At 46.0% G+C, this 144,179-nt stretch overlaps 2 protein-coding genes across 2 annotated transcripts; both read left to right on the forward strand.

The window, feature by feature from the left end:
• The first annotated feature begins 42,400 nt into the window (after window positions 1-42,400).
• RBP1 (retinol binding protein 1) lies at window positions 42,401-109,606 on the forward strand. Its single transcript, XM_063915637.1, has 4 exons — window positions 42,401-42,684; window positions 59,246-59,424; window positions 107,763-107,864; window positions 109,371-109,606. The coding sequence occupies exons 1-4, from the start codon at window positions 42,615-42,617 to the stop codon at window positions 109,425-109,427; spliced, it is 408 nt and encodes a 135-aa protein (XP_063771707.1). The 5' UTR covers window positions 42,401-42,614; the 3' UTR covers window positions 109,428-109,606.
• An 11,305-nt stretch (window positions 109,607-120,911) lies between these two features.
• Window positions 120,912-126,205, forward strand: RBP2 (retinol binding protein 2). The gene is made up of 4 exons (XM_063919540.1): window positions 120,912-121,070; window positions 122,193-122,371; window positions 122,459-122,560; window positions 125,858-126,205. Exons 1-4 carry the CDS (start codon window positions 120,998-121,000, stop codon window positions 125,909-125,911), a joined length of 408 nt encoding a protein of 135 aa, XP_063775610.1. The 5' UTR covers window positions 120,912-120,997; the 3' UTR covers window positions 125,912-126,205.
• Window positions 126,206-144,179: the final 17,974 nt, after the last annotated feature.

Raw genomic sequence — 144,179 nt, forward strand, 5'->3', positions numbered from 1 at the left:
AGGTATTACTTTGTTTGCACATACAGTTACAATACAATAGGTTATATTTATTATACTATAACCGTAATCATTTATTTGCATTTTACATTTCTCTGCATTAAGGTTTGCCTTCAAAAAACAACAACATATAATTTATATATATTTTTTACCTCTGTTTATTCAGAAATTATTATATTACATTTAAAAAGAGTTTGATTGTATATTTGAGTTAATAAGTGAATAAGGTGGCGTATGGAGGTAAGGTAAACATATAGCTGTGATGCAAGTGTTTATTGGATGGAAATGGGTCTGGACATTACACAGCTACATCCCTGTTGCACTCCGTGTAACACAGATGGCTAGGTTGATCTATAAAGTTCAGCTGTTGAGTTGGGGTGTTGGACTGTGACAAAAACTACAGGCTGAGAATTGCTTAGGAAGATATACTGGACGGTCAGTAGATGGCACTGTATCATAAGTAGTGATGAGCGGGTTCGGTTCCTCGGAATCCGAACCCCCCCCGAACTTCACCCATTTTACACGGGTCCGAGGCAGACTCGGATTCTCCCGTATGGCTCGGTTAACCCGAGCGCGCCCGAACGTCATCATCCCGCTGTCGGATTCTCGCGAGATTCGGATTCTATATAAGGAGCCGCACGTCGCCGCCATTTTTCACTCGTGCATTGGAAATGATAGTGAGAGGACGTGGCTGGCTTCCTCTCACTTTGTTTCAGGGGGCTGCAAATATCTTTATTCTGCGGACCAGCAGTATTATAGGAGGAGTACAGTGCAGAGTTTTGCTGACCAGTGACCACCAGTATTATACATTCTCTGCCTGAAAAACGCTCCATATCTGTGCTCAGTGTGCTGCATATATCTGTGCTCACACTGCTTTATTGTGGGGACTGGGGACCAGCAGTATTATATAGGAGGAGTACAGTGCAGAGTTTTGCTGACCAGTGACCACCAGTATTATACGTTCTCTGCCTGAAAAACGCTCCATATCTGTGCTCAGTGTGCTGCATATATCTGTGCTCACACTGCTTTATTGTGGGGACTGGGGACCAGCAGTATTATATAGGAGGAGTACAGTGCAGAGTTTTGCTGACCAGTGACCACCAGTATTATATGTTCTCTGCCTGAAAAACGCTCCATATCTGTGCTGCATTGTAGTATATAGTAGGAGTACAGTGCATAATTTTGCTGACCACCAGTATATAATATATAGGAGTACGGTACAGAAGGCCACTGCTCTACCTACCTCTGTGTCGTCAAGTATACTATCCATCCATACCTGTGGTGCATTTCAGTTTTGCACAGTTTGCTGACCACCAGTATATAATATATAGCAGCACGGTACAGTAGGCCACTGCTCTACCTACCTCTGTGTCGTTAAGTATACTATCCATCCATACCTGTGGAGCATTTCAGTTTTGCACAGTTTGCTGACCACCAGTATATAATATATAGCAGTACGGTACAGTAGGCCACTGCTCTACCTACCTCTGTGTTGTCAAGTATACTATCCATCCATGCCTGTGGTGCATTTCAGTTTTGCACAGTTTGCTGACCACCAGTATATAATATATAGCAGTACGGTACAGTAGGCCACTGCTCTACCTACCTCTGTGCCGTCAAGTATACTATCCATCCCTACCTGTGGTGCATTTCAGTTTTGCACAGTTTGCTGACCACCAGTATATAATATATAGCAGTACGGTACAGTAGGCCACTGCTCTACCTACCTCTGTGTCATCAAATATACTATCCATCCATACCTGTGGTGCATTTCAGTTTTGCACAGTTTGCTGACCACCAATATATAATATATAGCAGTACGGTACAGTAGGCCACTGCTCTACCTACCTCTGTGCCGTCAAGTATACTATCCATCCATACCTGTGGTGCATTTCAGTTTTGCACAGTTTGGTGACCACCAGTATATAATATATAGAAGTACGGTACAGTAGGCCACTGCTCTACCTACCTCTGTGTCGTCAAGTATACTATCCATCCATACCTGTGGTGCATTTCAGTTTTGCACAGTTTGCTGACCACTAGTATATAATATATAGCAGTACGGTACAGTTGGCCACTGCTCTACCTACCTCTGTGCCGTCAAGTATACTATCCATTAATACCTGTGGTGCATTTCAGTTTTGCACAGTTTGCTGACCACCAGTATATAATATATAGCAGTACGGTACAGTAGGCCACTGCTCTACCTACCTGCGTCGTCAAGTATACTATCCATCCATGCCTGTGGTGCATTTCAGTTTTGCACAGTTTGCTGACCACCAGTATATAATATATAGCAGTACGGTACAGTAGGCCACTGCTCTACCTACCTCTGTGCCGTCAAGTATACTATCCATCCCTACCTGTGGTGCATTTCAATTTTGCACAGTTTGCTGACCACCAGTATATAATATATAGCAGTACGGTACAGTAGGCCACTGCTCTACCTACATCTGTGCCGTCAAGTATACTATCCATCCATACCTGTGGTGCATTTCAGTTTTGCACAGTTTGCTGACCACCAGTATATAATATATAGAAGTACGGTACAGTAGGCCACTGCTCTACCTACCTCTGTGTCGTCAAGTATACTATCCATCCATACCTGTGGTGCATTTCAGTTTTGCACAGTTTGCTGACCACTAGTATATAATATATAGCAGTACGGTACAGTAGGCCACTGCTCTACCTACCTCTGTGCCGTCAAGTATACTATCCATTAATACCTGTGGTGCATTTCAGTTTTGCACAGTTTGCTGACCACCAGTATATAATATATAGCAGTACGGTACAGTAGGCCACTGCTCTACCTACCTCTGTGTCGTCAAGTATACTATCCATCCATACCTGTGGTGCATTTCAGTTTTGCACAGTTTGCTGACCACCAGTATATAATATATAGCAGTACGGTACAGTAGGCCACTGCTCTACCTACCTGTGTCGTCAAGTATACTATCCATCCATACCTGTGGTGCATTTCAGTTTTGCACAGTTTGCTGACCACCAGTATATAATATATAGCAGTACGGTACAGTAGGCCACTGCTCTACCTACCTGTGTCGTCAAGTATACTATCCATCCATACCTGTGGTGCATTTCAGTTGTGCGCAGTATATATAGTAGTGGGCCATTGCTATTGATACTAGAGATGTGCACCGGAAATTTTTCGGGTTTTGTGTTTTGGTTTTGGGTTCGGTTCCGTGGCCGTGTTTTGGGTTCGAACGCGTTTTGGCAAAACCTCACCGAATTTTTTTTGTCGGATTCGGGTGTGTTTTGGATTCGGGTGTTTTTTTCAAAAAACCCTAAAAAACAGCTTAAATCATAGAATTTGGGGGTCATTTTGATCCCAAAGTATTATTAACCTCAATAACCATAATTTCCACTCATTTTCAGTCTATTCTGAACACCTCACACCTCACAATATTATTTTTAGTCCTAAAATTTGCACCGAGGTCGCTGGATGACTAAGCTCAGCGACCCAAGTGGCCGACACAAACACCTGGCCCATCTAGGAGTGGCACTGCAGTGTCACGCAGGATGGCCCTTCCAAAAAACACTCCCCAAACAGCACATGACGCAAAGAAAAAAAGAGGCGCAATGAGGTAGCTGTGTGACTAAGCTCAGCGACCCTAGTGGCCGACACAAACACCTGGCCCATCTAGGAGTGGCACTGCAGTGTCACGCAGGATGGCCCTTCCAAAAAACACTCCCCAAACAGCACATGACGCAAAGAAAAAAAGAGGCGCAATGAGGTAGCTGTGTGAGTAAGCTAAGCGACCCTAGTGGCCGACACAAACACCTGGCCCATCTAGGAGTGGCACTGCAGTGTCAGGCAGGATGGCCCTTCCAAAAAACACTCCCCAAACAGCACATGACGCAAAGAAAAAAAGAGGCGCAATGAGGTAGCTGTGTGAGTAAGCTAAGCGACCCTAGTGGCCGACACAAACACCTGGCCCATCTAGGAGTGGCACTGCAGTGTCAGGCCGGATGGCCCTTCCAAAAAATACTCCCCAAACAGCACATGACGCAAAGAAAAATGAAAGAAAAAAGAGGTGCAAGATGGAATTGTCCTAGGGCCCTCCCACCCACCCTTATGTTGTATAAACAGGACATGCACACTTTAACCAACCCATCATTTCAGTGACAGGGTCTGCCACACGACTGTGACTGAAATGACGGGTTGGTTTGGACCCCCACCAAAAAAGAAGCAATTAATCTCTCCTTGCACAAACTGGCTCTACAGAGGCAAGATGTCCACCTCATCATCATCCTCCGATTCATCACCGTGTACATCCCCCTCCTCACAGATTATCAATTCGTCCCCACTGGAATCCACCATCACAGCTCCCTGTGTACTTTGTGGAGGCAATTGCTGCTGGTGAATGTCTCCATGGAGGAATTGATTATAATTCATTTTAATGAACATCATCTTCTCCACATTTTCTGGAAGTAACCTCGTACGCCGATTGCTGACAAGGTGAGCGGCGGCACTAAACACTCTTTCGGAGTACACAATGGTGAGAGAATCATATGCAGTGACAGTAGACGACATGTCCGTAATCGTTGTCAGGTCCTTCAGTCCGGACCAGATGTCAGCATCAGCAGTCGCTCCAGACTGCCCTGCATCACCACCAGCGGGTGGGCTCGGAATTCTGAGCCTTTTCCTCGCACCCCCAGTTGCGGGAGAATGTGAAGGAGGAGATGTTGACAGGTCGCGTTCCGCTAGACTTGACAATTTTCTCACCAGCAGTTCTTTGAACCCCTGCAGACTTGTGTCTGCCGGAAAGAGAGATACAAGGTAGGTTTTAAATCTAGGATCGAGCACGGTGGCCAAAATGTAGTGCTCTGATTTCAACAGATTGACCACCCGTGAATCCTTGTTAAGCGAATTAAGGGCTCCATCCACAAGTCCCACATGCCTAGCGGAATCGCTCAGTGTTAGCTCCTCCTTCAATGTCTCCAGCTTCTTCTGCAAAAGCCTGATGAGGGGAATGACCTGACTCAGGCTGGCAGTGTCTGAACTGACTTCACGTGTGGCAAGTTCAAAAGGTTGCAGAACCTTGCACAACGTTGAAATCATTCTCCACTGCGCTTGAGACAGGTGCATTCCACCTCCTATATCGTGGTCAGTTGTATAGGCTTGAATGGCCTTTTGCTGCTCCTCCAACCTCTGAAGCATATAGAGGGTTGAATTCCACCTCGTTACCACTTCTTGCTTCAGATGATGGCAGGGCAGGTTCAGGCGTTTTTGGTGTTGCTCCAGTCTTTTGTACGTGGTGCCTGTACGCCGAAAGTGTCCCGCAATTCTTCGGGCCACCGACAGCATCTCTTGCACGCCCCTCTCGTTTTTTAAATAATTCTGCACCACCAAATTCAAGGTATGTGCAAAACATGGGACGTGCTGGAATTTGCCCATATTTAATGCACACACAATATTGCTGGCGTTGTCCGATGCCACAAATCCACAGGAGAGTCCAATTGGGGTAAGCCATTCTGCGATGATCTTCCTCAGTTGCCGTTAGAGGTTTTTAGCTGTGTGCGTATTCTGGAAAGCGGTGATACAAAGCGTAGCCTGCCTAGGAAAGAGTTGGCGTTTGCGAGATGCTGCTACTGGTGCCGCCGCTGCTGTTCTTGCGGCGGGAGTCAATACATCTACCCAGTGGGCTGTCACAGTCATATAGTCCTCAGTCTGCCCTGCTCCACTTGTCCACATGTCCGTGGTTAAGTGGACATTGGGTACAACTGCATTTTTTAGAACACTGGTGAGTCTTTTTCTGAGGTCTGTGTACATTTTCGGTATCGCCTGCCTAGAGAAATGGAACCTAGATGGTATTTGGTACCGGGGACACAGTACCTCAATCAAGTCTGTAGTTGCCTGTGAATTAACGGTGGATAACGGAAACATGTTTCTCACTGCCCAGGCTGCCAAGGCCTCAGTTATCCGCTTTGCAGCAGGATGACTGCTGTGATATTTCATCTTCCTCGCAAAGGACTGTTGGACAGTCAATTGCTTGGTGGAAGTAGTAAAAGTGGTCTTACGACTTCCCCTCTGGGATGACCATCGACTCCCAGCAGCAACAACAGCAGCGCCAGCAGCAGTAGGCGTTACACTCAAGGATGCATCGGAGGAATCCCAGGCAGGAGAGGACTCGTCAGAATTGCCAGTGACATGGCCTGCAGGACTATTGGCATTCCTGGGGAAGGAGGAAATTGACACTGAGGGAGTTGGTGGGGTGGTTTGCGTGAGCTTGGTTACAAGAGGAAGGGATTTACTGGTCAGTGGACTGCTTCCGCTGTCGCCCAAAGTTTTTGAACTTGTCACTGACTTATGATGAATGCGCTGCAGGTGACATATAAGGGAGGATGTTCCGAGGTGGTTAACGTCCTTACCCCTACTTATTACAGCTTGACAAAGGCAACACACGGCTTGACACCTGTTGTCCGCATTTCTGTTGAAATACTTCCACACCGAAGAGCTGATTTTTTTGGTATTTTCACCAGGCATGTCAATGGCCATATTCCTCCCACGGACAACAGGTGTCTCCCCGGGTGCCTGACTTAAACAAACCACCTCACCATCAGAATCCTCCTTGTCAATTTCCTCCCCAGCGCCAGCAACACCCATATCCTCCTCATCCTGGTGTACTGCAACACTGACATCTTCAATCTGACTATCAGGAACTGGACTGCGGGTGCTCCTTCCAGCACTTGCAGGGGGCGTGCAAATGGTGGAAGGCGCATGCTCTTCACGTCCAGTGTTGGGAAGGTCAGGCATCGCAACCGACACAATTGGACTCTCCTTGTGGATTTGTGATTTCGAAGAACGCACAGTTCTTTGCTGTGCTTTTGCCAGCTTAAGTCTTTTCATTTTTCTAGCGAGAGGCATAGTGCTTCCATCCTCATGTGAAGCTGAACCACTAGCCATGAACATAGGCCAGGGCCTCAGCCGTTCCTTGCCACTCCGTGTGGTAAATGGCATATTGGCAAGTTTACGCTTCTCCTCCGACGATTTTTTTTAGATTTTTGAGTCCTTTTTTTACTGATATTTTGTGTTTTGGATTTTACATGCTCTGTACTATGACATTGGGCATCGGCCTTGGCAGACGACGTTGATGGAATTTCATCGTCTCGGCCATGACTAGTGGCAGCAGCTTCAGCACGAGGTGGAAGTGGATCTTGATCTTTCCCTATTTTTGGAACCTCAACATTTTTGTTCTCCATATTTTAATAGGCACAACTAAAAGGCACCTCAGGTAAACAATGGAGATGGATGGATACTAGTATACTTATGGATGACGAGTGACTGACGACACAGAGGTAGCTACAGCCGTGGACTACCGTACTGCGTCTGCTAGTATAGAGATGATAATGATATAAAAAATATATATATATCACTACTGCAGGTATATATAATATAATGACGGACCTGCTGGACACTGTCAGCAGACTCCTAAACTACTAGTATGAAGAAGATAGAAAAAAAAACCCCACCACAGGTAGGTATACAATTATGGACGAGCACTGATGACACAGAGGTAGCCACAGCCGTGGACTACCGTACTGCGTCTGCTAGTATAGAGATGATAATGATATAAAAAATATATATATATCACTACTGCAGGTATATATAATATAATGACGGACCTGCTGGACACTGTCAGCAGACTCCTAAACTACTAGTATGAAGAAGATAGAAAAAAAAACCCACCACAGGTAGGTATACAATTATGGACGAGCACTGACGACACAGAGGTAGCTACAGCCGTGGACTACCGTACTGCGTCTGCTAGTATAGAGATAATGATATAAAAAATATATATATATATCACTACTGCAGGTATATATAATATAATGACGGACCTGCTGGACACTGTCTGCAGACTCCTAAACTACTAGTATGAAGAAGATAGAAAAAAAAAACCCACCACAGGTAGGTATACAATTATGGACGAGCACTGACGACACAGAGGTAGCTACAGCCGTGGACTACCGTACTGCGTCTGCTAGTATAGAGATGATAATGATATAAAAAATATATATATATCACTACTGCAGGTATATATAATATAATGACGGACCTGCTGGACACTGTCAGCAGACTCCTAAACTACTAGTATGAAGAAGATAGAAAAAAAAAAACCACCACAGGTAGGTATACAATTATGGACGAGCACTGACGACACAGAGGTAGCTACAGCCGTGGACTACTGTACTGCGTCTGCTAATATAGAGATGAGATGAACAAAAAAAATATAACACTACTGCAGGTAAATATTTATATAATATAATGAATGACGGACCTGCTGGACACTGTCAGCAGAATGCGTTTATAGAATTAAAAAAAAAACACCACAGGAGTGTTTAACTTTTTCAGGCAGACAATATACTGGTGGTCACTGGTCAGTCACACTGGCAGCAAAAGTGTGCACTGTACTCCTGCTATAACTGCACCCCAGTCTCCCCCACAATTCAGCTGTGTGAGCAGTGAGCACTCAGCACAGTCAGATATACATAGATGATATTATCAATCATGCAGCACACTGAGGCTGAGCACAGATATGGTATGTGACTGTGTATCGGGTTTTTTTCAGGCAGAGAACGGATTATATTAAATAATAAAGTGGTCAGTCACTAGTAACTAACTATCAGCAAAACGCTGCACTCTGAGTACTCCTAATGCTCCCCAAAATTACTAAGTAATCAACTCAAGTGTCTCTATCTATTCTAACGGAGAGGACGCCAGCCACGTCCTCTCCCTATCAATCTCAATGCACGTGTGAAAATGGCGGCGACGCGCGGCTCGTTATATAGAATCCGAGTCTCGCGATAGAATACGAGCCTCGCGAGAATCCGACAGCGGGATGATGACGTTCGGGCGCGCTCGGGTTAGCCGAGCAAGGCGGGAAGATCCGAGTCTGCCTCGGACCCGTGTAAAAAGGCTGAAGTTCGGGGGGGTTCGGATTCCGAGGAACCGAACCCGCTCATCTCTAATTGATACTGGCATATAATTCCACACATTAAAAAATGGAGAACAAAAATGTGGAGGGTAAAATAGGGAAAGATCAAGATCCACTTCCACCTCGTGCTGAAGCTACTGCCACTAGTCATGGCCGAGACGATGATATGCCATCAACGTCGTCTGCCAAGGCCGATGCCCAATGTCATAGTAGAGAGCATGTAAAATCCAAAACACAAAAGTTCAGTAAAATGACCCAAAAATCAAAATTAAAAGCGTCTGAGGAGAAGCGTAAACTTGCCAATATGCCATTTACGACACGGAGTGGCAAGGAACGGCTGAAGCCCTGGCCTATGTTCATGGCTAGTGGTTCAGCTTCACATGAGGATGGAAGCACTCATCCTCTCGCTAGAAAAATGAAAAGACTTAAGCTGGCAAAAGCACAGCAAAGAACTGTGCGTTCTTCTAAATCACAAATCCCCAAGGAGAATCCAATTGTGTCGGCTGCGATGCCTGACCTTCCCAACACTGGACGGGAAGAGGTGGCGCATTCCACCATTTGCACGCCCCCTGCAAGTGCTGGAAGGAGCACCCGCAGTCCAGTTCCTGATAGTCAAATTGAAGATGTCACTGTTGAAGTACACCAGGATGAGGATATGGGTGTTGCTGGCGCTGAGGAGGAAATTGACAAGGAGGATTCTGATGGTGAGGTGGTTTGTTTAAGTCAGGCACCCGGGGAGACACCTGTTGTCCGTGGGACGAATATGGCCATTGACATGCCTGGTCAAATTACAAAAAAAATCACCTCTTCGGTGTGGAATTATTTTAACACAAATGCGGACAACAGGTGTCAAGCCGTGTGTTGCCTTTGTCAAGCTGTAATAAGTAGGGGTAAGGACGTTAACCACCTCGGAACATCCTCCCTTATACGTCACCTGCAGCACATTCATCATAAGTCAGTGACAAGTTCAAAAACTTTGGATGACAGCGGAAGCAGTCCACTGACCACTAAATCCCTTCCTCTTGTAACCAAGCTCCTGCAAACCACACCACCAACTCCCTCGGTGTCAATTTCCTCCTTAGACAGGAACGCCAATAGTCCTGCAGGCCATGTCACTGGAAAGTCTGACGAGTCCTCTCCTGCCTGGGATTCCTCCGATGGATCCTTGAGTGTAACGCCTACTGCTCCTGGCTCTGCTGTTGTTGCTGCTGGGAGTCGATCGTCATCCCAGAGGGGAAGTCGGAAGACCACTTGTACTACTTCCAGTAAGCAATTGACTGTCCAACAGTCCTTTGCGAGGAAGATGAAATATCACAGCAGTCATCCTGCTGCAAAGTGGATAACTCAGGCCTTGGCAGCCTGGGCAGTGAGAAACATGTTTCCGTTATCCACCGTTAATTCACAAGCAACTACAGACTTGATTGAGGTACTGTGTCCCCGGTACCAAATACCATCTAGGTTCCATTTCTCTAGGCAGGCGATACCGAAAATGTACACAGACCTCAGAAAAAGAGTCACCAGTGTCCTAAAAAATGCAGTTGTACCCAATGTCCACTTAACCACGGACATGTGGACAAGTGGAGCAGGGCAGACTCAGGACTACATGACTGTGACAGCCCACTGGGTAGATGTATTGCCTCCCGCAGCAAGAACAGCAGCGGCGGCACCAGTAGCAGCATCTCGCAAACGCCAACTCGTTCCTAGGCAGGCTACGCTTTGTATCACCGCTGTCCAGAAGAGGCACACAGCTGACAACCTCTTACGGAAACTGAGGAACATCATCGCAGAATGGCTTACCCCAAATGGACTCTCCTGGGGATTTGTGACATCGGACAACGCCAGCAATATTGTGCGTGCATTACATCTGGGCAAATTCCAGCACATCCCATGTTTTGCACATACATTGAATTTGGTGGTGCAGAATTATTTAAAAAACGACAGGGGCGTGCAAGAGATGCTGTCGGTGGTCCGAAGAATTGCGGGCCACTTTCGGCATTCAGCCACCGCGTGCCGAAGACTGGAGCACCAGCAAACAGTCCTGAACCTGCCCTGCCATCATCTGAAGCAAGAGGTGGTAACGAGGTGGAATTCAACCCTCTATATGCTTCAGAGGATGGAGGAGCAGCAAAAGGCCATTCAAGCCTATACATCTGCCTACGATATAGGCAAAGGAGGGGGAATGCACCTGACTCAAGCGCAGTGGAGAATGATTTCAACGTTGTGCAAGGTTCTGCAACCCTTTGAACTTGCCACACGTGAAGTCAGTTCAGACACTGCCAGCCTGAGTCAGGTCATTCCCCTCATCAGGCTTTTGCAGAAGAAGCTGGAGACATTGAAGGAGGAGCTAAAACAGAGCGATTCCGCTAGGCATGTGGGACTTGTGGATGGAGCCCTTAATTCGCTTAACCAGGATTCACGGGTGGTCAATCTGTTGAAATCAGAGCACTACATTTTGGCCACCGTGCTCGATCCTAGATTTAAAACCTACGTTGGATCTCTCTTTCCGGCAGACACAAGTCTGCAGAGGTTCAAAGACCTGCTGGTGAGAAAATTGTCAAGTCAAGCGGAACGTGACCCGTCAACAGCTCCTCCTTCACATTCTCCCGCAACTGGGGGTGCGAGGAAAAGGCTAAGAATTCCGAGCCCACCCGCTGGCGGTGATGCAGGGCAGTCTGGAGCGAGTGCTGACATCTGGTCCGGACTGAAGGACCTGCCAAATATTACTGATATGTCGTCTACTGTCACTGCATATAATTCTCTTACCATTGAAAGAATGGTGGAGGATTATATGAGTGACCGCATCCAAGTAGGCACGTCAGACAGTCCGTACGTATACTGGCAGGAAAAAGAGGCAATTTGGAGGCCCTTGCAGAAACTGGCTTTATTTTACCTAAGTTGCCCACCCTCCAGTGTGTACTCCGAAAGAGTGTTTAGTGCAGCCGCTCACCTTGTCAGCAATCGGCGTACGAGGTTACTTCCAGAAAATGTGGGGAAGATGATGTTCATCAAAATGAATTATAATCAATTCCTCCGTGGAGACATTCACCAGCAATTGCCTCCAGAAAGTACACAGGGACCTGAGATGGTGGATTCCAGTGGGGACGAATTAATAATCTGTGAGGAGGGGGATGTACACAGTGAAAGGGGTGAGGAATCGGACGATGAGAAGGAGGTGGACATCTTGCCTCTGTAGAGCCAGTTTGTGCAAGGAGAGATTGATTGCTTCTTTTTTGGTGGGGGCCCAAACCAACCAGTCATTTCAGTCACAGTTGTGTGGCAGACCCTGTCGCTGAAATGATGGGTTTGTTAAAGTGTGCATGTCCTGTTTATACAACATAAGGGTGGGTGGGAGGGCCCAAGGACAATTCCATCTTGCACCTCTTTTTTCTTTAATTTTTCTTTGCATCATGTGCTGTTTGGGGACTATTTTTTTGAAGTGCCATCCTGTCTGACACTGCAGTGCCACTCCTAGATGGGCCAGGTGTTTGTGTCGGCCACTTGGGTCGCTTAGCTTAGTCACCCAGCGACCTCGGTGCAAATTTTAGGACTAAAAATAATATTGTGAGGTGTGAGGTGTTCAGAATAGACTGAAAATGAGTGGAAATTATGGTTATTGAGGTTAATAATACTATGGGATCAAAATGACCCCCAAATTCTATGATTTAAGCTTTTTTTGAGGGTTTTTTGTAAAAAAACACCCGAATCCAAAACACACCCGAATCCGACAAAAAATTTTCAGGGAGGTTTTGCCAAAACGCGTCCGAATCCAAAACACGGCCGCGGAACCGAATCCAAAACCAAAACACAAAACCCGAAAAATGTCCGGTGCACATCACTAATCATAAGTAATCATTGTGTAGTTTCTCTCTATGGTGCAAATACACCCTCTTTTACCTTCTTCCTGTTAATCCCCTCACCCCCCACCCACATTATCTTGGTATCTGGATGGTAGGTCGACAGAACTTAGTGGTTCACATGGACAAGGACGACATGGGATAAAGGTTGACACAGTGAAAATGTCAACAAGGGACAGGTCGACACATGAAAAGGTCGACATGAGTTGTTGGGTTTTTTATATATATATTTTTTAACTTTTTCATACTTTACCATCCATGTGGACTATGATAGAGAACAGTAACCTTGCCTGCAGCACAGCGAGCGAGGTGACGTGGTGCACTAATTAGGGTTCCTGGTCATGTTACGGAGAAAACTACACCAAAAACATAATGTCAACCTTTTCATATGTCGACCTGCCCCATGTCGTCCTTGCCCATGTCGACTAATAGCGGGCGACCTATTACCTGTCCACCTCATCCAGGTCGACCCATTAATCCATAAGCCACTATCTTATGTTGTGAAGGCCTACATATACTGATCACAAAATGTATCTAACAATTTTCCCTGCATGTTTGATGTGTGAACAGAGGAGCATACGCTGCACCTGGGGGGTCATTCCGAGTTGTTCGCTCGGTAAATTTCATCGCATCGCAGCGATTTTCCGCTTAGTGCGCATGCGCAATGTTCGCACTGCGACTGCGCCAAGTAAATTTGCTATGAAGTTAGGTATTTTACTCACGGCTTTTTCTTCGTTCAGGCGATCGTAATGTGATTGACAGGAAGTGGGTGTTTCTGGGCGGAAACAGGCCGTTTTATGGGCGTGTGAGAAAAACCGCTACCGTTTCTGGGAAAAACGCGGGAGTGGCTGGAGAAACGGAGGAGTGGCTGGGCGAACGCTGGGTGTGTTTGTGACGTCAAACCAGGAACGACAAGCTCTGAACTGATCGCAGATGCCGAGTAAGTCTGGAGCTACTCAGAAACTGCACAGACATGTCTTTTCGCAATATTGCGAATCTTTCGTTCGCAATTTTACTATGCTAAGATTCACTCCCAGTAGGCGTAGGCTTAGCGTGTGCAAAGCTGCTAAAAACGGCTTGCGAGCGAACAACTCGGAATGACCCCCCAAGTGCAACCAGTAACAATCAGTTTATCTATTCCACAAAAAGTAACTGGCAATGAGATGCAGAAGGCAGTAGTAGTTCCTGCAAACTGCAGGGAATGAGTCCTGTGAAAGTGAGTTAGCTGGCACTGACCACTGTATAACCCCTTGAACAGGCAATTTAATCTTCACAACAAATTGTCTTTTCTGCTGTTGCACTGCAATGACCTGGTGAGCCATATATCAGCTGATTCCCTATTGTTCTACCATGCATGTTCAACCCTTGGCCCAAACACTTATCAAAGAACAGCAAGCTGTGACATGGTGCGTATTCATAGGACTAATCTATGGCTCTGCCTCCTTCCCACTGGCTAACATGAGACAAAAGAGGTCTCTGGGGGGTGCACAGAGTTTGTGCCACACTAGTATCTAAGCTGGGAAGAACTGTATCCAAAGTAACCACGTTGGAATAAGGATTGTTGCACAATACAGCACTTTAAAAGCAAGGAAAGAACCTCTTGTATCTTCATGCATTAAAAGGAATTGTGATTTCTATGACGTATACGTATTATCACCAATCTGTTGGAGATATTTATATAGGGTCTTTATTAACACACATTTTCACTATAAATATCATAATTATTTGTTACTGTAGATTTCTGATTTTTACATATTTATGATGATGCAATTGCGCGTCCACGCCCCTGTACCGCCCATCCGCAATGAGGCAACGCCCCCTGTAATGCCGACCCGACTGTCCCCTCCTGCATGGGGTAGCCAGAAAGTGGGTAAGCCTGCTCCAAGGGCTCTATTCATTGAATAGATTCTGCAGTAAATCCTATGAAAAGTAGTAAATTATCTTAGTACATGGGGTATGTAACTGAGCCCATAGCCTTATCGGCTCCACCCCATACAGAACGTTAAAGTGGAAGAAGCAAACGTAGTTTCCATAGCATACTTATGTCATAGATGGGGCCTCAGAGACAGTGCGGTCACCGTGGCTGATATACATGTTGCTATGACACAGCACACAGCAGCCTGCTTTAGAAAAGAATATTTAGTACCACAGATATACAATGCATTTGTTCTATCTTTTGCAAGCAGATGCCTCGGTTACTCATTTTTCAGGCATCCTATGCTCATCCTTGCAGTAAATTGCAATCCATTATCTCTATTTGTATAATTGGATGTACATCATCTACTGTATGCAGGTACAGTCTTAGTATGTGGATAGAGAGAATGTTACCATGGAGAATTATACAGTGGATTTCTTTCAAACCATTTATTGATTGAGGAAAGTGTTTCTTTGATGCATCAGCGCATAGACAGGGCTGGAACAGGCTGATGCTTGGGTCAGGCACGAGGCAACGATTTCACAGATATCCATCTGGTAGTACCATACTACAGAGCGCAAGTGCCATCACCTGATCTGTTTGTATGATTTATATCCATGATACACATGGGCTTATGCTGGTTCAAACTTCTGGAAAAAGTACTGTGTAAATATAGACATTACCAATGCAGGGTATCTGGATGATAGATCCACAGTGTCTAGTGTCACACACCAGAGGCGGCGTTCGCCGCGCTTACCCCTGCGTGTCTGCTGGTCGGTGTTGCGGCCTCTGCCTTCGGTGGGCCGCGGGCTCCGGCGTCTGGCTGGCGCGGCTCCCGGCGGTTCTCCGGGGCATGGGCGCCACCATGACACCCGGCTTCACGTGGTCGGGGGGCGGGTGACATCATCAGACTGCTCCGGCAATCTAGCGGTGGCGGGGAATTCAAAGTCAGACGCCGGACGGAGCCTCAGTGCCTGAGTATCGACTTCCCCTGACGTAGATGCCAGTGCTCTTGTTCCCGGCAAGGATCTCTGCAGTTGTACTCCAGTGTCTCCGGCATTTCCAGTCTGCCAGTTCGTCGCACCGGTTCCAGTGTCCTCAGCGGCCGGTATATCTCTCTGCGGTCCAGTCACCAGTGCTCCTAGGAATCAGCGTGGCTGCGGGCCACAGTCAACGTTCTCAAGTTCTACAAATTAACAGCGTCTAAAACCCCTGCACTTCAGTTCCTCACATCATCAGCGTCTCAGTCACCGTTCTCAAGTTCTACAAATTAACAGCGTCAAAAACCCCTGCACTTCAGTTCCTCACATTATCAGCGTCTCTGTCACCGCTCACAAGTTCTTTATCCATCTGTGCCTTTATCATCATTTATAAGATCAGTGACTTTTAAACATCACCCACAGTTTCTTCAGTTACCAGCATATCTAATCCTGCTCATAAAACCCTTCAGTGGGTCTGGACATTTCCCTCATTTATCCCTTTTGTCATTTGACTTTAAGTTGTTTTCCCTACAATAAAATTCTTCAATATTTCATCAAACTCCACTGTCAGCGTCCTGTATGAGGAAATCCTATATTAGGCCTCCCCTTTTCCGGCTCAGTTGTGGTTCCTCTTCCAAACCATCGGAAGAATCCCCAAGTTCACAACACCCTCAGTCTAGGCCAGTGACAGTATACTCAGGCCCCATGGACCCGGGGAATAGGAACCCAGAGGCAAGCACCATGCAGGACCTGGTTTCCCGAGTACAGAGTCAGGAAGCAGCACAGAATCAGGTGATGCATTATCTCCAGGAGTTATCTGGCCGGCTGGATCAAATCCAGACTTCGCTGGCTTCAGTGGTCCCAGCTCCAGTTCCAGTATCCGCTCCAGTGGTTGTATCTGGTAATGTTCCCTCCTTGTCTGGAACCAGGTCACGCCTTCAGCTTCCCACTCCTCCTCGTTATAACGGGAATCCGAAAAATTGCCGTGGATTCCTCAATCAGTGTGAGGTACATTTCGAACTCCTCTCACATAACTTCCCTACTGATCGGTCTAAAGTGGCATACATTATCTCTTTGCTTGAGGGTTCAGCGTTGGAGTGGGTGTCACCGTTGTGGGAGCGATCAGATCCGTTAGTCTCTAGTTATACCAACTTCATTACGTCGTTCCGAAGGATCTTTGATGAGCCTGGCCGGACGACTGCTGCCTCAGCTGACTTGCTCCGAGTTCGACAAGGCTCTCGTACAGTGGGACAGTATGTAATTCACTTTCAAACTATAGCTTCTGAACTGAGCTGGAATAATGATGCCCTTCGGGCTGCTTTTTGGAACGGGCTCTCGGATTGTTTAAAAGACGAATTGATTACTAGAGATCTGCCAGATTCCTTGGAACAGTTGGTCTCACTCTGTGTAAAGGTGGATCTTCGTATTCAGGAACGAGGTGGTGAACGTAGTCGGTCAGACCGGTTGAGACTCCGATCTCTTCCTTCTAAGCAAACAGTTAATTCCAGTCCAGACGAACCCATGCAGATTAATCGGTCTCGGCTGTCCCCAGAAGAGCGTCAGCGTCGGCGTGAGGGTAGACTTTGCCTCTACTGTGGAGCCGCGGATCATTTCCTCAAGTCTTGCAAGTCTCGCCCGGGAAACGGGCAGTCCTAGCTTGTTCTGGAGAAGTCAAGCTAGGGGTTGTTTCTCAATCTTCTCCGGCAGTGGACTGTCTGCTTTCTGTATCTCTGTTTTCTGAGTCTGAAGTCAAAACCATTAAGGCACTGTTGGACTCAGGAGCTGCGGGGAATTTTATTTCCCTTTCCTGCGCCCAGAATCTGGGTTTGAAGCTACAGTCGGTCGAACGACCTATTACAATAACTGCTATTAATGGTACCCAAATTCCTAATGCTCTGATTACAAGTCATACAACGCCAATCAAGCTGCAAGTGGGAGCTTTGCACCAAGAACATCTGGAGTTCCTTGTGATTCAGGAGATGTCTCACGATCTCGTCCTTGGTCTTCCCTGGCTCAAGCTTCACAACCCTCACGTCGACTGGAGGTCGACACAGATAATTTCTTGGAGTCCATTCTGTCACTCGAATTGTCTTACTCCTGTCTACCCGCTTCGTGCATCGTCCAAGTCGGATGTAGAGCTTATTCCAGAGGCTTATCGGGAGTTTACAGATGTTTTCTCGGAACAGGCGGCTGATAAGTTACCACCGCATAGACCTTGGGACTGTCCTATTGAGCTCATTCCGGGGAAAATGCCACCTCGAGGTCGTACCTATCCTTTGTCAGTACCTGAGACTCAAGCCATGTCAGAATATATCAAGTCTAATCTGCAGAAGGGATTCATCCGCCCCTCTACTTCCCCAGCGGGAGCAGGCTTCTTCTTTGTGAAGAAAAAAGACGGAGGCCTGAGGCCATGTATCGATTATCGTGGTCTAAATGAAGTCACCATTAAGAATAAGTATTCTCTGCCGCTCATCACGGAGCTTTTCGATAGAGTTCGCGGAGCTCGAGTCTTCACTAAGCTCGATTTAAGGGGAGCTTATAACTTGATACGTATCCGACAAGGGGAAGAATGGAAGACGCCCTTCAATACTAGGGATGGGCATTATGAGTACCTGGTAATGCCGTTTGGCCTCAGCAACGCCCCCGCCGTTTTTCAGGGATTCATTAATGAAGTCTTTCGGGACATGTTATACCTAAATGTGGTGGTATATTTGGATGATATCCTGATATTTTCGAAGAATCTCACTGAGCACAGAATACAAGTTAAGGAGGTACTCCTTCGGTTGCGAGAGAACCATCTTTACGGCAAGATTTCCAAATGCACCTTTGAGGTCCCCTCTATTCCATTTCTGGGCTACATTATTTCAGGTACGGAGTTGCGTATGGATCTGGAGAAACTTTCTGCTATTCGGGACTGGACTCAGCCTCTTTCCTTGAAAGCAGTACAACGGTTTCTAGGGTTCGCAAATTACTACCGGAAATTCATAAGGGGTTTCTCTACTATTGTGGCGCCTATTACTGCCCTAACCAAGAAGGGAGCTGACCCAAGCCATTGGTCCTCTGAAGCTGTAGCAGCGTTCGCCCAGTTGAAGGCAGCCTTTATGACCGCTCCAGTGCTTCAGCAACCAGACTTTCTAAAACCATTCTTTCTGGAGGTTGATGCTTCTACGGTAGGCATAGGTGCCGTACTTTCGCAGTACGCTTCAGACGGGAAGTTACATCCATGTGGTTTCCATTCTTGCAAGTTCTCCCCTGCTGAATTAAATTACACCATTGAAGACAAAGAACTGTTGGCAATAAAATCTGCCTTAGAAGAATGGAGATATCTTTTGGAAGGGGCTAAACACCTAATTACGATTTTCACGGATCACAAGAATTTACTGTATCTTAAGACGGCCCAGTGCTTGAATCCCCGTCAAGCAAGATGGGCGCTCTTCTTTGCTCAATTTTCGTTTGTCATTAAGTACCGGGCTGGAACTCTTAACACCAAGGCGGATGCCCTATCCCGTTCCTTAATGGCTTCGGATGAGGAGAATTCCGTTGAAAAGGCGTTGATCTTCAGTCCTGTCTCTATTTCTGCGGCTCCCACTGCGTTGGGTCCTCCTTTTGGAAGAATGTCTGTGCCAGCTAAATTTCGACCAAGATTGTTGCAGTGGGCTCACATTTCCAAGCTTTCTGGCCATCCGGGAGTTCAAAAGATGTGGGAATTTCTACGAAGATCTTACTGGTGGGACACTATGAAGAAGGACGTTCAAGAATATGTCAACTCGTGTCCACAATGTGCTCAGCACAAAATTCTTCGTCTCCCTCCTGCGGGGTTGTTGCACCCATTGTCCATTCCTAAGAGGCCTTGCACTCATATCTCTATGGATTTTGTTATTGAACTGCCTCTCTCTAAGAGTCATAACACCGTCTGGGTGATTATCGACCGATTCTCTAAGATGGCACATTTTGTTCCGTTGACCGGATTACCATCAGCTTCTAAGTTGGCTTTGTTATTCATTCGGGAACACTTCCGCCTGCACGGGTTACCGCTGGAAATAGTCTCAGATCGAGGGGTACAGTTTACGGCAAGATTCTGGAGAGCCCTCTGCACGGCCCTACAAATAAAGCTCAAGTTTTCATCTGCTTACCATCCACAGACCAATGGGCAAACTGAACGCGTCAATCAAGATCTAGAGACTTTTCTCCGTGTTTACCTCTCCCCCTCACAAGACAATTGGGTGGAGTTGTTGCCTTGGGCCGAGTTTGCCCATAATCATCTATATCACTCCTCGACTGGTGAGTCTCCATTTTTCATTAATTACGGATTTCATCCCCAAGTTCCAGAATTACCCATTTGTCCTCCAGAAGAAGTTCCGGCTGCAGCCTCTACCCTCCGGCATTTTAGTCAAATCTGGAGTCGAGTCCATGCCAATCTCAAGAGAGTTTCCGCTCGCTATAAGTGCTTTGCAAATAGGAAGCGACGGGCAGCTCCTCAATACAAGGTTGGTTACAGGGTATGGCTCTCTACCCACAATCTTCGTTTAAAGGTGCCCACTATGAAGTTCGCTCCAAGGTTCATTGGTCCTTATCCCATGTTACAAGTTTTGAATCCGGTTGCCTGCAAATTGGGATTGCCTTCCCATCTCCGGATACCAAATTCCTTCCATGTCTCTCTTCTTCGCCCTCTTGTTTTGAACCAGTTTCATTCCAAGTCCCCAAGGCCAACCTCTGCAGAGGCTGAAGAGGGTACGGACTTTGAGATCAAAGCTATTCTTGATTCTCGCTATCTTCACAAGAATCTACAGTATTTGGTGGAATGGAAAGGTTTTGGCCCCGAGGAAAGGAGCTGGGTCAAAGCTACTGAGGTTACGGCTCCCCGACTGGTGCGGATGTTCCATTCCAGACATCCAACAAAACTTGGAAAGTGTCCAGGGGCCACTCCTGGAGGAGGGGGTACTGTCACACACCAGAGGCGGCTTTCGACGCGCTTACCCCTGCGTGTCTGCTGGTCGGTGTTGCGGCCTCTGCCTTCGGTGGGCCGCAGGCTCCGGTGTCTGGCTGGCGCGGCTCCCGGCGGTTCTCCGGGGCATGGCCACCGCCATGACACCCGGCTTCACGTGGTCGGGGGGCGGGTGACGTCATCAGACTGCTCCGCCAATCCAGCGGTGGCGGGGAATTCAAAGTCAGACGCCGGACGGAGCCTCAGTGCCTGAGTATCGTCTTCCCCTGATGTAGATGCCAGTGCTCTTGTTTCCGGCAAGGATCTCTGCAGTTGTACTCCAGTGTCTCCGGCATTTCCAGTCTGCCAGTTCGTCGCACCGGTTCCAGTGTCCTCAGCGGCCGGTATATCTCTCTGCGGTCCAGTCACCAGTGCTCCTAGGAATCAGCGTGGCTGCGGGTCTCAGTCACCGTTCTCAAGTTCTACAAATTAACAACGTCTAAAACCCCTGCACTTCAGTTCCTCACATCATCAGCGTCTCAGTCACCGTTCTCAAGTTCTACAAATTAACAGCGTCAAAAACCCCTGCACTTCAGTTCCTCACATCATCAGCGTCTCTGTCACCACTCACAAGTTCTTTATCCATCTGTGCCTTTATCATCATTTATAAGTTATCAGTGACTTTTAAACATCTCCCACAGTTTCTTCAGTTACCAGCATCTCTAACCCTGCTCATAAAACCCTTCAGTGGGTCTGGACATTTCCCTCATTTATCCCTTTTGTCATTTGACTTTAAGTTGTTTTCCCTACAATAAAATTCTTCAATATTTCATCAAACTCCACTGTCAGCGTCCTGTATGAGGAAATCCTATATTAGGCCTCCCCTTTTCCGGCTCAGTTGTGGTTCCTCTTCCCAGCCATCGGAAGAATCCCCGAGTTCACAACACCCTCAGTCTAGGGCAGTGACAGTCTAGTACCGCATTCAATAGGTCAACACATTATGGGCCACATACATTACGTCGACAGGTATAAAAGGTCAACAGATGAAAGATCGATGTGCATTAAGGTTGGCAGGTACAAAAGGTCTTCAGGTTGTCATGAGAATGGTCGACACACAAATGGTTGACCCTGTCGATCTTTGCCACTGTCTACCTTTTAACTGTCGTCCTTTTGTTCCTGTTGACTTTCTAACTCTTTGGAACTAATGCATGTGGACCATATGGGGTCGACCTAATGACTGTCTACCTAGACGCTGCAGATCTTCTATGCCACACCCCCCAATACAGGACCCACAATCTTTTATTCTTACCCCTGATGCACCTAAATTAAGTAGGTGTCATCTATTCATTATTTAACACTTAGGGCCTAATTCAGCATGGGTTGTAAATGTGCGAAAATCACACACCTACGACCCTTTACTCTGACATGTAGGGGGACACCCAGCACAGGTAAAGTCCGCCCCACATGCAGGGTCCTGTGTCCCCCCCCCTCGCAAACATGCGAGCGCATTGCAAGACGGTGATACTCTTGCATGTTTAGGGTTGCCCTTTGCCTATGCAGCCTAGCTTATTATTTATTTATTAACAGTTTCTTATATAGCGTAGCAAATTCCATTGCGCTTTTCAAATGGAAACAATGATAAAACAAAACTGTGTAATAACAGTCAGACATAGAGGTAGGAAGGCCCCGTAAGCTTACAATATATAGGAAAATAGGCATTGATACACAAGTTGCATAGTTGTCCACCAGATTGCAAAGGTTTTCAGTGGGCTGCATGATATGGTCTTACAGCAATGATGAACCAAGGCAGGAGGAAGGGAAAGTGAAGGAAGAGAAGATATGTGAGGATATGTGGAGGATATGTGTGGACTGTACAATGGGGATATAATTGGACAAGAAAGCTTATAAAGGTTATGTGAGTGGGTCTTGAATTTGATAAGCTTGCCTGAAGAGTTGAGTTTTCAGAGACCGCTTGAAGGTTTGGAGACTAGAGGAGAGTAATATAGTAACATAGTCGGTGAGGTTGCAAAAAGACTAGTAGTCCATTGAGTTCAACCTGAATTATATTGCATAATATAATAATCTATTTAGGTTAAAGGCTATATCCTCGTATATCTTTTTCCATTAGAAATTTGTCTAACCCATTTTTAAACGCATTGACTGAGTCCGCCATTATAACCTTCTCTGGCAGTGTATTCCATATTCGTATAGCCTTTACAGTGAAAAATCCCTTCCTGCGCTGAGTGCAAAATTCCTTTCCTCAAGCCTTAGTGGGTATCTGCGCGTTTTGTGTAGAGGTCTCTAAGTAAACAACTCACCTGATAGCTCCGCATATTGCCCCTTTATATATTTGTAAATATTAATCATATCTCCTCTTAATCGTCTAATTTCTAGTGTAAACATATCTAACCTAGAAAGCCTCTCCTCATAGTCCAGTGTCTCCAACCCCTTAATCAATTTGGTAGCTCGCCTCTGAACCTTTTCAAGTTTTAATGTGTCTCTTTTATAGTGTGGTGGCCATAACTGTACACAATACTCAAGATGCGGCCGAACCAATGATTTGTACAGTGGCAGGACTACACTCTCATCCCTTGTCTCAATTCACCTTTTAATGCATGCTAACACCTTAATTGCCTTTGTTGCTGCACTTTGACATTGTGTGTTGCTGCTAAATCTACTATCAGTGAGCACGCCCAAATCCTTTTCTAATACAGTATCCCCTATTTTTTTCCTCATTTAATTGGTAGGTTGCATGTTTATTCTTAGTCCCAAAATGCATAACTTTACATTTACCACATTAAACCTCATACACCTGTCAAAGTCAGAAAAATATCACTATGCACACTGCCATATTTGCACCTCATGCGAGCTCCCGCTGCGCGTGCAGGAGCTCTCCCGTGCGTGCGCATACTCGCAGTCGCGTGCACCCGCAGGCGCACGATATGCGGATTTACGGTAGAGTTTGTATGCGTCTAGCGGGCGACTCAATCGATATATATTTTAACCATATAATGTATTTTGTAGATCATGGTCCCTTTGATAGATTCTGAAAGTTTAGTTAATATAGCATGTTCATGGACAAAGAGATCCCTCTTTGTTTGATACAAAGGGTCAGACATGGGTCATACAGTGGTGTTTAGTATCCATCGGAAGAGTATTTAATTAGCAATATTCCGGTGTTGGTTTGAAGCGGATTAATCGCTCGTGCGAAAAGTTATGGACATAAGAAGTTTATGTCCATTTACTATTATTTACACTTTATTATCCATGCGGCGGGAAACCTAGTTTCCCACCCACCTGAGCAGTTGGAAGTAGACACAGCCCACCTGTATGAATCAACCTATGACCTTTTGTTATAATGCGAAGACGAATTCCTGTGTCCAATGAACAATGAGATTGTAGGGACCATTGAATTGTATTGTGTGTGGGGCATAAATAGACAAGCCGATCGTATCCAGCTCATTCTCTTCAACGGTTCTCAGTGCTGATAATCGGGAGCTGGATATCTAGAGGCGCATGCGATTGTTTCCCTTTGTGCGTAAGTTTTCTCCGCAATCATATTGTTTTTCTTGTTATTGTGAGCCATATCTCTCTCTCTCTCTTCTCCCCTTTCCCTCTCTTTTCCTCTTAAAAGTGTTATTGTACTGTTATTGTATTTCATGTGTAGTTATCTGGTTAGGTAGTCTATGTTATATTGGTAGTGTATGACTTGTATTGTATTATTCTTTTGCAAGTATAAACATTCACATAAGGCGTTAGACCCTAAGATCAGTATCTGTATATTTCTTATATTTTTAAGTATACTCAGAGCGTCGGAGACGCTCGAACAGCTTTTAAGTTAATAAGGTTACACTGTGTTACATTCACACTCTATCTCTACACCAAGGTTTACTGCATAATACACTGTTTTATGGTATAGTTATAAAGGTTTAACATTGTGAGCGTCTGCGCCGCTGGTGATCTCCTCGTGGTCCCGAGTGTCCGCTACGCTATAGCGAATCATTACGTTAGTCGGCAGCCAATAGCGTGCCTGCCTGTGATCTCTTGGTCGTGAGCGAACGTGACGCTTGAGCGTCTCGACTACGGCTAAGCGATTGTTACTAAACGTGCGTACCCTTACGGTATTCCATATGTTAATAGCGTACAGTGTTCTTAGACCTCTTAAAGGGTTTTAAGTAAGATAAATATTTAGCTTTATCAATTGGCGGCTCGCCCGTCCTTCACATATCTGTACTAGGTAATTTCAGCAGACATTTTCCATCAGCAAAGGGCGGGAGATCATATTCCTCGCAGTGCTGACTGGATAAGCGTCTGCTTCGCTTAGTAAAGGGTGCTGAAGGAATCCGGGAACCGGAGGTAAGAACAACACGCAAGTGTCTTTTAAAACTGTTTATTTCTGTCTTGCGTACGCACACACGCATATCTGCATTTCTTTTTATTCGTGTATTTTCATATCACTCTCCTGTTTGCCATTTTATAATTGATAAACGTGCTAAGAGAGATTTGTCGCTATTTCATAGTTAAAGTGTAAAAGTAATACATTAAGGGATAAATTGCAAAGCACGCACGCAGCTCTACCTAAAGATACAAGGAGAGATTGGTGTGGTGCTCGGTAGATGATCAAGGATCATCTACATTGATAAACGTGTTAGTTGTGTTACGGTGGATATCTGCATTGCGTACACGTGTCTCTAACAAAGGGCTGAGACTTGCGTACGCAACCCAAAGGCCGACACACGCAGCGTATATTACGCAACGGAGCGTCCGGGTACGCCCACGTAACTCAAATCACACGATAAGTGTTATTTTAGCAGGCGAAGAGGTGGCAACGCGATAAATAGCGCAAGTCTATTTCAGTGTCCGAAATTTAAGCTAATAGATCCTTCTCCAATTTACAACACATCTGGTCTAAAGGAAAGAAATTTCTGCGCAGAAATAGAAATATAAATAGAAACAAAAGTGTACATGTGGTGAGTGAGTGTTTGCATATATAAGTTTTTACAATTTTGGGGATTGAACCACAGAAATCATCGAGTTCTCGTGAAGTACATACGTGTAAGTGACATACATGGTGGCTAGGGAGGCATCCCTTGTTAAACATATAAAGAGCATTAGAGTGTAGCAGACCAGGAGGTCATACTGTAGCAGACCAGGAGGTCAGACCAGGAGGTCGCATAACAGACCAGGAGGTCGCATAACAGACCAGGAGGTCCAGGTACAGCAGACAAGGAAGTCCGCTATAGAGTCAAGTAGCCCAACACCAAGAAGGGTTGGGGCGGAACCCATATAGGCCATAAAGCTCAGGCTGAAGGAATTTGCAGCTGCTGAATGTCGATTCCGTTGGTCGCTCCGTACATAAGATTAGTTGCTTATGTACTGAACGATTGTACCGCACGTAATTGTGTGCATTAGTTAGTAATCTGACCTAGTACCATTTGTGTACGAAAAGGGTCATAAACGCTATTTGTACATTCTAACGTGATTTGTGTAATTTTTTATTTTTAAAAGGGAAGTTCGCTGGTCACTCAGGAATTATCCAACAACCCCACAGTTACTGGAAAGGGTTAATGCTCTGCGGATCACACTCACATGTTCCAGTAAACAAAGGTTCATAGGGGCCCTGGGTCGAGTACGCCAGCACTATATCAGTGTGGAGGTCGTATTGGTCGGCGTGGGCGAGTAAGTGGGGTACTCGGTAAACTACCACCGTCAACCTATCTTTGAATATTTTGGTTTTTTGTAAGGGTTCGCTGAAGACCCTGATATAAAGGTCAGAGGTAGAGCAAGCAACACCTGCAAATTATGGGGGCCAGTTGTTCAGGAAGGGGGCGATCAACCTCGGTTCGGGTTGATTTAGTGAACCGACCAATCGGGTCGGCAAGGTACGTAATGTGTGAAAAATACGGTTCACACACAGAAGTTTTATGTGATGAATGGGAGAGAATGACGGTACATGACGGGGAGAAGTTCCCAAGAGTAGGCAGCTTTAGCCCAGAAGTGTTACTAAATCTAAGGAGAAGGATATGTCTCATTAAATCAGCAAAGAGACGAATCAAACATTATGATTATTTGCAGTTATGGCAACAGGAGGGTGAAATACAGAGAGGATTGGCTCAGGCGGCGGGATCTAACCCTATCAGGAAACTGATAGCCACGGCACCGCCGCCACCATACATATCAGGAGAGAAATTGGTTGCGGAGAATGACGCACTAAGGTGTAACAAACAAACACTTAGCAACTGTACAAATGTTAAAGATAATGTTAATAAGTTAATCAATGCAAGTATTAACCCGTGCAAGTTGTACCCTGTTTTGAACTTTCCCCAGGAGTGTGATCAAGAAGACGAAGCATCAACAATATCGGCGCTCTCTCTAGCAGCCACCATATCAGAGACAACAGTAGGCACGGCCCAACCCTTGCGATTAGTAACAAAGGCCCCTAGCGGAGGGACAGGTGAGGTCGTATCAACGGGTAAGTACGGCACCTTACACTATGCTGAAACCATTTCACCGCAGGCTGTAGAATCTAATCAGAATGAGGTTATTAAACTTGCTCCCGTCAGGGTAATCGCAGTTCCCAATGGGAAAACGGACACCACAGGAGTCACTCCTATCAGAAACATTGCCATGTACAGCCCGTTTTCCCGAATGGAATTAAGACCATAGTGTCTGAATTCCCTGATCCTTGGAAAGATCTAGTTGCTAGCCAGAAATACATCAGAGACCTAGGGAACACTGTAGAGCCCAATAACAAAGACTGGCAGATATTGCTGAGGGCATGTTTACCCTCCAATGTCGACTCAGCTCAATTTTTAGCTGACTGTGGATTGGATCAGGATGTACCCCTTACAGATGTGTACAACAAAGACAATGTAAAAAGAATAAATTTACAGTTAAAGGAGTATTTCCCAGCTGTAGCCAAATGGAATAGAATTTTTTCCATTAAACAAAAAGAGTCAGAAACAGCTGCTGAGTATTTTCACCGGGCACTATTAGAAATGGCAAAATACACTGGCATAGAGGACATTAGGACCAATGCAAATCATCAAGAAGTAGCAGTATCTGTGCTAATGGATGGTTTAAAAGAAGCATTAAAGACAAGGGTACAGACCACGCAACCATGTTGGCGAGGTCTGTCGGTGGCTACTTTGAGAGAGGCTGCTATTGATCACGACCGGAATATCACCAGACACAGGGAGTCACAAGGTGATAAGTTAATGGCCGTAAGTATACAGGCCCTGACCACAAAGCAGCCTTTGTTTAAATCACCAAACCCGGTGGGTAAGTCAAATGTGGTAACATGTTATTTTTGTCATAAACAGGGACACATAGCACGAGACTGTAGAGCGAAAAATTCACAAAGATCATACCAACTCCCTAGACAACGACATGACACACGAAATTGGGATCAGGGTCCACAGAGACGGAGTTATGAGCCACATACAGGGGAAACAAAAAGATATCCCCCAAAAGGAGACTGGCAAACTTCTGGCAGTTCCCATTTAACCCCTTCACAAGTAGTTGCTGCCAGCGGGATTCAGGGAGGTCACCATACCCAATAGGGGTGTGGCCATACCTGTAATCTGCAGCCAGTAAAATTGATTGCAAGTCTTGGAAGTGAACCCGAAATTGCAATAAAGGTAGCAGGTAAATCATTAAACTTTCTTGTAGATACGGGGGCGGCCAAATCAGTGATAAATTCGACAGTGGGCATGAGAACCACTGGTAAGACAATTCCAGCCATAGGAGTAACGGGAGTAGTCCAGCACTACCCTGTTAGCAAACCAGCAGAGATTACAATAGGGCCTTTACATACCAAGCATTCCTTTTTGCTGGCTGCATCGGCACCGACTAATCTCCTGGGAAGAGACTTATTGTGTAAAATGGGGTGCGTCATTTATTGTACTCCTGAAGGTGTATTCTTGGACATACCTGAGAATCACGCTCAGGAAGTGCGAGACATGTTAGACTCCCCATCAAAATTACTGTCACATACCATTATGACAAATAGGACTCCATCCCAAGTAGAAGAAATGACATCCCAGATACCAGAGTCACTTTGGACTAAAGATGGACAAGACACTGGATTAATGGCAAACGTAGCTCCAGTAGTTGTGCAAATAAAAGATGGTAGGATAGCTCCAAAAATCCCACAATACCCTCTGAAGCCAGAGGTGGAGTTAGGAGTTTACCCAGTAATAGAGCGCTTGCTACAACAGGGCATTCTGGTAAGAACATCCAGCACTGCCAATAGTCCCATCTTCCCTGTGAAAAAGAGTGGGGGGAGGGGTTACCGGCTAGTGCAGGATCTAAGGGGGATTAACAAAATAGTTGAGAGTCAGTTCCCCGTAGTGCCAAATCCAGCTGTCATCCTTATGCAGATCCCTCCCACTGCGAAATTTTTCACTGTTATTGACCTCTGCTCCGCTTTCTTTTCGGTACCCCTGCATCCTGACAGCCAATATTTGTTTGCATTTACATACAGAGGAGTCCAATACACATGGACTCGATTACCACAAGGTTTCATAGATAGTCCAAGTATATTTTCCCAAGCTTTGCATGATTGTTTACAGTCTTTCCAACCAGAGAGTGGATCAGTATTGATACAGTATGTGGATGATTTACTACTGTGTTCAGATTCATTGGAAGCATCCCTGAAGGATACGAAACAGCTCCTGTTTCATCTTTCAGACACAGGACACAAGGTTTCCAAAGACAAGTTACAATTATGCCAAACTAAAGTAAAATATTTGGGACACTGTCTAACACAAGGACTGAGACACCTGACCGCTGATAGAATTCAAGCAATTAGAGACATGACTCTGCCACAAACCCAGCAACAGATCAGAACGTTTTTAGGAATGTGTGGGTATTGCCGTAACTGGATCCCAGGGTTTTCCATTCTAGCGTTACCTTTGCAGGAGATGGTCTCCTCAAACAAACCGGATCGGATTTCGCATACAGACGAGTCCGAGATGGCATTTGAGAGACTTAAACAGTGCCTAACGCAGGCACCAGCATTAGGTATGCCAGACTATGGGAAACCCTTTGAGCTGTACGGAACAGAAAGTGCTGGTTGCGCGGCAGGCGTCCTAACCCAGAAGTACGGTGATGCCAGCAGGCCGGTAGCATACTACAGCGCTCAGCTAGATACGGTAGCGCGATCCCTCCCCACATGCTTGCGAAGCGTTGCTGCGATAGCATTGCTAGTAACGAAAAGCGAAGATGTAGTGCTAGGTCACAACCTCACAATTCATACACCACATGCAGTGTCAGCCTTGCTAAATTCTGCCCAAACCAGGCACGTCTCATCAGCGCGGTTTACAAGATGGGAATTGGCACTAATGGCCCCCGTAAACATCACCATAAGGAGATGCAGTGCATTAAATCCTGCAACATATCTCCCAGGTGTGCCTGGACAGGCACAAAGGGTGGAGGATGAGAGTGGTGGGGAAGGAGGATTTAATACAAAGGATGACACACATGATTGTATGGAATATTTGACCCAAAATTTCACCGCAAGGCCTGACATCAGTGACAACCCACTGGAAGATGTAGATCTTACCTTCTACACGGATGGTAGTTGTCACAGACAGTCAGACTCGGGAGACTTGTGTACTGGATACGCAGTCGTAGACGACCAAGGCACCATAGAAGCTGAACCGCTAGGCCCACCTCACTCAGCCCAGGTTGCTGAGCTGGTCGCCCTAACCAGAGCATGTGAATTGGCTAGGGGCAAGTCAGCCAATATCTACACCGACTCTAGATACGCATTCGGGGTAGTCCATGATTTCGGAGCCCTATGGCGCCTCAGAAATTTCATGACGGCAGCTGGTACACCGGTAGCGCATGCAGCTCACATCAAAAGGCTTCTAACAGCGATACAGGAACCCGACAGAGTGGCTGTTATCAAGTGTAAAGCACACACATATAGCCAAGACCCAGTATCACTTGGTAACAGCCGAGCAGACGAAGCTGCTAAGTTAGCAGCCGGTACCCCCAGACAAACAGACACCACACAATTGATGGTATTCAATACCATCAACACACAGAAGTTGTGTGAGATGCAAAATTTGTGTTCCACACAGGAAAAGGCAGTCTGGAAGGCAAAGGGATATGGCCAGGAGTCCTCAGGACTCTGGACGGATGGACAAGGTAAACCAGTGGCCCCCAGAGCATATCTTCCATGTTTAGCTGAGGCAGCACACGGGCTGACTCATCTGGGCAAGGAGGGAATGTGTAAGTTGGTAAAAGCATATTGGTGCGCCCCAGGATTTTCATCTCATGCAGGTAAAAGAGCAATGTCATGCCTTACCTGTTTGAGAAAGAATATCGGAAAGGCAATACCAACAGAACCATCTCATATCCCACCTACAGGCGGCCCTTTCCAGGTAATACAGATTGACTTTATACAATTACCCCCTTGTCGAAATTTGAAATATGTACTTGTTTGTATAGATGTATTCTCAAATTGGGTCGAAGCATTTCCTGCGGCCACAAGTACCGCTATGTTTACTGCTAAGAAAATTGTGCAGGAATTTGTATGTAGATATGGTATCCCTAGAATAATCGAAAGTGATAGGGGTACCCATTTTACAGGTGATGTCTTTCAAGGAATGTGTAAGTTGATGGGAATTGATAGCAAGCTGCACACTCCATACCGTCCCCAGGCGAGTGCGAAGGTGGAAAGAGTGAACAGCACTATTAAAAATAAACTGAGCAAAGTTATGGCAGAAACGGGATTGACATGGCCAGAAGCTTTACCCATTGTACTGTACAGCATCAGAACCACTCCCAGGTCCCCTCTTAATCTGTCCCCCTTTGAAATCTTGTTTGGTCGACAACCGCATGTTATGATTAACCCTCAGGATGATTTGAAGTGTAACAATGAAGTGACTGTAAAATACTTGATTAACATGAGTAAACAGCTAAGGAATCAAAATAATAATTTGAAGTTGGTGATTCCTGATTTACCAGATAGTAATTGTCATGACATTGAACCTGGGGATTATGTAATGATACGGAATTTTCTACGCTCAGGTTGCCTTATTGACAGATGGGAAGGACCATACCAAGTCTTATTGACTAGCACTACAGCATTGAAGGTTGCCGAAAGAGAGACTTGGGTTCATTCGTCCCATTGTAAGAAGGTTGCTGATCCAGAGAGGTCCCGTGATAAGGAACAGACGGTAGAGGAAGTTGTATCACTGGAGTGTCTGTTCCAGGAGGACTGAGGCGGCACCTGAGCATTGAAAATCACAAGATCAAAAGCAGTTGTCGACTCCCTGTTCCCTTTTATTGTTTTTCTCCACTTCCCATCCCCTCTCCCTCAAATTATTTTTTCCCCCTTCTCATTCTTCTCCGTTTCCTCCTATAAGATGGACTTGCCCCAAGAGACTGTGATCCGGATTTTCCTGTTGACCATGATGTTGACCAGAGCAGTCTGTTCCGGCGAGAGTACCATGGAGGTCGAGAGAGGTTCTGGAATGGGTTCTGATGACAAAGATGGAGGCGTAGTTTTCCAAGAACAACATAATCAACAAGCAAAGGCGAGTATCAGAAAACGATCCGATAACATAGACCATAGAAGGAATTGTGAAGGATTGTAAGCTGAAGAAAACTGTATCTGTAGGCTCTGTGACAATGTAGTTGAGGATGGCTGCATCAAGAAATGCCAATCCAGTTTTAATATCCACATGGACCGGCATCCCTTGAGTGACTATCACTCCTTAGTGGGTAGTGTGTTAAATCAAACAGATTGTTGGGTATGCTCTCAAGTACCTCAAGGTCATAGCATATCAGGACTAGTACCATTTCCTTTAACGGTAGGGGAGGTACTTGAGCTAAAGGGTGGGAGACCGGTGGACAGGAGGTTTAATATCTCCAGTCCTCCTAGTTTGAAGCTCCACCAATATCATGTGGATAGATCCCTAATATGTTTTAACATTTCCAATCCCCGAAAGCCGGGAAATTGGGAAGTGTCATGGAGTAACCAAACCATGACCTTTTCATATAGAGCAGATAGAATGCCGACAGATACAGAGCTTATACGCCACATAGCCAGTAGAGAAAAATCTTTCCGATATAGGTATACCCTAGGAAATAGGATTACGAGAGTTGGAGAGGTATCACCAGGATACTGTGCACATATCGTACAAACTGATACGTGTACTAGACAGATGGGAGAATTAGGGTTAGGAGATTTCACATGGAAGATGTGTAATATGGTTATGTCCTACTCTGTCCCATATGTTCTCCCCGACGATGCATATTTCATATGCGGGAGGAAGGCGTATAAGTGGCTTGCCCCAAACTCTGAAGGATTGTGTTATATTGGAAAAGTACTGCCTGAGGTAATGACTGTATCACATACTAAAATGAAAGATATACACCGTGGTGCCCAAGCTCCTTATACTCACACTCATTACGAGCACGTAGTTAAACGGCACCTGATAGAAAGAACAGAGCATCCGGCCTCTGACATGATCCATGAATCCACCGGGATTCAGGTTCTACTCGCGTTAGACATCACTCGCACCGCCAGAGGAGTGTTGAATTATAAATACATATCTGCGCTTGCAAATTTGTTAGACAATATCACTGAAATGTATGACGACACTTTTAGGTATACCGGAAGGGAGCTTCAAGCTTATAAAACAGAACTGGTTCAGCATAGAAAGGTTCTCAATTATCTCACGGCAGTGACAGGCGGATATTGTGTCACACTGGCAACGCAGTACGGCGTGAAATGCTGCACATATATTACGAATAGTACCGAGGATCCGGTCGAGGTCATAGACCAAAAGATGGATGACATTCTCCAATTAAAGTGGGAATTTCGCAGGAGACACAATCTCACCCTTGCTGCTGTGGGTAATGAGCTGACTGGTTGGGTATCATGGTTGAACCCGCGAAATTGGTTCTCTGGTTTAGGAGAATGGGCTCAAGGAGTCATAATGGATGTTGGGAAGTTTCTCCTATGTATCTTAGGTGTTGTCATATCGATTGGCTTGATATTTAGATGCGGTCAGGCTTTAACGAAGTGTAAACGAAGTTTAAGGAGTGAGGAAATTGTAATTCCAATGGATTTGATCTATGACCCAACGGTAGAGACAATGATGTGATGAAAATGCGATTATACGGTCCGTTTCTTTCACCTGTTTTTCCGTTTTCTCCAAGGTAAAAAGGCCCACTTGGACGAGGAATTTGATGATCCTGTATACAGACAACAGATGGATTAAAGAAGAAGTTTTGACAACCTTATACACAGATATTTGATGAACTATGCCATAGACCCCCAGTTTCCCTAGAAATTTTAAAATTACGCTAGCCCAACACTTTTGTAAGTCTATGGACATTGACAAAGCTTTTTGCCCACACCTTTTGGCAAAAGCCCAAAGAAGACTGCATTCAACAGACACCGAACAAGACTTCAACCGACAAATGTTCATTAACCTGACATAGAATACCACTGCATTTACCATAATTGTGTCTTATCTTCATCTCTACAACCTTCAGATAATAACACACATAGTCGATAGGGAATACCAGCACAGATATCAGCAATCACATATTCCCCCATTCATGTATCATCAACTAAAATGTGCTCCCCCATTTTTGTTACAACCAAAAGCCGAAAAGAGCTCGGTAAAGTTTGACAGCCCATCCACAGACCCTTAATACGGGATAAGAAGGAATTCAAATGTATACTTCGCAATACCTCGAAGCTTGATCTAAAACACGTACGGCACGATGATACATGACCCCCCAAAACATGGATGCATACACACATGCTTCTGCTATCTCACTAGGTCATACCCTTTTCACACCTTCTTCTCTCCTCCCTTACCCAATCATGGAAATGTATTTACACTTGACATATATTTTTCTCGTTTTGAAATGTTTTAGGAAGTGGCAGTTATTGTTGACTGCCAAAGGGTGGACTGTCAAAGTCAGAAAAATATCACTATGCACACTGCCATATTTGCACCTCATGCGAGCTCCCGCTGCGCGTGCAGGAGCTCTCCCGTGCGTGCGCATACTCGCAGTCGCGTGCACCCGCAGGCGCACGATATGCGGATTTACGGTAGAGTTTGTATGCGTCTAGCGGGCGACTCAATCGATATATATTTTAACCATATAATGTATTTTGTAGATCATGGTCCCTTTGATAGATTCTGAAAGTTTAGTTAATATAGCATGTTCATGGACAAAGAGATCCCTCTTTGTTTGATACAAAGGGTCAGACATGGGTCATACAGTGGTGTTTAGTATCCATCGGAAGAGTATTTAATTAGCAATATTCCAGTGTTGGTTTGAAGCGGATTAATCGCTCGTGCGAATAGTTATGGACATAAGAAGTTTATGTCCATTTACTATTATTTACACTTTATTATCCATGCGGCGGGAAACCTAGTTTCCCACCCACCTGAGCAGTTGGAAGTAGACACAGCCCACCTGTATGAATCAACCTATGACCTTTTGTTATAATGCGAAGACGAATTCCTGTGTCCAATGAACAATGAGATTGTAGGGACCATTGAATTGTATTGTGTGTGGGGCATAAATAGACATGCCGATCGTATCCAGCTCATTCTCTTCAACGGTTCTCAGTGCTGATAATCGGGAGCTGGATATCTAGAGGCGCATGCGATTGTTTCCCTTTGTGCGTAAGTTTTCTCCGCAATCATATTGTTTTTCTTGTTATTGTGAGCCATATCTCTCTCTCTCTCTCTTCTCCCCTTTCCCTCTCTTTTCCTCTTAAAAGTGTTATTGTACTGTTATTGTATTTCATGTGTAGTTATCTGGTTAGGTAGTCTATGTTATATTGGTAGTGTATGACTTGTATTGTATTATTCTTTTGCAAGTATAAACATTCACATAAGGCGTTAGACCCTAAGATCAGTATCTGTATATTTCTTATATTTTTAAGTATACTCAGAGCGTCGGAGACGCTCGAACAGCTTTTACGTTAATAAGGTTACACTGTGTTACATTCACACTCTATCTCTACACCAAGGTTTACTGCATAATACACTGTTTTATGGTATAGTTATAAAGGTTTTACATTGTGAGAGTCTGCGCCGCTGGTGATCTCCTCGTGGTCCCGAGTGTCCGCTACGCTATAGCGAATCATTACGTTAGTCGGCAGCCAATAGCGTGCCTGCCTGTGATCTCTTGGCCGTGAGCGAACGTGACGCTTGAGCGTCTCGACTACGGCTAAGCGATTGTTACTCAACGTGCGTACCCTTACGGTATTCCATACGTTAATAGCGTACAGTGTTCTTAGACCTCTTAAAGGGTTTTAAGTAAGATAAATATTTAGCTTTATCACACCATTACATTGTCCAAACTTCCAGTTGACTTAAATCGCTCTGTAGAGACTCCACATCCACATCTGACTTGATTACCCTACATATTTCAGTATCGTCTGCAAAGATTGACACTGTGCTTTCTAGTCCTTCTCCTAAATCATTAATAAATATATTAAACAATAGGGGCCCCAGCACAGAACCCTGCGGTAATCCACTAATTACTTTAGCCCAGGTGGAAAACATCCCATTAATCACCACTCGCTGTACCCTGTAATCAAGCCAATTACTTACCCATGTACAAATAGTGTCATAGAAGCTAATCAAATTAGTTTGGCGTGACCTATTTCTCATAAAACCATGCTGGTTCTTATTAATAGCATGTGAGTTCTCAAGTAATCCTGTATGCTGTCCCTTAGTATACTTTCCAATAGTTTTCCCACTATTTAGGTCAGACTAACTGGTCTATAGTTACCAGGATGAAGTTTAATACCCTTTTTAAATATTGGGACTACATCCGCTATGCGTCAGTCCTTTGGTACCATGCATGATCTAAGTGACTCAGTGAAGATCAGATACATATTCACATTACACCACACAGTATGAGCCAAAATTCACATTACGCCACACAGTATGATCCAAATTCACTTTATGCCACACAGTATGAGCTAAAATTCATATTACACCACACAGCATGAGCCAAATTTACATTAGGCCACACAGTATAAGCCGAAATTCAAATTACGCCAGACAGTATAAACTGAAATTTACATTATGCCACATAGTTTGCCGCCAGCAGTGCCAAATGCACATAAAACCCCCATTCAGGAAACTGCTGACTGCTTGACTCAGCTATTATATTTATGTAACCCTTCTCTTTTAAAAAAAAAATTCCTGAGTGCACCCACAGATCTAATTTTTTTTTTTTGGGGGGGTAACTTCACTTCATGGATGTAACATAATCATATTATTCCCCTTGCCCTGGCCTGGCCCCCCTCTTTCCCCTACAATAGAAGCAGACTGCAGTACTGAGCAGTGACTTACAGTCTCTGCTGAACTGTCTTCTGCTGAATGTGTCCTTCAGCAGCGGCTCTGAATCCTACTGAGAGGAACACTGAGGTTTGAGAGGGCAGGAGGAGAGAGAGGGAGGGCCGGCAGAGAGGGAGGGGCGTGTGACATCATCACGTCACATCCTGAGGCAGAGCCAGGACAAAGGATGTTTCAACGTGACGTAAGTCCCCCCATGTGTGGCCGCCGGCACATCGTCCTGACCGAGCGGCGGGCGCAGCTCGGTGATCACAGTGACAGGAATGGGCAGCACACACGCGGGCTTCGGCGATCATCACTGTGCTGCAGCAGGCATGGCATGTGGGGGGTGCCGGACATAAGGGGGTGCCTGTGCACCCCAGACACCCTCCCAGTGCGCACACCTATGCTGCAAACCTGCTCATATTTGTGCACATCTGTTGACATAACCAGATCTTTGTGGACCCCCCAGCAACCTATTAAAGGGGCCCCTGTTCCAATGCTTCATGACAGACACCTCTCTACAGAAGTTTTTTTATTTTTTGCCTCATATAGTGCCCTAGTTCATTTTCTGGACCATAGTAGTGCCTAGTTATTGTTATTGTAGTGCCCTAGTTTATTTTATGGACCATTGTAGTGCCTAGTTATTGTTATTGTAGTGCCCTAGTTTATTTTATGGACCATTGTAGTGCCTAGTTATTGTTATTGTAGTGCCCTAGTTTATTTTATGGACCATTGTAGTGCCTAGTTATTGTTATTGTAGTGCCCTAGTTTATTTTATGGACCATTGTAGTGCCCTAGGGCCTGATTCAGATTTGAAAGCAAAGCAAAAAAAGCACATAAGTTTGTATCTGGAACAAACCATTTTGCAATCCAATAGGAAAAAATACATTTATATTTTTTCTGTGCAGGGTAAATACAGTCTAATTTTGCATGTAGCCCACAAATGTTAGATTTACTTTTACACTGCAATTTAGATTTCAGTTTGGACATGCTCCACCAGATCAAAATCTCTCTGCACATGTTACATCTGGCCCACCTGCAGTGCAGCATGGTTTTGCCCAGTTGCTTACTTTTTTGGTTTGCTTCAACATCTAAATAACCCCCTAGTTCACGTGATACTACACAGTATCCCCAATTCACATTATCGCACATTACTGTGTCCCCAGTTCATATGACACACTATTATGCAACATAATGATAACAGTGCCCCAGTTCATATTATGTCACATTAAAATGCCCTCCATTTCATTTTTTACCATATTAAAATGATCAGGTCCAGGGGTATAACTAGATTTATTGCAGGCCCCAAAGCAAAAGTTTGTAAGGGCCCTTATGTACAACCCACTGGTGAAACATGCATATAACACGTGTAACTGAGACAGGGAGATGGGCCCCTCCCACCTCAAGGCCCCATAGTAGCAACACTGCCCGCACCTATGGTAGCTAAAGCCTTGTATATAACACATGTAACTGATAGGGAAGATGGGCCCCTGTCAGCTCTGGGACACATAGCAGCTGCATACCTCCCAACATTGGGAGATCAAAAAGAGGGAGTCTTTAGCACGGCAAAGCTGCGCGCCTTCGAAAGGGGGTGTGACCTAATGAAAGGGGGCATGGCTTTGCGGGATTGCCGTGACCGCTAGTTACGCCCACGTTTTTTTCATCACTATGGGGGCATACCCTCCAACATTTTAAACATAAAAATCGGTACAAATTAGAAAAGAGGGCGTTTTCCTATACTTTCAATGGAAGTTTGGAGAGCCAAAAATCGGTACAGACCATTAAAAAAAGGTACAAGAACCTGCTAAAAAGGTACAGCTGGAGGGTATGTGGGGGCATGGCCAGCGCTCTGTGAGCGGCTGACCATGCCACCAGCCCTTCTGCTCCTTTGTTTATTCACTGCTACTCTGCTAAGCAGAGCAGCGAGTGACAGGCGGCCTCCCAACTGCCCTCCCACCGCGGGACACTGAGGATCGCTGGCGGGACAGTCCAGTAAAAAACGGGAGTGTCATGCTAAAATCAGGACAGTTGGGAGGTATGCAGCTGCACTCCCTGCACCTATGATAGCTACACCCTTGTATATGACACATGTAACTGTGAGAGCGAATATGTGCCCCTCTCAGCTCTGGGCCCCATAGCAACTGCACAACCTGCACCTATGGTAGCTACATCCTTGTATATAACACATGTAACTGTGACAGGGAAGAATGCCCCTCTCAGCTCTGGGCCCCATAGCAGCTGCATTCCCTGCACCTATGGTAGCTACATCCTTGTATATAACACATGTAACTGTGACAGGGAAGAATGCCCCTCTCAGCTCTGGGCCCCATAGCAGCTGCATTCCCTGTACCTATGGTAGCTACACCCTTGTATATGACACATGTAACTGTGACAGGGAAGGTGGGCCCTCTCAGCTCTGCATAGCAGCTGCACTCCCTGCACCTATGGTAGCTACATCCTTGTATATAACACATGTAACTGTGACAGGGAAGAATGCCCCTCTCAGCTCTGGGCCCCATAGCAGCTGCATTCCCTGTACCTATGGTAGCTACATCCTTGTATATAGCACATGTAACTGTGACAGGGAAGAATGCCCCTCTCAGCTCTGGGCCCCATAGCAGCTGCATTCCCTGTACCTATGGTAGCTACACCCTTGTATATAGCACATGTAACTGTGACAGGGAAGGTGGGCCCTCTCAGCTCTGGATCCCATAGAAGCTGCACTCCCTTCACATATGGTAGCTACACACCCTTGTATATAGCACATGTAACTGTGACAGGGAAGGTGGCCCATCTCAGCTCTGGGCCCCATAGAAGCTGCACTCCCTGCACCTATGGTAGCTACACCCTTGTATATAGCACATGTAACTGTGACAGGGAAGGTGGGCCCTCTCAGCTCTGGGCCCCATAGAAGCTGCACTCCCTTCACCTATGGTAGCTAAGAACTTGAACACGTGTCTTTTTTTATGCAGGTATGTAGCGGAATAATGGACAAGATATCATGGACAGCGGATGAGCAAGTGAATTATCTGTATGCTGGGTGGCCCAGAATTTCAGTGCGCTCGCCACAAGGTTTATAACCAACTCTATGTCGACATGAATAGAGAAAGTATAAAAAAGTCCAAAAGCATGTAAAATTTAAAAAAAAAAACGTATCTACCTTTTTTTATGTCAAACATTTTCATGTCGACCTTTTGACCCTGACAGCATTTTGACCGTCTCGACCTTTTGCACTGTCTACCTTTTTAATGTCGACCTTTTGATCCTGCTGACCTTTTGACCCTGTCGATCTAATGTCTGTCTAATACCCCTTTCACACCGCACAAATAACCCGGTATCGACCTGGCATATTGCCGGGACGACACGGGTCGGTGTGCGATGTGAAAGGGGCATAGCCAAAATCACGGGTCGCCTGACCCGGCAATTCAACCCGGGAATAAAGCAATATTATACCCGGGTTGAATACCGGGTCAGTGGATGCGTAAACGGGCTCCCAGGTCGATGCGACCTGGGACCCGTTTACTACAGCAGGGAGAGGCGGCGCGGAGATTGTCTCATCTCCCAGCACCTCCACCTCCGCCCCCCGCTGCCAGCTCCACCCCCCGCTGCTATGGCAACCCACCCGGCATATTGCCGGGTCGGGGAAGCCAGCAGCGGCGGCCAATGCCAGAACCCACCCGGGAAGGACCCGTTTCCAATTCCTGGGTGGGATCCGGCATTGGCAGTGTGAAAGGGGTATAACATATGGTGTCTATCTATTGCAGGCCTGGCTAACCTGTGGCTCTCCAGCTGTTGTAAAACTACAGGTTCCATCCTGCTTTGCCACAGTTTTGCTATTAGGGAATGCTAAAACTGTGGCAGAGCATGGAGAGCCAAAGGTTTGCCAGGCCTGATCTGATGACTGTCTAACTAGAAACTTTCTATCATCCAAATACCCTTCCCGCAGCCTAAACCTATCCCTCCCCCTTAGTGCCTAACCTTAACCCCCCTTCTGTGGCTGGCTAAAACCAGGTGAAATTCAGGCTAGAGTTTAGCCAGCCACAGAACTAGGGAGGCCAATCCTGGGCCGTTTTTTCAATTCCGGGATTCGGGATTGAAAAACGATCAATCCCGGGATTCCCGGGATTGCAGTAGGGATCAGTGAAGAAGGGTGTAGGGAGCAGCGCTGGAGGGTAGGTAGCGGTGCGGGAGGGTGTAGGTAGCGGCGGGGAAGGGAGGGAGGGTGTAGGTAGCAGTGCAGGTGAGTGTAGGTAGCTGGGCGGGAGGGTGTAGGTAGCGGTGCGGAGGTTGTAGGTAGCTGGGCGGGAGGGTGTAGGTAGCAGTGCGGAGGTTGTAGGTAGCTGGGCGGGAGGGTGTAGGTAGCTGGGTCGGAGGGTGTACAGTAGGTAGCGGGGAGGGTGATGTTAGCACTGCACGGAGGGAGGGAGGGTGGGTGTAAGTACCACTTACTATTAGGTGGGCGCCAGCCATGGACACACTGAACGCGGCGGCATTTCAAATGAAGCGCCGGCCGCCAGCCAACCAGAGCTGGCGGACCAGCAGCCAATCAGGGAAGCGGCCGCAGCAGTCGCTCCTGATTAGCTGCCGCGGCAGCTTCCCTGATTGGCTGCCGGTCCGCCAGCTCTGATTGGCTGGCGGCCGGTGCCACATTTGAAGTGCCGCCGCGTTCAGCATTCGTCTATGGCTGCCGCCCGCCTAAGTGTAAGTAGTATTACTTACACACACTCCCTCCCGCACATGCGCAGTGTAATCCCGTGAATCCCGGGATTGGATGCTCCAATCCCGGGATTGAAATCCCGGCATTTTTGGGCCCAAATCCCGGGATCCCGCCGATCCCGATCCCGGGATTGGCCTCCCTACACAGAACCTGTGTAATTCATAGGTGTCCCAGATTAAAGGGATATTATGGTCATCCTACTAAAACTAAACACCACCCACAGCTGTTAATACTTACCTGTGGGACCCTGTTTGTCAGGATTCTGTTGTCAGGATCTAGATCCTTTTGTGATGCCTCCTTTCCGCGCACACACACAGAAGAAATAGGCATGTTTTTTTTATTGAGGGATATTCTGTAAATATTCTTAATAAATATGCTCCTTGGACTCACTTAGCCTTTGTTATTTAAACTTGTACTGGGTACGGTGCTGAATAGCATGTTAGCACTGTATGGCCTGTCAAGACGAATTTTGGACCCTGTCCCGGGAAGAATAGGCAAAGAGACATTTCAGGAGTGTATGTGATGCATAAAATGGCTTCACCTAAGCTCAAAGAACAATCTGTCTGTCATCCAATACACCCCATTCCACACAGTTCCCACTTCAGTAACTATTAACATAAAGTGTGTTAGATCATTAATTAACTAATTAATTAATTAATTAATTAATTAATTACAACAGTTGATAAAATGGAAAGTTAGCATCTGGTATAACATTGGTCAGCTACAGAGAAAATAAGCTAGCAGATTCTAAAATATCCAGTGGATGGGAGGTAACTTGTGGCATTTTGATAGAATTAGGAGGGGCTCAGTATAACAGCAGGGTTTTAGTAACCCATAAAGGACTAGCAGTCACTGCAGAGCTGGAACACACACCCTCCTCTCCAGCCTCAGTAACAAGCACCTCATCCTCCCCACTACAGCCCAGCAATCATGACTGATTTCAACGGCTACTGGAAAATGCAAAGCAATGTGAATTTTGAGGATTATCTCAGGGCGCTTGGTGAGTCTGCTTTTACATGGTCTGTCCTTTTAGGCTGATTTCTCCACTGTCTGGACTCAGGAACATGGGTAAGGGTTTTGTTTTGACTTTCTCTGGATCAATATACTGCCTCATTCATTGTTACAGGGCTGATCCTTTACCGATCTGCATTTCTCCTGAGTAATACCCACTGTATGCCTGCATTAGGGCTTCATTAGGCAGGCAGGAATGTCCTTTCTTTAATCTGGAATTCAAAGTCTTGGTTCACTCACAGCTCATATTTCACCAGTGCTGGGATAAGCACACAGATTTTGCCTGCGGTGTGGGTGGTTTTTTTTTTTTTTGGTTTTTTTTTTCCCCCTGTGAAAGTTCCTGTTTTTATCCACAGAAATGTTTAATGTGCATTATGTATTCCTGCTATAAACTGATACCAGAAATGTAGTGGAAGTGTGTAAAGTCCACTATTGTTCCCGTTTTTTCTTTACAGAGGGTGATAAGAATATTCTACCTACAGATGTGGTTGGGAGTATCCGTAATAAGAGGGAGATGAGGTCCACATGTTTCTGGTTCATGCCTGTCTTTAAACTTTGTTACTGTGTATAAGTAAATACACTGAAATATATTCTGTACTACATGTGTGATTTGATACTACATGACATCTGTTATGTCACTGATACATCATGACGTTAAAGAGTTATTTACTATCCCTCTCCTTTGTGCAAGAGACCCTCAGACAAAGGCACTTGGTGATGTAATTATCTAGCACTTAACCCTACGCATCCTCTTGTACAATGTATCTACAGAAGTTTGCTGTATAATGTCAGAATTTGGGGTGTTCACCTGTCATGCTACAAATATGAAATAGTTTTTGAAAATTGTGACTGTTCTTGTGTTTGTGGCCATTTGTCGCACTAGCGCAAGTAAGCGGTCTTTGTTCACACACAGAAGCGTAATCAATCACACCTTTGTGCGTGCCCAGGCCAGTACACGTGCGCGCACATGTATATGTACACAGTACATCTAAGCAAATTCATATATACATTTACTAAGTACAAACAAACTGGTGTTATGATCTTTAACTTGTGGGAATAATTTTACTTCCATTTACCTGGCATGTATGGGAGTCTCGGGAACCGCACCTCCATGTTTAACAAAACAAATAATTTGGTCCAATAGACCTCCCCTATAGACTGCTGCTTTGCAGTCCATTTTTTTTTTTATCACAAACTGTTTAATGTTAACATTAGCTGCCTTTAGTAAATAATCAGTTCTGCTATAGTAACACCAATTGCTCACATTTTTGCCTCCCTACTGCTTGTGGCGACATCTGAAGTCATGACGATGGGACAGCGCTTCCGATAAGTGACTATTCCAATAATAACTCAATTATCAACTCCTTCACGGCTTGCTTATTGACAGTGAACAAGCTGCTTGTACTATAGGTGCTGCCATAGAAGGATTTGAAGATCCCTTCCTGGCGATCCTATAACCCGTAGGCTACAGTAGACCTCATCTGAAGATAAGCTAAGCGTTTCATGGTTTGGTAAATTGGCCTAGACTGCAATCCCCACTGAGAGTAATAGGGACTGTGGTCTGCAGTGTTACTGTGCCTAACACACAGGCGGTATCTTGGATCTTTGCTGCATTAGATGTTTCTTATATAGCCATGCTTAATTACCTCTATAATGTGGAAACTGCTGTATCTGCTTAATAGGCCCGAAGATCTGTCATTATACGACCTTAGTATCTGTGCCTACCTACAGGCTACAAGGGGTATATCTAGGGGTCTGGGCGCCCCTGGCAAAGTAAGGGACTTTCACCCCCCCATATTTGAATTGGGGAAGGTGCTGAAGCGGAAATGCCAACCAAGGCCAGGTAGTATAATCAAGTAGAAGTGCAGCGCAGCGCACTACCCAGTGGTGCAAGTAGAAAAAAATCCTTAGTGGTACTGTGGGTATGGCCATAGGCCACATGGGGCATGGCCAATGAAAATGGGGGTGTGATACACATATGACCCTAATAGTGCAGTGCCAGATGTACACATGCCCCCACAATGCCAGATACACATGTGCCCCCACGGTGTTAGACATGCTCCCACAGTGCCAGATACACATGTGCCAGATATGCCCCCACGGTACTAGATATGCCCTCATAGTGCTAGATATTCCCCCACGGTGCCAGATAAGTCATATAGTCATAGTCCCCATCCCCCCTCCCAGCACATAGCCATAGTCTCCACCTCTCCCAACACAGTCATACAGTAGTCCCCACCCCCTCCCATCACATAATAGTTCCCTGCCAGCATAGATAGCCATAGTCCCCCTCCCAGCACATAGCTGTAGTCTGCCCTTAGCACATAGTAGTAGTCTCCCCCACTCCCTAAACATACATAGACTCCCCACACAGCACATAGGTCTAGTCCCCACCCCACAACATCCCAGCAGATAGCCGTAGTGTCTGGCAATACCTGCTGTGCCGAGCTACCTGTGATGGAGGGTGGAGGTTTGCTCAGCAGGCAGGAGCTGGCGCCAGTGTCCGGCACTGCACCAAACTACGTGAAGAAACTGAAAATAAATTACAGCTCCCAGCAGCCCTTGCCGCCGGAAATTCTGACAGTAAGGGCTGCTGGGAGTTGAAGTTTATTTTCAGTTTCTTCCCTGTAGTGCATTGCTGTGCCGGACACCGGCGCAAGCTCCTGCCTGCTGAGCGATCCTCCGCCCTCCATCCCAGGCAATGCACAGGCAGATCGGCACAGCAGGTATTGCCCGACACTACAGCTTAAGGGACTCCACCCATTGGCCGAGGGTGACACCGTCGGGCGGCGCCCCCTGTTCGCCTGGCGAGTGCCATCCTGGCCAATGGGTAGATACGCCCCTGATGGCACCTATTTATAAAGTAGTATTATTAGATGGATACCCGCAAATTATCCCCTGAATGCATCTACTGGGTACCCCCTGCTTTTGACCACTAAAGCAATCCCCATAGGGTGGGGGCTTATTTCTTGTGGAATTTAGAGCTTGGTTCTGACCACTAACACCATCAGCCATTGTAGCCTGTAGGTTACACTTCGCAGAAGAACCAGGAGAGAGGGATCTGTAGGAACCCCCCCCCCATCCCCAGCCCCCGGCACTCCCCACTTGTGCATCCGCAGTCAGCAGGTCACACATACACAATAGCACAGCAGCCCCCAGCTAATGAGATCACTTTACTTTTACACATTGCAGGCATGTGAACTGATACACGCCAACCAGTGGCGGATTTAGGGGGGGGCACCAAGGCACGTGCCCCCCCCTGTCATTTTTAGTTGATTTTTGTATTGCTGATTTAGTGCAGACTGACATGCGGACGAGCGTCCGCATGTCAGTCTGCGGTCTCGTTTCCTCCCCTGCTGTTAGGAGGGACACAGAGGGCACAGTGCACGCCTCCCTGTGTCCCTCCTGGGTCTCCGGCGGCCGCGGGTCTCATAAAGGAAGTGCCGTTCGTGAGCACTTCCTTTATTAGAGTGACCCGCGGCCGCCGGAGACACAGGAGGGACACAGAGAGGCGTGCACTGTGCCCTCCGTGTCCCTCCTAACAGCAGGGGAGCGGCGGCGGAGGAAGCGGGGGGGACGCACTGAGGGGGCATATCTGGCACTGGGGGGGAATATCTGGCACTGGGGGCATATTTGGCAGGGAGGGGGGGGGGGGAATATCTGGCACTGAGGACATATATGGCACTGGGGGGAATATCTGGCACTGGGGGCATATATGACACTGGGGGGGGCATATGTGGCACTGGGGGGGGGCATATGTGGCACTGGGGGGGGCATATGTGGCACTGGGGGGCATATGTGGCACTGGGGGGCATATGTGGCACTGGGGGCATATATAGCACTGGGGGGGATATCTGGCACTGGGGGCATATGTGGCACTGGGGGCATATGTGGCACTGGGGGGGTATATGTGTACCTGGCACATGGGGGGGGGGGGGGGGGGGGCGGCTATATTTGGCACTGGGGGCATGTGAGTACCTGGCACCGTGGGGGAATATCTGGCACTGGGGACATATGTGGCACTGGGAGCACAGCCCTAGCAACAAGGACTACCTCCTAGCAACGAGCATGACACCCAGTGCATGAAACCCCTGGCAACGAGCATGACACCCAGTGCATGAAACCCCTGGCAACGAGCATGACACCCAGTGCATGAAACCCCTGGCAACGAGCATGACACCCTGAGCATGAAAACCCCTGGCACCGTGCATGGAACCAAGAGCATGAAACCCCTGGCAACGAGCATGACACCCAGTGCATGAAACCCCTGACAACGAGCAGGTATTTGAAAAGTAATTAGAAGCCTTACTGTAGGACTTAATGTGTAATGGGCATTACGGTGTGTGGCATAATGTATCACGGATATTGCGGTGTGTGTCATAATGTGTCACAGGCATTACGGTGTATGGTATACTATATCGCTGGCATTGTGGTATAATGTCTCAGGGTCATTGCAGTGTGTGGCATAATGTATCACGGACATTGCGGTGTGTGTCATAATGTGTCAGGCATTACGGTGTGTGGTATACTATATCACGGGCATTGTGGTATAATGTCTCAGGGTCATTGCAGTGTGGCATAATATATAACGGGCATTGCGGTGTGTGGCATAGGGTATAACGGGCATTGCGGTATGTGTCACAGGCATTACGGTGTAGGGTATACTATATCACGGGCATTGTGGTATAATGTCTCAAGGTCATTGCAGTGTGTGGCATAATGTGTCACAGGCATTGTATGTGCTATAATGTATCGGGCATTGCAGTGTGTGGTATAATGTATCACGGACATTGCAGTGTGTGTCAGACATTGTATGTGCTATAATGTATCAGGGGCAGTGCAGTGTGTAGCAGAATGTATAACGGGCATTGCAATTCCTGTCATAATGTGTCACAGGCATTATAGTGTGTGGCATAATGTGTCGGGGGCATTACGGTGTGTGGCATAATGTGTCGGGGGCATTATTGTGTGTGGCATAATGTCTAAGGGCCATTGCAGTATGTGGCATAATGTATACTGGGCATTACTATAAGGAGGAAAAATGACAAATAATGTAAGGGGCATGAATCAGGATTATTTTTCTTTCCTGTGGTGGCCAACGTCTGGGCGTGCAGGTTGCAAAACTGGGGTATAAGGTAGTCTTTTCCTGCAATACCACGCCCATTCCAACGAAGCCACGCCCATTCCAACGAAGCCATGCCCCTTATGGTGCCCCCCCTGTAATTTTTTTCTGGATCCGCCCCTGACGCCAACTGTACTTATTACTTCTTTGTGCGGCCATAAGAAATGATTGGGTCTAAGATCTGATAAGTAGTAAATATGCCCCATTATATAGCACAGTGCTGTACCATATCAACTGCTTGATATATGGTATAATGTAAGCTGAATAAAGTCTAAAAATTCATTAGTCTATGAATGTGGGACCCAAACATGCTCCATGTACCTTCCAGTTTGTAAAATCCTGATTTGGGACATAAGAACTACTGTGTATGATTCGCACTGTATCAGTGAAGTGACAGCAGCCCTCCTTCCCTCTGGACTGTCCTTGCACACAGCAGGAGTGTACCAGTAACCTTATTGGTTAGCTATTTCCTCTGTGTGCTCCAGGTCAGCATGTTACATTTTACCTTAACCCTTCAGCTACCACAGCAGGTGATAAGTTGGAACGGTGACTGATATGGCAGCTGAGCAAATGGCATTATAAAAAAAAAAAAATGTGCCTCACGGGGCTGCAAGATCTTTTCTGTTATTGGAAACAAAGATGCAGTAGCGGCTGATACATACTGCTTCATTATCCAGACACCTCCTATACCGGACTCCCCCCTATAGCTCGTACACTTGTTTCTAGAATGTCATTTTAATAAGCTAAATCCAGTAAGAAGAAAGTGTTTTTATTCTCTGTCAAGGCTACAGAGTAGCTGCTGTCGTACCCATGTTTAAAGTGATACTGGGTAATGCTGACATTAATAGGACACTCTGGGATAGGTGGTAATAATTGGGTATGAAATGAAAATCCTGAAACCGTCTTCAAAGTGTTTTACAGTAAGTAGAAGATATATATTACATAATCTTAACGTGGGTCAGCCAGTTTATCACAGTCTGGAAGCATCTGTCATGTGGCCTGCATAAGAATGCAGCTTATCAGCTAGCTAGGGGAGATCCCGGAGATGCTGCTGATTAATACTCCCATGGCATAATCTCATGGCTGCCCAGAGGAATCTCAGGTCATGTTCTGACAGCGGCTTCTTTATAGCCTCACGCCCATGACCTAAGGCACATCTCGGACTGTGCAAGCTGCCTAGGGACTGTGTAACTGAGCTATTTGATAGGATGCTATTTATTTCCCTCTGCCCATTGGGGGTGATTCAGACCTGATCATAGATGTGCTAAATTTAGCACATCTATGATCCGCTTCCCTGACATGCGGGGGTACGCCCAGCACAGGGCTAGTCCGCCCCGCATGTCAGGCCTTGGCTCATTGTACAAGTACAAAAGCATTGCACAGCGGCAATGCTTTTGTACTGTTAGAGTAGCTCCCCACCAGCGCAGCTCCTGAGCGCTGGCAGGGAGTTAGCTGTCGCTGCTTGGGTCGCAGCGGCTGTATTTGACATACGCAGCCGCCGTGGCCCGTCCCACCAACGGTCCGGGCACGCCTGTGTTGCCCGGACCGCGCCCCCTAAACAGTGGCTAAGCGCCGCCGGTACGCAATCCCCCCCCCCCCCCCCCCGCCTCTGCCTGCCAATCAGGCAGAGGCGATCGCAGAGCTGAGACAGCCATCAGCGCACTGCAGCGTCGGCGCATGCACAGTTCTGACCTGATCACTGCTGTGCGAACATGCACAGCAGCGATCAGGTCTGAATTGGCCCCATTATCCGGATGTGTCTGGAGTGTTACTATAGGGTCTATTCATGAAGCAGTGAAAAGAGAGAAGTGAGCCAGTGGAGACCAATCAGCTACTCTGTATAATTTTACAGTATTAATGTTACTTCAATGCTGACTGGTTGCCATGGGCAACTTTTCCACTGTCTCGCTTCTCCTTTCACTGCTTCTTGAATAGACCCCAAAGGGGTCTATTTATTAAACCTTGGTAGGAGCCAATCTGCTCCTAACTGCCATACCACAGGCTGTGTTTGAAAAATGACAGTTAGGAGTCGATTGGCTGGTACTTTATCACCATCCAAGGCTTAGTAAATAGACCCCAGTACCTGTTCCAGTCCCCAAAGCCACCTCAGTTTTATCTGCCACATCTGGTCCCACAAGGCCGGCTGATTTATTTGAAACCCCTCCTCCCCACCTTGCATCTTCTGGTTGTCAGTGAATTGATAGGCTACATTTATCCACCAAAATGGCTCTACTGTGTGTAGGTGACACATACACTTTACTTGTCCTTCTGGTGATTGAGAAAGGCACTGTTAACATTCGGCACTGGCAAAACCACCTGCAGCTCTGGGGCCCATGGGTAAGATGATAAAAATAACTAACCAAGTACAATGATTTTATTTTGTTTAATACGTTATTTATATAGCGCCAGGATATTTGGATGCACGCTACAATTTGAAACAAAACAGTAATGAAATAACAGATGGACAGAGGGTACAGGGCAGGGATGTGCGGTGAGGTAAATGGCTCGGGAGGCACTGGCTAGTACCACAGCCAGATTTGCACTCACTATATGAGCCTATGGGCTAAAACACACTACCCGGCTTTTGCCGGCCGGGAAAAAGCCGGACGGCTTTTTCCCGTGCCGGCATTGTAATGAACAGTGTGAGGACTAGTGTCCTTACACACTGCACGGCCCCGGCCCGGCTGCCGGGTTGCAGCCGGGTCTCACCACTGGAAGGTCCGGCTGCCGGGCGGGCGCCTGGCCGTCTTTGCAGCCAGTAAACTGTGTGTGTGAAGGGGAGCTTTCACACACAACGGTTTTTTCCCAAGCCGTGTCTAATGCTGCACATGCGCACAGCATTACACACGGCTCAAAGCTGTCCTGTGTGCGAGACTCTGCCGGTTTCTCCCGGATGGCAAAAAGCCGGACAAAGTTTGTCCGGCTTTTTGCCATCCGGGAGAAACCGGCCAGTGTGTTACAGCCCATAGGGTTCATGTGGGCATTATGCACAGGTGCAGCAGTATATGCTGCTAGAAATTTGGTGAGGGTGTGGGTTTTTTTTTTTCTTTCCCCCAGAGATGTGTGGAAAAGATAGGCAGGGGAAGCACTGCCCCACCTATCATAGACTTTATTACTCCAGAGTTTTAACCATACAAATGGTTAGAACAATGCAAAGAGATATTTTATAATATATTCTTTGTTTAGCATGTGCAGATGTAGCTATGCTCATCGTGGCTACATCTGCACTAAATGAGCACTCTTGGTGCAGCTAAGCACACTCACACCTAGCGTACCAAGCTGCGGCATTTGCTGCTCCCATTCATGCGAATGGGGCACATGCGCATCTAAAACGTACATGCGGTCATGCCTAACAAAGCGCAATCGTGGTAAGATTTAGCCACGATGAGCGTAGCTCTATCTGTACTTTTATATAGTCAAAACTCCAGCTTATGTGTTAAGGGCCCTACATGCTGTGCGATTTGAAAAAAATTTCAGTAATGATTCTTTGCATACACACTGAACGATTTGACATCGCAAACATCAATATCGTCCAAATTGGCATGCAATGATAAATGATGATAGACCAACAATGAACGACTGCGGGGATACGCATCGTTAGTCGGTGCCTCCACACTGAACGATATATTGTTTGTTTTTTAACTATATTGTCCATATCGTTCATAAATATCTACCAGTGTGTACTGCCCTTTAGTATGACAAGAAAGGCTCTGCCTCACCACACCGCACATCACTGCTAGAGGGTCCTGCACATAAGCTTACACTTATACATGAGGATAAGTGCTACATATTGTAAATGGTCCAGCCAGACTTGAGAGGTAGGCTTGCCAAGCAAGTCTTCAGCGTGTGCATATGCTGAAAGCTGGCTCCTGGACGATGGGCTGCTTCACTTTTTTATGGGTATTATTAGGGTAGTGGTCCGCCTCTGGCTTTCAAGGTCACATTTATAATATTGTTCTGTCCCCAAACCATAACATTTCTCACCTGCAGATCCTACGGCTTGTTCATTTCTAAGCCGTACTGTATATCCCATGGAGAGATAAAGTGTAGGGGTGAAACCACTCCCCAAGCGGTGCACATAGCATTTCTAAAGTACTAGGCTACCCCTATATTCGCTCTCCCTCCCTCTCAAAGTGACCAATCACTGCCACTGACACGTGTGGCACCATTCACTGATGAACAGCCCATTGGCTGATTCATTGGTCAAGTAGGCAGGATAAACACCCTCAATATGGTCTGACGCACATGGTAGAAGGCACTGACAAGCTTTTTCTCTAATGCGGTGTGCTGTATCGTTCACCTACAGTATATGCACATTTAATTTGTGTGGGGGTTTCAGCTAATTCACTTGAATAGTCACATTCAACACCTAAGTCCAAATATACTCATTGGCTCACTTTTTGTATATTCAAATGACATTGCAAAACAAATTGTTGTAAATGAGTTAAAGCTTAAAACCATCCTGTGAATGTTTAAGATTTGACAAACCAGAAATGGGATACGGTCGTTAGGTCGACAGTCATTTGGTTGACCACTCAAGGTTGACATGCATTAGGTCGACATGAGTTTCACTTTTTTTTTTTTTTTTGTCTTTTTTTTTTTGTGGACTTTTTCATACTTTACGATCCACGTGGACTACAATTGGGAACGGTAACCTGGGCCGAGCACAGCAGCAGCGGAGCGAGGCACCTTGCCCGAACATGGCGAGTGAAGCGGTGCACTAATTAGGGTTCCCCGTCACTTTACGAAGAAAACACCCCAAAAAGTCCAGAAACTCATGTCGCACTTCAGTGGTCGACCTAATGATGACCTAAGTTGAGGCGACCCAACGACCCGTACCCCCAGAAACCTAAACCTCCATGTCTGTGATCAGAGTATACACAGCTACTACAGGTCATTACATAAACCTTTACAATGTGCCCATGGAACATTTCAGGAAAGTCTTCCAAAATAGCTGTTGTAATTTCTTAAGGGAGCAAACTTTCTCTTAAAGAATCCTATCTATAGTTAGTTTCTCTAACGTCCTAGTGGATGCTGGGACTCCGTCAGGACCATGGGGAATAGCGGGCTCCGCAGGAGACAGGGCACATCTAAATAAAGCTTTTAGGATCACATGGTGCGTACTGGCTCCTCCCCCTATGACCCTCCTCCAAGCCTCAGTTAGGTTTTTGTGCCCGTCCGAGAAGGGTGCAATCTAGGTGGCTCTCCTAAAGAGCTGCTTAGAAAAAGTTTTTTTTAGGTTTAAATCTCAGTGAATCCTGCTGGCAACAGGATCACTGCATCGAGGGACTTAGGGGAGAGATTTCCAACTCACCTGCGTGCAGGATGGATTGGAGTCTTAGGCTACTGGACACTTAGCTCCAGAGGGAGTCGGAACACAGGTCCTCCTGGGGTTCGTCCCGGAGCCGCGCCGCCGATCCCCCTTACAGACGCTGAAGACGGAGGTCCGGAAAGCAGGCGGCAGAAGACTCCTCAGTCTTCATGAAGGTAGCGCACAGCACTGCAGCTGTGCGCCATTGTTGCTACACGTCTCACTGATTCAGTCACGGAGGGTGCAGGGCGCTGCTGGGGGCGCCCTGGGCAGCAATATTAAATACCTTTAGTGGCAAAATAAATACATCACATATAGCCATTAAGGCTATATGTATGTATTTAACCCAGGCCAGTTTTCTTAAAACCCGGGAGAAAAGCCCGCCGAAAAAGGGGCGGAGCTTATTCTCCTCAGCACTCAGCGCCATTTTCCTGCTCAGCTCCGCTGGTGAGGAAGGCTCCCAGGACTCTCCCCTGCACTGCACTACAGAAACAGGGTAACAAAGAGAAGGGGGGCATAATTTGGCGATATTGATATATTAAAAGCGCTTATATCAAAAACAACACCTTCTAGGGTTGTTTATATACATTTATAGCGCTTTTGGTGTGTGCTGGCAAACTCTCCCTCTGTCTCCCCAAAGGGCTAAGAGGGTCCTGTCTTCGATTAGAGCATTCCCTGTGTGGCTGCTGTGTGTCGGTACGTGTGTGTCGACATGTATGAGGACGATGTTGGTGTGGAGGCAGAGCAATTGCCGGTAATGGTGATGTCACCCCCTAGGGAGTCGACACCGGAATGGATGGCTTTAGTTATGGAATTACGTGATAATGTTAGCACATTACAAAAGTCAGTTGACGAAATGAGACGGCCGGAAAACCAGTTAGTACCGGCTCAGGCGTCTCAGACACCGTCAGGGGCTGTAAAACGTCCCTTACCTCAGTCAGTCGACACGGGTACCGACACAGATGAATCTAGTGTCGACGGTGAAGAAACAAACGTATTTTCCAATAGGGCCACACGTTATATGATCACGGCAATGAAGGAGGCTTTGCAGATCTCTGATACTGCTGGTACCTCAAAAAGGGGTATTATGTGGGGGGTGAAAAAACTACCTGTAGCTTTTCCAGAATCAGAGGAATTGAATGACGTGTGTGACGAAGCGTGGGTTAACCCAGATAGAAAACTGCTAATTTCCAAGAAGTTATTGGCATTATACCCTTTCCCACCAGAGGCTAGGGCGCGCTGGGAAACACCCCCTAGGGTGGATAAGGCGCTCACACGTTTATCAAAGCAAGTGGCGTTGCCGTCTCCTGATACGGCCGCCCTCAAGGATCCAGCAGATAGGAGGCTGGAAACTACACTGAAGAGTATATACACACATACTGGTGTTATACTGCGACCGGCAGTAGCCTCAGCCTGGATGTGCAGTGCTGGGGTAGTGTGGTTGGATTCTCTGACTGAAAATATTGATACCCTGGATAGGGACAGTATTTTATTGACTCTAGAGCAATTAAAGGATGCTTTTCTTTATATGCGAGATGCTCAGAGGGATATTTGTACTCTAGCATCAAGAGTAAGCGCGATGTCCATATCTGCCAGAAGCAGTTTATGGACGCGACAGTGGTCAGGTGATGCGGATTCCAAAAGGCATATGGAAGTATTGCCATATAAAGGAGAGGAATTATTTGGGGTCGGTCTTTCGGACCTGGTGGCCACGGCAACTGCCGGCAAATCCACTTTTTTACCTCAGACCCCCTCCCAACAGAAAAAGACACCGTCTTTTCAGCCGCAGTCCTTTCGCTCCTATAAAAACAAGCGACCAAAAGGACAGTCTTATCTGCCGCGAGGCAGAGGAAAGGGTAAGAGAGGGCAGCAAGCAGCCCCTGCCCAGGACCAGAAGCCCGCCCCGGGTTCTACAAAGCCATCAGCATGACGCTGGGGCTTTACAAGCGGACTCAGGAGCGGTGGGGGGTCGACTCAAGATTTTCAGCAATCAGTGGGCTCGCTCACAAGTGGATCCTGCAGATAATATCTCAGGGTTACATGTTGGAGTTCGAAAGGTCTCCCCCTCGCCGGTTCCTAAAGTCTGCTTTACCAACGTCTCCCTCAGAAAGGACGTCGGTTTTGGAAGCCATTCACAAGCTGTATTCTCAGCAGGTGATAGTCAAGGTACCCCTCCTACAACAGGGAAAGGGGTATTATTCCACACTATTTGTGGTACCGAAGCCGGACGGTTCGGTAAGACCTATTCTAAACCTGAAATCCTTGAACCTGTACATACAGAAATTCAAGTTCAAGATGGAGTCACTCAGAGCAGTGATAGCGAATCTGGAAGAAGGGGACTTCATGGTGTCCCTGGACATAAAAGATGCTTATCTGCATGTCCCAATTTACCCCTCACACCAAGGGTATCTCAGGTTCGTGATACAAGACTGTCATTATCAGTTTCAAACGCTGCCGTTTGGTTTGTCCACGGCCCCTCGGGTCTTTACCAAGGTAATGACCGAAATGATGGTTCTTCTACGAAGAAAAGGCGTATTAATTATCCCTTACTTGGACGATCTCCTGATAAGGGCAAAGTCCAGAGAACAGCTGGAAGTCGGTGTAGCACTATCCCAGGTAGTGCTTCAGCAACACGGGTGGATTCTGAATCTTCCAAAATCTCAATTGACCCCGACAACTCGTCTGCTGTTCCTGGGAATGATTCTGGACACGGTTCAGAAAAAGGTGTTTCTCCCGGAGGAGAAAGCAAGGGAGTTATCCGAACTTGTCAGGAACCTCCTAAAACCAGGAACTGTGTCAGTACATCAATGCACAAGAGTCCTGGGAAAGATGGTGGCTTCTTACGAAGCGATTCCATTCGGCAGATTCCATGCACGGACATTTCAGTGGGATCTGCTGGACAAATGGTCCGGATCGCATCTGCACATGCATCAGCGGATAACACTGTCACCAAGAACAAGGTTGTCTCTCCTGTGGTGGTTGCAGAGTGCCCATCTGTTAGAGGGCCGCAGATTCGGCATATAGGACTGGGTCCTGGTGACTACGGATGCCAGCCTACGAGGCTGGGGAGCAGTCACACAGGGAAGAAACTTCCAGGGCGTGTGGTCAAACCTGGAGACGTCCCTTCACATAAATATACTGGAGCTAAGAGCGATCTACAATGCTCTAAGCCTGGCAAAATCGCTGCTTCAGGGTCAGCCGGTGTTGATCCAGTCGGACAACATCACGGCAGTCGCCCACGTAAACCGACAAGGCGGCACGAGAAGCAGAAGAGCAATGACAGAAGCTGCAAGGATTCTGCGCTGGGCGGAGAATCATGTCATAGCACTGTCAGCAGTGTTCATCCCGGGAGTGGACAACTGGGAAGCAGACTTCCTCAGCAGACACGACCTTCACCCGGGAGAGTGGGGACTTCATCCAGAAGTCTTCCACATGATTGTGAACCGTTGGGAAAGACCACAGGTGGACATGATGGCGTCTCGCCTCAACAAAAAATTGGACAGATATTGCGCCAGGTCAAGAGACCCTCAGGCAATAGCTGTGGACGCTCTGGTAACACCGTGGGTGTACCAGTCAGTGTATGTGTTCCCTCCTCTGCCTCTCATACCAAAGGGTACTGAGAATTATACGGAAAAGAGGAGTAAGAACAATACTGGTGGCTCCGGACTGGCCAAGAAGAACTTGGTATCCGGAACTTCAAGAGATGCTCACGGAGGATCCATGGCCTCTACCTCTAAGAAGGGATCTGCTTCAGCAGGGACCTTGTATGTTCCAAGACTTACCGCGTCTGCGTTTGACGGCATGGCGGTTGAACGCCGGATTCTAAAAGAAAAGGGCATTCCAGAGGAAGTTATTCCTACCTTGATTAAGGCTAGAAAGGAAGTGACTGTACAACATTATCACCGCATTTGGCGAAAATATGTTGCGTGGTGTGAGGCCAAGAAGGCTCCAACGGAAGAATTTCAATTGGGTCGATTCTTACATTTCCTGCAAGCAGGATTGTCTATGGGCCTAAAATTGGGGTCCATTAAAGTTCAAATTTCGGCCTTATCAATCTTCTTCCAGAAGGAATTGGCATCAGTGCCTGAAGTACAAACTTTTGTCAAAGGTGTACTACATATACAACCCCCAATAGTGCCTCCAGTGGCACCGTGGGATTTGAACGTAGTTTTGAATTTTCTCAAATCTCATTGGTTTGAGCCTCTAAAATCGGTAGATTTAAAATACCTTACATGGAAGGTAACCATGCTATTGGCCCTGGCTTCAGCCAGGAGAGTTTCAGAGTTGGCGGCTTTATCATACAAAAGCCCATATCTGATTTTCCATTCGGACAGGGCAGAACTGCGGACACGTCCTCATTTTCTCCCTAAGGTGGTTTCGGCTTTTCACTTGAACCAGCCTATTGTGGTGCCTGCGGCTACTAGCGACTTGGAGGACTCCAAGTTACTGGACGTTGTCAGAGCATTAAAAATATATATTTCAAGGACAGCTGGAGTCAGAAAATCTGACTCGTTGTTTATATTGTATGCACCCAACAAGATGGGTGCTCCTGCGTCTAAACAGACGATTGCACGTTGGATCTGTAGCACAATCCAACTTGCACATTCTGTGGCAGGCCTGCCACAGCCTAAATCTGTAAAGGCCCACTCCACAAGGAAAGTGGGCTCATCTTGGGCGGCTGCCCGAGGGGTCTCGGCATTACAACTTTGCCGAGCAGCTACGTGGTCAGGGGAGAACACGTTTGTAAAATTTTACAAATTTGATACTCTGGCTAAGGAGGACCTGGAGTTCTCTCATTCGGTGCTGCAGAGTCATCCGCACTCTCCCGCCCGTTTGGGAGCTTTGGTATAATCCCCATGGTCCTGACGGAGTCCCAGCATCCACTAGGACGTTAGAGAAAATAAGAATTTACTTACCGATAATTCTATTTCTCATAGTCCGTAGTGGATGCTGGGCGCCCATCCCAAGTGCGGATTGTCTGCAATACTTGTACATAGTTATTGTTACAAAGATCGGGTTATTACTATTGTTGTGAGCCATCTTTTCAGAGGCTACTTCGTTTTTTGTTATCATACTGTTAACTGGGTTCAGATCACAAGTTGTACGGTGTGATTGGTGTGGCTGGTATGAGTCTTACCCGGGATTCAAGATCCTTCCTTATTGTGTACGCTCGTCCGGGCACAGTACCTAACTGAGGCTTGGAGGAGGGTCATAGGGGGAGGAGCCAGTACGCACCATGTGATCCTAAAAGCTTTATTTAGATGTGCCCTGTCTCCTGCGGAGCCCGCTATTCCCCATGGTCCTGACGGAGTCCCAGCATCCACTACGGACTATGAGAAATAGAATTATCGGTAAGTAAATTCTTATTTTACAGTAGATTACTATAAAAGCTTCCACTAAACTTGTAATCCATTAAAATACGGTAATTAGGACAGACCTACTCTAGTTTCCCTCAACCCCTTTTACTTTACCTAGGGCATGCAGGGATATGTAGTCCCACAACAGCTGGCACGTCACAAGTTGTGATATAATGCCTACCTCTCAAACCTATTTTATTTATTATTTATTAACAGTTTCTTATATAGCGCAGCATATTCCGTTGCGCTTTACAATTAGAACAACAGTAATAGAACAAAACTGGGTAAAAACAGACAGACATAGAGGTAGGAAGGCCCTGCTCGCAAGCTTACAATCTATAGGGAAATAGGCATAGATACACAAGGATAGATGCTACCTATTGCATAATGGTCCACCAGATTGCTAGGTTCTTAATGGGTTGTATGATGATACCCCACAAAGTTATCCAAGTGTCAGGAGGGTGTGAGACTAAAGAGACTGTTTTGTGGTTTTCAGGAGGAATAGTCTTTGCACTTCTAAGACCAGCTGAATAAGAATTCATGTCAGTGGAATTTGTAATCTGTAAAGCGCTTTGGGCCAAAGCCTCCTTCTCACAAAATGTATGTTTTGGATAATGTACAGTGATTATATTGGAATGTTGGCGTAAGCCGGAAATGTCCCAGATTGCATGGACAGGTCATTACTAAGAGCAATCAATTAAGCTTTGAAGGGTCTCCCTTGAAGGACAATAAACTCGTTCCTCTCTTCTTCCCTGTACAGATGTCAATGTTGCCATACGGAAAATCGCCACTCTGCTGAAGCCGGACAAAGATATTATTCAGAATGGAGAGCACATGGTCATTAGAACACTGAGCACTTTTAGAAACTACATCATGGAGTTTGATGTGGGAAAGGAATTTGAAGAGGATTTGTCTGGAGTGGATGATCGCAAGTGCATGGTATAAAATAAGACCAGATTAGTCCACTTCTGTAACAAAGGGGGCCTTAGTGAGCAGCTTAGTTCTGTATCCCCTTAGTGTATTAGCCTCTAGGTAGGTAGTTAATTTTCGTGAATGTAACTTGATTGTAGCAGAGCCGTTCTCTCACATGTTCCTCTATCCTACACACTGTCAACTATTATATACTGGAGTTGCCCTTTGCGGCATCACCCACACTTCCTCACTGTCACGCCTGGCCTTTTAAAAAATGTGCTTTAATTCACTTGGTAAATGGATAATGAGGAATACAGGCAGGAGCATATTTTCTGTAAGCATATATTGCAGGAACGCTTATCTGTCTATGTACTTTGTAAGGTGCTGCGGAAGCCTTGTAGCGCCACATAAATTGATGATGATCATAACGCAGTTACTTTTAGACCTGCAGGTGATTCAGGAAATGAGTGGCTTTGCAGAATATATACCAGCATATTCCGTTGCGCTTTATTAATTAGCGCTATATGTTCTAGATTCATTCCTGCAGATTCCGCAATGTACCTGGGGCCAGGGGCACTATGATCCTACTACGAAGACTCTTGGCTGCTTGGTGCTCTCTGTATTTATAACTGACGCACCAGCACGGCTTATTTAGCTGTTATAGGAGCCTTCCTATATTGTCGCTGTGCGGTGACCTACAGTAACTGCACATCTTTCATGTGTGAATCCAGAAGTTAGAAATCTCATTATCTAATTGGCAGCTAGTGTTTCTGTATGTCCTAGCTGCCTGAAATTGGATGTTTTGCCTTGAGCCCCAAGGTCCTTTAATAATAACACTGTGTAGATCTACTGCGGTAAATAATTTGCTAATAATTTGTCCAAAAAGTAATATGGTGCTTTAGGTTTCTGTGTAGCACAAATGCCGCCTGAGTTTGGCGGCTGTGCGGGATCCTGCCTGAACTCGGACATTGTTTTGAAGGGTAATCCTGTACAAGGCATGGTTTAACCTTGTATATGACTGTGTTTCTTAAAAAAAAAAAAAAAAAGGGCAGACTTCGGGCGGCATCCCACACGGAAGCCTAACTGTCTTCATGACATCCCAGCCTTGATGTTACATTCAATTCTCGATTAGCAGTCACATGGGAATTTGCTCCCAGTGATTAAAGGGGATCAATGAATGGGATTAATGATTCTGTATTGCCCTACTTAACTTTAACTCTCCAATTTAGGGAAATCCTACCAGACTAATGGGAGAGTAAAGCCAACCTGCCTGATACAGCTTCTTTCTTGTGGCCTGATGATGCAAATTGTGTTATTGTTGACCTACCCCTTATGCACAATGACGATAATAGCATTATTGTGAAGCAGGAGGCGGGCCCATGATGCTCCTTCACCTTTGGGAGCCAACGATTGCTGATTTAAGCTTAGTTTATATTATGAGGATGGTTCAATAAGTAAGGAAACATGGTCAAAACACTGAGGTGCATAATGTAATCTGATGTCTGCATATAAAGGGCACATCAGCAGCTGAAATTCGTCGCCAACAAGGTATATGGTGGTAACATCCTGTCACAGAAACAGGTTTGCGTTTCTTGCACTGCCTGTGGTGGATGTGCTTGGCCACCTGGATCGCTGCTCATCTTGAATGTCTGTACTGCAATATCAAAGGCAGTGCACCAAACCCAAAACTGTTTTCATGACATTATCCCTGTACACCTCACCAAGCTTACGATGAATTTCAGCTGCAGATGTGCCCTTTAGACCCAGAAATCTGATCACACTAAACACCTCATTGTTTGTTTGACCATGTTTCTGACAGCCCCACCATCTTGGGACAGTATGACTGATATGAGGTGCAGTCTAATGGCCGTGAGGGGAAGCAGTCAGTGGCCTGGCCTACCTGCTCTGGCCTGGAGGGAATTCAGAATGAAATGGAGAACATTACACACGCGAGAGGTCTTGTTACCTTACTTATTGAACCATCCTGGTACATACATTACTTTATTTATAATGCAGATCAATAGCTAATGTCTGATGTGTACGGTCACTTGTAGGTCCTTCTCTCCTTTGCTGGCCATGGCTGCAGCAGCTGTTTAGTCTAAGGATGCAACCTATGCAAAGAAACCAGAACCGGCATCATTGCGACTTCCTATAGTCTAGATCAAGAGACTCCATTACTACCATGGCCCAAACAAGAGCAAATGGGATTGCAGTATCGGTGGCACATTGGGTCCCAATAAGACTTGTAACAACGTTAAGATGGGGTAGTGTCCAAGTCAGTCAGTCAGTCATAGCATGCCAGTCACTGTGAGGTCTGTGTGTCAGTTTGGATCTTTAAGGAGCAGATTTTTTTTATTTTTTTTAGTATCAACTTGTATATTATAAAGCCTAATGTACCCCTATAATTACTATCGGAAGCTACCCTGAGTTCTATGACTTGTGGTCTCATGAAATTTTATATGTTGTGTGTGGCTTGTTTTTTTTTTTTTTTAGGTCACTTCTATACACCTTATAATTTACACTAGGCATTGCTATATTGGGTGCAGTATGTGCGGCACACACAGAGACTTGAGCCCAAGGGGGTAACTGCACACCCTGCACCCATATTTAGTTGCTTACTACTCCGGAGTCCCACGTTGGTGCTGCTGATGCAGGAGAAATCACTCTGGAAATGGTGCAGTGGCCATTTTCCTGGTGGTTCGCACATGCACACTAGACTAGTCTTCAGGATCATGGCCTGCACAGCGTCTACGGTGCTGCAGAGAGGAGTAGGCCCACAGAGAGGAGTGTGCACACGGGTACCCTCCTCTCTAAGCTGCCCCTGACACTAAGGGTATATTAATAATATTTTATACCTCTATTTATAGGAAAATGTATAACTGTAGATGCTAACTTGCAGGTGTACTTCGTGGTGGGTTTGTGCCAAGTCTTTTCAACATTTGTCATTGTGCCAGGTTTTGTCGGTGTGTCTCATTGTGTGTTTGTGGCAGGTTTTGTCTATGTGCCTCAATGTGTGTTTTATGCCAGTTTTTTTTTCTTTCTGTATGGTCCTTCTGTGTCCATGCCAGGCTTTGTCTGTGCTTGTCAATGTGTCTGTGAATGAGTTACTTGTGTGTCAGTCTAGATTTAAAGTAGGCTGAAACAAAACAACCTTCAACTAAAGTTGGGCAATGGTTGTACCTAGAGGCTGATTCTGAGTTAGAAGAATAGGGGTAACTCTGCACCATGGTGCAAATATATATATTTTTACGTTTAGTATCCCTGGTAATGACAATGTCTATAATATTTGTCCTATTAAAAACACGTTAAAGGTTAAAGAACACAGTACGCAATTGGCGCAAAAAGTACCGCAAGGGTACTCCCTTAACTATACCTTAAGGAATGTACTTATACTGTAAACATTTGTGCAGTGACAATGTGTAGATGTAATGCAGTGTAACCTTGTTAGCTTAAAAGCTGTATGTGCGACTATGACGCTCTGAGAAACCTTTATGCATTTATAATAACCAATCAAATATCGGTCTAAGGTTCTAACGCCTTTAGTGAGAGAATGAACGTTCAAAAAGAATACAATACAAGCTATACACTACCAAAATAACATAGAATATCTAACCAAGTTACTACACATAAAATACAATAAAGACACAATTACTTTTAAAAGGGGAAGGAGAGAGAGAATGACTTATAACATTAAATAAGAGACAATATGGTTGCAGATAAAACTACACATGTGAGGAACAATCGCTGCGCAGTTATTCAATGCTGAGAATCTTTGTGGAGAAAATACTTGACCTTACCCATACTGGCTGTCCCTATATACACAACCCTACAATACCGCATGGGACAGAAGCTAGACTCCATTTTGAGAAAACTCCCATGAAGACTGCAACACATGGTTGAAAGGGGGAGGGGAAAACACCCGGCAGCAGCCATTTTAGATTTGCAGGTCCAAACACATGGCACTCTCTACTACACCACAATCACATAGCAGAAGACACAAGACTCCATTTTATTCCAAAATGTCCAAGCCTCAGAACAATGCATATGTTCTGATTTTACAATTCCAAACCATCTAAATCACCTTTCACAATTTCAATCCAACTTCCTAGAACCATCTTATTCACTTTCACATTCCAAACAACTTCAGTATCTCAATAACCAGAGCATATTCATCACAAGACCAGATCACAATGTAACCACACATCTCAGCCCGCCACTGCCACAAGCACATGCCCAAACGCAACTGCATGGTGGTATTTATGATTAACAAGATATATATTATAACTAACCAGTACAATCTATTGTAAATCACCATAGGCAAACAAATACCACAAATGCTATGCTACAAGTTGTCTAATGTCCCAGCTACCATCACAGATTCCCAGATCTATCACACAAACACCCAACAATCACACAACCAAGTTACAATATCCTATTTAAACCAGAAAGCAATCTGTCTATATTTCCTTATCTAGCCATGTGAATTCAATACTTAGCCTTTGGTGCCTGGTGATGATCCAGCCATGCTTCTGGGAGCTTTGTTCTGAGTGTCGCTTCATTACATCTGTTCTCTGAGGCCACCAGCAAAAAACTGACCCCCAACCCCCCCCCAGACAGGAACTATCCTCCTGTGTGTCTGTTCCTAGGGGAGGGGTCTCTCTCTCTCCTTTGTATATGTTAATCAGGTTCAGCCCTGAAAATCTTAGTAAAAGGTTGGCTTGATCATCCATTGTTCTCAACAAAGTGATCTCAGCTTTTATACATATAATCATATCTATCCGCTGCAATGTCCCACAACTTCACAACCAGCATCAAACTAACCCACACATCATTCTGCTTGCTTCAATACCAAACATGATGGGCGCATCTGGTTCTGTTCAGATAATACATATTCATGACATCAATTCATCAGCCAATTCTAAATCTCCATGATGTCTGGTGCTTGACATTATTATAACCATGTACTGTATGAAACAAGCGCCGAATCCATCTCCGTGCCATGTCCGAGCAAATGCGTGTGTTTCCATATATTGCTGTGCTCGCTGCGCATATTTGCAAGTATAGCGACTTAAATGTGTGTGTGGTTTGTATGTTCTCTCTATGTAATATTTTTGACTTTGACAGTCCACCCTTTGGCAGTCACCAATAACTGCCACTTCCTAAAACATTTCAAAAAGAGAAAAATATATGTCAGGGGTTAATACATTTCCATGGTTGCGTAAGGGAGGAGAGAGGAGAAGGTGTGAAGAGGGTATGACCTAGTGAGATAGCAGAAGCATGTGTGTATGAATCCGTGTTTGGGGGGTCATGTATCATCGTGCCGTACGTGTTTTAAATCAAGCTTCGAGGTATTGCGAAGTATACATTTGAATTCCTTCTTATCCCGTGGTACGGGTCTGTGGATGGGCTGTCAAACTTTACCGAGCTCTTTTCGGCTGTGGTTGTAACAAAATGGGGAAGCACATTTTAGTTGATGATACATGAATGGGGGAATATGTGCTTGCTGATATCTGTGCCTGTATTCCCTATCGACTATGTGTATAATTACCTGAGGGTTGTAGAGATGAAGATAAGACATAATTACGGTAAATGCAGTGGTATTCTATGTCAGGTTAATGAACATTCGTCGATTGAGGTCTTGTTCGGTGTCTGTTGAATGCAGTCTTCTTTGTGCTTTTGCCCATTAGGTGCGAGCAAAAAGCTTTGTCAATGTCCATAGATTTACAAAAATGTTGGGCTAGCGTAATTTTAAAATTTCTAGGGAAACTGGGGATCTATGGCAAAGTTCATCAAATCTCTGGGTATAAGGTTGTCAAAACTTCTTCTTTAATCCATCCGTTGTCTGTATACAGGATCATCAAACTCCTCGTCAAAAGTGGGTCTTTTTACCTAGGAGAAACCGGAAAAACAGGTGAAGGAAACGGACCGTAGAAATCGCATTTTCATCACATCATTGTTTCTACTGTTGGGTCATAAATCAAGTCCATTGGAATTACAGTTTCCTCACTCCTTAGACTCATTACCTCAGGTAGTACTTTTCCAATATAACACAATCCTTCAGAGTTTGGGGCAAGCCGCTCATACGCCTTTCTCCCGCATATGAAATATGCATCATCGGGGAGAACATATGGGACGGAGTAGGACATAACCATATTACACACCTTCCATGTGAAATCTCCTAACCCTAATTCTTCCATCTGCTTAGTACACGTATCAGGTTGTACGATATGTGCACAGTATCCTGGTGATACCTCTCCAACTCTCGTAATCCTATTTCCTAAGGTATACCTATACCGGAAAGATTTTCCTCTACTGGCTATGTGGCGTATAAGCTCTGTATCTGTCGGCATTCTATCTGCTCTATATGAAAAGGTCATGGTTTGGTTACTCCATGACACTTCCCAATTTCCCGGCTTTCGGGGATTGGTAATGTTAAAACATACTAGGGGTCTATCCACATGATATTGGTGGAGCTTCAAACTAGGAGGACTAGAGATATTAAACCTCCTGTCCACCGGTCTCCCACCCTTTAGCTGAAGTACCTCCCCTACCGTTAAAGGAAATGGTACTAGCCCTGATTTGCTATGACCTTGAGGTACTTGAGAGCATACCCAACAATCTGTTTTATTTAACACGCTACGCACTAAGGAGTGATAGTCACTCAATGGATGCCGGTCCATATGGATATTAAAACTGGATTGGCATTTCTTAATGCACCCATCCTCAATTACATTGTTACAGAGCCTACAGATACAGTTTTCTTTTCAGCTAACAATGTTTACAAATAACATGGCTGTTAGATCGTTTCCGGTACTCGCCTTTGCTCGGTGCTTGTGTTGCTATTGGAAATTTACACCTCCGTCTTAGTCATTGGAACCTTTCTGGATCCTTTCTCGACCTCACTGGTACTCTCACCGAAACAGACTGCTCGGGTCAACGTCATGGTCAACAGGAAAATCCATATCACAGTCTCTCGGGGCAAGTCCATCTTACAGGAGGAGAAAAGAAGAAATTTGTAATGGGGTACAGAAAATCAGTTTGAGGGGGAGAGAAACTTGTTACGATAATTAGTTCTCTCGTCTTGTTGTTCTTCTTGTTCTGCTGTCTTCTCAAAGGTGCTGTCTCTCAGTCTTCCAAACGAACATTCTGGTGATGCAATATTCCCTCCAAACCAGCGATCTTTCTGTAAGGAGCAAAAATCTTGCATTACCATTTGTCTAACTGATGGGTGACATACCATCTTTAAAACATGAAAGCATGAGTGAGAAGAGAGAGAAAACAACAACAGCAAAAAAAAAAAAACAAAAGAGAGAGAACAATTTATATGCATGTGTATATTACTTAAATCAACAATAGCCATCAATAGGAAAAGAGAAAAAAAACATTTTTCAAACATTTTAAAACATTGTCAGATCGTCAGGCTGTCATATCTACATGTCCAATGGTTTCTTTGCGCCGTCCCTCCCCCCAGCACCATACTCCACTTTCTGTATCTGGCCAGGATACATTGATGCGGATAGGTCATGCTGGGGTTTGGTAGACTTCTGCAAAGACCAAGTATATATGCAATGTTTGAATCCTACCAATATTCGTCAGAGATGGGGAGAGAGAAAAAGAAACATTTCACAGATACATTTACAACGTTTCACCTGGTCATTCCTGTGTCTTCAGGGAATGACCTCCCAATTTATTAACCGTTACCTCAGGCTTACCATCAGTTCTAATGATCACCTTTCCTGACCACATATCATGGGTGTGGCCCAAAATTCTTCCTATAAGATCCCTGATTATAATTTGGTGTGTCCTAACTTTTCTCATTTCTTGGTCTAGGGGGTCTGACTTTATGTGGGCTATTACAGTTGCTGGCATAATGCCCTTCTCTTTTGCAAAGATCACAAATCCTTGAGTTCCTCCATGTGCCAATGGCCTGGGGTTTTGGTTGATTTGATGCCTCCTCAAACGCTTGGATGCTCATCACCATCAACCGCTTTCCCTGTACCTACCTGATTCCTTGGATACCATGATTATGTCGTTGTCTAGGGGGTTCATATACCTTCTGTGAATCTTTGATCATACATTTAGATCTTTCCTAGGATCTGGGTAATCAGACATGATTGATCTCAATTCTGTCCGGGACCAGGGATGGCGCATTGCACTGTCCTTGACGGGAATGATTCCCTGATCGTCAGTCTTCCCATTGGGGACTGTGATTCACCCTGACAGGACTAAACTCAATTACATCACCTTGTTTTGGTCTTACAATATGGGGTACATTTGTTTGTGCGTGATATAAAACTTTGTACGTACCTGTGGACACGACCTCACCTGACCCTCCGTTAGGGGGTTTGATTATTGCCTTTACCAATTTGGTCGCGTCCACCTGGATGTCTTGTAGGCTGGCTGCTGGAAGAGATGCCGACATCGTTCTGGGCTCACTTTCTTGTTGGTAATCCTGAGGGAAGTTTAACATGGGGTGCGACTTGCACAGGTTAACATTTGTGATTTTTATACATTTATTATTATAAACATTATTACATTTGTTACTTTTGTTCTTAATACAGTTACTAAGTGCATTTTTATCATACAACATTGTGCCTTTCTCCGCAACCACAATTCTCTCCATTGCCATGTCTCTCCTCTCAAGATGAGTTAGGTATGTAAGTTACATTTCTTTGCATTTCCTGTTGCTATAACTGCAAACAATCATAATGCTTGATTCGTCTCTTTGCTGATTTAATGAGACATATCCTTCTCCTTAAATTCGTTAACACTTCTGTGCTGAAGCTACCTACTCTTGGGAATTTCTCCCCGTCATGTACTGTCATTCTCTCCCATTCATCACATAAAGCTTCTGTGTGACTTCCGTATTTCTCACACATTACATACCTTGCCGACCCGACTGGTCGGTTCACTGAATCAACCCGAACCGAGGTTGATCGCCCCCTACCTGAACAAGTGGCCCCCATAGTTCGAAGGTGTTGCTTTATTCAGCCAACCCTTACGCAAACCAAAATGTTCAAAATAGGCTGACGGTGGCGGTTTACCGAGTACCCCACTCACTCGCCCACGCCGACCAATACGACCTGATCACACCGATATGGTGCTGGCGTACTCGACCCAGGGCCCCTGCGACCTGAACCTCTATTTACTGGAACCTGTGAGGGTGATCCGAAGAACACTTACTCTTTCCAGTAACTATTGGTTGTTGGATAGTTCCTGAGTGAGCAGCGAACCTCCCTTAAAATAAAAAAAATTACACAAATCACGTTAGAATGTACAAATAGCGTTTATGACCTTCGTACACAAATAGTACCGGTCAGGTTTACTAATGCACACAATTACGTGCGGTACAATCGTTCAGCACATAAGCAACTAATCTTATGTACTGAGCGACCAACGGAATCGAAAATTACGGCTGCGAATTCCTTCAGCCAGAGCTTGTATGGCCTATATGGGTGTTGCACCAACCCTTTCTTGGTGTTGTGCCTGTGGACTGTATAGCGGACTTCCTTGTCTGCTGTACCTAAACCTGCTGGTCTGCTATGACCTCCTGGTCTGTTACAGTATGACCTCCTGGTCTGCTACACTCTAATGCTCAAATTGTATGTTTTAACCAGGGATGCCTCCCTAGCCACCATGTACGTCACTTACACGCATGTACCTCACGAGAACTCGACTTTTCTTGTGGTTCAACCTCAAAAATTGTAAAAACAAACACTCACTCACCACATATACACTTTTGTTTCTATTTCTGCGCAGAAATTTTCTTTAGACCAGATGTGTTGTGAATTTGGAGAAGGATCTGTTAATCTAAATTTCGGACACTAAAATAGACTTGCGCTACTTACCACGTTGCCACCTTTCCGCCTGTTGCAATAACACTATCGTGTGATTTGAGTTACGTGGGCGTACCCGGACGCTCCGTTGCGTAATATACGCTGCGTGCGTCGGCCTTTGAGTTGCGTACGCGAGTCTCAGCCCTTTGTTAGAGACACGTGCACGCAAAGCAAATATCCACCGTAACACAATGTACACTTTTATCAATGTAGATGATCCTCGATCATCTACCGCGCACCACACCAATCTCTCCTTATACCTTAGGTAGAGTTGCGTGTGGGCTTTTTACAATTATACCCTTAAATATTACTTTTTATCTTTTTAACTACTAATAGCAACAAATCTTTCTTAGCACGTTATCAATGCAAATGGCAAACAGGAAGGTGAGATGTGAAACTTACACAAATGAACATGCAATTCTAAATTAATCTAATAACATATATTGATGTAAGCACACGCATATAGATATTATATATGAGACCCTATTAGTGCTTCTACTTTGCATATGAATGTGCAATTTCTTTCACTGCTGGGAGAGAAAAACAAAAAACAAACTAGTCCCACAGGTCATTTGCATTTCAATGGCCATCCTACAAATAGCAGCGTTAAAACAGGTTCTTGAAGAGAGACAGTTACAAAAAAAAAAAAAAAAAAAAACTACTTGTGTATTTCTTAAATCAAATATTTAATTATTAACTGTTATTAAACTCTATCTGAACTACTTATGATTGACTATGATATGGACTAAACAAATGCATAAAAAAAACTCATTAAATGATGATTTCTTTTTGACAGTGGATGGCTGATTATTTCCTGAGTCAACTGAAAATCAGCCGTTCAAAAAAAAATATTTTTTTTGACCTTCCCAAAATGGCCGCTGCTCCTCCCCCATCCATGAGGTTTACACAAAATGGGGGACAGACCTTTTGTCACAAAGAAAAATCATCATGCCAGCCCCTTTTAGTTATCACGCTATGCAGGGCGATTAAAAATAATTTTAAACCTATTTAAACAGACAAACCATCCAATCTGCGTGTGCAGTTGGCACCAAATAGAAATAAAAACCAGATTTACAAAGACAATAACGTACTGTTCTTACCTTCCAGTTCCCGAATTCCCTCAGCACTCCTTACCAAGTGAAGCAGGCGCTTATCTGGTCAGCACTGCAGTATCCCCGACCTCCAAACGGTTTAACGAGGGATACTACCTTCCACTCTTTGCTGACCGATAATGTCTGCTGAAGTTACCTAGTGCAGATATGTGAAGACCGGAGGAGCTCCCCAATTGACAATGTCTATAATATTTGTCCTATTAAAAACACGTTAAAGGTTAAAGAACACAGTACGCAATTGGCGCAAAAAGTACCGCAAGGGTACTCCCTTAACTATACCTTAAGGAATGTACTTATACTGTAAACATTTGTGCAGTGACAATGTGTAGTTGTAATGCAGTGTAACCTTGTTAGCTTAAAAGCTGTATGTGCGACTATGACGCTCTGAGAAACCTTTATGCATTTATAATAACCAATCAAATATCGGTCTAAGGTTCTAACGCCTTTAGTGAGAGAATGAACGTTCAAAAAGAATAATACAATACAAGCTATACACTACCAAAATAACATAGAATATCTAACCAAGTTACTACACATAAAATACAATAAAGACACAATTACTTTTAAAAGGGGAAGGAGAGAGAGAATGACTTATAACATTAAATAAGAGACAATATGGTTGCAGATAAAACTACACATGTGAGGAACAATCGCTGCGCAGTTATTCAATGCTGAGAATCTTTGTGGAGAAAATACTTGACCTTACCCATACTGGCTGTCCCTATATACACAACCCTACAATACCGCATGGGACAGAAGCTAGACTCCATTTTGAGAAAACTCCCATGAAGACTGCAACACATGGTTGAAAGGGGGAGGGGAAAACACCCGGCAGCAGCCATTTTAGATTTGCAGGTCCAAACACATGGCACTCTCTACTACACCACAATCGCATAGCAGAAGACACAAGACTCCATTTTATTCCAAAATGTCCAAGCCTCAGAACAATGCATATGTTCTGATTTTACAATTCCAAACCATCTAAATCACCTTTCACAATTTCAATCCAACTTCCTAGAACCATCTTATTCACTTTCACATTCCAAACAACTTCAGTATCTCAATAACCAGAGCATATTCATCACAAGACCAGATCACAATGTAACCACACATCTCAGCCCGCCACTGCCACAAGCACATGCCCAAACGCAACTGCATGGTGGTATTTATGATTAACAAGATATATATTATAACTAACCAGTACAATCTATTTTAAATCACCATAGGCAAACAAATACCACAAATGCTATGCTACAAGTTGTCTAATGTCCCAGCTACCATCACAGATTCCCAGATCTATCACACAAACACCCAACAATCACACAACCAAGTTACAATATCCTATTTAAACCAGAAAGCAATCTGTCTATATTTCCTTATCTAGCCATGTGAATTCAATACTTAGCCTTTGGTGCCTGGTGATGATCCAGCCATGCTTCTGGGAGCTTTGTTCTGAGTGTCGCTTCATTACATCTGTTCTCTGAGGCCACCAGCAAAAAACTGACCCCCAACCCCCCCAGACAGGAACTATCCTCCTGTGTGTCTGTTCCTAGGGGAGGGGTCTCTCTCTCTCTCCTTTGTATATGTTAATCAGGTTCAGCCCTGAAAATCTTAGTAAAAGGTTGGCTTGATCATCCATTGTTCTCAACAAAGTGATCTCAGCTTTTATACATATAATCATATCTATCCGCTGCAATGTCCCACAACTTCACAACCAGCATCAAACTAACCCACACATCATTCTGCTTGCTTCAATACCAAACATGATGGGCGCATCTGGTTCTGTTCAGATAATACATATTCATGACATCAATTCATCAGCCAATTCTAAATCTCCATGATGTCTGGTGCTTGACATTATTATAACCATGTACTGTATGAAACAAGCGCCGAATCCATCTCCGTGCCATGTCCGAGCAAATGCGTGTGTTTCCATATATTGCTGTGCTCGCTGCGCATATTTGCAAGTATAGCGACTTAAATGTGTGTGTGGTTTGTATGTTCTCTCTATGTAATATTTTTGACTTTGACAGTAAATACAGTCGTCTTTTACATGGAGACCATAAATGCTAGATGGATTAATGTTTACACTGCAGTGTAGATTTGATCTGAGACATGTCCCTTCTACAGATGTGTCCACATCATTGCTGCAGTTGCACCAAACAGCCCCTCTCAGCTCGCCAGGTTACGTGAGGCGGTCTACTACTAATGGTAGAAGTGCATTAGGTCGACAGGGTCAATAGGTCGACAGTGTCAAAATGTTGCCATGAAAATGGTCATCATGGAAAAGGTAGTCATATATTTTATATATAATATAAAAAATTTCGGGGGTGGTGTTTTGTCACTGTTCTACCTCAAACAAGCCCCATTAGTGTACTGCTTCGCCTCGCTCTGCTGCGCTCCGCACAGGTTACTATTCCCAATCGTAGTCCACGTGGATGGTAAAGTGTGAAAAAATAAATAAACTTGTGTCGACCATATGTGTGTCAACCATTGCCATATCGACATTTTGACCCTGTTGACCTAATGCATGTCTACCATTAGTGGTAGACCTATTGACTGGATACCAAGTAAGACTCTGATAGCGTTGACGTCTTCTTTACTAAAAATGCATCTTATGGTGCCCATACACTTGTGTGATGCCCCGCGACATCGCGGGGCATCGCACCGGCAGTTCAGGTGCAATAAAATCGCACCTGAACTGTCGAAGTGATTACCATGCGATAGATCGCATGGTAATCAAGTGATGGGCACGTCACCGCCTGCGGGTCCCCATCGCAGTGCGATATATAGCATGCATTTTTAAAAACGCATGCGATTGCACTGCGATTCGATAAATATTAAGTGCAGCACATACTATCTTGGGACGTGAGATTCGACCGGCGTGCCCGCGCATCGCGTCGAAAGGTACCTAAAATGTGCATACAATCCTTCGATTTCTCTCACAGATGCGGTCGAAATCGAAGGACAGCACCTAATATCTCACAAGTGTATGGGCACCATAAGTCCCAACACGATGCAGCTATGACGCAGGGGGAGACCGTGCTGATAAATTTGATAATGCAACACTTGTATAGCTGTGTGTGAGTCTCTGAATCTGTACACAAAGTTCTACAATGTAGCAGCTGCAGCTTTTTTTCCAATACAAGTTCCCTTGTGCTCCATATACAGACACAGTCATACAATATACAAGTATCATATATAACCGATAAAGCAGCACAGTCTCCTGGTGTGTCTTAGCTGTGTTGCATCGTCGTTGTACAGGACCAGGCTGCGTGATGTATTGAGGACACATCTGTAAAGTGAGATCTGCACCGTCTGCAGGAAGGATGGCCAACAATCAATGGTGCCATCAGTGTTTTAATGCTGATGGTTGAACCAATATAGAAACAGAATTTGATGGCAGATAAGAACCACTTGGCCCATCTACACACAAACAGATTCACACGGGTTCATTTTGTTGAGAGCCACTTTACCTACCAGTATATTTTTGGATTGTGGAAGGAAACCGTAGTACATGGAGGAAACCGACGCAAACACGGGGAGAATATACAAACTCCACACAGTTAGGACCATGGTAGGTATCAAACCCATGACCTCAGTGCTGTGATGCAGTAATGTTAACCATCACACCGGGTTGTCTTCAGTATGTCGCCGGCAGCGATCCCGGCGACCAGCATACCCTCTTGAGGGTCCACGACCCCCCTGGAGGGAGAATAAATAGTGTGCGCGCCACCGTGCCTGCAGCTTTGTGAGTGCAGCAAGCCCGTAAGGGGCTCATTAGCGATCGCCCAGCTGTCGGTATGCTGGCCCCTGGGATCCCGGCTGCCGGCCACTCAAACTACACCCATCACACCAACTGTACTACCATCAATGGACATCCCTGCAGGAGGGCAAAGCTGTGGTGGGTTAGTCAGAGGAGGGGGGTGGGACCAGGATAGGGGGAAAAAAAAGGAAAAACCATTGGCGCATATCTACCATTGATGATGGGATACCATTTGATCTCCACCATTGGTGGCAAACCATTGATTGTTGTTAACCACTGATGGTCAATGGCCTCCCCTATCCTGCAGTACAACATGGATTTTGGCAAGGTGCAAATTTACGTATTTATTTAACTTTGAATCATCCCCATTGTCAGGTTTTGTTCTCATTCAGAAATGTACGCAGCCCTGATGTTTGTGTACCTCTCCGTTGTTTTCAGCTCTGTGTATGTACAGAATCTGTACTGCGCGTGTGCAGGTCTATTCTGTGAGGGTTACTCAGATGACCAATGTTCATGCAGATGACCCGATGCTGCATCTTCGGAGGAGGCCGTAGTGGATCAGAAAAGCCATCAGGAGGCGTCTTTCTACACATGATGCCTCCTGTGGCATCAGCATATTATCGCACAGCTCCTGGGTACAAAGATGCAGCTGCTGTCCGAACTGCACTCATCTCTGACTCTGGCTCATCAATGAATACTGTGGTAACATTATATGGAAAGGCCTTATCTATTCTTTTAGTGCAAATTTCTAATTGCATAAGCTGGACTGTAGGTAAGGTACAACATCGATAGACAGTATATGTGTTCCTATATAACAAGTTAACAGAAAGCCTTCTAATAAAGATGGCCACTGCGGGCAAAGGGAAAGTGTCCAAGCTTTTATCTATTATTTTAGTCCTATTCCTTTACAGTGGGTCACCCGCTAGCAATGCTAAGCAGTAAGTTACACTTACTATACACACAGAACATCTGGATGATTGCTAGAGTAAACACCCATTTCCTTGTAAGTTTATTCACCTCCAGTCATGTTATGTTCCACATAAAGGTCATGCTCTTGGCAGAGCTAAATTCAGTGTCAGCGTTGTTCTTTAAACTCGGATTCTCTACAAAAGCTGTCCAAAGAACAGTTCAAGAAGAAATAGACTGATATCATGAGAGATGCACAAACATTGTTTTTTTTTTTTATTATTTTTTAAGCCATACTACAGTATGTAAACGGACATTGAGCAGTTTACCCATAACCCACTGCATGCAAATAAAATCTATATTTCAAAAAGCACACAAGCAGAGAGACTCATAGGATTTTAAAGATGCATAAAGATTCCTTTATGATAAAACAGGGGTAGATGTATTAAGGGGTGTTACGGAGGAGAAGTGGTACCAGCGCACGTTATGTGCACTGACATAACTTCTACCAGTGACGTGCGGTGGGGTGAGGTAGAGCCTTTCCTGTCATACTAATGTTTGTGCCAGAGTTTTGACTGTATAAAGTATATCAAAAATACAAAGACTACGTTACAAATATCTTCTTTGTATTAGTCTAATAATTTTTATAGTCAAAACTCTGGAGTAAAAAGTCTGAGGCAGTGATTCACTTGCTTATCTTTTCCGCACATCTCTAATCAAACCTCAACAAATGTCCAGTTTATACTGCTGCACCTGTATATAATGCCCTTTGGCTCTGATACTAGCCAGTGGCTGCCAACCAATTTACCTCACTGCACATCCCTGACTTCTACCCCATATAAGACAGTAATTACCGACGAGCTATGCACCGCTGTCATTATCGGCGCTGCTATCTACAAGATGGCACGCCAATATGTTGGGCAATGTATGGACAGTTGGTAGCACAGACCGTTCCGACACCTGCAGGTATCATTACCTTATCTCTACAGCAGCAGTGACAGTGCTATATCTGGCTGCGGCAGCTGCTGGCTCTGGGCTGCACAGGAGATCTCACAATAAGAGAATCTCATGCATACCCAGTGGAGCCAGCAGGGGGGGCCGGGGTGTGTGCGACACAGCGCATCAGCACTAGCAGGGATCACCAGGGCTGCCATCAGAAATTGTGGGGTCCAGGACTGAAAAATATATAATGTCCCTGCTGTTCTGCTGCTGTGCTTCATCCTCCTGCAGCTCTGAATTGAAAAACGTATCTCCCCAAAATGGCTGCCGCCTCAAAGGAGACAGTTATTAAAGATACTAGTATCTTGAATAACTGTCTCCTCTGTGGTGGTGGCCATTTTGGGAGTGACTTTTTTTCAATACAGAGCTGCTGGAGGATTGGGGGACGGCTGCAGGCGGCTGCATGAGCATCCCAGGCCCTCCTCTCTTCAGAGAGGCCGGGCCCGGGACAGCTGTGCCCCCAGCACCCCCCTGATGGCGGGCCTGGAGATCCCTAGATAGGGAAGTTTTCACTCCGCCCGCTCTGTGAAACGAGGTGATCATAAATCTCGTTACAAGGTACCTCTAGGCAGCATATTAAATGTACATATACTTCACCCCACCCATCCAAAGTCAACGTTTCAGAATGACTCCAACCACCTTTCCTCAGGACCCTAAGGGGTTGAAATGCCAACATATCTGCGTACAACCACACACCCAAAAAAATCTAGAACATATTACCCACATATATGCAGCATCCTTATTTAAAGATGCAAAAAAATGCAACGTTGTGGGTTCATTTGACCTTTTCTCAGGTGTAACACTGTTGTTGTATCTCTACTGTATATTTTATACCATTGTTCTGGTACCCGCTTATTTTTAAATGATTATGTGGCATGTCTGTTAGTTCTAAATCTCTACTGCATGTACTCTTTATTTGTGGTTAAGGTCAATCTGGGATCATATTCTAATCCCTCTCTCCTCCCTTTTGTGTTATGAATCCCACACGTATCCTAGTGGTGAGTAGGGGCATGATTCAGGTCCAGTTGTTAATGTGGCGCATGTTGCAAAGTACTGATGTTTGGTACTTTGCATGTACCAGACCCGTACTGTACAAGTGTGGTATTAGACGATCGGTGATTGAGGGCGGCAACAGTGTGCATTTCTCCAAACAGGCGTGCCGTCGCTGTTGTGGGGGAGAGATGAAGCCAGGATCTCCATCAGAGGAGACAGATTTCCTGGCCTCTTGGTAGTTCTTGGGGCAGCCGGCTTGCGCGACCCCATAGGTCACATAGCTGGACGATGGTGTGGGAGATTATCCGATACTGCATCCCAAGACGCAGTTCGGATCAGTAATGTATGCAGGAGGCGGGACTCCCCCCTACTGCTATATTACCATGTAAGAGCTATCGCTGCTGCTTTTTAGGTAAGTAGCAGTGATACCTATTCCAGACACATCTGAATCCGGCCCAAGGTGGGAAGAAGGCGAGAAGAATAGCCTACCCTTGGTTCATTGAGCATTATCACTGTTATAATCCTATATTTCACTTTTCAGTGAATAGTTGTAGCAAAAACAGGAAATGGTAATTGGAGACAGCATGGTAAAATATTTCTGGTTTCACCACTAGAAAGTGCTGTTCTCCTGCAAGTGATGTCACTTGATCGCCCCATACATAAAAGCACATGCAGATAATCCTTATGTTCTATTAACTAAGCTTCCCCATAATAATTTGTTGATACTTGGTATAGGCCTCTTCCAGAGGGGCAGCACTATCTGATTTGTTAGGAAGCAACCTCCAATCAATGAGACATTCCTCAGGAGAGCCACAAATGCATTAGGTTTAATAATCTGTGCAGCATTAACCTACTGTATACTACACTGTGTCATCTTTACTGGCCTGTATAGCTTTGTGGAAAAGTATACAACTGTCAGACATTTTTGGAAGGTGCTATCCCTCTATGTAGTGCAAACTACAACGCAGTTGCATATTTGGCAATGTTGTAAACCAATTTCCTGTGACATTCTGCTGGTGAGCAGGTTCTTCTTATCACATAATTATTTATGATTATCCTTATTGGTGCCACAAGGGGTCTGCAGCGCTTTACAAAGTACAGAAACAGTAGGAAGAAACCCAGAAAAAAAGTGATTTACAGTACATAAAATGGCAGGGCATGTACACGGTTTATAAACATTGCTGCATCAGCAGTCATAATGCTCACATTATCCGTAAGGTGACAGAACCCATGGGTTAGGTGCTGCTGTAGGCAGTGGGGTGGAGATGAGCACTGGGTATGGGCAGTGTCGGACTGGGACATGAAGGGCCCACTGGGGGAATGTAGTAGTAGGGGCCCATGCAGGGCCGGTGCTAGGGTGTTCGGCGCCCCCCTGCAAACTATAAATTTGCGCCCTCCAATATTCCTTTAGCGCGCGCCGGGAAAAGGGTTGTGGTCTCACAAGTAAGGGGCATGGCCACACAGTAGTACCCCCATTTAAAATTACGCCACAATGTAGTACAATCTTATTAATCTTATACGTAATGCCCCACCCGTAGTAGTAGCGTCCTTATATGTAATGCACCCCAGTAATAGTAGCATCCTTATACAAAATGCCACCCAGTAGTAGTAGCGTCCTTATACGTAGTGCACCCCCAGTAGTAGTAGCGTTCTTATACGTAATGCCCCCAGTAGTAGTAGCGTCCTTATACGTAATGCCCCCCACAGTAGTAGTAGCGTCCTTATACGTAGTGCACCCCCAGTAGTAGTAGCGTCCTTATACGTAATGCCCCCCAGTAGTAGTAGCGTCCTTATACGTAATGCCACCCAGTAGTAGTAGCGTCCTTATACGTAGTGCACCCCCAGTAGTAGTAGCGTTCTTATACGTAATGCCCCCAGTAGTAGTAGCGTCCTTATACGTAATGCCCCCCACAGTAGTAGTAGCGTCCTTATACGTAGTGCACCCCCAGTAGTAGTAGCGTCCTTATACGTAATGCCCCCCAGTAGTAGTAGCGTTTTTATACGTAATGCCCCCCACAGTAGTAGTAGCGTCCTTATACGTAATGCCCCCCAGTAGTAGTAGCGTCCTTATACGTAGTGCACCCCAGTAGTAGTATCGTCCTTATACGTAATGCTCCCCCAGTAGTAGTAGCGTCCTTATACGTAGTGCACCCCTGTAGTAACAGCGTCCTTATACGTAATGCCCCCAGTAGTAGTAGCGTCCTTATACGTAATGCCCCCCACAGTAGTAGTAGCGTCCTTATACGTAGTGCACCCCCAGTAGTAGTAGCGTCCTTATACGTAGTGCACCCCCAGTAGTAGTAGCGTCCTTATACGTAATGCCCCCCACAGTAGTAGTAGTAGCGTCCTTATACGTAATGCCCCCCAGTAGTAGTAGCGTCCTTATACGTAATGCCCCCCACAGTAGTAGTAGCGTCCTGATACGTAATGCCCCCCACAGTAGTAGTAGCGTCCTGATACGTAATGCCCCCCACAGTAGTAGTAGCGTCCTGATACGTAATGCCCCCCACAGTAGTAGTAGCGTCCTTATACGTAATGCCCCACCAGTAGTAGTAGCGTCCTTATACGTAGTGCACCCCTGTAGTAATAGCGTCCTTATACGTAATGCTCCCTACAGTAGTAGTAGCGTCCTTATACGTAATGCCCCACCAGTAGTAGTAGCGTCCTTATACGTAGTGCACCCCAGTAGTAGTAGCGTCCTTATACATAGTGCACCCCAGTAGTAGTAGCGTCCTTATACGTAGTGCACCCCCAGTAGTAGTAGCGTCCTTATACGTAATGCCCCCCACAGTAGTAGTAGCGTCCTTATATGTAATGCCCCCCAGTAGTAGTAGCGTCCTTATACGTAATGCCCCCCACAGTAGTAGTAGCGTCCTTATACGTAATGCCCCGCCAGTAGTAGTAGCGTCCTTATACGTAGTGCACCCCAGTAGTAGTATCGTCCTTATACGTAATGCTCCCCCAGTAGTAGTAGCGTCCTTATACGTAGTGCACCCCTGTAGTAACAGCGTCCTTATACGTAATGCCCCCAGTAGTAGTAGCGTCCTTATACGTAATGCCCCCCACAGTAGTAGTAGCGTCCTTATACGTAGTGCACCCCCAGTAGTAGTAGCAGCGTCCTTATACGTAGTGCACCCCCAGTAGTAGTAGCGTCCTTATACGTAATGCCCCCCACAGTAGTAGTAGCGTCCTTATACGTAATGCCCCCCAGTAGTAGTAGCGTCCTAATACGTAATGCCCCCCACAGTAGTAGTAGCGTCCTGATACGTAATGCCCCCCACAGTAGTAGTAGCGTCCTTATACGTAATGCCCCACCAGTAGTAGTAGCGTCCTTATACGTAATGCTCCCTACAGTAGTAGTAGCGTCCTTATACGTAATGCCCCACCAGTAGTAGTAGCATCCTTATACGTAGTGCACCCCAGTAGTAGTAGCGTCCTTATACGTAGTGCACCCCAGTAGTAGTAGCGTCCTTATACGTAGTGCACCCCCAGTAGTAGTAGCGTCCTTATACGTAATGCCCCCCACAGTAGTAGTAGCGTCCTTATACGTAATGCCCCCCAGTAGTAGTAGCGTCCTTATACGTAATGCCCCCCACAGTAGTAGTAGCGTCCTTATACGTAATGCCCCCCAGTAGTAGTAGCGTTCTTATACGTAATGCCCCCCACAGTAGTAGTAGCGTCCTCATACGTAATGCCCCCCAGTAGTAGTAGCGTCCTTATACGTAATGCCCCCCACAGTAGTAGTAGCGTCCTTATACGTAATGCCCCCCAGTAGTAGTAGCGTTCTTATACGTAATGCCCCCCACAGTAGTAGTAGCGTCCTTATATGTAATGCCCCTCCCAGTAGTAGTAGCGTTCTTATACGTAATGCCCCCTACAGTAGTAGTAGCGTCCTTATACGTAATGCCCCGCCAGTAGTAGTAGCGTCCTTATATGTAGTGCACCCCAGTAGTAGTAGCAGCGTCCTTATACGTAGTGCACCCCCAGTGGTAGTAGCGTCCTTATACGTAATGCCCCCCACAGTAGTAGTAGCGTCCTTATACGTAATGGCCACCAGTAGTAGTAGCGTTCTTATACGTAATGCCCCCCACAGTAGTAGTAGCGTCCTTATACGTAATGCCCCACCAGTAGTAGTAGCGTCCTTATACGTAATGCCCCACCAGTAGTAGTAGCGTCCTTATACGTAATGCCCCCCCACAGTAGTAGTAGTAGCGTCCTTATACGTAATGCCCCCCAGTAGTAGTAGCGTTCTTATACGTAATGCCCCCCACAGTAGTAGTAGCGTCCTTATACGTAGTGCACCCCTGTAGTAATAGCGTCCTTATATGTAATGCCCCTCCCAGTAGTAGTAGCGTTCTTACATGTAATGCCCCCCCAGTAGTAGCGTCCATAAAGCGCGCGCACAGACATACCTCACACACACACACACACACACACACACACAATTTACACACACGTCACACACACTTCAAGTTCTCTCTCACCCTCCACTTACCTAAGCCAGTCTCCCTCTGTACAGCAGCCTGGTCCGTGTAGCTCCGCCCCCTTCCGGCCCGTGTAGCTCCGCCCCCTTGTGTCCCGTACTCGGCGCTGTCACAGGTGAGGGGAGGGGAAGGGAGGGAGGAAGCTTTTCATGCTGCAGGTGCCCGCTGCCAGTGCCTGTCATACAGTGACAGACACAGCACTGGCAGCAGCAGCAGTGGGGACAGGACGGCGCAGCAGGGAAGGAATGCAGAGCAGGGGGAGCGCCTCTCCGTCCCAGCGCCTCCCTGCACTGCATCCCTTCGCTGAGCGGGTAGCGCCGGGCCTGGGCCCATGTTTAGGGGTGTGGCCAGTCTCCAGAGGGGGTTTGACCAGCTGCCACAGTGGCTTGGCTAGCCATTAGAGAGTGCATGGTCTGGATTCCTTGAGATATATAGTACTGCTAGTGCATGCATAATGTGGCAGATTAATAACCGCAATGCACTGTAGAGAATACATAGTCCTGTACAGTATAATTTAACATATGTATAATTCAACTGCACAGCTGCAACCAGATCCATGAAGGAGGAGGTGGGGCCCACCAGGGGTTGCCCCTGTGGACCTGTCCAAACCTGGGTACGGGAGCCAATCCCTAACCCTCCCCGGTATACTTAAGTTTGGCATGTCGGCTGTTGGGATTCTGACTGCCAGCATTTCAAACGTTGGCATGCCAACTATATGCCAGAGATGATGGTATAAATGATGGAAGAGGGCCATGTTCAAGAGTGCTTATAAGGCACTGTACTAATTCAGTGGCCCTTAAAACACTATAATCCCAATTTTAGTGTGTTCAATTGCATTTCAAATTTATTTTTGCATTTTAAATGTTGTTGTTGTTGTTGTTGTTACTACTACACTAGGGAACCGTCAATCTGTTGCCAGGGATTCAAGAGTCGATTTTGATTAATGTTGTGCTCCTGATCATCATGTGCCATGCTTATTTTTCAATTGGCTCTAGCTTTTGAGCTATGCATATGTCTTTAATATTTATGAAAAATGAAACAATGTTAAAAAAAGTTAGATGTATGTGTGTGTGTGTGTGTGTGTATATATGTATATATATATATATATATATATATATATATATATATATATATATAATTTTATTCTGAATAAATTTGATTCGTAATATGTTATAAAGAGACGCAGGATAATTACATACATAAGTGTTAGGATAGGAAGCTATGAGAACCGTTTTTTTTGTAGGATTTTCCTTTGCATTCTTGTTGCGGGCAGTCCCTCTGCAGACTCTAACAGTAATCGGCCATCATGTGACGATCCCACCTTCCTTGATATCTTTCTTCCATTACCTGAATATCCCGGTGAAACCGTTCACCCAGTTCTTCGCTTAAATCTCCTAGATTGAACAGGAAGTGATCTAAATGACTGTACAAAAAATGTACTTTAATACTCTTGTTGGCACCTACTTTGTCAAAACATTTTAGAATGTTGTGGACTAATTCCTGATAGTTGTCTGCCTTGCGATTTGCATAATAATTTTGCAATGACAGATACATCACTCAGCCATGTTTCAAATTCGGTTTCAGTCATAGATGTGGTAAAATTTGGATCCTTCACCAGTTTCCGTATCTGTGGGCCGTCAAATTCCTGCCTTTTTAATTTTTCAATACTAAGAGATGGAAATGTTCGACAAATATATGTGAAACAATCGTCTGACCTGTCCAATGCTTTTACAACTTGTAAGCATTTTTTCTGTAAGCCTAACTTGATATTTTCATACTGTTCTTTAAGTTTTGTTGAATGACCAATAGGAATCGACGCAAATTTGTTCTCATTGTGCAGTAATATGCATTTAAGCTCCTTTTAGAACTATCTGAGAAGAGCCGCCAGTCTTCTGCTCGATATTCTGGTAAACCCATCATCTGGAGAAGTTCAGGAATATTGTTGCAATACACAAGATTTTTATCTTGGCTAAGGAACGGCAGTATGGCTTGCTCTCTATTTAGATACGTTATAGTAACATCCGGCTCAAGACAGTGCTTTTCTTGAAGTCTGGATGCTATAAACTCTGCTCCTTTTTTTGATAAATTCAAGACCCAAATTAAATCAATTAGTTCCTTTTGAGAAAATTTTGTTTGGAGTAGAGGAACTTTCTTCAAACTCCCTTTCACCTGTACTGTCACTTGCACTGAGTGAAATGAACATTTCTCTGACGTCCTAGTGGATGCTGGGAACTCCGTAAGGACCATGGGGAATAGCGGCTCCGCAGGAGACTGGGCACATCTAAAGAAAGCTTTAGGATCACCTGGTGTGCACTGGCTCCTCCCCCTATGACCCTCCTCCAAGCCTCAGTTAGATTTCTGTGCCCGACGAGAAGGGTGCACACTAGGGGCTCTCCTGAGCTCTTTGTGAAAGTTTTAGTTTAGGTTTATTATTATTCTCAGTGAGACCTGCTGGCAACAGGCTCACTGCATCGAGGGACTAAGGGGAGAAGAAGCGAACTCACCTGCGTGCAGAGTGGATTGGGCTTCTTAGGCTACTGGACATTAGCTCCAGAGGGACGATCACAGGTTCAGCCTGGATGGGTCACCGGAGCCGCGCCGCCGTCCCCCTTACAGAGCCAGAAGAGCGAAGAGGTCCGGAAAAATCGGCGGCAGAAGACGATCCTGTCTTCAGATAAGGTAGCGCACAGCACCGCAGCTGTGCGCCATTGCTCTCAGCACACTTCACACTCCGGTCACTGAGGGTGCAGGGCGCTGGGGGGGGCAGCGCCCTGAGACGCAATAAATCGATAAAAAAACCTTATATGGCTAAAATAAATGCATCACATATAACTCCTGGGCTATATGGATGCATTTAACCCCTGCCAAAACATACAGAAAAAGGATGATAAGGACGCCGAGAAAGGGGCGGAGCCTATCTCCTCAGCACACTGGCGCCATTTTCCCTTACAGCTCAGTTGGAGGGAAGCTCCCTGGCTCTCCCCTGCAGTCACTACACTACAGAAAGGGGTTAAAAAAGAGAGGGGGGCACAAATTAGGCGCAGTATATAACAATACAGCAGCTATAAAGGGAAAAACACTTATATAAGGTTATCCCTGTATATATATATAGCGCTCTGGTGTGTGCTGGCAAACTCTCCCTCTGTCTCCCCAAAGGGCTAGTGGGGTCCTGTCCTCTATCAGAGCATTCCCTGTGTGTGTGCTGTGTGTCGGTACGTTGGTGTCGACATGTATGAGGAGAAAAATGATAAGGAGACGGAGTAGAGTGTCTGAAATTGTGTTGTCACCCCCTAGGGGGTCGACACCTGAGTGGATGTACTGTTGAAATTGCGTGACAGTGTCAGCTTTGTATAAAAGACAGTGGTTGACATGAGACAGCCGGCTACTCAGCTTGTGCATGTCCAGACGTCTCATACAGGGGCCCTAAAGCGCCCGTTACCTCAGATACAGATGCCGACAGGGGTACTGACTCCTGTGTCGACGGTGAAGAGACAACCGTGATTTCCAATAGGGCCACACATTGCATGATTGAGGCAATGGAAAAAGTTTACACTTTTCTGATAATATGAATACCACCAAAAAAAGGGGTATTATGTTTGGTGAGGAAAAACTTCCTGTAGTTTTCCTGAATCTGAGAAATAAAATGAGGTGTGTGATGATGCGTGGGTTTCCCCCCGATAACAATTGATATTTTCTAAAAAGTTATTGGCAGTATACCTTTTCCCGCCAGAGGTTAGGGTGCGTTGGGAAACACCCCCTAGGGTGGATAAAGCGCTCACACGCTTGTAAAAACAAGGGCTCTACCCTCTCCTGAGATGGCCGCCCTTAAGGATCCTGCTGATAGAAAGCAGGAGCGTATCCTAAAATGTATTTACACACATACTGGTGTTATACTGCGACCAGCAATCGCCTCAGCCTGGATGTGCAGTGCTGGGTTGGCGTGGTCGGATTCCCTGACTGGAAATATGATATCCTAGATAAGGACAGTATATTATTGCCTATAGAGCAATTAAAAGATGCATTTCTATATATGCAGGATGCACAGCGGAATATTTGCCGACTGGCATCAAGTATAAGTGCGTTGTCCAATTATTCCAGTAAAGTGGTCAGGTGATGCGGATTCCAAACGGCATTTGGAAGTATTGCCTTAAAAGAGGGGATGTACCCCAGGTCGCCTCTCAAAATAAGACGCCGTATTATCAGGCGCAGTCCTGGTTGGCAAGCGGACAAAAGGGTTCCTCTTTTCTGCTCGTGACAGAGGGAGAGGAAAATGGCTGCAGAGATCAGCCAGTTCCAAGGAACAGAAACCCTTTTCCGCCGCTGCCAAGCCCTCAGTATGACGCTAGGGCTTTACAAATTCAGGCACGGTGGGGTCCCGTTCTCAATGAATTTCAGTGCGCAGTGGGCTCACTCGCAAGTAGACCCCTGGATCCTTCAGATAATATTTCAGGGGTACAAATTGGAATTCGAGACGTATTCCCCTCGCCGTTTCCAAAAGTCTGTTTTACCGACGTCTCCCGCTGACAGGGAGGCAGTTTTGGAAGCCATTCACAAGCTGTATTCCCAGCAGGTGATAATCAAGGTACCCCTCCTGCAACAGGGAACGGGGTATTATTCCACACTATTGTGGTACCGAAGCCAGACGGCTCGGTGAGACCGATTTTAAAATCTAAAATCTTTGAACACTTGCATACAGAGGTTCAAATTCAAAATTGAGTCACTCAGAGCAGTGATTGCAAACCTGGAAGAAGGGGACTACATGATGTCTCGGGACATCAAGGAGGCTAACCTTCATGTCAAAATTTACCCTTCTCACCAAGGGTATCAGTTCGGACGCTGCCGTAGGGATGGTCCACGGCACCCCGGGTCTTTACTGAAGTAATGACCGAAATGATGATATTCCTTCGAAGGAAGGGAATTTTAGTTATCCTTTACTTGGACGATTCCCTGATAAGGGTAAGATCCAGGGAACAGTTGGAGATCGGTGTAGCACTATATCAGGTAGTGTTGCGGCAGCATGATTGGATTTTCAATATTCCAAAAATCGCAGCTGGTTCCGACGACTTGTCTTCTGTTCCTAGGGATGATTCTGGACATAGTCCAGAAAGAAGGTGCTTCTCCCGGAGGAGAAAGCCAGGGAGTTATCCGAGCTAGTCAGGAACCTCCTAAAACCGAACCAAGTCTCAGTGCATCAATGCACAAGGGTTCTGGGTAAAAATGGTGGCTTCCTACGAAGCAATCCCATTCGGCAGATTCCACGCACAGTGGAACCTTCTGGACAAATGGTCCGGGTCGCATCTTCAGATGCTTCAGCGGATAACCCTGTCACCAGGGACAAGGGTATCCCTCCTGTGGTGGTTGCAGAGTGCTCATCTTCTAGAGGGCCGCAGATTCGGCATTCGGGACTGGGTCCTGGTGGCCACGGATGCCAGCCTGCGAGGCTGGGGAGCAGTCACACAGGGAAGGAATTTCCAGGGCTTATGGTCAAGCCTGGAGACATCTCTTCATAAAAACATTCTGGAACTAAGGGCCATTTACAATGCCCTAAGTCAAGCGAAACCCCTGCTTCAGGGTCAGGCGGTATTGATCCAATCGGACAACATCACGTCAGTCGCCCACGTAAACAGACAGGGCGGCACGAGAAGCAGGAGGGCAATGGCAGAAGCTGCAAGGATTTTCGCTGGGCGGAAAATCATGTGATAGCACTGTCAGCAGTGTTCATTCCGGGAGTGGACAACTGGGAAGCAGACTTCCTCAGCAGACACGACCTTCACCCGGGAGAGTGGGGACTTCACCCAGAAGTCTTCCACCTGATTGTAAACCGTTGGGAGGAACAAAAGGTAGACATGATGGCGTCCCGTCTAGACAAAAAACTAGACAGATATTGCGCCAGGTCAAGGGACCCTCAGGCAATAGCGGTGGACGCTCTGGTAACACCGTGGGTGTACCAGTCAGTGTATGGGTTCCCTCCTCTGCCCCTCATACCAAAAGTACTGAGAATCATAAGAAGGAGAGGAGTAAGAACTATACTCGTGGTTCCGGATTGGCCAAGAAGGACTTGGTATCCGGAACTTCAAGAGATGCTCACGGACGAACCGTGGCCTCTACCTCTAAGAAAGGACCTGCTCCAGCAAGGGCCTTGTCTGTTCCAAGACTTACCGCTGCTGCGTTTGACGGCATGGCGGTTGAACGCCGGATCCTGAAGATCCCTACCCTGGTCAAGGCCAGGAAAGACGTAACCGCAAAACATTATCACCGCATTTGGCGAAAATATGTTGCGTGGGGTGAGGCCAAGAAGGCCCCTACAGAGGAATTTCAACTGGGTCGTTTCCTCCATTTCCTGCAAACAGGACTGTCTATGGGCCTAAAATTAGGGTCCATTAAGGTTCAAATTTCGGCCCTGTCGATTTTCTTCCAAAAAGAACTGGTTTCAGTGCCTGAAGTTCAGACATTTGTAAAAGGGGTACTGCATATACAGTCTCCTTTTGTGCCTCCAGTGGCACCTTGGGGATCTCAATGTTGTGTTGAGTTTTCCTAAAGTCACATTGGTTTGAACCACTCACCACTGTGGACTTAAAATATCTCACATGGAAGTGACGAGTTAGCCCTGGTTTCAGCCAGGCGGGTGTCAGAATTGGCGGCTTTATCATATAAAAGCCCTTACTTAATAGTTCATTCTGAAAGGACAGAATTGAGGACTCGTCCTCAAATTTTCTACCTAAGGTGGTTTCTGCATTTCACATGAACCAACCTATTGTGGTACCTGCGGCTACTAAGGACTTGGAGGATTCCAAGTTGCTTGACGTGGTCAGGACCCTGAAAATACGTGTTTCCAGGACGGCTGGAGTCAGAAAATCTGACTCGCTGTTTATCCTGTATGCACCCAACAAGCTGGGTGCTTCTGCTTCTAAGCAGACGATTGCTCGTTGGATTTGTAGTACAATTCAGCTTGCACATTCTGTGGCAGGCCTGCCACAGCCAAAAATCTTAAAATGCCCACTCCACAAGGAAGGTGGGCTCATCTTGGGCAGCTGCCCGAGGGGTCTCGGCTTTACAACTTTGCCGAGCAGTTACTTGGTCAGGAGCAAATACGTTTGTAAAATTCTACAAATTTGATATCTTGACTGAGGAGGACCTGGAGTTCTCTCATTCGGTGCTGCAGAGTCATCCGCACTCTCCCGCCCGTTTGGGAGCTTTGGTATAACCCCCATGGTCCTTACGGAGTTCCCAGCATCCACTAGGACGTCAGAGAAAATAAGAATTTACTTACCGATAATTCTATTTCTCGTAGTCCGTAGTGGATGCTGGGCGCCCATCCCAAGTGCGGATTGTCTGCAATACTGGTACATAATTATTGTTACCAAAAAATTCGGGTTATTGTTGTAGTGAGCCATCTTTTCTAGAGTCTCCTCTATTATCATGCTGTTAACTGGGTTCAGATCACAAGTTGTACAGTGTGGCTGGTATGAGTCTTACCCGGGATTCAAAATCCTTCCTTATTGTGTACGCTCGTCCGGGCACAGTATCCTAACTGAGGCTTGGAGGAGGGTCATAGGGGGAGGAGCCAGTGCACACCAGGTGATCCTAAAGCTTTCTTTAGATGTGCCCAGTCTCCTGCGGAGCCGCTATTCCCCATGGTCCTTACGGAGTTCCCAGCATCCACTACGGACTACGAGAAATAGAATTATCGGTAAGTAAATTCTTATTTTCTATATCACCACATTCAACTTCGCACAAAGAACTGAATGATGGTACAGGACAGGTAAATCTTCGCTATGTGGTATCTGTTGCTTTGCAGAATTCATACTTTGGTATTCCCATTTGCATTTCTTAAATCGATTCATAGCCTTCAGATTTACAGCACAAAAATAGCAGTCACTCAAGTGATCTTTTGGGTCATACCACGTCCTAGGTATGCTAAAATTAAGTCCTTTTCGATCACCTTTAGTCCAATTGCAGAGTGATTCCATGCAGGTTTTACAAACTTTGTGAGGCACCCATATAATATCTTGCTGGCTTATGTGACGTCCAAAATAAGCCTGATCCGCTGAATACAATTATATCTTTTCTTTCTTTTGCAACACTATATTTGCCACAAATATAAGAAAAAAACATCCGTATTGTTAGTACACTGCCTCCGAGAATAACTAATTTTTACGATGGAAACGGTTTGTTTTACACAATCAATGCTAACTCCCAACAAAAGCCGAGGACGTACTGAACAAAACAAGGCCAACCGGCGGGAAATCGGTTGTGGTAGGACAGAGAGAGGGGCGAACAAAGGAACAGGAGGCGTGCTAAATGCGTCGCTCAGTCCTCTCCGTTGCTCCTCTCTGTATGCTGGGAGGAGGCATGGTCTGAGGATGACCCAGCAGGCTCAGAAGTGCACTGCCACGCCTCCTCCCAGTGTTAGTGAGGAGATATGAATGCGTTGTGTCTCAAATGTGACTACCAGCTACGTTATCACAAATAAAACAAACTCTTGTTATTGTTGAACAAGGGTAGTTCTTAAAAAAAAAAAAAAAAAAATGAATTTGAACACTGAAGCCAATTCAGTTAAAGTGCACATCTAATTCAAAAATAGGACCCGCGGGTACTCTCAAACCGATCTTAAATCCTTGGCAACTTTAAAAAAAAAATAAAAAAAAAATAATAATAAATATATTACTGCTCAAAAAAATAAAGGGAACACTTAAACAACACAATGTAACTCCAAGTCAATCAAATTTCTGTGAAATCAAACTGTCCACTTAGGAAGCAACACTGATTGACAATCAATTTCACATGCTGTTGTGAAAATTATAGGCAATTAGCAAGACACCCCCAATAAAGGAGTTGTTCTGCAGGTGGTGACCACAGACCACTTCTCAGCTCCTATGCTTTCTGGCTGATGTTTTGGTCACTTTTGAAATCTGGCGGTGCTTTCACTTTAGTGGTAGCATGAGACGGAGTCTACAACCCACACAAGTGGCTCAGGTAGTGCAGCTCATCCAGGATGGCACATCAGTGCGAGCTGTGGCAAGAAGGTTTGCTGTGTCGGTCAGCGTAGTGTCCAGAGCATGGAGGCGCTACCAGGAGACAGGCCAGTACATCAGGAGACGTGGAGGAGGCTGTAGGAGGGCAACAACCCAGCAGCAGGACCGCTACCTCCGCCTTTGTGCAAGGAGGAACAGGAGGAGCATTGCCAGAGCCCTGCAAAATGACCTCCAGCAAGCCACAAATGTGCATGTGTCTACTCAAACGATCAGAAACAGACTCCATGAGGGTGGTATGAGGGCCCGACGTCCACAGGTGGGGGTTGTGCTTACAGCCCAACACCGTGCAGGACGTTTGGCATTTGCCAGAGAACACCAAGTTTGGCAAATTCGCCACTGGCGCCATGTGCTCTTCACAGATGAAAGCAGGTTCTCACTGAGCACATGTGACAGAGTCTGGAGACGCCAAGGAGAACGTTCTGCTGCCTGCAACATCCTCCAGCATGACCGGTTTGGCAGTGGGTCAGTAATGTGTGGGGTGGCATTTCTTTGGGGGTCCGCACAGCCCTCCATGTGCTCGCCAGAGGCAGCCTGACTGCCATTAGTTACTGAGATGAGATCCTCAGACCCCTTGTGAGACCACATGCTGGTGCGGTTGGCCCTGGGTTCCTCCTAATGCAAGATAATGCTAGACCTCATGTGGCTGGATTGTGTCAGCAGTTCCTGCAAGACGAAGGCATTGATGCTATGGACTGACCCGCCCGTTCCCCAGACCTGAATCCAATTGAGCACATCTGGGACATCATGTCTCGCTCCACCCACCAACGCCACGTTGCACCACAGACTGTCCAGGAGTTGGCGGATGCTTTAGTCCAGGTATGGGAGGAGATCCCTCAGGAGACCATCCGCCACCTCATCAGGAGCATGCCCAGGCATTGTAGGGAGGACATACAAGCACGTGGAGGCCACACACACACACACTACTGAGCCTCATTTTGACTTGTTTTAAGGACATTACATCAAAGTTGGATCAGCCTGTAGTGTGTTTTTCCACTTTAATTTTGAGTGTGACTCCAAATCCAGACCTCCATGGGTTAATAAATTTTATTTACATTGATCATTTTTGTGTGATTTTGTTGTCAGCACATTCAGCTATGTAAAGAACAAAGTATTTAATAAGAATATTTCATTCAGATCTAGGATGTGTTATTTTAGTGTTCCCTTTATTTTTTTGAGCTATGTATGTATGTATGTATGTATGTATGTATAATATAATTTATTTTTTGTCCCCGTGGTGGTGGTTATTGTTGTTGTCCTTTATTTATATGGCACCACAAGGGTGCCGCAGCGCTTAACAAAGTACTTACACAAATGAGCAACACAAGAAAACAAAGAGTACAAGACAATGTAGAACAAGTCCAGAGAGAGTTGCATTAGGGTTAGAACGGTAGTACTGGACATTTGGCAGGGCCGGATTAAAGGAGGGGCAGCAGTGCCGGTTGTCCCAGGGCTCCCACAAACTGTCCCCCCGAATCGGTCACTTGCTCTGCTAAAATCGAATCACAGCATTTAGCTGTGTCTCCGTTCTCCCCTGTATTCGGTTGCTGAGGGCTACTCACAGTTTACAGTCAGTCTCGCGGGAAGTCAAATCCCGTGAGACACTGCCACAGATCCACCCGCAGCTGCTGGGAATTGATGCTGAAGTGACGGAGCTGATTGAGTGACTTACAGCTGACCTTTGCAGTGCTTGCAGTCAGTTGATGACTGGTGGCTTAATCTTGGTCGGCTTCACAGGACCCCCCCCCAGTGCTTCTGGACCAGGCAGACAGAGCACTGAAAAATGTGAATAACTTGAATATATATATATATATATATATATATATATATATATATATATATATATATATATATATATATATATATATATATATATATATATATATATATATATATATATATATATATATATATATATATATATATATATATATAATTTGTTTTTGTTTTTTTTGTTTTTTATTTTTATTTTTTTGTTTAGCTAGTAGCGGCCTCTCTAGCCTCGAATACAAAAATAATTTTCCTTTTATCTTTAAAACAAACAAAACCAAACATACATAACTCTCAATTGTGTTTATTGTATATGCACTAATTCATCCTAGTTTAAGAAGTAAAATAATACTTGATATTGACTCAGTGATTCTTCCTACCTAACCCTCTCTCCCTGCAGCCTAACTTGCTCGGCATACTTATGATCGGGATACCAGCAGTCAGAATTCCGGCACCAACATTGAGAGCGATTTTGGTATTTCAGTGCCGGTGTTCTGCCTGCAGGTCAGGATTCCGGCGCCCGGATTTCAAGTACCGGCATCCCAACTGCCGGTATGCTAACCGCATTCACCCTTATATGCCATTATACTTTTTTTTATAACATCACGGCTATATCACTTTTTTTGATAGGGGTCCCCACAAATTTGTTGCTCAGTGGCCCCCACAGAACTTAATCCGGCCCTGACCTTTGGTCAGAACTAAACAGTTAGCAACAAAGCCAAATTCCTGTTTCCTGCTTTCTTTTGATATTCCCACTCTGACCCTGGCATTTATTTGATGACTGGACCTTTCTTTGGATCACTGACCAGTTGTGGTGCTGCAGCATTCTGAGTAATTGCAGATGGTTTTCTAGTGCTCTTTTGCATGATCTCTTAGTGAACAAGTTAATAATCCAAAGGTCACTCCACGTACTCCAGAGGGGAAAGGACAAAGTCTAATGAGATAATTTTCAATCAAGCTAAGATGTAACTATGTCTTAGATCTACAGGAGCCACTGCAAAATCCTGCTGAACAATTTAACTTGTCTATTACTGGGAAATGCACCGTGTTACAAAATGCTAAATAAAATGTATTATGCCTCTATGAAAACAAGTTACGGTGTGACAAGATGCAGGGGGCAATTTCTTAGCTGCCAATGTATTAAATTACCTGTCAGCCAGTTCATTTAGGGGCAGATTTATTAACATACTGTATATTTACTAAAACAATGTGTAAAGGGGTATTTTCACACCCTTTTCACATTTATTTTAGTTTAACTTGAATGTTTTAAAGGGCTTTGGAGCAGTTTTACGTGAAAAACTGCTCCGAAATCCTTTTATTCTCTTTAAAAAAAAAAAAATTCTTTCTTTTTAGTAACCATATCACATTTTCCCATAGTTTATAAGGGGAAATGCCATATGGCCATTTTTAATTAAAAAAAAAAAAAAAAAAAAAAAAAAGTGAAAAAATGCAGCAGTGATCCCTCTGATAATTACGCCAGCTTCAGCTGGCATAATCACAGGTCTCGCTGTCATATGTAGCCTTCTGCATAGCTTTCTTTGCCCCATGGCAGAGAAAGCTGTGCGGGAACTCTGCTCTAGTGATCAGCTCTGTGTGTCCTTTCCCGCAAGCTCTGTCACTACTTGTGATTATTGATACATCAATGCGAAGTAATGAATAATTGCATTGCGGTTTGGGGCGATTTTATCATCTCACGTCCACCTTTTAGGATGCGGATGGTGATAAATCAGACCCTTAATCTTGTCACACAATGAGGGCTACAGTACAGGGCAAGACTACAGTCCCTATCAGGTCAGCAGGTCTCCAGTGGTCCAGTGCTGCAATCCTCTCATTATTTAAGTTTCTTACAGCGCAACAAATTCCGTTGTGCTTTACAATTGGAATCAACAGTGATTAAAACAGAACTGGGTAATAGACAGACCTAGAGATAGGAAGGCTCTGCTTGCAAGCTTACAATCTTGATACCAATTGCCCAAGTTAAGCAGACTGCAGTGTAGTCCTCGTGCAGAAGGATCCTGCCTTTGTAGGATAGATTGCAGCACAGGGCCACTAGTCTTCAGGAATAGCTGCCAGACTGGGGTCATCCTAAGGTAAGCATAGTTCTTGTGAAGGGTTGGTTATGGGTGACCGGCACTTAGAATCCCGCCAGTCACCATACCGTTACCAGGATCTCGGGGATTAGAATGCTGGCGGGCGGGAGAGGGCTCAGGGCGAGCACAACCAAGCCCCTTGCTTTGGACACCAGCAACTGGGAATAGTCCCTGGTAGTCTGCATGCCACACGGTGAGTGTAATACCAGCTCACACCATGAACATACCGCAAGACATGGCCTTCAACAGAATACCAGCCCACGGTATGAAAAACATACAGCCATATGCTGAGAGAATATGTAACACAACCTGTGTGTCAACCCAACCAATAACAAGAAACCACATGCCATGGCATGAACAACGTCCGCAATAGCCTGACAGAGAAGAAACACCACAAAGTGCAACCAAAATCAATAACTGCAGACACAGTACGCACTGGGACGGGCGCCCAGGATCCTCTATGGACTAGGAGAAAAGGATTTACCGGTAGGTACTAAAATCCTATTTTCTCTTACGTCCTAGAGGATGCTGGGGACTCCAAAAGGACCGTGGGGTCTATACCAAAGCTCCAGAACGGGCGGGAGAGTGCGGACGACTCTGCAGCACCGATCGAGCAAACATGAGGTACCCATGAGCCAGGGTATCAAACTTGTAGAGCTTAGCAAAGGTGTTTGAAACCCAACTAAGTAGCCACTCGGCAAAGTCAACCCGCCGAGACACCTCGGGCATCCGCCCAATAAGAGCCCACCTAACTAGTAGAATGGGTCTCCCCCGACTTCGGTCACGGCAATCCAGCCGTAGAGCTAGCACGCCGAATCGTATCACAGATCCAGCGTGTAACAGACTGCAGAGACGCAGGCGCCCCAAGCACGCTGGGAGCATACCGGACAACCAGAGCCTCTGTTACCCCAAACTGAGCCCAATTTGCGGCATAAATCTTCAAAGCCCTGACAACATCGAGAGACTTTGAATCAGCCAATGGTGAAGTTACCACAGTCATTAAAATAGGCAGGATTTTGACAAACACAGAAAAACCCTTTTCGGCAGAACTACTATCAGAGTTCTCAATTCTATCCACTTGGAAGATCAAACAGGGGCTCTTGTGAGACAAAGCCGCTACTTCCGACAACCGCCTCGCAGTCGCCCAAAGGGCAAAAGTATGACCACTCTCCAAGAGAGAAAATTTAACACAACCTTTAATAAAGGTTCCAAACAGTGAGACACAAGAAATGCAACACCACGTCAAGATCCCACTGTGCCAATGGGGCACAAATGGAGGTTGGAAGTGCAGTACTCCTTTCACGAAAGTCTGAACTTCCAGGAAGGTGGCCAAATTTTTATTTTTTTTTAACGAAAATATATAAGGTCAAAACTGCCCTGAAACCCAAATACGGTGATAAGGCTTTGCCTTTACTTATCTTCTAGTCTGAAGAAGTGTGGAAATTACCTCATCCATTCGGATTAGAATATTGTGTTCAACCGACACGCCGTCAAACGCAGCCGCGGTAAGTCCTGATACACACCCGGATCTTGTTGTAACAGTCCATCCCGTAGAGGAAGATTCCCGGGATCTTATATGAACAAATCTTAAAGAACTGGATACCAAGCCCTCCTTGGCTAGACCGGAACAATGAGGATTGCCGGAACCTCTGTCCTTCTTACGTTTATCACCTTCAGCAGAGTGAAATTGGAGGGGATACATATACCGACCGAAAACACCCAAGGTGTCACGAGGTCGTCCACTACTATAGCTTGAGTGATGATTGACCTGGAATCCTATTCCTGAGGTCTCTCGTTGAAGCGAGACGCCAACGTGCCCAATTGAGACACTCCTCAAAGACTTGTCACTTCTGTAAAACTTCTCCATGATGATAGTCTTTCTCCCGGATGGAGAGCGCGTCTGCAGAATAAATCTATTTCTCCTTTGTATACATCCGGCATGAAGACTGCTAATATAACGCTTACCAGTCTTTCCACTCAGCGGAAAACTATTTCACCTTCTGCCATTGCCGATTTGGTCCTTGTTCCGCCCTAGCGACTTACTTACGTCACTGCTGTCAAGTCACCCGACAGAATTAACACGGGCAGATCACGAAGAATATATTCGTTGAAAACCACTCTTAATTCAAGAAAGCTTATTGTAGACAAGCTTCGCAGCTTGACCTTTTCCTCAGGAAATACTTCCCATGTAAGGACTGCTCCCCAGCCTCGGAGATCTGCATACACGGACACCAGGATCAAATCCTGGATCCCGAACCTTCGTCCCTCTAGGAGGTGAGAGCTGAGCCGACACCACAGAAGTGATATCCTGGCCATTAGAACTATATTCCGGTGCATGTGCCGGTGAGACCTGGACCACATTCCCAACAGGTCCCCGGACAACCACTCTGGCATTCGACCTGCTCACCGAAAAGGCCTCGTAGGCCGCACCCAACTTCTTCATCAACAGAACAAATTGATGGAGTGGCACTACAAATCTGATCCGACTCAGGATCCTCAGACCTCTTTCCACAGGAAACACAGACCCTCAACCGTTCAGTATCTACCCTGATACCACTTCCGACATCTGCGCCGTTGGGAACAGCCCTTCCCTGTGTGGAAGAACAGTCAGAGAGAAACGACGATTTACACCACTTGTTTCTCGACCTCGCCCCAACCAGGCGTACATTCTCAGTACAGAATAACAATGGCTCTTACTATTGAAAGAAAACCATCATGCTACCATCACTCCAGTGAAACGGCCAAGACAATCCTGGCTATCCCACCATGTAATCTGAATGCGTAGAACAACGCATGTAAACTTTTATATATATTTATTTTTATTTTTTTATTTTTAACCGGGACAGGAGGACAAGGCCCTGAACCTGGTGCACCTTTGTATGGCGTCGCGTACTACCTCCCCTTCCAGAGGGGCAACGACCAAATCCATTAGAAAATCAGTGAGGTGAAACATCTGTAATTCCAGAATGTCCCCCTTTTGGATTCCATAAATAACTCACCAGATTTAATCCATTCCCAGACTAAGTGAAAGTAGTAACTGAGTCCGGAGCGGGGTCCCGCCATATAGACTTTGCGACCTGTGGTGTATGTGGTAGAAATAGAAACGACATCCTCTTCTGCGAACCTAACAAGGCTGCAGAACTCTTACCTTTTCACCCTTCACAGGCTGTACAGAAAGGGAAAAACCAAAAAATTTATTTAACCGATTAAAATAACTGCATCCCCCAAAAGAATGCGTCACCAACTGTTGCCAGGGAATCTAACTCCCGAAGTTAGACTTACCAGGAATATACACCGAGATTGGCTGAACTGAGGCATCCCCCCAAACAGCGGTACACCGTCCCAGGGAAAAAACTCCAGTAACTCTCGGAGTCAGCCTCAGCAGTCCCCCGGCCACACTACCCGTATACGTACGGCAGCCTGCCTCAAATTTATAGAGACGATCCAACATAAGGAACCTCCGCTCTCTCTCTATGGTAAATCTATTTTATGACTTACCGAACACAAACACTCCCTCATGTGTCTGTAATGCAAACAGCCCAAAGCATAGAAAAATAATCATAACACTTAGCTTTCCTGTATACGATCCTTTGAGACAGGGCCCCGTGTCGACCAGTCGTTGACTTTCACAATATTCCATCCGTGGCGGAAAAAGGAATAACCCTTCGGACTTCCGGAGAGGGTGTGAGTCACAGCCGACCTAGAGCTTTATCAACCGAGCGACCAGCACATGAAAAGGAATACTAATACACCAGTATTCATCCTAAATCATAATATGAATATACATATTGTAATGCACATATAGCCACATATCCTAAATAAATATATATATATATATATATATATATATATATATATCGGATTGTCCCGAGCCTTCTGGTCCCCAGTGACATTGTGTTCTGAACGTGTATGACAATGTACTGAAAAGCCCCAATTGTGGATCTATCAGGAAACATTACAGTCAACAGAAAACCCCAGTATTCGTCAACAGCAAGTATTAGTAACCCAGCAAAATTACCGTCAAGCGGTCCGAGAGAAGCAACGTACAACTGCATATACACAGGTATAAGTCAGATACAGCATGTCCATTTACCCCCGTTGACAACAGTTGGTGCCGACAGGGTCACCCACATACCATTGTGCCTCCCATATAATGTTTACTTTTTATATTGTAGCAAGCACCCACGTGCGTCGGTGATGCCGACAGCGAACCCCATAGATGTTTATAACCGACCACTCACACCTGTCGACACAAGTGTACTAAAATGGGTATTACTGACAGGGGGCACACAGAAAATACACACAAGAATGATTTGATGCTCATTCCTAACTCAACTAGTGTTATATATGTGTAACATAACACTAAACACTGTGCCCCCCCCCCCTTGTTTGTACATTACATACTTCTTGCTGGGACAGAGGGAAAATGGAGCTGACCCTGTATGTGTGAAGGCTAAGCCCCGCCCCCCTCAGCGCGCTATAGCTCCACTACAATATATACATATAGGTCGGGCACCGTATATAGTGCAAAGACACTACACCCCATCGGAAAGTAATGCTGCTCAGGGCGCCACCCCCCGTGCGCCCTGCATCCCAGCAAACCGTCGGCGTGTGGGAACATCGGCGCGCAGTGCGCCCGCAGCCACCAAATGGCGGGACCATCGGCTGCGGCATCTGGGGCCCGTCGCATGCACCTTTTCCAGCAGTGAAATCGGCAATCGCTGCCCAGGGCGCTCCCCCCCAGCGCCCCGCACCCATGGAAGCCGGCGGTGCTGGAGAAATGGCGCGCAATGCGCTATAACATGCTAGCGGGGGTCTGGGACACGGAGCCCCGGCACCGCCAATGCAATACAGTACAGCCTTATAAAAATGTAAAAAAAAAACTGTAACTTGCTGCCCCCCCCCCCAGCACCTGTGTAAGCCGGCGGCGGGGGATCAATGGCCGCTATACCATGCTGGCGGGTGTTTAGACACGGCACCGAAAATGCTTTCACTGCCAGCCTTATGAAGAAAAACAGTAACCCCCCCCCAGCGCCCTGCACCGAAAGTGCCGTTGGTGTGTGGGAGCATGGAGCACAGCGCGACCGCTGTACCTCCGTTACTGAAGTCTTCTGCCGTCACTGAAGTCTTCTGTTCTTCACATACTCACCCGGCTTCTTTCTTCTGGCTTCTGTGAGGGGGGTGACGGCGTGGCTCCAGGAACAAGCAGCTAGGCGAACCAAGTGATCGAACCCTCTGGAGCTAATGGTGTCCAGTAGCCGAGAAGCAGAGCCCTTAAACTGAGAAGGAGTAGGTCCTGCTTCTCTCCCCTCACTCCCACGATGCAGGGAGCCTGTAGCCAGCAGGTCTACCTGAAAATAAAAAACCTAACATAAAGTCTTTTAGAGAAACTCAGTAGAGCTCCCCTAGTGTGTGTCCAGTCACTCCTGGGCACAAAGTCTAACTGAGGTCTGGAGGAGGGGCATAGAGGGAGGAGCCAGTTCACACCCAGTTTAAGTCTTTATAGTGTGCCCAAGCTCCTGCGGATCCGTCTATACCCCATGGTCCTTTTGGAGTCCCCAGCATCCTCTAGGACGTACGAGAAATATAGAAAGTAGCTTTTTGCTGGGTAATGTGTGGATCCTATAGTTTATAAACTAGTCGTAGTTTCAATAGTCTCCCACTCTGCTCCCATTAATTCCTCTCCTGATCTACTAGTGGTTGATCAGCGGCAGATTAGTTCTGCTAGTTTCAGATTGGTTTCTCTGTAGCAGAAGAGATCTGTCTTCTCCATGCCTTTCCAGAGTTCACCAGCAGCAAGGATAACAAGTACTTGTGCGGTCAGGAGTAATTAGTGTCTTGTGGGTAACAGAGTAGAGAAGTGGGCTAAATGTCATAAAGTCAGAGGTTAAAAAAGTGCAGATTTTGGGTCTGCCTTTAAAAAAAAAATATATATATATATATATATATATATATATATATATATATATATATATATATATATATATATAAAATTATTTTTCTCATGTCCTAGGGGATGCTGGGGTCCATATTATTACCATGGGTTATAGACTGGCTGGCTCCTCCCCCTATGCCCCTCATACCAGACTCTGTTTAGAATATGTGCCCGGAGGAGTCAGTCACAGCTAGGGGAGCTCTACAGAGCTTTCTTGGTAAAGTTTATTTTAGAGTGTTTTTTTTTTTATTTTACAGGGAGGCTGCTGGCAACAGCCTCCCTGCATCGAGGGACTGAGGTGGGGAGCAGTGTCCGCCCTGCGGGGTCTGAGCCACTGTCTGCGCTGACTGGACACTGAGTTTCAGAGGGGATAGATCGCTCCCCGCCGCAGGGGATCGCTCATCCCAGCAGCATGCCGCCACCCCCATGCAGAGCTGAAGTTTGTGGCGAGTGAGTCACCGCCCCCCCCCCCTTAGCAAGCGGGGGGTCAGAGTGAAGATGGCGGCATCAGGGTAGGAGCCCAGTACTAACTGCGCTACGGGGGCTCAGCGGTACTTAGGTGCTGCCCTCAGCCGGCGCCTTAACCCTACACTGACCTGGCCTGTCGGATCTCAGCCAGCACAAAATCCTCAGGACAGTATAATCTTGGAAGAGCGGGAAGACGGCGCCATTATGGGGGCAGAGCTTCTCCTCAGAGCGGACCCAGCAGCGTTCAGCGCCATTTTCCTGCCAGTGGAAGAGCAGTCCCTCCAGAGCAACTCCAGCTATCTGTACGGTACCAGGGGGTTGTAGAAGGGAGGGGAGGCTGTGTAAGACTGTGTCACCTATTAAGGGACACAGTCAGCGATGGTTAAGGGTCTCCCTATACCTATATAGCTCGCAGTAGCGGATCTTGCCACGGGCAAGCAGGACTTTTGCCCGGGGCGCTGGCGCCTTCCGGAGGGCGCCGCGCCATGGCAAGATCTGCCACTGCTGTGCCCTCCGCTGCCCGCTGTGTCCACCTGTGAAGGGAACTAGACGTTTCCCTTCGTGGAGAGGACCTTTGCTGTGCGGTGTGCGATGACGTCATCGTGCACCGCTCAGCATTTCAGCGGCGCTACTACTGTACAGGGGGCGTAACTGACCATGCCCCCTGTATGAAGCCACGCCCCTATGTCCTGTCCGGGGCGCAAAAAGGGCTCGAACCGGCCCTGATAGCGCGGTGTGTGGGTTGGCTCCAATCTCTGTGTGTCTCTGCCATTCTTGTGGGGGGGAAACTGTCTGCCCTGTACCCTGTGTATATGTGGGGTATACAAGCAAACATGTCTAGAGATTCAGGATTGCACTGTTGTAGCGCAGATCCCAGCTAGAGAACCGGAGTGGTTAGCCTCTCTTAGGGGGTGTTATTTCTCATATTTCTGAAAGGGTTGCAAGGACTGAGCATGCAAATCGGGTATTGCAATCCTCTATGGCAGTATGGTCTGATACTGCTCCCTCGGGGCCCCCTGCGGTACATTCTCACAAACGTGCTCTTGCCCAAATTATGCAGGATGACACGGATACTGATTCTGACAAAGCAGACGGTGATGGGCATGTGTCGAGGGGGATGGCATCACTTGCTAAGGGGGTGCAGTTGATGATTGAGGCCGTGCGGGATGTGTTACATATTTCTGACAGACCTCCTGAGCAGGTTGAGGAGGCCTTTTTCATGGACAGTAAGAAAGCCCCTCTCACCTTCCCGGCATCTAAGGAATTAAATGCTATATTTGAAAAAGCCTAGGAAAACCCGGAGAAAAAATTCCAGATCCCTAAAAGGGTCCTGGTTTCTTTTCCCTTCCCGGAAGACGATAGAAAAAAAATGGGAGTCTCTGCCTATAGTTGACGCCTCTGTCTCCAGGCTGTCGAAACAGGTGGTCTTACCAGTCCCGGGATCTACCGCATTGAAGGACCCGGCAGATCGCAAAGTAGATGCTACGCTCAAATCCATATACACAGCTTGAGGGGCTATACTGCGGCCTGCTATTGCCTGTGCATGGATTTCTAAAGCTATAGCCAAGTGGTCAAACACCCTGCAGGAGGACTTGACAACGATGGATAAAGGGGACGTTGACTTGTTTTTACGTAACATGGAATAAAAAATAATAATATAATTATTTAAAGTTTTTTTTCTATAATAGCGCCCACTTTGTCGTTCTTGTTTTACGTAACATACAGGATTCTACAGGGTTCCTGGTAGAATCCATGAAGGATCTGGGTTCCATGGCTGCGGGGCTCTCCACCATGTCAGTCTCGGCTCGCAGGGGTCTCTGGCTGCGCCAATGGTCTGCGGACGCGGAATCCAGGAAAAGTGTGGAGAGCCTACCCTATACAGGTCAGGCTCTGTTTGGGGAGGCACTGGATGCGTGGATTGCCACGGCTACCACGGGTAAGTCTCCTTTTCTCCCCTCAGCTCCCATCACGTCACAGTCCTTTAGGCCCGCGAGGCCTAGAAAGAACAAGCCTTCTCACATCTTCTTTAGAGGTGGTCGTGCCAAAGCCAAAAAGCCTGCTCCCGCAGGTTCGTAGGACCAGAAGCCTGCTTCTGGTGCCTCAAAGTCCTCAGCATGACGGTGGACCGCACAGCCTGGAGGTAGGTCAGGTGGGAGCAAGACTCCGGCATTTCAGCCACGTTTGGGTGTCGTCTGGCCTGGACCCTTGGATACAAGATATAGTGTCAAGGGGGTACAGGCTGGAGTTTCAAACTCTCCCACCTCACCGTTTCTTCAAATCAGGCTTGCCAGCTTTGCTGGCAGACAGAGCGATTCTTCTGGACGCTATCCGAAAATTGGTAGTGTCCAAGGTCATTGTTCCAGTTCCACCTCATCAGTGGAACAAGGGTCACTATTCGAACCTTTTTGTGGTACCGAAGCCGGATGGTTCGGTAAGGCCAATTCTGAACTTGAAATCTTTGAACCCTTATCTCAGGGACTTCACATTCAAGATGGAGTCTCTGAGAGCAGTTATCTCAGGACTGATGGAGGGGGAGTTTTTGGTGTCCCTGGACATCAAGGATGCGTACCTCCACATTCCCATATGGTCGCCGCATCAGGCCTATCTCAGGTCTGCACTGTTAGACGATCACTATCCATTTCAACACTGCCGTTCGGTCTATCCACGGCATCGAGGGTCTTCACCAAGGTGATGGCAGAGATGATGGTTCTCCGCAAGCAGGGGATGAACATAATTCCGTATCTGGACGATCTGCTGATCAAGGCATCGTCCAGAGATTGCTCTTGTGACGCATCTGCTCAAGGAGCACGGTTGGATCCTGAACCTTCCAAAGTCTCATCTGGAGCCGACAAGGAGGCTGTCTTTCCTGGGGATGATCCTCAACACTGAGATGCAGAGGGTGTGTCTACCGATGGAGAAAGCGTTGGTGATTCAAACAATAGTCCGGGATGTCTTGAAGCCTGCCCGGGTATCGGTTCATCAGTGCATCCGCCTTCTGGGGAAGATGATTGCCTCCTACGAGGCTCTGCAGTACAGAAGGTTTCATGCTCGATCCTTTCAGCTGGATCTCTTGGACCAGTGGTCGGGATCTCACCTACATATGCACCAGAGGATACATCTGTCACCGAAAGCCAGGATTTCGCTCCTCTGGTGGCTAAAACTACCACACCTTCTGGAGGTCCGAAGGTTTGGAGTTCATGACTGGGTCCTTCTAACCACGGATGCAAGTCTAAGAGGTTGGGGAGCAGTCACTCAGGGGGAAACCTTCCAAGGAAGGTGGTCAAGTCAAGAATCCCTTCTCCCGATAAACATCCTGGAGCTAAGAGCCGTATACAATGGCCTTAAAGCAGCACACCTTCTGCAGGATCAGGTTCAGGTGCAGTCGGACAACGTGACCACATTGGCCTATATAAACTGACAAAGCAGAACGAAGGGTAGGGCTGCAATGTCAGAGGTGACAAGAATCCTCCTCTGGGCAGAACGGCACGCGGTTGCAATGTCCGCAATCTTCATTCCGGGAGTAGACAACTGGGAAGCGGACTTCCTCAGCAGACACAATCTCCATCCAGGAGAGTGGGGCCTCCAACCGGAGGTGTTTGAGGAGGTAACCGGTTGGTGGGGGGTTCCCCACATAGACATGATGGCCTCCCGCCTCAACAAGAAGCTGCAGAGGTACTGTTCCAGTTCGAGAGACCCACGGGCAGCGGCGGTGGACGCACTAGTAGCACCATGGGTGTTCACGTCAGTGTATGTGTTCCCTCCACTTCCTCTAATTCCAAAAGTTCTACAACTTATAAAAAGAACAAAGGTTCTGGCAATCCTCATTGCTCCAGACTGGCCAAGGAGGGCTTGGTACGCGGATCTGCTGGAAGATCCAAGGCCCCTACCTCTTCGAGAGGATCTTCTATTCAGGGGCCATTCGCTTATCAAGACTTACCATGGCTAAGTTTGACGGCATGGCAGTTGAGCACCAGAACTTAGCTCTGAAGGGTATTCCGAGCGAGGTTATTCCTACCCTGATACAGGCTAGGAAGGGGGTAACGTCTAAAAATTACCATCTAATTTGAAAAAAATGTGTCTTGGTGTGAATCCGAGAAATTTCCTGCAGTGGAGTCTCAACTTGGATGTTTTTTCCTTTTCCTGCAAGCAGGTGTGGATGTGGGCCTGAGATTGGGCTCCATCAAGGTCCAGATCTCTGCTTTATCCATTTTCTTCCAAAAACAATTGGCAGTCCTCCCTGAGGTTCAGACCTTTTTGTAAGGGGTTCTGCACATCCAGCCTCCTTTTGTGGCGCCAACGGCACCCTGGGATCTTGATGTGGTATTACAGTTCCTGCACTCGGATTGGTTTGAGGCTGAAATCAAATTTCTCACGTGGAAGGCGGTCACTTTGTTGGCCTTAGCTTCTGCTCGACGCGTGTCGGAATTGGCGGGCTTTGTCCTGTAAAAGTCCCTATCTGGTCTTCCATGAAGATAGGGTGGAACTCAGGACTCGTCTGCAGTTCCTTCCTAAGGTTGTGTCAGCTTTTCATATCAACCAACCTATTGTGGTGCCAGTGGCTACTGACTCCTCAATTGCTTCAAAGGCCTTGGATGTGGTGAGGGCTTTGAAGATTTATGTGAAGAGGACGGCTCGTCATAGAAAATCTGACTCTGTTTGTCCTCTATGATCCCAAGAAAGTTGGGTGTCCTGCTTCTAAGCAGTCGATTTCACGCTGGATCCGGTTCACCATCCAGCATGCATATTCTATGGCAGGATTGCCGTGTCCAAAATCTGTTAAGGCCCACTCTACTCGTAAGGTGGGGTCTTCCTGGGCGGCTGCCCGGGGTGTCTCGGCTATACAGCTTTGCCGAGCAGCTACTTGGTCTGGTTCGAACACGTTTGCTACGTTTTACAAGTTCGATACTTTGGCCTCTGATAACCTCAAGTTTGGTCAAGCAGTTTTGCAGGAGCCTCCGCGCTCTCCCACCCGTTCTGGGAGCTTTGGTACATCCCCATGGTACTATTATGGACCCCGGCATCCTCTAGGACGTAAGAGAAAATAAGATTTTGGTTACCTACGGTAAATCCTTTTCTCGTAGTCCGTAGAGGATGCTGGGCGCCCACCCAGTGCTTCGTTTTCCTGCAGTGGTTATTTAGTTCAGTACTGCCTTGTTCCTAGGTAAGTTCTGCGTTCTTTACTGTTTTCAGTACTGTTTCAGCTGTTGCTGAGTTTTCCGGCATGTTGGCCGGATTTGCCTTGTTGTGTGAGCTGGTATGAATCTCGCCACTATCTGTGTATTTCCTTCTCTCTAAGTATGTCATCTCCTCGGGCACAGTTTCTAGACTGAGTCTGGTAGGAGGGGCATAGAGGGAGGAGCCAGCCCACACTGTTAAACTCTTAAAGTGCCAATGGCTCCTGGTGGACCCGTCTATACCCCATGGTACTATTATGGACCCCAGCATCCTCTACAGACTACGAGAAAAGGATTTACCGGTAGGTAACCAAAATATTATTTATTTTGTTTTGAACCTGCTATTTTAAAATCTACAATAAATTCTCTGAAACTCTTCTCTCTTATACTCGGACATAACTATACTTGGTCCAAAGACCGGAACAAGGCTGTATCTGCCATCAGGCATAGTTACTGTCATTTTGGCTTCCCACTCTTCGGGACTCTGGAGTGGAGGTCCAGGTGTAAGTGCAGGGAAATGCAGAGATTCGTGTCATCATGTAGCAGGGAGGAGACCCGCAGTCACCAGCAAATTGCATCATCAGTTCCCGTTCACTTAACTAGGTAGATGGATGGAATTTAGTAGGATGGCCTGCTGATCCGGAAGAGTAGGCCTGTATGCTTTTCATTAAGGAATGACTTTCATTACTTTTTCAATTTTCCCCATTATAGAAGAGGAGCTGTTGGATGCTAGAGAATGTGGACTGATTGTTAATTGAGGTTCTAGCCATGTACAGTATCTAGGACAGTATGATCTGAACATGCAGCAGTTGATGTGTTTGAGGTCTTGCAAGTCAGATTACATGATGATCTCTGAGGCACCTGCTAATCCGCACATGCTGTATGTAATACAGGTTGAGTATCCCTTATCCAAAATGCTTTGGACCAGAGGTATTTTGGATATGGGATTTTTCCGTATTTTGGAATAATTCCATACCATAATGAGATATCATGGTGATGGGACCCAAGTCTAAGCACCGGATGTATTTGTTTCATATACACCTTATACACACAGCCTGAATATCATTTTAGCCAATATTTTTTATCACTTTGTGCATTAAACAAAGTGTGTGTACATTCACACAATTCATTTATGTTTCTTTTACACCTTATACACACAGCCTGAAGGTCATTTAATACAATCTTTTTAATAACTTTGTGTATTAAACAAGGTTTGTGTACATTGAGCCATCAAAAAACAAAAGTTTCACTATCTCACTCTCACTCAAAGTCCGTATTTCGGAATATTCCGTATTTCGGATATTTGGATATGGGATACTCAACCTGTATTACATTACGTCAATTTGCCTCAAACAAGTTTTAAATGGATGATGTTAAGATGGCACGTGGCACAGCTGCTGCGTTGAAATCTTCAGCTGGATTATTCATGTTACGCATACATGTCTACAACTGACTGTACAAGATACAGAGTTCAGATGTGAGGAGACTGTCGTGCAGCTGGCACATTTGGGGGTATATTCCTGCTTACTATGGTGAGGGGGTGGAGCATCCCCCAGAGTCAGGTGCATCTGGTCCGTGTGTGTGTGTGTGGTTTTTTTATTTATTTATTTTTTATTTGATGGGGGTTGGGGCCTCATTGCACTTCCAAAGCTCAGTTGTTCTGAGAGGTGCGCTACACACTAATTGCCTGGGCTTCTCTTTAGGGGTCCAAGGTAGCCATGGAGGCAGAATAAAGCCTCCCTTTGTTGGCTTCCACTGCTTTACTAAAGTGCTTACAATATACATTGCTTATTCTTTTAGACAACCGTAAAATGGGACGATGGCAAGCTGGTGTGTGTACAGAAAGGGGAGAAGGAAGGACGCGGCTGGACTCAGTGGGTGGAAGGAGATGAATTACACCTGGTATAAAACCTTTATTAAACCTAACATTTGGGTCTCATGCTCTTAGCATATTTATGTACTGCAATCTTTGTTTCACAACTCTTGGATGCTGGCATTAATGTAAACCATCACTTATAGAGTTGTCAACAGTTTAAATACCTTTTAGTAGTACTGTAGGCTTCATGTAACACTGTCTGAGGTGACCCTGGAACACTTCAATCCCCAGCATGTTTACCGAAAGGGACAACACTGCACTTATTTTGCATTTTAAGTACTATTTCCATGAATGTTCATTTTAAATCCTAGAAAATAAGAGCAAATGGTAAATGCAGAAAACAAGTATTGTACAGAGAGACAATTCTATAGACCAATGTTTAAAACCTGGGTCTGTCCCAGGAAATCGGGTATAGTTGGCAACTATGTTAACAGACAGAGGCAGCCTTTTTGTATTCTGAATCCATATCAACCTAACAATCGTCCAGGATTTAGTGACCTTGATGCAGTAAGAAGCACAGTGCTGCCATTGGTTTAAAGCATACTTGGAAACTTTTTGAATCAGAGGGTTGGTCCAAGAGGCAAGGGCAAGGGGTTGTGGTGATCATGACAACAAGCACACCCTCACAGCTCTTTACTAGGGAAGTGGGCAGGACCTGAGAGGGTTACCTGCTCTGAGTCCCGGAGAATTCCCTAAAACTGGAAAACAGGCAAGTATGGCCGGAAGTCCAGTGCTAGGCTGTGGCATCACTAATATTAAACATTTTCCACAAAATGGCTGCCTCCGCTGTATTTAGGTGATATTCCCCCCCCCCCCCCCCCCCCCCCCGGCTGTAGCTTAAAGTCATATTATGATGAAAAGAAAACGATTTCTTGCATATTGCAATGGTGACCTTCAGAAACAGAGGGGGTGCTTTATCAAAATGTACTGATAGATAATGTTCTAACCAATCAGCTTCTGTTATTTTACAGACTGTTTGGAAAAATAAGTTAGGAGCTGATAGGTTGGTACTCTCTCTCTTGATAAATGTCCCCCAGTGTATGAGATACAGGTCTCTCACCATAAATGAGAGAAACACTTGAGATGAGTGTTTTAGATCGGATGTGGACAAAGTTTTACTAGCTCTCTCTAAGCACAAAGACTACATTCTGTCCACCCCTCCCCTAGACCATAGATGATTCAGTTCTGAGAGGTCTTTCATCTTCTCCTCTTTTGAACTCCTTTAACAATACCACACAGACTCTAGCAGGAGAAATAAGTTCACGACTTTTGTGACTAAGCATTCAACCAAGGAGATGCCAGGATGAGCCCCTCCCATGTCGCCCTAATCTCTAATTTTCTAAATCTCATGAATGTGTGTTTGTACAGTATGTGCCACAAGTTCCTAGTCAATTGATTAGGATACATGCTGGACCATACTGAACAATTGCTCACAGATTGTATATCTGTTTTGTGTTTGTAGAGTTAAACCTTCTTCCTTGACTGTGTTCTTGATTATTTGTTGCCAATCTGAGTTTCTTGATCTTTTGCAGGAGATGCGGGTTGGAGATGCAGTCTGCAAACAGGTGTTTAAGAAGGTTAACCAATAATGCTGACTTTGACTGAGACAAGGAGCCTCCATGATAGAAAGACCTTTTTAGAAAGCCCATTCAGTTTCCCAGCTGTACTAATGGTTTTTACTATATTGTAATTATTATTTTAGGGTTACATTTCTGCAATTTTGTTTTACAATGTGACTTAAGTTACTTTAATAAAAACACTAACCTAACTTTGCTTTGCATTGCTTTCTGCTCATGGTTCAAAGCTGCACCTACAGTATGCACTAAACCGATTGTGCAAAACCCGTTATAGGATATGTCTCACATTATTACAAAGCTGTATAGTTCTCTTCATATTCAGCTGTTTAGTTGACAATTAGGAAATAGGGGGGAAAAGTGTAATGTGAACCTTCTTGGGGGAATTTCCATCACATCCATTTTATTCCTGTTTTTCCACAAAGTTTCTGGGTAAATGAGTTTTCTACCTTTTTAAAAAATACATTTGCAATATCCAGCAGCTCAGCGCCTGTAGCTGAGTTCCCAGCACTGGTGCTTGGAGATAGCTTATCTGACTCCATACTGCATGGCTGTAGAATTCTTCTAGTCGGAAGAGCTGCAATTTTGATCCGCGACTCTGGTCCCTGCATCATCCACAACGTCAGGATGATTACAGGTTCCCTCATAAATGCTCAGCAGATGGCATGATAAGGGGGTAGTTGAGAAAGTAAGGTGGAATGTCATGCAAGCTATGTGTTGAAGGTGCAAGTTATAGATGGGACTGGCTAAAAAAGTGTCTGCAGTTCTCAACCCATGCATAGGGCTCTAGGTGTGACCTAAATGTATCTCCTAATACTCTAATAATCACTAGGCAGTTGTGCTGATTGGTTAATATACAGCCATAGTTAATGTTGTCTGCCTCCACTTCATGTTTCAGGGAAGTGACTAGCTCCTAGTCTTACTGCTTATTTCTATTGGCAGTGGGTAGGTACACTTAGGGGTATGCGGTTAATATACAGCCTGTTGGGATCCCGGTGTTCAGGATCCCGATGCCGGAATCCCGACAGGCGGCTAAATGCCGACTGCAGCCCCGTATTCCCACTCGAGTGGTGGGTCCACGCCACCACCCAAGTGGGAATATAACCTATGGAGAGCTAAGCTTGCCACAGGGCCCGATGCTTGGCGAGCGCAAAAAGCGGTATGCCGGTTGCCGGGATGCCGCTGTTGGGATACTGACAGCCGGTATATCATATGTATTCCCACATGTGTCATTTGAAAGTGCTTACTTGTTACATTGTACAATTGCTGCATTTCCTAACTAGGGGCTATACAAGCAATACTATTACAAACTCCTACAGAATCGTACTGCCACAAAGCAACACACCACCTCCTAATCTGCTGGAGGACGGCAACATTTGCTACTGATGATCAGCCAAAGCTTTAGGTCCTAGATTAACATTAACCCTGATATCTTAATTACAGTGCAGAGGTAAAGTACACCAATCAGAATTTCACAACTAGCAGTGCATGAATTATTTATTTTATACATAGAGGATTGGAAGCTGTTAGTAAAATATTTAACTGAGCATCTTTGAGATTTGACATTGGGGTGAACTTAATTATCAGTGTGGGGGGCTGCTTATGTAACTACGGGCCATCAACTGCACCCCAACTCGCTGGGACTGCTGGCTTTTTGTATGCAGCCCTATGAGTCTGCAAACAAAATTTTCCGTGAGTGCAGAGGGTACCATAAGTGCGGCATATAGCCACATTTACTTGCCCCATGAGGGGACTCGTGGCTAACTGAATTGATCCTACTGAGTTTTAAAGTAAAACTGTTACCATCTGAGGCATGGGGTTTCATTCACTGAAACTACTACAGTTCTCCATTGTTTAAAAAATAATTATAAATGTCCCTCACACTATTGTGCTTTTCCAGTAGAGCCGCTATTCTGTGTACAAAGCTATGTTCCATCTGCAGGCCCAATTTTTTATTTCTCATTCTGACCATTAAGAAGCACTGGGAGTATGAGGTAGAGAGAAGAAACCGACATTCTAAATACTGCCACGTTTGTATACTAATAAACCGATGGGCAGTACGGAGTCTCTGCAGTAACAGCATTCCTTTGTCTGTCCACTCAGCTCTTCTCATGTCAGATCAGGTGTCAAACAGCTGATGCCTGAGTATAATACAGCTTTCACATCTCCAATGCCGGATTCCACCCGGGAATTGGAAACTGGTCCTTCCCGGGTGGGATCCGGCACTGGACCCCAACAGCTGGCTTCCCGACCCGGTAATATACCTGGTCGGGTTGCCATAGCGGCGGGGGCAGAGCCAGCATCGGGGGCGTAGTTGGCACTGGGAGATGAGCTCATCTCCGCGCCGCCTCTCCCTATGCTGTGAATGGGTAGTGGGTCGCATCGAAACGGCAACCCATTCACACTGCCACTGGCCCGGTGTTCAACCCGGGAATAACCCTTCTTATTACCCGGGTTGACTTACCGGGTAAGGCGACCCTGTAATTCTCCATGGGCCTTTTCACGTCATACAGTGACCCGTGTCGATACAGCAATATGCCAGGTCGATACCGGTTTATTTTTACGATGTGAAAGGGGTATAACATACATGCATGGCCAGATTAAGGGAGGGGCGACAGGGGTCCATCCAGGGGCCCCCACACAGGGTTGTGTTACCTGGCTGGGACATGCGGGGAGGTCTGGTGCCAGCTGCCACTGTGCCTGTCAATATGACAGGCAGCGGCGCCGGTGACCTGTGCGGCAAGGCTCTATTCAGTCCTTCTCTCCCTCTTCGCTCCTCCACACTACTCCTGTCATCACTGTCAAGTCACAGGCAGATCCGTAGGGGTGGGGGGTATGCGGACCCTTCTGTCTTTTCTGGCAGTTTGAAGGGCGAGGGCTGGGGGGGGGGGGGGAGCACGCGCCAGGGGAGCCAGACAGTTTCCGGGCACAAGGACCCAGCGGTTTGCTGGATCTCTAACATCTCCTCACGTGCTGCACGGCCTGCTTTTAACCGCAGGAAATCCCAGCCAGAGCCGCACACAGGGGAAAGGACCCCGCGCAGCCAAGAAAAACAGCAGTGGCGGCTGGCCAGGTCAGTGGCTAATGGGGGTGAGAGGAGAAGTAATATAGGTGCTAGCAAAAACAGATTGGGAGGGTAAATATGCATTGACACCCTGTGTACGTATCTCCCTCCGTCACCCCACATATATGACCATCTGCTGCCCCAAGTATATACCCCTATGTCACCTGTGTAACTGTCACCCCATGAACATGTGCTACTGTCACCCTGTATATGCCCTTCTGTCACTTCAATTGCCATAGTTTAACGCTCCCATGATAACGTAGCCCAGCAGCAGCCGAGAAAGGTCCTCTCGGCAAAGCATCTACCATAACACTAACCTCCCCCTTCCCCTATCATGGTACCCCCCCCCTTCCCCCCCGTCATTTTCTTCTGGAACCAGCCTCTGCTGTTTCTGGGTGGTGTAATGTGGGGATTATGTATATATAGGGCACTAATACTGTGGGCATTATGTATAAAGGGCGCTACTACTGTGTACATTATGTGTATATGGGAGACTACTACTGTGTGGCATAATGTGTATATGGGACACTACTGTCTGGCATAGCGTATATAAGGGGTACTACTGTGTGGCGTAATGTGTATAAGGGCACTGCTGTGTGGTGTAATGTGTCTAAGGAGCACTAGGGTGTAGCGGAATGTGAATAAGGGGCATTTCTCTGGCTGGGTCCACAGGATTATCCACAGGATAACATTGGGATATTGTCGAGCGACAGCGAAAATGGCACCAACACGGTCACGAGCTTTCTGGCCTCCCAGGATGCATTGGGGCCTCCACTATATAGTCCCGCCCACTGACTCAGTCAGATCATTTTTTTGCTTGGTGCGGCAGGAAGACGCATGGTCCTTTATTTTTATAGACTTACTGTTTTGGTTTTTGAGTGACTTCTCTTAACAGCGTTCTAAACGCATATTAGACAGTCGCTCCAACAACTCCCCACCGGGTCGCAACAACGCTTACCTTCGCGGTACAGTGCTGTCTCGACGGGCGTCTGTGTCTGATGTTCTAGCAGGTCCAGCAGACGTTACCAGGCTGTGGCCGGAGCATGGGGAGACGGTAAGTCTATGGACTTCCTCTTACTAGAGGGGTCAGGACACGGCTACACTGATTTGGTGGAGACTGCAAACAGTGTGTTGATGCGCCGAACATCTCGAGTGTGACAGCGCTACGCTCTGGGGATCATAGGCGCCAGGACTAGGTGAGGCCGCGATCCTGGGAGTTTGTCAACAGGGGGTTTCAGACGCTCTCCTGGCCGTCCCTCCTCCGAGTTCATGGCCAGTTCCCGCGTGTCTCTCGTTTCATGAACTGAATGACCTCACTTCCGGTCAGACGCTACCACGAGGGTACTCGGTCGCAGCTTAGACGCTGCGGTTGTGTACACTGGATATAAACCCGCCCAGACCGAGTCGCAGGCCTTTAGCGTCTGCATGCACGTGGAGTCGCTCAGCGTCCGTTGGTGAGCGTCCGTGTCCGTTATCAGTTACCAAAAGCGGCAGTGTACCCCAGTAGCGTCTGAATCCACTCAGCGTCTTACGAGCGTCTTTGCTTGGATATGGAAGTGTGGTGAGTCTCCCTGTATCCCGCTCTCTGGAGGCAGGGTATACAGTACTAAAAATTCCTTCTACTTCTTAGTGTGCATTGTTAATTTTTAGTACCTATTTCATATGAGACCTGTATATTACTGTGTTTTCTGCATGTTATGTTGAAAAAAGAACCAGTTAAACAGAAGTACTGTACAATTTTCCTACTTATGTATAAGTTATTATGGAGGTTGTATTCTCATATGACAATGTCTAATGCTTTAACATGTGACTGACTGCTAGTATGCGTGCTGACTTTTCTGTGTAATGTCAGTCCTGTTCTGACCCTCAAATCAGGTGCACTGTGGTCAGATTGATTTCACCTCTATATACTGATTATAGGGTGTTTTTCAGTCACAAAATTGTGTAGTCAATATCAGAAAAAATGTCTGTGAGCGGCAAAAGTGATGAGGAGAATTTGTCAAGCACTCCCATAGCCCTACATGCTTATCTTGTAAGTCAGGGGTAATTGATATGAATCAATTGGTCACTTATGAGGGTTTGTGTGCAAACTGTTTCACTTTTCAGCTAAGTAAAAAACAGGAGTTAGTTCAACCTCCAGTAGAGCCACCATGGAATATGTTCGCAAAGACTCTGTCTTCAATAGCGGACAGGTTAGCTCCAGTAGCACCACCTCAAGGGTTAGGTTACACTATGAACCCATACATGCAGCTCCCTTCCTATGGTTTGGTTCCAGTAGCCTCTACAAGCAACCAAGGGGCAGGTAAGACTAAGACAGATACGTCTGTATGGCAGACTACACAAGAGGATACATCGGATGATGATGCGGAAACAATAGATTCAACTCCGTATGATGATCAGTCGCAGAGCTTTAGTTCAGATGATGTAGCTGAACTCATTAATGCAGTAAAGGCTGTGCTTTCTCTGGAAGAACCAGCCAAGACAGCGTTAAAAGCAAAAGCACCTGTATTCAAACGAACAAAGTCAGTGAAAGCTGAATTTCCAGCGTCAGAGGAGTTGACGGAAATGATGGATGAGTCTTGGGCAGCGCCAAGTAAAAAGTATAAGATTCCATGGAGATGGGATTCTTATTATCCATTTCCTGCTGGAGATTGTTCGAAGAGAGAAGTTCCTCCAAAAGTAGATGCACATGTTCTGCGACTCGAGCATAAATCTGCTTTGCCACTGTCATCTACCTCTTTGAATGATGTCACAGACAGGAGGGTAGAGAGCCTATTGAAAAATATTTTTTCTCTTGTGGGTGCAGTGGTAAGACCTGCTATGGCTTCGGCCTGGGTAGTAAAGGCAATGGGCGAATGGATAGAGGAACTAGAGAATGACATCCCCTCTCCTACTAGGGAGCAAGAGGATCGTCTTTGCCGTTTAAGACAATCTGCCCAGTATTTAGAAGAAGCAGCCATTGATGTAGGCACTGTTGCTTCTAAAGCTTCAGCCCTGGCAGTAGTCGCTCGCAGAGCAGTCTGGCTACGGACCTGGAAGGCAGATGCGGAGTCCAAGAAGGAATTGGAAGCATTGCCTTTCGTGGGTAATATATTATTTGGAAAACCTTTATCGGATATCCTAGAGTCAGAGGCTGAATCGAAGAAGGTCAGATTTCCGGCTACCTATAACCCTAAGTCCAAGGGTTTAAAATTTCGCTCATTTCGCTGGCAAAGCAAAGCGAAAGGTAAAGAGGAGCCTAAACAACCCCAGTTTAAATCCAGGGGTAGGAAGCAGTGGGCTAGCAAAAAGCCAGCTTCCAAACCTGAACAGAAACCCTCAGCCTGAAGAGACGGGCCTCTGCCTGGAGGATTCCAGGGTTGGGGGCCGACTCCTGCAATTTGCACACACATGGCAACAGTCAACAACAGATGCCTGGGTGCAGAAGGTAGTATCTCAGGAGGCAGCCTCCTCAAAGATTTTTTTGCACCAGCCCGTCTCGTATAGAGTCGAAGGCCAATGCCCTGCAAGAAGCAGTCCAAAAATTACTGCAGTCAGGTGTGATTGTCCCAGTACCTCCATTACAAAAGGGACAGGGGTATTACTCCAATCTGTTTCTAATCCAGAAACTAAATGGGTCATATCGACCAATTCTAAATCTGAAGATGTTGAACAATTACATATGGATCCCGAAGTTCCACATGGAGACGTTACGCTCCATAATGTTGGCTATGGAACCAGGAGACTATATGGTATCTCTGGATGTACGGGATGCTTACCTACATGTGCCTATAGCACTATCACATCAGTGTTACCTCAGGTTTGCCATCCTCGAGGAACACTTCCAGTTCCAAGCTCTGCCTTTCGGGCTAGCTACAGCACCCAGGGTGTTTACCAAGATCATGGTGGTTATGGCAGCTTGTCTGCGCAAACAAGGGATAAGAATATTCCCATACCTAGACGACCTATTAATCTTAGCACAGTCGCAAGATTTACTGTTGAGCCATCTCCAACAGACGATAGTTTGTTTACAGAGACACGGGTGGCTCATAAATTGGGAGAAGTCGTCCCTGAATCCGTCACAGCGGATGGTTCATTTGGGAGCCATATTGGATTCAGACCTACAATGAGTTCTCTTACCAGAGAAGAAAATAGTCAAGATGCAGGTCATGGCTCAGGAAGCGTTGCAAGCCCAGACAATGTCAGTCCATGCAGCAATGCGACTGTTGGGTCTGATGGTATCAACGTTCGACATGGTGGAATATGCGCAATTCCACTCCAGACCGTTGCAGCATCTCATTTTGACCAAATGGAACGGAAATCATCAAACAATAAAGAAGCAGATGATAAAGATTCCAGTAAATGTAAAAAGGTCTCTAGCATTGTGGCTACAGACAGACCATTTAAACAAGGGGAGACCCTTTTGGATAAAAGAGTGGCAAGTCCTGACGACAGATGCCAGCCTACAAGGCTGGGGGGCGGTACTCGGAAGCCTATGGTTCCAGGAAAAATGGACCGCAAGGGAAAGTCGCCTGCCGATAAATCTGTTAGAAATAAGAGCCATTTACTTGGCCCTAGTTCAGGCAAAGGACAATCTACAAGGAAGACCAGTCCAGATCCGCTCAGACAATGCGACGGCAGTAGCATACCTCAATCATCAAGGAGGAACTCACAGCAAGAGTCTGATGGAGGAAGTTACTCCCATTCTAAAATAGGCGGAACTCCATCTCCCAGCATTGTCAGCAGTATTTGTCCCGGGTGTACTAAATTGGGAAGCGGATTTTCTCAGTCTGCACACCATTCAGGAAACCGAATGGGCACTACACCCAGAAGTGTTTCAGACACTGGTGAACAGATGGGGTCTATTGGGGTCTACCGGAGATAGACCTTATGGCGTCTCGTCTAAACAACAAAGTTCCGAGGTACGGATCAAGAACAAGGGACCCAGGAGCGATCCTGGTAGACGCACTGTCAGTAGAATGGAGGTTTCGGCTGGAATATCTGTTCCCTCCAATATCTCTATTACCCAGAGTAGTGAGAAAGATAAAACAGGCAAAAGGAGCAATCATTCTAATAGCTCCAGCTTGGCCAAGAAGGCATTGGTACACAGATCTGTTGAGAATGTCCGTGGAAGCACCGATACTGCTCCCTCAACGTCCAGATCTGTTAATGCAGGGTCCTTGTTGTCAGTCATCTGGATCGCCTGTCTTTGACGGCGTGGCTGTTGAAACCTCTATCTTAGAGGCTAAAGGATTTTCAAAGCAGGTAATCCAAACCATGCTTAGAGCAAGAAAGCCTTCTTCGGCCCGTGTATATCATAGAATATGGCAAGCCTATATTCATTGGTGTTCTGGAAAAAATTACAATCCGAGATCTTTTAAAGTAGCTAGAATTTTGGATTTCCTGCAGGCAGGATTGGATAAAGGGTTGAAGGTTGCTTCCTTGAGGGTGCAAGTCTCAGCGTTGACTGTATGGTTTCAGCAGAAGATTGCTGACCTACAGGATGTACGTACATTTTTCCAAGGAGTAGTACATATTCAACCTCCATTTGTTCCTCCTGCAGCTCCCTGGGATTTGAATTTAGTTCTTAAATTTCTCCATGGTCCTTTGTTTGAACCACTTGAGAGAGCGGATCTTAAGTGGTTAACGGTTAAAGTTCTTTTTTTACTAGCAATGGCGTCAGCCAGAAGAGTGTCAGATTTAGGAGCATTATCATGTAAGTCTCCTTTCCTAAGTTTTTTTCCAGACAGAGCAGTTCTCAGAACGAGATCTAGTTATCTTCCAAAGGTGGTGTCAAAGTTTCACCTGAATGAAGAGATTGTAGTCCCAGCTTTTCAGGTATCGGGACTATCTGCGGGAGAAGCGTCACTGGACGTGGTCTGGGCTTTAAAAATCTACATAGATCGTACTAGTGCCATCAGGATAACAGATTCCCTCTTCATCCTCTACGGATTCCATAGGAGAGGTTGGCTTGCTAGTAAATAGACGCTGGCGAGATGGCTCCGAATGGTAATATCAGAAGCTTATTCTCATGCAGATCTCCCTATTCCGGCTAATGTCTCTGCACACTCTACACGTAAGGTAGGTCCTTCTTGGGCAGCACAACAGGGTGCATCAGCAGAACAGATATGTAGGGCAGCCACATGGTCTTCCATAAACACATTCATCAGACATTATGCCTTGGATACTTTTGCCTCTCATGACGCAGACTTCGGGCGAAAGGTCCTCCTGTGCAATCAGGAGCGTCCCCACCACTAAAATGGCTTTGGGAATCCCAATGTGATCCTGTGGATAATCCTGTGGACCCAGCCAGAGAAATAAACGTTATGGTAAGAACTTACCGTTGATAACGTGATTTCTCTTATGTACACAGGTATCCACAGGGATCCCACCCTGACGCATCTGATTTGAGGATCTAGACAAACACTAAAAACCTCTTCCTTCTTGTATGGAAGGGTGTGCATGTGTGTTCTTATCGCCTGTACAGGTCTCTACCTAATGTTCCTGCCTAAAATCGCTGTGGAAAGAACTGATCTGACTGAGTCAGTGGGCGGGACTATATAGTGGAGGCCCCAATGCATCCTGGGAGGCCAGAAAGCTCGTGACCGTGTTGGTGCCATTTTCGCTGTCGCTCGACAATATCCCAATGTTATCCTGTGGATACCTGTGGACATAAGAGAAATCACGTTATCAACGGTAAGTTCTTACCATAACGTTTATTTCTATGTAGAGTAATATGAATCGAGCACTACGTGCAGTGTAATGTGAATAAGATTGTGCTACTGTGTGGCGTAATTTGAAATGAGGGTACTATTGTGTGCCCACTCACCTTCCTTGTGAGACCACACCCTTTTTTGCGGTGAGTGTCGTCCCTTCATAAAGTACGGGAGGCTGCAAAATAATAGCTTTCCCCCGCATTCTGATTTTTCAGTCTGAGCACACTCCCTCCAGGGTGGCTCAGCTGTTCATTAACAGGACCTGCATGTACAGTTTCATGGGATAGTGAAGGGAAATCACTATATACAGTGAATATTTGTGTGTGTGTATAGATATATTCCTTCTGCCAATACTTATCCCAGGCTAACAGCCAGGTGAACTTTACAACATCAGGTATGTTGCATGGATGTTAGAGCATCTTGGCAGAATACCTCATACATGTCTGCACATACCTGACCTGTTTTGATATAGGAAGATCCTCCATTCAGGATTTCCTATGTGGAAGTATCTAAACTCTGGGTTAATTCATGAAGTCATTGCATAGTCCATATGATTCCATGGGATCCGGTCAGGTTTAGGCATACCTGGGATTAGGTTTAGGGCGGGCAGGAAGAGGGGGTGGGGATATAGGGGGGCACGTAACTATACATAAATTGTCCCTGTCAAGATTCTCACCATCGGGATGCCACGGTTGGTATTCTGACTACTGGCATCCTGAACCCAACCCGATTCCATTCCTAGGACTGTTAACATGTTACCAGCTTTCTTAGCACTCCCGGCAGACCCCCATCGCACAGCCCAGGAGTGAAAAGAGGAGGAGGCCTGGAGCAGGAGCTCGGCAATCCACACATTCTGTCCATGCTTACCACAAACTAGGCCGAGGCGTCACCGGGGCAGCAACCATGCTGCCCTTTGACCTTGCATCATGTGCCGCTGTACCAGTTGCTCTGCCTAAGTATGGCCTTTATCAGTACTGTATTATATTTGATCTTAAGGCCCGTACACACTGGTCGATATATCGGGCGTTCTCTTGAACGGCCAATATATTGCGGGACCGTCGGCCAGTGTGTACGGCCGATATGTCTGTGAACTCTGTCGTTCACAGACGTATCGCGTCGGCCGCGCAGCACAGCCGACGGCCAATATATCTACCGATATATTGGCACGTCGCTGTGTGTGTACGGGGCGGTCGGCCGACCACCCGTACACATGCTGCGGTGGCCGGCGGTGATTGACAGCTGAACTGGGCGGGCGTGTGTACACGCCCGCCCAGTTCATGACGTCACTCCCCGATGGATCGGGCAGTGTGTATGCACAGCACACTGCCCGCCCAGTTCATGACGTCACTCCCCGATGGATCGGGCAGTGTGTATGCACAGCACACTGCCCGATCCGTCCATAGATATATCTGCAGATCAATTGATCTGCAGATATATCTATTAGTGTGTACCCACCTTTAGAGTCTCATACTGTCATTTGTTAGTAATAACCATTTCACTGTAATGTAACCATCTAAATACAGACCTCAGGTTGATGTCACCTGCAAACAACTTCAGAGATGACAGATTGAAACAGGGACCGTGTAAAGGGTTAATGTCTTGCTGAACTTGTCCATTCCGCAATAAAAATAATAATAAAGATAATATCCTAGACGGACTATGGACTTATTCCTACAGATTAAAATCTGTGACTTTGAAACCCTTTTATCTGGATCCCAGAAATCCTTTTGCTCCGGAGAATATAACTGCAGACAGAATACATCTTTCCCGTAGTCTGTACAATCGTCTACAGTACCTGAACACCATCAGACCTCCGTAACGCCATCATGCCTGCAGACTACAATGGTACCTGGGTCATGGAGAAGAATGAAAACTTTGACGCATACATGAAGGCGTTAGGTATTCCAATTTGCTGACTTTAAACTGTGACAGAACTTAATAGGATTTTTAGAATCAATTTGTTCTTGAAGAGAGAGAGCATTTTGCTCCCCTGTAAGGCTGTTGCCTTACTCTGGAATTACACTGCTTTCATACAGTATGTGTCATTTACATTTTGGCAACGTAACTGATGGAAATGGGTCAGTGACATTTGTGTGTGTCTGAGTTGTATACATATGCAGGGATATCTGAATCTTCTGTTACATTCTGCAATAGATCTATTTATACTATGAAACAGGAGCAATCCGTCACATAACATATTCCCAGGTCCAGGTAAGTTAGGAAGAAACTGTGCAGAGGGACGGAAAGGGGAAATGGAAAATCGAGGAAAGAGTAGGATTCTTCTAGCTACAAGGGGCATCCTGTACCTCGCATAGTCACCTTAAATAAGCCTGTAAAAGCTTGGTATAGTACAGGGGTAGGCAACCTGGGTACTCCAGCTACTGTAGAACTACACATCCCAGCATGCCCTGCCACCGTTTTAGCATGCCCCAACAGTAAAACTGTGGCAGGACATATTGGGATATGTAGTTCTACAGCAACTGGAGTGCCACAGGTTGGCTACCTTATGTATAGGGTAAAGACCATATGGTCAGAGTGGAAATAGTATACAACAGAGATCTCAGAACAACTTACACATCGCTCCCCTGTATAATGCCATGTGATCACATAGATTAAATAATGAGTATGAAGGTTTTTTTTTTTACACCTTTACGGTAAGCCTGAAGGCAATTTTCACTCCACGGTGCCCTCTGCTGGCATTGCAACAGAACTGACAGATGCGAGGAAGGAAATATCTATGACACATTAAATCCCTGCTATGTACCACATATAAGAAACTCTTACAATGCCTGGAAAACACAATTTTAAGTGTGAACAGAACTTCTTACACTCCGTATGGTATAAGTTTCACTACTGAAAACATGCCGTGATACAGTGTCTATAGGGCGACCCTGGACACCAGTGCTGCATAATATTGATGAAGAGATTCCATTGGAAAATAATTTATATGTGGCCATTCAACTGAAACCACTACTCTTGCACTAAGCTAATCAAGACTCGTGCTTTCTTCTTTCCCTACAGATATTGATATTGCCACCCGAACCATTGCTGCACACCTCAGCCAGACCAAAGAGATTGTCCAGAATGGAAATGACTTTAAAACTAAGACCCTCAGCACATTCCGGAATTATGAGCTCAATTATGTCGTAGGAGTAGAATTTGAAGAGAAGACCAAGGGTCTGGATAATCGGGTGGTGCAGGTATGCTGCTGCTACATTTTAGGTTTTATAAAAGCTACTTTCATCTATTATTGTCAACTAAAAAATTGTTATTATTATTTATTACAGACCATAGTGTCCTGGGATGGAGACAGTCTTGTCTGTGTCCAGAAAGGGGAGAAAAAGAACCGCGGCTGGAAGCATTGGATTGAGGGCGACAAACTCTACTTGGTAAGAATCTGTAGTTTTGTTAAATTAGCACTCTGCTTAATTAAAGGCTCCACAAAGTGAACAGAGGGGGTTATTCAGGATAAAAACACGTTGCACTGCAGGTGGAACAGATGTGTAGAGAAGTTTAGATTTGGGTGGGGTATTTTGTTTCTGTGCAGGGTAAATACTGGCTGCTTTATTTTTACACTGCAATTGACATTCTCCCCCCCCCCCTGGAGTGCAGCATGGTTTTGCCCAGTTGCTTGCTTTTTTGGTTTGGTAACAAACTTGAATACGGCCCAGAGTCCATAAACCTTCATAAATATACAACAACATAACAAAGAGGTTGTTTCTTTGTATTAAGTACCAGTGAAAGGGGCCCTGCAGCTATATTCCTAGTCATTTAGGTCATGTTAGACAAGTGTTTCCCAAATACGGTCCTTATGTACCTCAACATAGTCATGTTTTCAGGATTTCTGTATATGGAAATTTCTGTAAGTAGGATAATTAGGGAGACTAAGATGAAGTCCACACTGGGCGTTATATTGGCCGATGTGTCAGTTTGAGGCAAATTGAAACTACGGTATGCAGTTAATTTCCCGGCTGATGAAATACCGACACTGGAATCCCCACAGCGGAAACAATGCCGGCAGTTGAAATCTTGACAGATGCCCAGTATTCCCTCTAGGGCAGTGGTTCCCAAACTTTTTTGAATCATGGTGCCCTAGAGTATCAGATTTTTTTTCCACGGCACCCCTAGGCCAATAATTTCTTATTGAGAAATTTAGAAAGAAATATTAAATTAAGTAGATTGTGTTTATACATCATCCTTAGGCTCAATTGTGTAGTGAGGGACAAGATGTGCTTCTGTTTGTCCCCATATTTTATGACCAACAGCCACCAGCACTTGTTTTGCCTTTTATACTGACCATAAATAATTTTAAATGGTTCTGGACCACCAATCCAAGGCACCCCTGCAGGTGTCCCGTGGCACCCCAGGGAGCCACGGCACACAGTTTGGGAACCACTGCTCTAGGGTGATGGTCCATGCCACCACTCGAGGGTGAATAGAATAGTCGCTTCACACCGAGCCTGAAGCGTGGCCAGCGCAGCGAGCCCACGAGGGGGCACGCTGCGCTCGATGTCAGGATTTCGACTGTCGGGATTCCGGCGTCTGTTTTGTGACCGCTGGGATCCCGACAATTGGGAATTCATACTGAATCCGGAACAACAGATCGTCAACATCGCATAGTGTGTATGCTGTCATGTGCACCGTCAGCGGAGTTGTTCCATCTGATGTGCTTCACGTCAGATGGGCAACCCTACTGACAATAGCATGCACGTGAATGCGGGATGAAAGGATATATTGCACGGTCGTACTCCGGATCATAGATCTGGGACGGCCGACCAATAAATCTTTCCATTGGGCGTGGTGTCAGCTGGAATACGCATCGTTCTGATGTGCACCCAGCCTTAGTCATCTGTGCATGATTGGAGAAACTATGAGAACATGAGCTACTAGGTGAGGAGGACCTGAGCTGGGAAACTCTGCTCATGATCTTTCAGATTTGTATTTGGCCACGCATTAATGGCACTTACTGTTCCACATAGGATAGAGCAATTTGGCTGATCTGCTTCTGCATCAGAATACAATTATAGTGGGGTATGATCATATCTATAATACGATTAGTGAATGATACGTTGCACACATAAGACCTCACAGTCTTAATGCGCTTTGATATTATTATTTTTTTTTTTATGCTTCAGCTTGCAATTTATTTTACCGAGTCTTTTTGCATTCCACGTCTTTTTGTTATTTTATATTGTAACAAACCCTTGTTTTACACACTGACTGACGTACATACAGAGACTAGGAAACCTGCACATATATTTATAAGGGTAGAAATAAAAATAAAAAACATTTCTGATGCTCCAAGCCACTTGGGTATATATTAGGTGCACTGGCCGGCCTTTAACCTCAATATATTTCTGTTGAGTGCTGCAATTGTTACCATTTGGACTACTGTGCATGAAGCCACGCCTCCAGTCGTCCTTTTCCTGCATTTGCTCCTAACCCTAGAAGAGATATGCATGAATCATATGCATCACAATAAGCCAAAATCTACATGTGTAAAGCATTGTTGTTGTTGCTAAAATAAAACTACTGGCCACACTTCTTCGTCTACACAATATTGTTACCATTCCCACACAGTACTATACATTAAAAATAGGACTCCTTGTAAATCTAAATAAGTATATTTTTTTAATACGCAATAGCCACTATTATTAAAACAATGCGATATACTAATGACACCATAGTAATTAACATGTGACACTGAGCGTCTTCATTTAGTAGTACTGTGGCCCTCATTTATCAAGCCTTGGAGAGTGATAAATAGCGCAGTGATAAAGTACCAACCAATCAGCTCCTATCTGCCCTGTACAGGTTGTGTTTGAAAAATGACAGTTAGGAGCCGATTGGTTGGTACTTTATCACCGTGCAATTTATCACTCTCCAGGGCTTGATAAATCTGGGCCTGTGTAACTATAGGGCAGATGTATTAACCTGGAGAAGTGATAAAGCAGTGATAAGTGGAAGGTGATAACGCACCAGCCAATCATTACGGATTTGAAAAATGACAGTTATGAGCTGATTGGCTGGTGCGTTATCACCTTCCACTTATCAGTGCTTTATCACTTCTCCAGGCTTAATACATCTGCCCCTATGACACTTAGCGGCTTTATTTAGTAGTACTGTGTAACCGACACTGAGCGGCTTGGGATGTAGTTATGTGACCGGTTATGCATGCATCCCGCCCCCCAAAATCTCGACAGTCGGAATGCCGACTGACGGGGACTATTCCACGACATCCATAGAGTGGGAATAGAACCAGTGGCATGGGGCTTCATTGCGCTTATGCCCCCCCCCACCCATATTCTAAATCACAGGACCCTGACATCAGTATGGTGACTGGCAGGATCCCAAACGCTGTTCACCCATACCCAACCCAGCGGCTTCATTTAGTAGTGCTGTGTAACTGTGACACTGAGCGGCTTCATTTAGTAGTACAATAGGAGAAGCCGGCGCTAGGAGATATTCCATCTCCTAGTGCCGACACTGCACGCGTGACCAGTGATGTCGCCGACCTGACAATAAGCCAGGTCCTGTCATCAGTGTGAAAGGTGGCGCATCTGGGTTGGAGCTGGCTACAAAATTCTGAGTATGACCCGGCATCTTCATCTAAAAGCGGTATTAGGAAACCAGAGGCTCCACACCTGACCAGTTACAAGATACAATAATCTATCCTTTTATTTCAGGATTTAACATGTGAAAATGCAGTTTGCCATCAGGTTTTCAAGAAGAAGAACTAAACACTGAATCGTGACATCTGCACTGCCAAGTTTCTTTTCTGTGCTTTGTAAAGCAGTGTTTCCTGACCCCGGTCCCCAAGGCACACTAACAGTCCAGGTTTCAGTGATGTTCATGCTTGAGCACAGATGGCTAAATCAAAATAACTGAGGTACTAATGAAATCACCTGTGCTCAAATATGACTATCCTTAAAACCTGCACTGTTGGTGTACATTGAGGACTGTGGTTAGGAACCCCTGTTGTAAAGAGTGGATACACCTGTTATACATTTCTTTGTATTTTTTCTTCATTAATAAATAAGTACATTTTTATAAAATTGAATGTTTCTCCACATATGTCATACAGTACATGCATTCATAGACTTCAATGGTATTTCTCCCCTTGTGGCTAAGGGCCTGATTCAGAGAAGTACATTAATACAGCTGCATGTGCATTTTTATCCGAAATGCAACTGCAAATATCAGCAAGTGACACTGCTGCCCAGAAATGAAAAGAGATGCCCACTGGAGCTACCGCAACTCAGCCGCAATTGCGTACACATACACAGCCTATGTGCAAGAACAAGGAAAATCGCGCTGAAGGGTAGACCTATGGCTACACAGAATGGGACCTGCAGTAGTCATGCAGGCATCATATTTTTGCACATTAAGGCGCGCAGCTGACGTCAGATACACGCCCTGAAAAAATGGCCATGATACACATGTGTTTTTACAACCACTCCCACACCATGTTAACACCCAAAATGGTCACTTTCTGTCAATCACTTTGCAAAGGATTCCTCACTATGTGTGGGTTTGCAGCACCTTGACGCATGCGCAATGTGAACGCAGCACATGCGCAGTCTGCTGATAATTGCTCTGTTGCATACTTCTCTGAATCAGACCCTATGTAAGTAAAAACGTCTGGTGTGCTGGGAACACACAAGCTGCATCTTCCGCTCAGTCTGAGTGACACATATCAGGAGTACACACATATGCTGAATTCTCACCATGGAGCGTTACATCTGCTCTATCTCACTAGTAAACGCAGATGACTTATGGAAGTACTCCATCAATGTGATCATACCACTGTAAGGAAGTACAATCCATTACTAGCCTCAGCTGACAATAGCTATTACAGCACAATGTAGCATTCTGTAAATTGTATATCACATTCTGTGTGGCTATGAAATGGGATGGTCAAACAAAGCTGAGATACAGCAGTCATTACACAGATTTACAATGGACACAATGTACATGAACAAATGAAAATTCATATTTATATATATTGTTGTAGTATATTAGGAAGCCTTGCTTTAAAATGTAATAAGGCAGAAATATATATCAAGTCACAAAGGATCTATAAATGGCGTCATCTAGTTACACAAAGCCTTAGGCTTTGGAGGAAATATAAGTGTATTTGTGCAACCTGAGGTCCATGGCTGCATCATGGAGGGTTTATGCTGTGCCTCATCTGTTATGAGCTTTTTAAGGGAGACCCAAAATTGCTTGTGTACAGTACAATGAAAATAGGAGTTTCGCTTTCAGCAGTGTTGCACCACAGCACTTCTGTGACCTTGGAAGACCTGCAGCCCCTACCCCTTCATCGCACAAGACGTCACCTGCACCTGAAAGAGGCCAGGAGCAGAAAGCTGGACCCTGTGCGCAACCTAGATATGTTTGGGCCCTACAGCAAAATTTTCTAAGGTCCCCGTCATTACAGTCCAAGGGATTACAGGAACTGCAAGGAAAATTCTACTTAAAAAAAACCATCAAATCGGTTGCGTGCGGAAAAATATCCACACCGTTTCCATGCGTTAATCCTGGTTTTTGAGCTTGGGAAAAAATAAAATTTTAAACCTACCGGTAAATCTTTTTCTCCTAGTCCGTAGAGGATGCTGGGGACTCCGTAAGGACCATGGGGTATAGACGGGCTCCGCAGGAGACATGGGCACTATAAAGAACTTTTAGTATGGGTGTGCACTGGCTCCTCCCTCTATGCCCCTCCTCCAGACCTCAGTTAGAGAACTGTGCGAGCAATAGTCTGCTTAGAAGCAGGAGCGCCAACCTTGTTGGCTGCATACAGGACTAACAGAGCCTCTGTTTTCCTAACCCTAGCCGTCCTGGCTACATAAATCTTTAAGGCCCTGACTACATCCAGAGACTTGGAGTCCTCCCAGTCCCCCGTAGCCACAGGCACCACAATATGAAATGAAGAAACTACCTTAGGCAAAAATTGAGGGCGTGTCCTCAACTCTGCTCTATCCACATGGAAAATCAAATAGGGGCTCTTGTGGGACAAGGCCGCCAATTCGGACACCCGCCTTGCAGATGCCAAGGCCAATAACATGACCACCTTCCACGTGAGAAATTTTAATTCCACTGTTTGAAGAGGTTCAAACCAGTGAGATTTCAGGAAACTTAACATCACGTTAAGGTCCCATGGTGCCACTGGGGGCACAAAAGGAGGCTGGATGTGCAGCACTCCCTTTACAAAAGTCTGGACTTCTGGGAGAAGCCAATTCCCTCTGAAAGAATATAGATTAGGCCGAATCTGTACCTTAATGGAGCCTAACTTCAGGCCCATATCCACTCCTGTCTGTAGAAAGTGGAGAAACCGGCCCAGATGGAAATCTTCCGTAGGAGCATTCTTGGCTTCACACCAAGATAAATACTTCCTCCAGATACAGTGACAATGCTTTGCCGTTACCTCCTTCCTAGCCTTTATCAGAGTAGGGATAACCTCCTCCGGAATACCTTTTCCAGCTAGGATTCGGTGTTCAACCGCCATGCCGTCAAACGTAACCGCGGTAAGTCTTGGAACACACATGGTCCCTGCTGTAACAGGTCCTTCCTGAGAGGAAGAGGCCACGGATCTTCTGTGAGCATTTCCTGAAGATCTGAGTACCAGGCCCTTCGAGGCCAATCTGGGACAATGAGTATTGTCTGCACTCTTCTTTGTCTTATGATTCTCAATATTTTTGAGAGGAAGAGGAGGAAATACATAGACCGACTGAAACACCCATGGTGTCACCAGGGCGTCTACTGCTGCTGCCTGAGGGTCCCTTGACCTGGCACAATACCTCCGAAGCTTTTTGTTGAGGCGTGACGCCATCATGTCTATTTGAGGAAGTCCCCAAAGACTTGTTATCTCTGCAAAAACTTCTTGATGAAGTCCCCACTCTCCCGGATAGAGATCGTGTCTGCTGAGGAAGTCTGCTTCCCAGTTGTCCACTCCCGGAATGAAGACAGCTGACAGAGCGCTTACGTGATTTTCCGCCCAGCGAAGAATCCTAGCGGCTTCCGCCATCGCCACTCTGCTCCTTGTCCCGCCCTGGCGGTTTACATGAGCCACGGCTGTGACATTGTCTGATTGAATCAGAACCGGTAGGTCGCGAAGAAGGTTCTCCGCTAGTCGTAGGCCGTTGTATTTGGCCCTCAATTCCAGTATGTTGATGTGTAGACAAGCCTCCTGGCTTGACCATAGTCCCTGAAAATTTCTTCCTTGTGTGATTGCTCCCCATCCTCGGAGGCTCGCGTCCGTGGTCACCAGAACCCAGTCTTGAATGCCGAATCTGCGACCCTCTAGAAGGTGAGCACTCTGCAGCCACCACAGGAGAGACACCCTGGCCCTGGGGGACAGGGTTATTTTCTGATGTATTTGTAGATGGGACCCGGACCATTTGTCCAGAAGGTCCCACTGAAAAGTCCTCGCATGAAACCTGCCGAAGGGGATAGCCTCGTAGGCTGCCACCATTTTCCCCAGAACTCGAGTGCATTGATGAACAGATACTCTTTTTGGTTTTAGCAGGTCTCTGACCATGTTCTGGAGATCCTGGGCTTTTTCCAATGTTCCGTATCCAGAATCATGCCTAGGAATGATAGCCGAGTCGTTGGAACCAATTGTGACTTTGGCAGATTCAGAATCCAACCGTGCTGTTGCAGGACTTTTAGGGAGAGCGACACGCTCTTCAGCAACTGGTCTCTCGATCTCGCCTTTATCAGGAGATCGTCCAAGTATGGGATAATTGTGACTCCCTGCCTGCGCAGGAGCACCATCATCTCTGCCAATACCTTGGTGAAAATCCTCGGGGCCGTGGAAAGCCCAAACGGCAACGTCTGAAACTGGTAATGACAGTCCTGTACAGCGAATCTCAGGTACTCCTGATGAGGAGGGTATATGGGGACATGAAGGTATGCATCCTTTATGTCCAGTGACACCATCAAATCCCCCCCCCTTCCAGGCTGGATATTACAGCTCGGAGCGATTCCATCTTGAATTTGAACTTTTTCAAGTACAGGTTTAGGGATTTTAGATTTAAAATGGGTCTGACCGAACCATCCGGCTTCGGGACCACAAACAGGGTTGAATAAAACCCTTTTCCCTGTTGGACCAGGGGAACCTTGACCACCACTTGCTGTTGACACAGCTTTTGAATTGCAGTTAACACTACTTCCCTCTCCGGGGGTGAAGCTGGCAATGCCGACTTGAAAAATCGGCGAGTGGGCACCTCTTCGAATTCCAGCTTGTAGCCATGGGAAACAATTTCCATCACCCAACGATCCACGTCTGAAAGAATCCAGATCTGGCTGAAAAGTCGAAGGCACGCCCCCACTGGTGCGGACTCCCTTAGGGGAGCCACAGCGTCATGCGGTGGATTTTGTAGAAGCCGGGGAGGACTTCTGCTCCTGGGAACTAGCCGAAGCAGGTGTTCTCTTTCCTCTACCCTTACCTCTGGCAAGGAAGGAGGAGCCCCGACCTCTTCTGGATTTATGCGACCGAAAGGACTGCATCTGATACTGTGGAGTTTTCGTTTGCTGTTGGGGAACAAAAGGTAAAAAGGTAGATTTACCCGCGGTAGCTGTGGCAACCAGGTCCGCGAGCTCCTCCCCAAACAACACTTCACTTCACCCTTGTAAGGTATGATAATGTCGATATTATCTTACACCATAAAGCTATACCTTTTAAACACACTCTTACCATGGAGCCGCTACGGCCGCTATACTTAATATACACTCTACGCACTTTGAACGCTATTTGCGTACAGAGTCCCGTACGTTGTGCGGACTTAGAGTACACATGCCGCGCTGGGTGTACAAAGTACGCACAGCACACGCACACACTTTATAAACTTTAAACCTTGTTAGTAATGCAATGCAATGATGTTAACCTTAAACCTTACGCAGCGCTGATGGTATAAAGTACCCGCAGTGCGTACACACCTTATCAATACACTCTTAAACCTTATACAGTTAAATACACTCTAAACCTTAGCAGGGAAATGAGGACACAACACCGATTTGTAGTTAACCGCTGGGTTCTAACACCACAGTGGATTATTTGAAAGGGGATAACAATACAGATTATACACTACAAGGCTAACAAGATAAATCTACAACAGAATAATGGCTACAGTCAATGTACATACGTGAGAATGTTCGCTTGCGCAACCTGGACCAGTCCTCCGCTCATCAGGTAGATAGCGTTCAGAGTCTTCTGACCGGCCAGGCAGCAATGTATTGTTTATGAAAGTTGTGTATAAAAAGGCCAATGGTTACAGTAATCCCTTTGTTCATTGGACACAGAGATGCATCTTTACATTACAGGAGAGGTCATAGGTTGATTTGAAAAGGTGGGCGATGTCTTTCCCAACTGCTCTTGTGGGTGGTCTCCTCTGGATTCCCGCCGCATACATAATATACAGTAAATACAGTTTATCTCTATATTCTACTTTTGCACATAACTATACGCAGGAACATGCAATCTTTCTCAAATCAACACCGGAATGTTACCCTTAAAATACCCTACAGCTGGATACTAGACATCACCTTATAATCTTTGTCTGTCCCTTCCTATCATGCAAAGGTGAATCCCTTAGTCCTGGAATCATTTAAACTGTTGATACTTGTTGATGTGGTGCGGGGTGGCTATGTGTACAATGTGCACTATTTGGGTTAAATATGTAATGTTCTGATAACCCTCTATGCGCTCACAAACTCCGCCGTAAATACCCATACCACGCGCAGGATCGCGGGAGCGATCCTACGCAAATTGCGGATATGTGCACGCACGGCGGAACAAGGGCACGCGCAGCGGGCATGTGTGTGTGGTTAGTACATGATGTATGCATTACAATATTTTTCGACTTTGACAGGTAAAACCTCCATATGCTTCTTCGAGTCTGCATCACCCGTCCATGGGCGGGTCCATAGAGCTCGTCTCGCAGAAATAGCCATGGCATTGGCTCTGGAACCCAGCAGCCCAACGTCTCTTTGTGCGTCCCTCATATATAAGACTGCATCTTTAATGTGGGCTAAGGTTAATAAAATGGTATCCCTATCTAGGGTATCAAGGTCAGCTGACAAGGTATCTGTCCATGCTACATACCCATGCCGATGCTATTGCCGGTCTGAGCAAAGCACCCGTATGCGCATAAATAGATTTTAAAGTAGTCTGTCTGCGATCAGCAGGATCCTTGAGGGCTGCCGTGTCCGGAGACGGTAGCGCCACCTTCTTGGACAGGCGCATTAAAGCCTTGTCCACCCTGGGAGAGGATTTCCAACGTACCCTGTCCTGTGCAGGGAAAGGATAAGCCATAAGAACCCTTTTGGGAATCTGCAGTTTTTTATCTGGATTTTCCCAAGCTTTTTCAAATAACTCATTAAGCTCATGAGATGGGGGAAGGGTTACCTCAGGTTTCTTTTCCTTATACATGCGCACCCTCGTATCAGGGACAGAGGGGTCATCAGTGATATGCAAAACATATTTTATTGCAATAATCATACACTGAATACTTTTTGCCACCCTTGGGTGTAATTTTGCATCATCGTAGTCGACACTGGAGTCAGAATCCGTGTCGGTACCAGTGTCCACTATTTGGGATAGGGGACGTTTTTTAGACCCAGAAGGGCCCTGTGACCCAGTCCAATCCGTGGATTGACTCCCTGCTTTCTCCCTGGACTCTGCTTTGTCCAGTTTTTTATGTAATGAGGCCACACTCGCATTTAACATATGCCACATGTCCATCCAATCATGAGTCGGCGTCGCCGACGGAGACACCACACATCTGCTCCACCTCCTCCTTGGACGAGCCTTCCGCTTCAGACATGCCGACACGCACGTACCGACACCCCCACACACACAGGCATATATCTATAAGGGGACAATTCCCCAACAAGGCCCTTTGGAGAGAGTATGCCAGCACACACCCAGCGCCAAACTGACACTGGAATAACCCAGACAGCGCTTTTTATATATATATAATCAATGTTATACACTCACTGCACCTTAAACATGCGCCCCCCTCTTTTCAGCCCTCTGTCACCGAGTTCAGCAGGGGAGAGTCCGCCGTTCTGTGGAGAAAATGGCGCTGTTAGTGCTGAGGGATCAAGCTCCGCCCCCTCCAGCGGCGGGCTTCGGTCCCGCTTCAATATTCAAAAAATGGCGGGGGATCTCTTCATTTACTGCCTCCGCAGCCTAATGTACCCTTTTTTGCCCGACCAGAGGGTTATTGCTGCCCAGGGCGCCCCCCCCCCCCGCGCCCATCAGTGCCCGTTCTGTGTGTGTAGCGTGTGGGAGCAATGGCGCGCAGCGTTACTGCTGCGCGCTTACCTCAGTGAAGATCTGAAGTCTTCTTTTCTTCTTATACTCACCCGGCTTCTATCTTCCGGCTCTGCGAGGAGGACGGCGGCACGGCTCTGGGACGAATGGCGGGGTGAGACCTGCGTTCCGACTCCCTCTGGAGCTAATGGTGTCCAGTAGCCTAAGAAGCAGAGCCTATCATTTAAGTAGGTCTGCTTCTCTCTCCTCAGTCCCACAATGCAGGGAGCCTGTTGTCAGCAGTGCTCCCTGAAAATAAAAAACCTAACAAAATTCTTTTTCAGAGAAACTCAGTAGAGCTCCTCTGTAATGCACCCAATGTCCTCTGGGCACAGGATCTAACTGAGGTCTGGAGGAGGGGCATAGAGGGAGGAGCCAGTGCACACCCATACTAAAAGTTCTTTATAGTGCCCATGTCTCCTGCGGAGCCCGTCTATACACCATGGTCCTTACGGAGTCCCCAGCATCCTCTAGGACGTAAGAGAAAGAATAATTTATTGAATATCCTTTCCCCGTGCTGTAAGGATTTTTGCCAGCTATTAGTCACGGAATAAACCCTGTGGCTAATTGAATTCCCCCCCATAGTCTTCAGTCCAGTATGTTTTCGGGCAGGATGCTGACCACTGAGGAGGGTACATTTGAGTTGGGGGGCATAGTATTTATTTAAATAAATTTAAACTCTTTAACATTCAACCCACTACCTTCCATCAGACCACCCAACATACTAAGCTCAATGCCCCTCAGATACCCCCACATGCCATTAGGCCACAGTGAATGCCTATTTAATGCCTATCAGGCCACTTAACATGCCCATCAGACCACCTAACATGCCACAAGCTTTCCGTCATCTATTATTAAATGAATTGCTGTTTCTTCCCAAGCACCTACACTGCGTTTCATTCAGCAGAGTTGGATGTTTTTGTATCCAAAGTTGCCCTCTGGATAAACTGTATCCAATTCAGAGAGCACAGCAAAGTGGTGGTGTAATCCAGGATAAGACCATTACGCTCACAATATAAATGCACGGCTAAAATCCAAGGAAACATGGGAGAAAGCATTTTGAAAATAGGTGGGTAATGGGGGCAGAAAGAGGAAACAATCTCACTTGGGCTATAGATTGTTCCAGCAACACATGATATTCTCACAATTTCCCGATGTTTCCAATGATGAAGTCCATACATAAAAACCAGGGGAAAAAAAACAAAACAATAGTATAATACTGATGGATAATTGCACCCCACGTGTAAATCATTTAGGAGAAGAGGTGAGATAAAATAAGAATTTACTTACCGATAATTCTATTTCTCGTAGTCCGTAGTGGATGCTGGGAACTCCGTAAGGACCATGGGGAATAGCGGCTCCGCAGGAGACTGGGCACAAAGGTAAAGCTTTAGGACTACCTGGTGTGCACTGGCTCCTCCCCCTATGACCCTCCTCCAAGCCTCAGTTAGGATACTGTGCCCGGACGAGCGTACACAATAAGGAAGGATTTATGAATCCCGGGTAAGACTCATACCAGCCACACCAATCACACCGTACAACCTGTGATCTGAACCCAGTTAACAGCATGATAACAGAGGAGTCTCTGGATAGATGGCTCACAACAATAATAACCCGATTTTTGTAACAATAACTATGTACAAGTATTGCAGACAATCCGCACTTGGGATGGGCGCCCAGCATCCACTACGGACTACGAGAAATAGAATTATCGGTAAGTAAATTCTTATTTTCTCTGACGTCCTAGTGGATGCTGGGAACTCCGTAAGGACCATGGGGATTATACCAAAGCTCCCAAACGGGCGGGAGAGTGCGGATGACTCTGCAGCACCGAATGAGAGAACTCCAGGTCCTCCTCAGCCAGGGTATCAAATTTGTAGAATTTAGCAAACGTATTTGCCCCTGACCAAATAGCTGCTCGGTAAAGTTGTAAAGCCGAGACCCCTCGGGCAGCCGCCCAAGATGAGCCCACCTTCCTTGTGGAATGGGCTTTTACAGATTTTGGCTGTGGCAGGCCTGCCACAGAATGTGCAAGCTGAATTGTATTACAAATCCAACGAGCAATAGTCTGCTTAGAAGCAGGAGCACCCAGCTTGTTGGGTGCATACAGGATAAACAGCGAGTCAGATTTTCTGACTCCAGCCGTCCTGGAAACATATATTTTCAGGGCCCTGACTATGTCCAACAACTTGGAGTCCTCCAAGTCACTAGTAGCCGCAGGTACCACAATAGGTTGGTCCAGATGAAACGCTGAAACCACCTTAGGGAGAAAATGAGGACGAGTCCTCAATTCCGCCCTGTCTGAATGGAAGATCAGATAAGGGCTTTTACAGGATAAAGCCGCCAATTCTGACACGCGCCTGGCCTAGGCCAGGGCCAACAGCATGACCACTTTCCATGTGAGATATTTTAACTCCACAGATTCAAGTGGTTCAAACCATTGTGACTTTAGGAACCCCAAAACTACATTGAGATCCCAAGGTGCCACTGGAGGCACAAAAGGAGGCTGTATATGCAGTACCCCTTTTACAAACGTCTGAACTTCAGGAACTGAAGCTAGTTCTTTCTGGAAGAAAATTGACAGGGCCGAAATTTGAACCTTAATGGACCCCAATTTTAGGCCCATAGACACTCCTGTTTGCAGGAAATGTAGGAATCGACCTAGTTGAAATTCCTCCATGGGGGCCTTACTGGCCTCGCACCACGCAACATATTTTCGCCTAATGCGGTGATAATGCTTTGCGGTTACATCCTTCCTGGCTTTGATCAGGGTAGGGATGACTTCATCCGGAATGCCTTTTTCCTTCAGGATCCGGCGTTCAACCGCCCTGCCGTCAAACGCAGCCGCGGTAAGTCTTGGAATAGATAGGGTCCTTGATGGAGCAGGTCCCTTCTTAGAGGTAGAGGCCACGGGTCCTCCGTGAGCATCTCTTGAAGTTCCGGGTACCAAGTCCTTCTTGGCCAATCCGGAGCCACGAGTATAGTTCTTACTCCCCTCCGTCTTATAATTCTCAATACTTTTGGTAAGAGAGTAAGAGGAGGGAACCCATACACTGACTGGTACACCCACGGTGTTACCAGAGCGTCCACAGCTATTGCCTGAGGGTCCCTTGACCTGGCGCAATACCTGTCCAATTTTTTGTTTAGGCGGGACGCCATCATGTCCACCTTTGGTTTTTCCCAACGGTTTACAATCATGTGGAAGACTTCTGCTGAGGAAGTCTGTTTCCCAGTTGTCCACTCCCGGAATGAACACTGCTGACAATGCTATCACATGATTTTCCGCCCAGCGAAAAATCCTTGCAGCTTCTCTACGTGGGCGACTGCCGTGATGTTGTCCGACTGGATCAGCACCGGCTGACCTTGAAGTAGAGGTCTTGCTTGGCTTAGGGCATTGTAAATGGCCCTTAGCTCCAAGATATTTATGTGAAGTGATGTCTCCAGGCTTGACCACAAGCCCTGGAAATTTCTTCCCTGTGTGACTGCTCCCCAGCCTCGCAGGCTGGCATCCGTGGTCACCAGGACCCAGTCCTGAATGCCGAATTTGCGCCCTCTAGAAGATGAGCACTCTGCAACCACCACAGGAGAGACACCCTTGTCTTTGCTGACAGGGTTATCCGCTGATGCATCTGAAGATGCGATCCGGACCACTTTTCCAGCAGGTCCCACTGGAAAGTTCTTGCGTGGAATCTGCCGAATGGAATTGCTTCGTAGGAAGCCACCATTTTTCCCAGGACCCTTGTGCACTGCTGCACTGACACTTGGCCTGGTTTTAGGAGGTTTCTGACTAGTTCGGATAACTCCCTGGCTTTCTCCTCCTGGAGAAACACCTTTTTCTGGACTGTGTCCAGGATCATCCTTAGGAATAGAAGACGTGTCGTCGGTATCAGCTGCGATTTTGGAATATTAAGAATCCAACCGTGCTGCCGCAACACTACTTGAGATAGTGCTACCCCGACTACCAACCGTTCCCTGGATTTTGCCCTTATCCGGAGATCGTCCAAGTAAGGGATAATTAAAACTCCCTTCCTTCGAAGGAGTATCATCATTTCGGCCATTACCTTGGTAAAGACCCGGGGTGCCGTGGACAAACCAAACGGCAGCGTCTGAAACTGATAGTGACAGTTCTGTACCACAAACCTGAGGTACCCTTGGTGAGAAGGGTAAATTGGGACATGGAGATAAGCATCCTTGATGTCCAGAGACACCATATAATCCCCTTCTTCCAGGTTTGCCATCACCGCTCTGAGTGACTCCATCTTGAATTTGAACCTTTGTATGTAAGTGTTCAAGGATTTCAGATTTAAATTAGGTCTCACCGAGCCGTCCGGCTTCGGTACCACAAACAGCGTGGAATAATACCCCTTTCCCTGTTGTAGGAGGGGTACCTTGATTATCACCTGCTGGGAATACAGCTTGTGAATGGCTTCCCATACCGCCTCCCTGTCGGAGGGAGACGTCGGTAAAGCAGACTTTAGGAAAACGGCGAAGGGGAGACGTCTCGAATTCCAATTTGTACCCCTGAGATACCACCTGAAGGATCCAGGGGTCCCCTGTGAGTGAGCCCACTGCACGCTGAAATTTTTGAGACGGGCCCCCACCGTGCCTGAGTCCGCTTGTAAAGCCCCAGCGTCATGCTGAGGACTTGGCAGAAAACGGGAGAGGGCTTCTGTTCCTGGGAACTGGCTGTTTGCTGCAGCCTTTTTCCTCTCCCTCTGCCACGGGGCAGAAATGAGGAGCCTTTTGCCCGCTTGCCCTTATGGGGCCGAAAGGACTGCGCCTGATAATACGGCGTCTTCTTATGTTGAGAGGCTACTTGGGGTAAAAATGTGGATTTTCCAGCCGTTGCCGTGGCCACCAGGTCTGTTAGACCTACCCCAAATAACTCCTCCCTTTTATAAGGCGATACTTCCATATGCCTTTTGGAATCAGCATCACCTGACCACTGTCTTGTCCATAACCCTCTTCTGGCAGAAATGGACAGCGCACTTACTCTTGATGCCAGTCGGCAAATATCCCTCTGTGCATCACGCATATATAGAAATGCATCTTTTAAATGCTCTATAGTCAGTAATATACTGTCCCTATCTAGGGTATCAATATTGTCAGTCAGGGAATCCGACCAAGCCACCCCAGCACTGCACATCCAGGCTGAGGCGATTGCTGGTCGCAGTATCACACCCGTGTGAGTGTATATACATTTTAGGATATTTTACTGCTTTCTGTCAGCAGGTTCCTTAAGGGCGGCCGTATCCGGGGACGGTAGTGCCACCTGTTTAGACAAGCGTGTGAGCGCTTTATTCACCCTAGGGGGTGTTTCCCAACGTGCCCTATCCTCTGGCGGGAAGGGGTATGATGCTAATAACTTTTTAGGAATTAACAGTTTTTATCGGGGGAAACCCACGCATCATCACACACTTCATTTAATTCCTCAGATGCAGGAAAAACTACAGGCAGTTTTTTCTCACCCAACATAATACCCTTTTTAGTGGTACTGGTATTATCAGAAATGTGTAAAAACATTTTCCATAGCCTCAATCATGTAACGTGTGGCCCTACTGGAAGTCACATTCGTCTCTTAATCGTCGACACTGGAGTCAGTATCCGTGTCGGCGTCTGTATCTGCCATCTGCGGTAACGGGCGTTTTAGGGCCCCTGATGGCTTTTGAGACACCTGGACAGGCACAGGCTGAGTCGCCGGCTGTCTCATGTCATCAATCTTTTGTAAAGAGCTGACTCACATAATTCCTTCCATAAGCTCATCCACTCAGATGTCGACTCCCTAGGGGGTGACATCTCTGTTACAGGCAATTGCTCCGCCTCCACCTCATTTTCCTCCTCATACATGTCGACACAACGTACCGACACACAGCACACACACAGGGAATGCTCTGATAGAGGACAGGACCCCACTAGCCCTTTGGGGAGACAGAGGGAGAGTATGCCAGCACACACCAGAGCGCTATATATATATATATATATATATATATATATATATACAGGGATAACCTTATATAAGTGTTTTTCCCCTTATAGCTGCTGTATTGTTATACTGCGCCTAATTAGTGCCCCCCTCTCTTTTTTAACCCCTTTCTGTAGTGTAGTAACTGCAGGGGAGAGCCAGGGAGCTTCTCTCCAACGGAGCTGTGAGAGAAAATGGCGCCAGTGTGCTGAGGAGATAGGCTCCGCCCCCTTCTCGGCGGCCTTTTCTCCCGTTTTTCTGTGGAATCTGGCAGGGGTTAAAATTCATCCATATAGCCCTGGGGGCTATATGTGATGTATTTTCGCCAGCCAAGGTGTTTTTATTGCTGCTCAGGGCGCCCCCCTGTTGCCAGCAGGTCTCACTGAAAATAAAAAACCTAAAACTAAACTTTCACTAAGAAGCTCAGGAGAGCCCCTAGTGTGCACCCTTCTCGGCCGGGCACAAAAATCTAACTGAGGCTTGGAGGAGGGTCATAGGGGGAGGAGCCAGTGCACACCAGGTAGTCCTAAAGCTTTACTTTTGTGCCCAGTCTCCTGCGGAGCCGCTATTCCCCATGGTCCTTACGGAGTTCCCAGCATCCACTAGGACGTCAGAGAAAATTGTCTAGAAATCAGATTGTCCAGCTTCCATTCTTACATGATGGATAACTCACACTGTGGAGTCTTACGTGTATACTTCAATAAGCTGATCATATGCACATAAAGGTTTCTTTATATCTTATTTACATCCACACGGATTGTAACATATATGGATACTCTCCATCCAATTAGTATGTTATTAAACCAGAAAAAAAACATGATACAGTATGATAAAAATGTAATCAAATATATTTATTGTAAATTGTAAAACATGGGGGTAAAGGCATTCATACCATATAGAAGGAAAAATGTCGACCACCGAGGAAGATAGAACCCAGGTATGACCATACAGTTGTAATGTTAATATGGGCTTGAATACCATACCCCACAGACAAATAAACACTGTTTCAATGCACTGTGGCGTCTTTTTCAAGATGAGTGTCTATACCAGGCATTACCAACCACGGTCCTCAAGGCACACCAACAGTGCAGGTTTTAGTGATATCCATGCTTCAGCACAGATGGTTAAATCAAAATAACTGAGCTACTAATTAAGTCACCTGTGCTGAAGCTTGGATATCACAAAAACCTGCACTGTTAGTGTGCCTTGAGGACCGTGGTTGGGAATGCCTGGTCTATACCAACAGCAAGACACATAGGAAAACCATGTTTAAACTGCAGCCATGTTGTAACTGTGCAATAAAGTTGTTCAAAAATTGCATTTCCTGCAGTACAGTGATGGGAGCCAGTGTCAGAATAACATATTGATGAATAGTATTTTGAATTAATTAGGTTTTTAAGGAGAAATTACTGCACAGAAAGGGTAGTGGATAAGTGGAATAGCCTCCCATCAGAGGTGGTAGAGACTAAGGGGTATATGCAATTGCGGTCGAATAACCAAAATTGTCGAAAAACTGGACTTTTTCGCCAAAAAAAAAAAAAAATCGACAATGCAATACAGTACTTTCCGTCAAAAAAACTGACTTTCCAAATTCGACTTTTTGAAATTCGACTTTTGTCAAATTCGACTTTTCTGCAATGGTACAAATGCGGCAATTCGACAAAAGTATATTCAATTGAAGGAAAATGTATACCAGCGCTGGCTGAACCAATTAATTTTGTATTAAATAAAATAATAAGGATGGTTTGCTCTATGTAAAAAAGTAACAATTTATTAACATATAACATGTAAACAAATCTAGAAAGAAGGAATTCCTGTTGCCATCAGGTGGCGATAAAACTTGATAATGTCTTATCTTGATAAAATTTCATAGATTTCACATTCTCCTATATTGAAATTGTCCATTCCTAAAGGATAGGACACCCTCTCCTTGTGCATTCACTGTAATGCAGGGGTGTCAAACTCAAATTCATCGGGGGCCGCATCAGCAGTTTGGTCCCCATCAAAGGGCCGGTTGTATCTGTAGGTCTATCCAAAATTTACCGCTCCACCTGCCTTATATGTGCCCAGCCATCTGCCCCCTTTTAAAGTGCCCAGCCATGTGCCCCCTTTTATAGTGCCCAGCCATGTGCCCCCTTTTATAGTGCACAGGTCCCCATTTTACACATTGCGGCAGGCACAGGTCCCCATTTTACACATTGCGGCAGGCACAGGTCCCCATTTTACACATAGCGGCAGGTACAGGTCCCCATTTTACACATTGTGGCAGGCACAGGTCCCCATTTTACACATAGCGGCAGGTACAGGTCCCCATTTTACACATTGTGGCAGGCACAGGTCCCCATTTTACACATTGTGGCAGGCACAGGTCCCCATTTTACACATAGCGGCAGGTACAGGTCCCCATTTTACACATTGTGGCAGGCACAGGTCCCCATTTTACACATTGTGGCAGGCACAGGTCCCCATTTTACACATAGCGGCAGCTACAGGTCCCCATTTTACACATTGTGGCAGGCACAGGTCCCCATTTTACACATTGTGGCAGGCACAGGTCCCCATTTTACACATTGTGGCAGGCACAGGTCCCCATTTTACACATAGCGGCAGGTACAGGTCCCCATTTTACACATTGTGGCAGGCACAGGTCCCCATTTTACACATTGTGGCAGGCACAGGTCCCCATTTTACACATAGCGGCAGGTACAGGTCCCCATTTTACACATTGTGGCAGGCACAGGTCCCCATTTTACACATTGTGGCAGGCACAGGTCCCCATTTTACACATTGTGGCAGGCACAGGTCCCCATTTTACACATAGCGGCAGGTACAGGTCCCCATTTTACACATTGTGGCAGGCACAGGTCCCCATTTTACACATTGTGGCAGGCACAGGTCCCCATTTTACACATTGTGGCAGGCACAGGTCCCCATTTTACACATAGCGGCAGGTACAGGTCCCCATTTTACACATTGTGGCAGGCACAGGTCCCCATTTTACACATTGTGGCAGGCACAGGTCCCCATTTTACACATAGCGGCAGGTACAGGTCCCCATTTTACACATTGTGGCAGGCACAGGTCCCCATTTTACACATTGTGGCAGGCACAGGTCCCCATTTTACACATAGCGGCAGGTACAGGTCCCCATTTTACACATTGTGGCAGGTGGTGGAAGGAGGGAGAGAGAGAGAAAGAGAGGAAGGGAGAGGGGCTGACTTACATTTGAAGCGGTTCTCGCCGCTCTTCAGCCGCCTCTCCCTCCTCGTCTGCGCGGCTCCCTTCTCCCTCCTCCGACGGGGTTTCGTTGAATGACGCGTTTGCACCGTGACGTCACGACGCAATCGCGTCATTCCGCGAAACCCCGCCCCCCCCGAGCTGGGCACTCGGGAGAAGGGGGTTTCATGGCGGCGGCACCGCGGGCCATCAGACGAGGTCTGGCGGGCCGGATTTGGCCCGCGGGCCTTGTCTTTGACACCCCTGCTGTAATGGGTAAATAATTACCAGATCCCCACGTTGGTAAGCATCAGCGTTGGAACAAGTCCGTTTTGCAGCTGTAGGGGTAGATGAGACCGGTTTGGTGAATGAGTCCAGTGATGGGAGGGAAGTCCAAAGTATGCCGAAGGATGTCAAAGGCTTTGCGGGCCAGTTGGAGAGTGAAGTCCAGATGAATGAAAAAAGCTCAACGCGTTTCACTGGTATAATCCAGCTTCCTCAGGAGCATAAGTTCCATATGTATGGGGTACTCTATTTATACCCTTCCTAATAAATTGATAAGCACCACCTGTTTGGGTCAATGTTAATACTTAAGGGCAAACCATCCAAAATAACAATGTAAAAACTAACAGTACAAAACACAATCTTAGTGTCTATTTATATAATATATTTTTATTTAAAAACGAGTGTTATTACTCTATTTAAACAAAAGAAATATAAGATAGTGCCGGTCATGTGACGTGCCTCGTCACATGATCGGCAAAAAAGGCAGTCCCATTGGTCAATAGATATAACTTAGTGGTCACGTGGTCTCAGACACATGACCGTGTTCTTAAAACACCTTCCTCTAAACGTATAATCTCACCAGTGAAACGCGTTGAGCTTTTTTCATTCATCTGGACTTCACTCTCCAACTGGCCCGCAAAGCCTTTGACATCCTTCGGCATACTTTGGACTTCCCTCCCATCACTGGACTCATTCACCAAACCGGTCTCATCTACCCCTACAGCTGCAAAACGGACTTGTTCCAACGCTCATGCTTACCAACGTGGGGATCTGGTAATTATTTACCCATTACAGTGAATGCACAAGGAGAGGGTGTCCTAGCCTTTAGGAATGGACAATTTCAATATAGGAGAATGTGAAATCCATGACATTTTATCAAGATAAGACATTATCAAGTTTTATCGCCACCTGATGGCAACAGGAATTCCTTCTTTCTAGATTTGTTTACATGTGATATGTTAATAAATTGTTACTTTTTTACATAGAGCAAACCATCCTTATTATTTTATTTAATACAAAATTAATTGGTTCAGCCAGCGCTGGTATACATTTTCCTTCTACTGTTTAGTTTTGAGGAACTGACCTTCCTCTTACCTGCTGCTGTTGGTCGCGCACCTGCTTATTTATTATTTATATTCAATTGAAGTTTGGAAATTCGACAACAGTGCTTTTAGACAGTAAATTCGTTATTTTCAATCCGCCACACTTTGGTGGGTGAAACTAATAA

This window comes from Pseudophryne corroboree, chromosome 4, assembly GCF_028390025.1.
Source record: "Pseudophryne corroboree isolate aPseCor3 chromosome 4, aPseCor3.hap2, whole genome shotgun sequence".
In the NCBI taxonomy this organism is placed as follows: Eukaryota; Metazoa; Chordata; class Amphibia; order Anura; family Myobatrachidae; genus Pseudophryne; species Pseudophryne corroboree.

Bases quoted from the DNA above. Each gene is read 5' to 3' on its own strand.
- RBP2 (XM_063919540.1), top strand. From the start codon at position 120,998: ATGCCTGCAGACTACAATGGTACCTGGGTCATGGAGAAGAATGAAAAC. The intron at 121,071-122,192 runs GTATTCCAATTT...CTTTCCCTACAG, and splicing joins CGCATACATGAAGGCGTTAG to ATATTGATATTGCCACCCGA. The intron at 122,561-125,857 runs GTAAGAATCTGT...CTTTTATTTCAG, and splicing joins AGGGCGACAAACTCTACTTG to GATTTAACATGTGAAAATGC.
- RBP1 (XM_063915637.1), top strand. From the start codon at position 42,615: ATGACTGATTTCAACGGCTACTGGAAAATGCAAAGCAATGTGAATTTT. The intron at 59,425-107,762 runs GTATAAAATAAG...TTATTCTTTTAG, and splicing joins TGGATGATCGCAAGTGCATG to ACAACCGTAAAATGGGACGA. The intron at 107,865-109,370 runs GTATAAAACCTT...GATCTTTTGCAG, and splicing joins AAGGAGATGAATTACACCTG to GAGATGCGGGTTGGAGATGC.